The sequence below is a fragment of the Ochotona curzoniae genome, unplaced genomic scaffold (assembly GCF_017591425.1).
Source record: "Ochotona curzoniae isolate NIBS_2020 unplaced genomic scaffold, NIBS_Ocur_1.0 contig_3498, whole genome shotgun sequence".
Classification (NCBI taxonomy): domain Eukaryota; kingdom Metazoa; phylum Chordata; class Mammalia; order Lagomorpha; family Ochotonidae; genus Ochotona; species Ochotona curzoniae.
This window is the reverse complement of record NW_024465885.1, coordinates 39746930-39888547: the sequence shown is the minus strand read 5'-3', so window position 1 is coordinate 39888547 and position 141618 is coordinate 39746930. Positions and strand designations below refer to the sequence as shown.

General features: G+C 43.4%; 3 protein-coding genes across 8 annotated transcripts; 2 read left to right on the top strand and 1 right to left on the bottom strand.

Annotated features, from left to right (window-relative positions):
• Window positions 1-74100: 74100 nt before the first annotated feature.
• CCT8 (chaperonin containing TCP1 subunit 8) lies at window positions 74101-88122 on the top strand. The gene is made up of 15 exons (XM_040980700.1): window positions 74101-74227; window positions 76754-76844; window positions 77536-77615; window positions 78414-78563; window positions 79222-79402; window positions 79511-79572; window positions 81333-81470; window positions 82472-82650; window positions 84416-84482; window positions 84557-84644; window positions 84726-84841; window positions 85180-85251; window positions 85330-85494; window positions 86137-86256; window positions 87913-88122. The coding sequence occupies exons 1-15, from the start codon at window positions 74168-74170 to the stop codon at window positions 87988-87990; spliced, it is 1647 nt and encodes a 548-aa protein (XP_040836634.1). The 5' UTR covers window positions 74101-74167; the 3' UTR covers window positions 87991-88122.
• Window positions 88123-93896: 5774 nt separating this feature from the next.
• On the bottom strand, window positions 93897-123730 carry USP16 (ubiquitin specific peptidase 16). Of its 4 annotated transcripts, none has more exons than XM_040980692.1 (18): window positions 123581-123730; window positions 120831-120931; window positions 116796-116974; window positions 111640-111743; window positions 109129-109232; window positions 107800-107987; window positions 107247-107342; window positions 106217-106347; window positions 105890-105977; window positions 104524-104602; window positions 102950-103041; window positions 101907-101963; window positions 100003-100209; window positions 98899-99562; window positions 96693-96787; window positions 95738-95824; window positions 94170-94326; window positions 93897-94075 (listed from the first exon to the last, which is right to left on the bottom strand). In XM_040980692.1, the coding sequence occupies exons 2-18, from the start codon at window positions 120889-120891 to the stop codon at window positions 93951-93953; spliced, it is 2514 nt and encodes an 837-aa protein (XP_040836626.1). In that variant the 5' UTR covers window positions 120892-120931; window positions 123581-123730; the 3' UTR covers window positions 93897-93950. The 4 variants fall into 4 exon arrangements, with proteins under 4 accessions (XP_040836626.1, XP_040836627.1, XP_040836628.1 ...); XM_040980693.1 differs by having other exon boundaries at window positions 100003-100179; XM_040980694.1 differs by having other exon boundaries at window positions 100003-100179; window positions 107800-107984.
• On the top strand, window positions 119243-139490 carry RWDD2B (RWD domain containing 2B). Of its 3 annotated transcripts, XM_040980698.1 has the most exons (7): window positions 123822-124051; window positions 124132-124191; window positions 129436-129598; window positions 137121-137347; window positions 137432-137499; window positions 137621-137983; window positions 138578-139490. In XM_040980698.1, the coding sequence occupies exons 4-7, from the start codon at window positions 137150-137152 to the stop codon at window positions 138810-138812; spliced, it is 864 nt and encodes a 287-aa protein (XP_040836632.1). In that variant the 5' UTR covers window positions 123822-124051; window positions 124132-124191; window positions 129436-129598; window positions 137121-137149; the 3' UTR covers window positions 138813-139490. The 3 variants fall into 3 exon arrangements, with proteins under 3 accessions (XP_040836631.1, XP_040836632.1, XP_040836633.1); XM_040980697.1 differs by lacking the exons at window positions 123822-124051; window positions 124132-124191; window positions 129436-129598 and adding an exon at window positions 119243-119274; XM_040980699.1 differs by lacking the exons at window positions 123822-124051; window positions 124132-124191 and having other exon boundaries at window positions 127841-129598.
• Window positions 139491-141618: the final 2128 nt, after the last annotated feature.

Genomic DNA, 141618 nt, shown 5'->3' with positions numbered 1-141618 from the left:
CTTCATATAACCTAAGGACTTTAATGTCTCAATACCAGTTCATCCGTTGTAACAAATCACCACTTGATTCAAGATGCTAATGATAGGGAAACCTAAAGGGTGTGAGGTGACAGCATACATGGAAAGTCTACTCTTTTCACTCATTTTTTTCTATAAACCCAAACTTTCTCAAAAATATTAAAGAAGTAACATTAGCTAGCAGATATCTATGATCAAATAATGAAAAACTAATTTATTTTTAAAGATACACAAATAAAATTGCAGTTTCAGATGATTACAACATTCATATATAAACCTACTCTTTCCAGGAATCCAAATTACTGCTGTGATGTTACTTTGCTATTAATAATATTACCTTCTATTATCAAATGCATTTCTTGTCCATTATCTAATTTTCATCTTTCTAATGATGCTATAGTAGTCGCTGTCAGCATTCTTATGCCCATTTGCGAGATGGGAAAACAGAAGTTCACATAATTTAAGTGACAAGTTCAAAGATAAATGACCATTCCAGAATCAAAGTTCCAGATATGATCCAAGTTTTCCAACTTTCAGCTCATGCTATTTACACTGCACCAGCATGCACTCTATATTAAATATTTAACTGACATTTTAAAGATAAGAGTGAACCTGAGTTTCAGATTATGGCTGGAAGAGACAAAAGTGTCACTTATTTCAGTGGTCCAGGTTCTAGGTACATCAAATCTCAATCATCTTTACCAAGACAATTAAGTTCAACCCTAAGGAAATCAAATTTGTGCACCTACTATGAGCCAAGGGGAAGTGGATATTGTATCTGCTATGATCCGAAATGGGCCTCCTGGGTCTGCTTTCAGAAAAGCTGAAAGAGACATTGAGATCCCTGTGAAATCAGCTGTGCAGAATGGAAAAGTCCACATGAGGGCACTTTCTCACTTATCATGAGGGGTTCTTAAAGAACTGTTGAAACAGTAAGGGAGATTTACCTAGGAAACACATGGAAGTATCACCTTCTCTTTTTTTGAAAGAATTTGTATATTTTCATTTGAAAGGCGGATTTTACAGAGGGAGAGACAGAGAACTTCCATCCACTGGTTTACTCCTCAAATGACCACAACAGCTGGAGGTGGGCCCATCAAAAACCAAGAGTCCCAGGTTTCATCTGGCTCTCCCACATGACTACAGGGACCCAAGCACTCGAGGCATGCTCTGCTGCTGTCCCAAGCACACTAGTAATAGAGCTGGTCCAGAAGTGAAGCAACCTGAAACAGGAATGAGCACCCATATAGGTTGCTGGCACTTTAGGCAAATGGTTAGCCTGCCTGCCATGGAGCCAACCCCAAAATACCACCTTTCATGCTATTGTCAACAGTACCTGCAAATGTGGAGATCATTATAAAGATAACTGTCTGTAAGTTACTTGACTTCTTACTGCACGGGTTGTAATCTTGATGATTATTTCCTTATGACATCTAAGATGGCAGGTGCAGAGGATACTACAAAGAAAAGGATTTCATTTAGCATACATTTAAGCAACAATGAAAAGGCAACAAAAAGGGCACCCTGGCTTTTTTAAATATAAATTTTAAGATCTTCACAATAATAATATTTACCAGCTCTTCAGTTCCCTTAGGGACAATGATGTGTTTCTTGGCTCTCTATCCAAACAGTTTCAAGAAAGCAACAAATCCAAAACCCAAGTGAAATCTCTTCCCATAACTGAAACCCAAAATAACTACATGGTATTTTAAGAATTCACGAGAATTACACCAAGTCAACCCAGAAAGGACATGTGTGTGTGCATCAAAATAGTAACAGATTCATAGAGTGTTTATAACGTTTCTTTATTCTTTTGAGCAATCAATGTTTTTACTGTCATATGGAATTATTTTTAGGAGCATTCAACTCTCTCTAATGAGCTTGTTCCTGGGTTATGACATAAACTCATAATACAAACTACTGTCACAATTAAATACCAATTGTTCATTGTTCACTACCGTTCAGTAAGGTTTGTTTTTTTTTTTTTTTTTTTGAAGACTCGGTATGTTTCAGACCAGTGTTCCCCAAGTTTATCTTTTCCCAAGTTTATTACTGGATTCATGCTGCTATAAAATAGCCTTTTCTAGTCTCTAAGAGAGTGACTCAGGAGATCTGGGTAAATTTTTGGGTTCTATCAATTTCAATAAGAAATTCTAATGGCTCCACATGGCATTTATAAAATAGATTAAAGACATTTTCACCATCGCTGTAAATAGATGCTTTAGCTATGCAACACACACCACCTAAGTCTCCAACAAAGATATGCTTTGTAAAGGTGAACAACCTTCTCTTATAGTGGAGGGTCTGCCTGTTTCCTCTGTAGAGGACCACATAAAAAATAGTTGAAACATGGGGTCAGCATGGTAGCACAGTGGAATAAGCGATCTCCCATAATGCTGGTACCCTATCTGATCACACCTGGCTGCTTGGCACCAATTCCATCAGCTCTCTGATCATGGGCCTGGGAAGACAGCAGATGATCCCAGTACTTGGGTACCTGCCACCATATGGAAGGCTGGAAGGCCCCAATGGAGTGCAGATTCCTGGCTTTTGTCTGGCCGAGGTTTGATATTTGGGGAGTGAATCAATGAATGAGAGCTCGTTCTCTCTTTCTCTCTCTCTAACTTCGCCTTTCAAATAAATAATTTTTTTTTTAATTTTTACACTTTGGGAAATATCTAAATCTCTGCTGCCATTATTGATTTCTGCAATTCTTTCTTTTTTTTTTTTTCATAAAAGCCCTTAGAGCAATGTATATACGAGTGGATTGCCCCAACTTTATCAACAAACACGAACCAAATGCACATTGCTGTATTCCAAGAAAACTACTTATAAAAACAGCAACCTGAATTTGGCCTGCAGGCCATAGTTCACCCTTCATACCCTGTGCCTTACATTAGCCCAATCTGGATACCCAACACACAGTCAAGAAACAGCGCCTCCCACAGTGCCATACGGTATGAGTGGAGTCCTCTCAGAGAAAAATAACTTCTTTTTCTTCCACTTTCACACCCCTCTTTTTCACTCATTCTTTCCAACTCCCTTTTCATACATCCACACACAACTTGTAACATATCAGATTTCCCAGTCAGTGAAACAAGTTTCCATGTTGTTTATTAGCTCCACTTTGTTATAAATCATGGATACATCTGTTTAAAACAAATGCAAGTGTCTGGACATTTCTTCCAAATGGTTGCTGATTCTATATGTGCCAGTGAAAGAATGGCATGAGGATCTGCGCAGAGGTGGAATTGCTCTTATGTGTTGCTCATTGAATTGGTCTCCTGCTCTGCTCCTGACCCTGGTCAATCCTCAGGCAAAATTTCCATGATTCCCATAGAAATTTCTTCAGAGCTCTTAAGTATCATGAGGTTGTTATTCATTTCTCAAACCTGCTAATGATTGCATATCAGGCTCATTTTTATGGGCTTGTTCCCTACAATCTTAGAAGAATAGTTAATGGCTTAATGATAATGGTTGCTAGATTTAGAGTAAGGTCTTGAGGTTTCTGACAGTAGGATCTTTGGGACATGATTAAGTTGAATCAGGTTGCTAAAGCAGAAAGAGCTCCATACCAAAGCAGGATGACTTCATAAAGAGAGACATGTGGACATGCAGGGGTTAGTGTGCTCCCTATGTCTCTGCTGCATTTGGGGAATAATAGCTGGGGATAAGTTATGGGGATGGGGAAGGAAAACGGAGGGGAAAACCCCTACACATACAAAACTATAGTATGACAAATAATGACAAAAGAAAGAATATGAAGACAAGTATACAGCCTTTAAAAACTGCACATTTTATAGTTAAAGAATTTCTGAGCATTTTGAAAGTGACTGAAGGATAGTTTTCCTAAACTAAGTAGACTTGAGCCTGAGGATAACAGAATATTCAACTTTTTATCGTTTTCCCCTCCCAAATCTTGAAAGAGGTGGGAATGAGATTGGAATATTGAATCAATCAATGGCTTCTAAATCATAAGCTTATGTTCACCTTACTGAAAGAGACAGTAACACGTGCTGGATTAGGATAAAGTAACGCAAAGACTGACAAACCATGGGCTTTCACTGGGTCATCGTCCCATGCATTTCTTTCCTTTATTGTCCATAAAATCAGAACCATTACCCAGTGTTTAGTAGTCAGGCAGCCTTGGTCTCCAATTTGGTTCTTTCTTTTATCAGTGCAGAACTTTAGTTAGCCTGGAAAATGCAAGTTCTGGGACTGGGAATGGGTCTAGTAGGGAAACTGTGGGCACAGCGCTAATGGCCTTCAGTCCCGGCCAGTAAGCATGAAAAACTAGGGGCAGGCCTGGCTGGATAGGTGGTAGCACCCACCAACATATGTGTGGGCTGGATAATGGGGTCAGACTAAGTTAGACTGCAATACCCATTGGTGTGTACAGGAGCCAAATGGGATGCAGGACCAACTGAACCAGTATGCTGCACATGCCAGCATGCACAGGAACCAGGGCTGGGGCTGGACCTGGTGGGAGTTATTGGGGGCCATTCTGGCTAGGCTGCACTTCTTCCTGAAGTGTGTGAATGCCGCGTGTGTGGTTCTAATACCAGCAGTCCCGCTTCCCATCCAGCTCCCTGCTTGTGGCCTGGGAAAACAGTAGAGGACAGCCCAAAGCCTTGGGACCATCCACCCACGTGGGAAACCTGGAAGCAGCTCCTTGCTCCTGGCTTCAGATTGGTTCAGCTCCAGCCATTGCAACAGCTTGGGGTATGAAATCAGCAGACAGAAGATCTTCCTCTCTGTCTCTCCTCCTCTCTGTATATCTGCTTTTCCAATAGAAATAAATAAATCTTTTAAAAAAAATGTTTCGGATTTGGCAAGCCACAGTCTCTGAAAAAATTACTCATTTTGATTTTCTAGATTGAAAGCACCCACTGAAGAAATGCAAATGGATGAAAGGACTCTGTGAAAGTTCATTTATGAAAACAGTAAATAGGTGTGAGTGTTTGGTACAGCAGTTAAAACACAACCTAGGAAACCTGCATCCAGAGTTTGAGTTCTGCCAACTCTCCCAATTACAGCTCCCACTGATGGTGCAACCCCGAAAATACAGATAAAAGCTTAGGTGGCATGCACGTGGGAGACATGCATTGACATCCAGGCTCCTGGATTCTTCATGATCCAGATCCAGGTCTTGATGGACATTGGAGGAGTAAACCAACAAGTGAGAGTCTCTTTCTTTCTCTCTTCTTAAAACAAAATAAAAATAAACAAAATTTTTAAGATAGTAAAATATATATACTTTGTTGTATCAAAATAAATCGCAAACAGTAAACAGCATTTCTTCAAATCTCCAAACGTCACCAAATAGTATTTTGTTGTTGATATTGTTCAGTTACTAAGAGCCACACTAATACAGACAGTGAGACAGAGTTTACTTGAGGTCCACAGTTTTTGGACACTTCATGTAGTCAGCAAACAAGCACAAAGCTTGGCTTCTTCAAAGCTGAAATAATGTGCTATGTAGCCATTGTTCTCAACTTGGTTATCTAGAAGTTTAAACGGTTTTATACTATTTGATTTATCACTTACAGTTGATTAAATTAGATTTGGCAAGGGTGTCTCTGTCTCTATAAAACTTAGACATTAGGCTCTTGGAGAGAAAACAAAAATTTCTTTAATGTACATGACTGTATGAGAAAATTATATTATCTTGTATTTAAACATCTACAACTTTCTTAAAAACATAATCTTCAAGAAGGAGTAAAAACAAGTCCTACAATTTGTTATTGGAATAAAGATAGATTTACTTTATCTTCTTAATGTTATCCTAGGAAAAACATGGATTTCTTATCATCTGTAAATATCCCAATGCATACTCCCAAAATCCAAGGGCACTCCCTCTTTTAATGCAATCAAACAGCACTATCACACCAAAGTACATTAATTCCACAATGTCATTCATCTATTAGATAGCATTCAAATTGCCAGTTTGGTCGCAAACATTGTATTTTATCATTTTACTCTGTATTTTTAAACCAAGGTCCAAATTTATAGTAAGACACTGTGTGTTTTATATTTTAAAAAGTCTGTAATTATCTTTGCACTTACTTTTTTCTATTTTCTTTCCCATAATATCTTCTAATATGTTTCTTTTTACTGTTTCCTGACACTTAGCAGTTAAGAAACTTGACCAAATGTAATTCCTTCACCCCCAACAAGACTACCTTTTGAGCAGTGAATATTCATTTAAAAGGGAAAAAATACATAGAAATATCTTAGACAAGTCTGATAATCCTGCTAGTTAAATAAGTGAAACCACAAAACTACATACAGTCTTCTTATAAACTTTTAAAAAAAATTTATTTTTATTTTTATTGCAAAGTCAGATATATAGAGATGAGGAGAGACAGAGAGGAAGATCTTCCCTCCACTGATTCACTCCCCAAATGACTGCAATGACCGGTGCTGCGCCGATCCAAAACCAGGAGCCAGGAACTTCTTCCAGGTTTCCCACACGAGTGCATGGTCCCAAAGCTTTGGACCATCCTCGACTGCTTCCCCAGGCCAAAATCAGGGAGCTGGATGGAAAGCAGGGCTGCTGGGACAAAACTGGCACCCATATGAGATCCTGGTGGTGGCAAGGTGAGGACTTTAACCAATAGACTACCACATTGGGCCCCAGACAATGTTTTCTGAGTGAGGTTTCCCCTTGTCTCCCCCTCTTTCTGTTACTGGCATCCTCTTTTGCAGCAACAATAGCCTTTTTGGTTAGTCGTGCCCAGCTCACTGGGAGCTGAGTAGCAATTCCACTCACCTGAACCAAGGGCCTGGAAGCCGGTTGTATGTGGGACTTAAACAATGTCCTACACAGACATCAGAGTGGACCAGAAAGCATGAAAGTAGACAATATGATCCTGCTTACTAGTTAAGCCTAGAATGAGGCCTGGATTTCAGAACTGCCTTCTTCATCCATCAACCATATGATCTTCAGCAATTCATCTACAACTCAGCTCCTAAGAAATGGATAAATACAACAGAGTTGGTCTGGTAATAGTTAATCAAAACAATTCATGGTGGACAGAATCAGGCTGGACTGCAACTCCCATTGGTGTCTATGAAAGACAGGGCTGAAAACAGAACTGACCCAGCAATCACAATCACCAGCATGTGCATAAGCTGATTGGGATGACAGACTGTGCCAGACCCTGTACAGGTATGTACACACAAGAATTAGGTCTGGGGTCACTTCAGACAAAGTTTCTTTGGGGATCACTCCAACTGAACTGCTGTTCTCAGAACCCCAACCATGAAAAGAAGTGCAGGTTGCATGGTCAAAGTGCATGTGTCAAAGCTGAGCCTCCTCAGAGGCTCAGGTGGATTTGTAGACAGCATATCCAGGTGCACATGAAGGATACGACAGTCCATCGGAACCTGCAGAGGACACCTAGCACCACAACAGAGGACGGAGAACAGAACAAATCGATCACCTACCCCAGCCATGTGTTGGCAGTGAAAATTTGGGCAAACAGAGACTCTAAGGTGGATTATATCAGCCAGTAGATTCTGGAGAGATTTTATGGTGCATGGAATGGCAAACTTGGTGGCAATTCAGAACTGTTGAACCACTTGAGCATGCTCCACATTGGGGACATGGGATGGGTGGGACGCTGGGTGGGGCTTCTCCCTTTATCTCCCTCCTTATCCCAGATAGAGAAAAAAGAGAGAGAATGTGGAGACAATAGTCTTGCCCCTTTCTTGTAGCCCTTGAACCTTTGTGCCCTAATCAACTATGTTAAGATTATCAAAATAGAATAATACTTTAAAAAAATAGAAAAATACCAACCACAAAAATAACACATTAAAAAAAGATCTTAAAAGAAGCAATCATCTGAAATGCCTTTGGAGAGACCAGCACTTTGATACAGCAGGTTAAGCCACTGCCTAGCACACTAGCATCCTATATGGATGCCAGACTTGAGTCCTAAATGCTCCATATCTGATCTAGCTCCTTGCTAATGTGCCAGGGGAAGAAACAGAAGATGGCCCAACCTGGTACAATGGCCTAGTGGATAAATCCTATCCTTGCAAATACTGACATTTCATTTGGGCAACAGTTCACGCCCTGGCTACTCCACTTCCCATCCAACTCCCTGTTTGTGATCTGGGAAAACAGTGGAGAATGATCCAAAGCCTTGAGACTTTGCACCTATTTGGGACTCCCAGAAGAAGCTTCTGGCTCCTGACTTTGGATCAGCTCATCTCTGGTCATTGCAGCCATTTGGAGAGTGAACCAGTGAGTGGAAGGTTTTTGTCTCTGTCTCTCCGTCTGTAAATATGCCTTTCAATAAAAATGATAAATAAAATCTTAGAAAGGAAAGGAAGGAACAGGAAGAGGAGAAGGAGACAGCCCAAGTTCTTAGGCCCCTGTACTCATCTTGCAGACTCAGAAAAACTCCTGGATTTGTCTTAGCCCATTCCTGGCCATTGCAACTATTTGACAAGTGAACCAGCTGTTGAAACACCTCTCTCCATGTCTCCCACTGTGTCTCTCTGTAACTCCTCCTCTCAAGGAAATAAAATAAATCTTAAAAGCAAAAAAAAGAGAGAAGTTGCTATGTTTTAAAAAAAGAAAAGAAATGTTTTGGAGTTCTCCAATAACAACTTTGGAAAACAGAAAGAAATTGATCTAATCTTAGAATACTCTTAAAATACTAAGAGAAAAATTATTTCCAATCCAGAGTTCTAAACCTGATAAAACTGTCAATCAAATCTTAGTCTTGAGGTCTCTTTAAAATGTTTATGCCCTGTAATTTTTTTACTGTGGAAAGTTACTTAGATAAACGAGTAAAAGCCTGTATGGAATATGTGAAACAAGTAGATCTCACACAAGCAAGAGTAAAAGTGACTTTTTACAATCATGGGGAAAAAGTTGAAAGAAAATCAGAGATTATCCTGTATGCTAGAGGAAAAGACAGTCTATTCCCATGTCCCATGGGAGCCACTCTGAAGTCCACAGAAATGGCTCTAGTAGCAAGAGAAAGTGGTTAGGGTATTGAACTGGTTTAAGGCCTTTTGCTGTTGAATTAGTGATGAGTACAGAGAGTGAAAAAAGACACAAATATGAACTGCAGGGACAGGGCTAAACATATACTAAAATAAAACTGAACAGCATACACATGAACTAACTAATGTACATATCATTATCATTAGGAATACTGATCAAATCAAAACTACACTATTCAAAGTGGGTGACATAGGAAGGATGCCTGTGCATCACAGCATGAGGGTGCAGATAAAGAGAGCCAAATCCTCACTCTCCATGGAAGGAAGTCAATGGATGTGGGAGATCACCCCTGGATTTCCGCCTGCCTATTCCATGTGGGAGGCCATAGGCATAAGGCACATTGTGCCCTTGGGCAACAGTACCCAACATGGCCTGTTCACTGGGCAAGCAACAAGAGCTATGGGCTGCACACCAGTTTCTCTTTCCTTCTCTGCTAGGGCTTCCTTTGTAAACAACTCTGGGAAGTCGAATGTTACACTCATCCTGCCTTTCAATAGGTAACAAGTCTGCACTAAAATACAATTTCCTGTGCTTGGTAATCTTTAATTTCATTGGAGGGTCCAGATAGATAGACATATCTGTTAGCCAGTCACAACATTGTCGTCAGGTGCAAGTATTGTCAGGACCACTCTTCTGCCTGCCCCCTTCTCCTATATAAGCCTGAGACTTCTCTCAAATAAACAGACATTCTTCATCACAAGTTTATTTCCAATGTTTCTGCTGCAGATGAGCACAGTCACCACACTTCTTTAATTTTCAGAGGTAGAGTGATTTTTTAACTTCTTGGCCTGTTGGATAGAAGACCCCCCAAATTGGCACCTTAGCAGCATGGAGACTGCTGAGTTAGGAGCTGGGGTTACAGAGACCATGGTGGGAGTCTAACATCAGAACCCAGACTTGGAACTCGCTACAGGGAGTGGCACAAGTAACTGCAAACAAACAGCTGTGTACCAAGCACAATAATTAAATTGAATTGTAGACCTATGAGTGACACAGCTTAGAAACTTGGCCCAAATAGAAGAATCTGATAACCAGAAGTACAATGACCAAGAGAAAAAGAAGAGACAAAGGCACAACGAATATTACTGAAGACTACCCTGCAAAGGAGCAAAACCCTTTGCCAACCTCAGAGTTAACTGAGGAATACATCAATAAAATGGGGAGTACAGAACTGAAAACACTTGTTATAAAGCTTCTTATGAACAACGAGAAGCATGTAAAGCAGGTGTTCAAGGAATTTAAAAAATATGTCACACTGGAAATGAATCAAATGAAAGCTGATACATTAGAAATGAAGAATACGGGCCCGGCGCGGTGGCGCAAGTGGTTAAAGGTCCTCGCCTAGCAAGCCCGGGATCCCATATGGGCGCCGGTTCTAATCCCGGCAGCCCCGCTTCCCTTCCAGCTCCCTGCCTGTGGCCTGGGAAAGCAGACGAGGACGGCCCAAAGCTTTGGGACCCTGCACCCGCGTGGGAGACCCTGAAGAGGCTCCTGGCTTCGGATTGGCATAGTATCGGCCCGTTGCGCTCACTTGGGGAGTGAATCATCGGACGGAAGATCTTCCTCTCTGTCTCTCCTCTCTGTATATCTGCCTTTCCAATGAAAAAAATAATAAAAATAAATCTTTAAAAAAAAAGAAATGAAGAATACAAATTAAAAAGTATAGTGGAGAGTCTCCAAAATTGAATGAATGAAGCAAAAGAAAGAATCTCAGAATTGGAAGATACGTCCTGTTACCAGGGAGAAACAAACAGAGTTGGGTTGAGTTAAAAAAAAGTATTCAAGAATTGAGGAGAATCAAGATGGCAGAATAGGGTAAGAACACATTTAAACAGATTGAAAAACATTTAATCAGGATGAAGCAGAGAGGAAATATTTCAGGAAATAGGAAAGTACAGAACAACAGCAGAGGGAGTACCTGGAGACTAACAGACACAGGAAAGCAGCGGGCACAGTGGTGTGGTGTTGCAGTGACTGATACTCCAGCAGCATTCAGCTAATGACAGTCTGAACTCCAGCAGCAGCCAGAACTCCACCAGCAACCAGGTGGGAAGGGACTTTCACTGGGAGTTTGGGAGGTAAACCCAGACAAAGAACTGTCCGTCCTGCTGGTCCCTTTGATTTGACCAGGAGCATAGACAGAGCATAAGATCTCAGACAGGCAGTGTGAGAACAGGATGGATTTCACAACCCAGTCAGCCCCCTAGAGCAGAATTGAGCGCCATTTTGCATAAGGAGGAAAGGGCAAGGGAAAGGATGGAGCATGCTCTGAGCTGGGAGTAAACTCATTTCTGACTCAGTGAACTGCAGCAATGTGGCATTCTACGGGTTCCACCTGGGGCAGGTCCAGGTAGTCCTCAGATCTGACGGCCGGTAGATCAAGAACTGTAGTGGTGGTGCGTCGGGTGCCATTTTGTACACTGTGGCAAAAGCTTTAGGAATGCAGGGGACAACAGTGAACTGCACATGTGCTGATCTCGGGAGAACTTGCTGAGTTCAGCGAATTGCACTGGTCCCACAGGGAAATAATACCAACTGTGGCATTGTACGGGTCAAAATAGGTCCGTGTGACACCCAGACCTAACATCCCACAGATTCTCACAAGATCAGCGCCACCAACAACCTAATTATATAGGACACCTGGTGTCTCTCTAACCGTGGGACCTGCTCCAACCGGAAGTGGGAGAAAGGTTGCAGAGACAATGGTGCAATCTTGGCACGGTATCACAGGAGGTAGAGATTGGTGAGCCAGGAGCTGGAGTTGTGGAGAGCACAGTGGAAATCTGACATAAGAACCCAGACCTGGAAATCGCTGGAGGTTTTGGCACAAGTGGCTGCAAGCAAAAAGTTGTGTACCAACTGCAATCAGTAAAGTCGCATTGTAGACCTGAAGGTGACACAGCTTAGAAACCTGCCCCAAGGAGAAGACTCTGCTAACCAGAAGTACAATGACCAAGAGCAAAAGAAGAGACAAAGGCATAATGAATATTACTGAAAACTCCCCTGCAAAGGAGTAAAACCTTTTGCCAACCTCAGAGTTAACTAAAGAAAACATCGAGAAAATGGGAGACACAGAATCCATAAGACTCATTTTAAAGATTCTGATAAAAAATGAGAAGCACATGCAAGAACTCAAAGAATTTAAGGAAGCAATAAAGCAAATCAAAGCTGGTATATCAGAAATTAAGAACACAGTGGAGCAAATTAAAAGTACAGTGGCGAGCCTCCAAAGCAGAATGAAGCAAGCAGAAGAAAGAATCTCAGAACTGGAAGATATTTCCTGTCATCAGGGGGGAGCAAATAAAAAGCTGGAAGCAGAGCTGGATCAGGCCAAAAGAAGTATTCAAGAATTGAAAGACACTATTAAGAGGCCAAATATAAGAGTTATGGGAGTCCCAGAAGGTGCAGAAAGAGAAGCTGAGTTTGCAAATGTATTTAATGAAATAATCAAGGAAAATTTCCCTAATCTGGAGAAAGAATTAGGAAACAAGATCCAGAAGGGGCACAGAACTCTCATTAGCCAAAAACGATCTTCACCAAGACACATTATCATCAAGCTCTCTTCAACTGAACATAAGGAAAAAATCCTTAAATGTGCACGTGAAAAAAATCAAATGACATATAATGGAATGCCAATTAAACTCACAGGAGCTCTCTCACAGGAAACTCTACAGGCAAGAAGAGAATGGAGTGACATATTCCAGATTCTAAAAGAAAAAAAATGTCGGCCTAGGATAATGTATCCAGCAAAGCTTTCTTTCATCTTTGAATTTGAAATAAAATTCTTCCACAGTAAAAGAAAAGTTAAAAAATTTTGCCTCTTCCAAACCTGCCCTACAAATGATACTTCAAGATGTTTTCTTGACAAAGAGGAATAGCACCTGCCAAAACCAAAGGCAAACAGGCAGAACATCCCTCTAAAATGACAATAGAAGACTAAACCAATGAACAACCCATTCCTAAAATGGCAGAACCAAATTACCACCCATACATATTAAACTCAGAATGTAAATGGTTTAAGTTCAACCAAACATCATAGATTACTAGACTGGATTAAAAAACAAAACCCATCTGTTTATTGTCTGGAGGAGACACATTTCAACAAAGATCAGAGGAAACTATATCTCACAGATTTTGATTTTTTTTTTTTAGGTTCATCTCTTCAAAACACTTTCTTCACACTAAATTCCTCAGTGATTCATAGATCGTGCAGTAGAATCATTTTCTTCAAGAAGGTTCTTGATTTTCATTTCTTCAGTAATGCATTAGTCATCCAGTAGCATGTTATTTAACTTCATGATGTTATTAATTTCCTTTTTCTTCCTGTTGTTGATGTTGTTTCGTGGCTTTTCATTTAAGGGGATGTATAGTAGCTATGTAATGGAGACTGTCATATCTAGTAACAGGTCATTTAACTTCATGACATTGTAAATTTCTGCTTATCTTCCTGTTTTTGATTTTGAATTACAGCTTTTCATTTCAGAGGATGTATAGTAACTGTGTAATGGAGACTGTCATATCCAGATGTGAGGATACAATGCAGTATGCATCTCTAATGCTAGACTAAAGATGGACTCCCAATGAAACTGTTAACTCTATCTTGACAATAGGATGCTAGACTCTCTGCCATTGTCCATGCCCACAATAATGGACATATGACTGTATATGAAGAACTATATTTTAGTAATGATATAGAGGAACTCGGTGGTGGGGGTTGAGAATTGGGGAGGAGATAAGGGAAATGCCAAGGCCAATGGAACTGTATCATAAAATTATAATAATAAAAAGAAGTAAAATGAAAAAGAAAAGTTGGATTGTAGGGTAACAAGATGCTCTGTTTTTTTAGTCACAAATCCAAGCAGCTGATAAAGGACCATTTTGTGGTTGATGGCAGTGATATTTTCTTTTGAAGTCACCAACATTTTCCATTTGATTATCGCTTTGAATACATTCAGTGTTTTTAGAGATAAGATCAGAAGTCAGTGACACACAGGAGGAGCATTACGCAGAAACATTTCAGTAGTTTGTCTTTCACTGGAAAACAGTTAACACACAGATGTTAGAGAGAGGACTCTAGGCCCAGCCTGGTAGCCTAGTGGCTAAGCTATTCACCTCGCGTGCACTGGGATCCCATCGGGGCACCGGTTCTAGTCCCGGCATCACTGCTTCCCATCCAGCTCTCTGTGAGCCCAAAGCCTTAGGACCCTGCACCTGCATGGGAGACCTAGAAGAGGCTCTGGGCTCCCAGCTTCAGATTGGCTCAGCTCCACCACTGCAGCTGCTTGGGAGTGAATCAATGGATGATGGATGAAAGATCTTCCTCTCTGTCTTTCCTCCTCTCTGTATATCTGACTTTCCAATAAAAATAAATCTTAAAAAAAAAAAAGAAAAAGATTCTAAGTTTCACAAATGGTATCCAACTCTTAACTGATCTTTCTCTTGGTTTTGTGCTTCTGATGTGGCCAGTTTAAGATGTAACAATATCTGAGGGACTCAGTTTCCACATTTGAAAGGGAAACATGCCAAATTCATACTCTCTAAAATTTCTTACCAATTGGAATTGTTTAATTTTAGAAGGTAGAGTCAACCCCAAAATAGGAAAAAATAAATTATCCATTGAACTTCTCTGGTCTTGATGCAGTAAAGAAACAACTGTTTTATAATCAACCAAAAATAAATTTTACAACAATCATCAGGAAAAGAACAGAATGAAGATAATCCTCTTTTTTCCTGTTGAAGCCGGTAACCTTCCACTTCACTGCCAAACCCACTTAGTCATCAGATATTTGGTACAGGAGCAAAATCCATTCAGTGTCTGATCACACTGTGAAAGCTGAGAACATCAAAAAAAGTGACAAGGAAGGGATCTTGTTTTGTTCATCAAAACATTTTTCAAATTAAGCCATCACATCCTAAAATAGTGGATGAGAATCACGCATCAGGATTTCTTCCTGAAAGCACGCAAATGCGCGATCTTTTTTAGAAGTGGAGTGTCAATTACTTGTGCAGATACAAAAATGACTAATAGCTAAGGCCTAATAAGACACCTGTCAATTTCCCTTTTTTTAGCTTGGCTACTCTCAATTCATAGGAGTTGGCTGACGCAAACAGCATTTTGCTGACAGTCGTACGTGTGCTTGAGCTGTGATAGCATTCGAACCAAAATGGTGTTTTAGATATTTTCAACCTCGTCTTAAAAATACATTTTAAGAACTACAGTATTAGCCACCAATGAATAGCAGCCTCAACTCTCAAATAAGATCCAGAAATAGCAGTATGAAGTCCTTCAGAGAAGGAAAAGCTTCCCCCCTCACTGCTTCAGCTAAATGGGAAGGAAGATTTCCTAGAAGAGTCTACAAATAGAAACTGACATTTTTCTGCAATGGAAAAATCCCACTGAAGGACAGAAGATGAGCTGTTTGAGCAATTTCATCATTTCAAATCTTATCGCTTATATTTCTCTTTACTTGACTGTATGGGACAGAAGAAACATCAATAGTCAGGCTGTGCAGATACATTTGTGTTTGAGATCAGAACATGGATTATTAAGCGATAAAAAAAAAATCTACACAGGGCAAGCACAGCCAAAGTAACATTAATACTGATATTTAACAATTTGTTAAATTAACCCAAGCAATTCAAATTAGATGCGTCAGTACTGGGAAGCCTTTGTGGGCTGAGTTCTATGAAAATGGAAGGTACTTCTATATCAGGAAATCACTCCCCAGCCTGCAAAACAGTATCTTACTTTTAGAATCCATCTGGACTAACAATAGCTAATTCACCCTGCAAATGGTGAAGTTATTTATATATGCAAATATTTCAAAGAACTCTCAGCAGAGAGTCTAATTAGCATGCTTTTACAATTCTCTTTCCAGATTTAGATGCTGAAATTCACAATGAGCAAAAATCACATTCTCTTTTTACTAAGAAAAAGTCAGTGGAGAGTAATCAAAATGTGAATCAGAGTGAAGGCAGTGTAGTAGTTTGTACTTGCACTGGCTTTTCTTTTTTTTTAAGATTTATTTCTTTTTATTGGAAAGTCAGATTTACAGAGAGCAGGGCAGAGAGGAAGATCTTCTGTCCACTGGTTCACTCCCCAGGTGGCTGCAACGGCCAGACCTGAGCCGATCTGAAGCCAGGATCTGGAATCTCTGCAAGGTCTCCCACGCAGGTGCACGGTCCCAAGATTTTGGGTCATTTTCCAATGCTTTCCCTGGCCACAAGCAGGAATATAAATGGAAAATGAAGCAGCCTGGATAAGAACATGCACCCATATGGGATGCAAGGCGAGGGCTTTAGCGACTAGGCTACCACAGCAGGCCCCACACTGGATTTTTTAAAGGAATATTTGAAGAAAAATATGTCTGCCATTAACCAAACAGCTTTGTATGAGTTTCCTTAAAGACACATCAAGAACAAGAAAAACAGTCGTTTAAATGAGATCTTCCCAGATGTATCTACAGGAGCAGTAAGAATTGATTTGTTTTAGGCCACCCAATCATTCATAACTCTTTTATATTCATCTATTTAAATACTTACAAATTTTCCTCATATTTTGATGCTAAGGTCCTGAAGTCATTTAATTGAATATTGAACATTTAGGTGAGAAGGTGTGCAGCCCCAACCATTGCTGGCACATGGACAGTGAACCAGAGGATGGGAACCCAGCTCTGCCTACGCATGTCTATATGCTTCTCAAATAAATAGATACTAATTCTAAAGTGTTTTGAAGTAAAAATAAAAACCTGAAACTGGAACTGATATGTTGGCATAGCCGGCCAAGTCACCCACCACCTTCAATGCCAGCATCTCATATGGGAACGGGTTTGTACCCAACTGTTCTGTTGCCTATCTGGCTTCCTGTTTATGACCTGGGAAAGCAGTAGAAGGTGGCAAGTGCTTGGGCCCCTGCCACCCATGTAACAGATCCAGATAAACCCAGCCTTGCTTATTCTGGTCATTTGCAGAGTGGCTCAGCAGACGAAAGATAGGTCTCTTTCTGTCTCTCCCTCTCTCTTGGCTATTCTGCCTTTCCAACAAATAAACTAACTTGCTTAAGGAAAAAAAACTGAAACTACATACTACTACATATGCTATTACTTATGCAATTTAGAAAATATTTAAAAATATTGGCTAATAGAATCAACTCTGGGAACAAAGCAGAAGAATAGACATAAATGGTTGAACAGAGACCTGTAGGACGGAGTTTAAGGTTTGCTTTGCGACCAACATATTGCGCTAACCTAAACCAGAACTAGTGTCTCTGGTGAGCTGTCATTGTTTTAGATGTACCTAACATCTGCACAGATCTTGTGCATGCCAGATACTACTTTAGGGCTTCAAGTACATTTCCTTAATGTGTACAACAAGCCTGTGAGCAATGCCAACTTCCAGGATCCCTTGTTCAGAAGGGTCCCACAATCGCTTCATGTTCTTCTGCCACCTTTTCGAAGTTTAAAGCAGCATACTAACTATGTAGCCAGTTCTGTCAATAAGGCAAGAAATATTATATAGTACCCATTCTGCAGGAGGGAAGATTAAAGCCAAAAGAAGTCAAGCAACTATCGCAAAGTCCAAAAGGTAGTCAGTGATAGGGCCTGGTTTCACACCAAGCACATGGCAACGACCACGTGTCCCTCCCTACTGCCAAGTTCTAAGAGTTCTGTGTTTCCAGCCAAGACCCCTTGCTAAAAAGAATGTTGATTTCACTCTTTCCTCCTTCCATCAATGCTTTTTATAGATGCAGCATTGCAGTGGATAAAGAAAAGTGAGGTTGGGTTCACAAACAAGCCAAATTTGAAAAAAGAACTGCTTAGCTAAATGAAAGGTGAGAGGGTTTTAAATGGTTGTGGCAGGGGCTTAGCTATTTAAATGACACACTAAGCAGGATATCTTTGGGGTCATTTCAGATACTGATCCCCAAATAAGACCTTTTAGGAGTAGCGTCCAGAACCCTACAAGGGGAAGAATAAGTTAGCCAGGAATAGGGAGGTCACAGCAGAGGCGGAACACATCAAAGAGGGCCCTCTGCACTGCCTTTTATAGATGTGAGAACAGCCCAACTGCTATGTTTTCCAATAGGCAAACCCAAATAAAAAAGCTTGCATCAGCTGAGATCAAATACTCAAGAAAAGAGTTAAGATTTCCTGAGCACTGTGGGTCCAAGGTCAAGTCCCCTAGGGAGGGAAATATCTGGCCTCCAAGGGCTCTCTAAGTTTCCTGCCCAACCCTTTATATACTCTCCTTCCATCGAATGCAATATTGGGTGATTCACTGAGACTAAAATCTACCAGCTCAACTGGGTCAAATGTGTCCATCCCCCCTTAGTCCAGGCCTGTCTGCATCACCTAAGCTCTCAGAGGCCTCTTATCATTATTATCTGATACCATTTAGGTTTTCATGTAGTAACTAGTTCGCATTTTTAAAAATGTTTTCTTAATACACAGTTTCTGTGTACTTTTAAAAATTTTCTTAATATAAAGCGATATTATGCATTCTGTAGATACAGTTCAAGGAAAAACACCGTATTTTCCTAACAATCCTATTCTCCTTCAATTCCACTCTGTCCCTCTTTTCTCTTTATTAGTTTTCGAAAAGACATCATTTTTTAAAAAGATTTAGTTATTTTTTATTGCAAAGTCAGATACACAGAGAGAAGGAGAGACAGAGAGGAAAATCTTCCATCCGATGATTCACTCCCCAAATGACCACTATGGTCGATGCTATGCCAATCCGAAGCCAGGAGCCAGAAACCTCCTTCAGGTCTCCCACACCAGTACAGGGTCCCAAGGCTTTGGTCCGTCCTCAACTGCTTTCCCAGGCCACAGGCAGGGAGCTGGATGGGAAGTGGAGCTGCCAGGATTAGAAACGGTGCCCATATGGGATCCCGGCACGTATTCAAGGCAAGTACTTTAGTCACTAGGCCACCACGCCGGGCCACTCTGTGTGGTTTTTATTTGTACTTCCCTGTTAGCTAGGGAGTCTTTGGCATCACTGCTTTTGTCATAAACACCAAGCCTAAAAGAGCAAATAAGAAAATGTCATTTTGGATGCATAGTTGGCAGCAGGGAAGCATGGAGAGATTTCATCTCACCCTGACTTAGGAAAGCCTCAGCCATCTGCAACCTCAGAGCTTAAGGTCCACATTAGCATTACTTACTACTCCAGGAAATTCTTAAACATGTATTTGTAGTTGTGTGTAATCTGACAATCATTTAAAAAGCTTTTCCCACTCCAAGGTAACTTCTGCCACATTGAATATACACCAAAACCAGACCCCATATGTGTGTGTGTATTATGTGCATATTATAAATGTCACCTTTGTCTTCCTTGAACTGCGCTTCATCAACACTCTGAAACTTGGGAAGTCTTCTTTAGAGTCTACAATCAACACTCCCTTTTTTTCCACTGCCAATGCCAACTCTTATTTCCTCTGATCACACAGATATCCTGCAGTAAGCAACTGAAAGGTCTTAGGCTCTTCAGGAATCACAGAGGAGGAAAATGAATCAAAAACTGTCATACTAGTGAGCTGAGCAAGAACCCAGAGAAAAGCACGGTGGATTTCACCTTGACCTGTAAGTATCTATGGACTCCTGGAGACATGGTCTCCTTTAGATGAACTAAACCATTCATGCCCTTCAGGCTGAGAACAAAGCAAAGCAAAAGCACAGTACTTTCCTTCAAGTGCCCCAGCAAGGAATTGTTACCAACCATTTCTGCCTTCCCCCAAGACTTAGTTGCCACCAGGTGAAGATCAACAAACAATGGCCAATGAAAAATCACACACACCGTATAAAGAGATTCAACAGTCAGAAAACGAAAATAATTAGGTTGTTCAGATTTGGCACATGCTTAGAGAAATTAAAATCTAGAGAATGCCTGAAGGAAAACAGGGAACAAAGTTCAAATTCAGTTTCGAAACAGTCTGCAACTGAAAGTTACAAAGTTTCAAAGTGACATTGTGGGAGACGAATAGGAAGAAAGAGAAGCCGTGTTGAAATACAAATAATGGCATAAAATATTTGATGGAATCAACACCTTAAAGCACAAAACAAAAATATACATAGATATCATAAAGGAAAAGAACTCTGTGGGAAAGTTACTGTAAGAATCTTTCTTCCAATGTAACTCATTACAGAGGTTCCAAGACAGAGAAAGATGAAAGATAAAAGGAGGGGAAAAAAGATAAGCATATGATAGAAGACAGTAAGTGATAGATATGCAACAGATCAGTGATAGAGGAAAGACGTATAAGTAGAAAGTACAAGGAAGCCTCAAAAGCTTGGTGGAAAATGGAATTAAAAGATAACTTTAGGCTGTGGGACAGATTAGATCAGTCTGCTGTACATACAGGCAAGCATAGGAACCAGGGCAGGGGCGGGTCTGATTGGAGTTATTGCGGGTTGCTCCACTGGCGTTATTGGAGTTATAGGCGGCTGCTCCCACTGGCGTTCGTGAAGGCTGAGTGTGGGGTGGACAGGATCAGGCTGGGCTGCAGCATTCATTGATTCACGTAGGAGACAGGGATGGAGACAGAACTGACCCAACAATTGCAACCACCAGCGTGTGCAGAAGCTGATTGGGGCAGCAGACTGTGCCAGGATCCTATATAGGCGCCAGTTTGTATCCTGGCTGCTCCACTTCCCTATCAGCTCCCTGCTGGTGACCTGGGAAAGCAGTAAAGGACAGCCCAAAGTCTTGGGACTCTGCACCAGCGTGGGAGACCCAGAGAAGGTTCTGGGCTCCTGGCTTCAGATTGACTCAGCTCTGGCCATTGTGGCCACTTGGGGAGTGAACCAGAGAACAGAAAATCATTCTCTCTGTTTCTCCTTGTCTCTATAAACCTGCCTTTCCAATAAAAGTAAATAAATCATTAAAAAAAAATCCTAGAGGTTGCAGGATGAGGAAATTTGAGGCTAAAAGTTCCAAAAGTTTCTCATTTGCAGAAAAGAAGACAAAGGTATTCCACGGAGAGCTGACTTGGGAAGGGAGGCATGATGAATTGTAGAAAACATCTTGGTAAAGGAATTAACTGGTATCTTATTTTCAGAATTGGTAGGGAAATGTATATGTAATTATGAGAAGCAAAAAATATATATACTAGAAAAGCATAGTACTTATCCAAGGAAAAACAATGAATGCAACTCAATCAAATTTCACAAAAGAAGCAAAAAGAGAAAACAACAATATTCAAAAATAACAAATAGAAAATCTAACAAATGTAACATAATGCATCAGTCATTATACTGCAAACCAAATAGTGTCTCTTTAAGTTAGGAAATATCTTACTTCAGACAAAGTGATAAAGAAATATTTGCCCTTATAAAGGTAGAGAAGTGCATCTAAATTTAATTTTTCCAAAAGCTACATCAAATAACTTTGCAATCAAATGTACACAGAGCCTTAAAAACATGGAGAGCTGCACTTGAGGCAAAACAAAGTTTGGGTTTGGAAAAAAGAATAACAGATGACTTAGATACTTGAGGGCTCACTTCTTCTGTGAGGAAGCCCAGAAGACCAGGAACAAACATGATGTGCAAATGTGGATTCCTTCCCAGGTTCAGGACTCGGGTCAGGATACCTGTGGAAGTGATAGAAAAGTGAGAAACCAAAATAAAGATGTCTTTATAATCTATTTAACACACATGAAGACCTGATACCCCACTCTACCCCAACCTTCTTTCCTTGCCAGGGAAATGGGAGGTACTTTCTTCCTAGGACATAGGGAAAAACAGACTGTCTTCAAAGACCAGCCCAGAATCAAGAGGGATTAAGCAAAGCTAAATGGTCCTCTGTTGCCAGTATCGAAAATGTTGATGGGGGCCCGGCAGCGTGGCCTAGTGGCTAAGGTCCTCACCTTGAATACACAGGGATCCCATATGGGCACTGGTTCTAATCCCAGCAGCTCCACTTCCCATTCAGCTCCCTGCTTGTGGCCTGGGAAAGCAGTCGAGGACAACCCGAAGCCTTGGGACTCTGTACCCGCAGGGAGACCTGGAAGAAGTTCCTGGATCCTGGCTTTGGATCAGCACCAGCCGTTGCGCTCACTTGGGGAGTGAATCATCGGATGGGAGATCTTTCTCACTGTCTCTGTTCCTCTCTGTATATCTGACTTTGCAATAAAAAATAAATAAATCTTTAAAAAAAAAAAAAGAAAAGAAAATGTTGATGGTCAGGCCTTTACCCTCCAGCCGAGAAGCTGAACACGCTTCTTAGGGCACATCTGTCAGGAACTTAGAGTTGAAGATGCTGATTGCTGAAGGATCAGAGTCCACTGACAAATCTGCAGAGTGAGATCACACTATGTCCAGAAGCCTATCAGCACACTCAGAACTGCTGGCCAGCGTTCTGTCTTCTTACCTTTAATAAGCAGCTCACTCCTGAGGATCACCAGACACCTAAAGGCACAGAGGAAAGAGAAAGAAAACAAAACAAGAGGTACTTGAGAAACAAAGTGTTTTGCCTAGAAGTGAAGACACCTGCATCCCACATTGGACCGTTCAGGTTTTATTTTCAGTTCTGACTCCTGACTGCAAAATCCCTATAATACAGTTTATTGAACCATGTGCCACTTTGCCTAGGGCCAGTTTGAGATGAAACAATTTGTATAATAGATAATAATAATAATAGATAAATAAGGAAACTTCAGAAAGCACATGGAAAATGGAATTGAAAGATACAAAAGCAAAATTTATTTTTCAACATAATTTCTATCAAGTTCAAAACAGTTTTGAAAGCAATGATATAAAATATTTCATCCCTAAATAACTGAAAATACAGAGATGTGGCTATATCCATAGAAATTTTTTATACTACTAACTCAAGTAAAATAGTGTCATTGAAAGATTTGATAAGCTTATGAAACAAAAAAAAAATCAATGCTCTGGTGTTTATTTATATTGATTCCCTGTTGAAAGTCGCCAAATTTCCCATGCTTGATGAGAAGAAAGGGCAGGGACATTGATGTGATGGAAAAGGACTGGTCGGTGAAGCCTTCTTAGTCTAAACTCTATGGTAACAAGCAAATGTTGGTCTTTGCCTAAAGGGAAATCACCAAGCATGGTGACCTAAGCGACCAAATTTCAGAAGTTGTCATCTTTGCTCTTGACTGTTTTGGCTGCTCTTGCTTTGACTAGACCACTTTCACTTCTTGGTAGCCATCGCTTTGTCTTCCGTCATCAGGAGTGTACTGGTAAAGCCATTGTCTCCATTTCTCTGACAGTTCTTCAAAAAAAAAAATGCTTCAGGGTCCAGATTCTACCTGTTTAAAAATATCCATTAGAAGTTCTGCTCTCATCTACAGCTGCTCTGAGAACCAGAGTTTTACAACCCATCAAGTGGAAAGTATGTTCAAATTTAATTGTTCAGGTAAAGTTGTGTCTGCTGAAGCAGCTGATGTATCCGTGGTGTTGATAACTACTTCTGTTGATCATTGGTTCTCTTCAATTAGGCCACTATTTATTTTTCTCCTTATGAATTGGTGTGGATGGTCTGTGATTACAGCCTTCATCTTTACGAGGAAGGGCTATGTTGTTCCTTCTGATAATTAGCTTTAGTTTGTAAAGGGTTATTTTTTTTGATGGGGGGATTTGTGCCCATAAACTTTTCATATAGCGTCAGTGAATTTACCGTTCTTCTCCCTCAATCTGTCCATTAATTTGGTGCTTGTTGTTCAATTTTAGAAAAATTTAGGCTGAACAGGTAAGGGGAAGTTTCAAGCTGGTGTCTTATTCTTCTTAGTGCTTCAAACTATATCATATTAAGATATGTTATAACAAATTAGTATTACCCTGGGAGTAAAAATAATTTTAAAAAATCATGCAGAAATTTTTCATAATATACTTTGCACAAACTTTTTGAGATCTCTCATTCATTACCACTACTTCAACTTTGAGGAGCAAAAGAGTGTCATTTAAATTAAATATGTTGGGCCCGGCGCGGTGGCACAGTGGTTAAGGTCCTCGCCTTGTACACCCGGGATCCCATATGGGCGCCGGTTCTAATCCCGGCAGCCCCGCTTCCCTTCCAGCTCCCTGCCTGTGGCCCGGGAAAGCAGTCAAGGACAGCCCAAAGCTTTGGGACCCTGCACCCGCGTGGGAGACCCGGAAGAGGCTCCTGGCTTCGGATCGGCATAGTATCGGCCCGTTGCGCTCACTTGGGGAGTGAATCATCGGACAGAAGATCTTCCTCTCTGTCTCTCCTCTCTGTATATCTGCCTTTCCAATAAAAAAATAATAAAAATAAATCTTATAAATTAAATATGTTTTGCAAATCCATAAAATGGATTTCAGTGAAGTAAAAGACCTGTGGAAATACCAGTCAGAACAGGTTCCTATATCTATGCTGACAATTATTGACAAAGAAAACAACTAAATGGTGGTGCAAGATTTTGCCAAAAGTTTCACACTTCTAAAAACCTTAACACCTTCTGGCCAAGTAATTTTTTAAGCCCTCTCTGATTACAAGGGAAAATAGATTTAATCAATTTTCTTATTACTAATTAAACTTAGAATAATGACTAAAGACAATGGTAATGATTTATTAATGAAACACGCACTGTCTGTACATAATGAAAGCTCTTTTTCCTTGGAATCATAGCATTTTATGCACATCAAGGTACCTCCCTGTGTCCACACCCCACAAGAGTTGACCAAAGAAACGGAAGTGTGGAAATGACTAGGGTAAAGAGTTAGGGGGGGACTAGAGAAACGAGAGTTTTCGAGAAGGAAAGAAAAGAAGCAGCCTTTTCCAGGTCAGGACAATTCCCATCATTTGTAAATGTGATGATGAAGGCTCTGTGTGAGTGGATGGAGGGAAGGTTAGAAACATCTGCCTTGTGACATGTCCATTCCCGAGTGCTGACACAGCACAGCACAGTCATAACAGCAAGAGGCAGTGCGCTGAATCATTGATCTCACCCACCTCCCTCTTCACCCCCAACCCTCTCCATCCTAATCAGAAACCCACGTGGGTCTGTAACCCTCTCACCTTGATAATCGATATTAAAATAAAATTTTAAAAAGGAAAAAGAAAAAAATCGACCTTGCAGGATGCTACAAAGGAGCAGCACAGAAATGTGATTCTTCAATGAAGAAAGAATAATTCATGGGCTCGTCGGAACTACGTTTCTTAGAGTCAGAAACTGCCTCCCACACCTCTATACTGAATTAAGATTCAAGCTGAACTTTGGGATTCTAACAAAAACATTCACGTAATTTTTTTTTTACTGCTTTCTTACCATCTGAGTTGACTAAACATAGTGACTTCGGTTTCATTGGACCCCCTAAATATGATGTAGTTTGTCCTACTGAGATAATAAAATGAATAATACTAACACTGTGCTTTATTTTGTATTTTACAAAATATCTCTCTTTGGCACTCTCAACAGCCAAAAGGAAAGCCAGAGACATTGCAAAGAGTACGATAATGATGCTAATTCAACAAGTAAGGCAACTGAGACTCAAGAGAGTGTTTTGTCCAAATATCCCAGGTGCTAAAAGGTACACTGCAATTCAAACTCAGTTTTTAGATTTACTTTCAGAATTACTGTAAGGACAGGCAAATGGGAGTAGGGGCATAATATGCTACTGATGGGGGAGCTGACTGGTACTATTCCTGAAGGATAAGATTAAAGTATGTGATTCAGTAATTTCAGGCTGCCATAACCGAATGACTTAACCAAGGGAGTTAAAAAAAAAAAAACAGAAGTTTATTTCTCCTAATTATGAACTGGGAAGTACATATCAGGATGCTAATTGATCTGGTGTCTGTTAAGGACCCGGTTCCTGCCCACTTTCTTGTTGCTTCCTCATAGAACCTCTTTGGGCACAGAGGAAGTAAACTGCCTGGTGTTTGTTCCTATAAGGAAGCTTATCATGTTGGCTGTGGTCTATCTCCCAAACACAATCACAATTAGAAATTGCATTTCTAATTCATTTCTAATTGTGATGGGGGGGTGTATAAACCAACATTCAGATCATAAAATTATCCAACCCTTTCGAATCAGCAATCACTAACTCAAGAAAATAGTTAAATTTATTCACCAAAATGTATTCACAAGAATGAAGCTTGAGCAAAAGAACTTACATTTCTAAACTTTGTTTTACCCCAATCTAGAAAAAATAGCAATAACACAAAATATGCCATATAGAGTTATTAAAAATATTGCAAAGATCTAGCACAGTGCCTAATAAACGTTTTCATACTAGTTAAAATATCATTATCTATGAAGATAATGCACATAAAAACAATTTAGAAAATATACATCATCCGTTTATGTAAGACTCATTAATTCAGAAGTTCAATAAAGCCAGTATGTGCTCTCAGCTTCCCTGTTGGTTTCACAGCTTAACTTCCTCATGCTCTCAAGATGGCTGCCTCAGCTGTACACATACCATATGTCTACATGACAACTTCCAAAGGCCACTCAAGCTGCTAGGGCAGCAAATACATCCCAGAAGTCCTCCGCAGTCGTCCCCAGAGCTGGTCCACGTCTACTCTAAATCACAACCAAAAGAAATAGGATTATCATATTTAGCTCTTTCCCAATAGAAATGTTAAACATTTTCCAATGGGACAAAATAGGAAAACAGCAGGGAAATCGCATTTAGGTAGCTGATGGGCAGCACCCTTCCCCTAAGGTGTGGTCTTCCATCTCAGAATTTGAATGCCAGCTACCCTCCTCCTCCAGCAGTCCACCTTAAAACTCTACATGGACCTAACTTCCTTCTGCTGGGTTAGGTAAACCAGACGTGACTCCACCACGCTGCCGAAGTCAAGCAGACACTCCCATCCAGGAATGGTTGGAATGCAGAATCACCCTAACCTTGTCTATGCCACAAGAATGATTGTCCCTCACTACATGTCATACGCAAGCACAAGCCGAGGCTCAGTCGTGCTCTCGCATCCCCCACATGCAAGGTGTGTATCAGCCCAGCGCTGCACACCCTGGGTGGCCATTGCCCTGGCATACTGGCTGTGCCATGGGGAAGCGGCCCCGGGTCATCTCCTACCGGCCAGCAATAAGTCAGACTCTCTCCCTTGACTAATAAAATGCTTCAACTGAACTAGAACTCTTTCTCTTCCTCAGTCACCTCTTAGCTTAACACTTTCTTCCCCCACATAAAGCCACAGCTTAAAGCAGAACTGGATAAAGCAAGCATTACGAGCAAGGCAGGATGTTCTGAGGACAAACAAAATAAAACACTTCTTTTAATGTGGTTCAAGAAGGAAAGATAGGGCCGGTAAGGTAGCCTAATGGCTAAAGTTCCCACCTTGCACGCACCAGAATCCCATATGGGCACCAGTTCTAATTCCGGCGTCCCTGCTTACCATCCAGGTCCCTGACTGTGGCCTGGGGAAAGCAGCCGAGGATGGCCCAAAACTTTGGGACCCTGCACTGGTGCGGGAGACCTGGAAGAAGCTCCTGGATCGTGGCTTTGGATCGGTGTAGCACCAGCCGTTGGGGCTACTTGGGAAGTAAATCAGCAGAGAGAAGATCTTCCTCTCTGTCTCTCCTCCTCTCTGTATATCTGAATTTCCAATAGAAATAAATAAATCTTAAAAAAAAAAAAAGAAAGAAAAGATAGCAAGTTAGAAACCTACTCAGAGTGGCCACCTGGTAGAGTCTAACTCCCACTAACACTGTGATAGACTCAAACAAGGTAGGGACTGAGCTGAGACACAGAGCCAAAGCCTGTCAACCAGAGCTGGGCAGGCAATCATTGGGCACCTATGGCAGTAGTCATGCGAGTCTACATTTCTTAACACCAAACTCAAACCTGATCCTTAAAACTCCATACCCAGAGCTCATGCTCCAAGGTTGCCACACATGCTTGGCAGATGGGAAGCAATGCTGGGGACCTTACACCAAGGAGAATAGCTCAAGCTCTGCTCTCCAGGCTATAACCTCACTTCCGAATGTATCCGCCTTGTTAAAGAGATGTCCTTTTCTTTAGACATGCCACTTTTTTGGTTCACAAGGAAAGCTTTAGCCTTGCCAAATCCATGACTACTCAAAAACAGGTGTGTTTCCCTAATTGTGTGGTGATGCTGTATAGATTACTGGTTGTGAAGGCCAACTTGATCCTAGCCAACTCTTTAGGGTCAGAGAGAAGAACACACACAAGAAGACAGGATGGCTTATGGGACCCCAATTCTGAAGAGAAAAATCTGAGAAATAGGTAAGTCCTTTAGATATTTTTGTTTTTATTTTCATTTCTTCCAAATGGTTTCTCTTCTCTTGTCAAATTCACGGCTGGCTCATGGATTGCACTGTGGCATCACTGTACCCAAGAAGCTTTTGTGTTTCCTTTTCATTTCTTCACCCATGCATTGGTTACTGAGTGGCATGTTTTTGGACTCAATGGTGCTGTAAATTTTTTGTCTTAACTTCATACCTATTGTTGACCTTGTCTCGTGGCTTCTCATTTAGGGGAATGTATAGTGATATCATAATAGGACTATCATATCCAGTTGTGAAGATACAATACAGCATACACCTCTACTTCCAAATCAAAGATGGATTCCCAGTGAAACTGTTGGACTTGTCTAGACAATAGGATGCTGGACTGTCTGACATTGTCTGTACCAGCAATGTCAGCACACACTTAAATAAACAACTGATGGACTTATGACTGCTTATGAAGGACTATACTAGTGTTATAAAACAGGGAAAATCAGTTGGGGGGGAGGGAATTTGGGGACAAGGTAGGGAAATCCCAGACCCTATGAACTATGTCATACAACTGAAAACATTTTTTAAATTTTTAAAAAGAAATATTTCAAATAATTTCTTTTGATCCTACATGAAAATAAAATCTATCTCCTTTTTGTCCTCACCTAATGGATGGCAGGATCATCCACATCCTATGTAACCCAGGTGTAGCCCTGGACAGGGTTCAACCTCAGTTATAAGCAACATGGCTAGGCAATGCAAGGTGCACTCAGCCCTCACCACCCATCCTCCACACTGGCTGCTCCGCACAGCACTTCCACCACAAGGTCTGTGAAAAGGTAAGGAACATTTTCCCAGAACCATGTGGATACCTACATCATTCATGGGCCACTCAAAGTTCTCAACTTAGAAATTAACTTACTATAGACCTATTGGATTTCAACTTCCACCTGTGATCGCCCTGACAGGGCTAAGACCAAATGATTTTATGGACCTTGTTTGGGCCATGGAACAGATGTTCCCCATCTGGTGAAGTGGGCCTCTTTAAGCTCTTTCCCACATGATTTCCATGCCCCTTAGACCTCTAAATGTGATATTTGGTTCTACTGCCTGAACTCTCCTGCCTCTATCCTCCAGGCAAAGAATTAAAGGCTCCTTTCTTGAGCTCCTACAGCACTTAGATGTCCTTTAGACCAATAAGCCTGCCTCCCTGAGATGATCAGTTTATAATAATGCTCCAATAACTAAGGAACCCCCTCTGCTCCTTCCATAGAGACCAAAGACCTTGTGTAATCATCTTGGTTTGCAGATCAAAAGCTGGAGAATAAGACACAGAATCTGATGTGTTGAAGGTGAATCATTAGCATAGTGTGGGAGAAGGATGGAAAAGAAGGGACTAAAACCTAGAGGAGTTGAGAGAGGTCATTAGAGAAAGACTGCCTATAAACAAAACTTTGGAGCAAGCTTGATGATGAAACCTTAGAGTCAGAGACTGAATCGTAATTAGATCCAACATTAATCCAGAGCTAGATAAGTCAGTTAAAATCAAATGGCTCCTAGTGGCATAGGCTGCTTCCAAGGATAGCTTTGCCTCTGCTCAGGGAACTCATGCTTTCCAATAGAAGAATCCCTTCTGTAGCTCTCCAACTCCTCATGCCAGACCAGCGATGGGATGCCGACTCTCACTGGAGAGAGCAAGTTGTGGATGAATAACTATTACATAGGTCTCAGAGAGAAGGAAATCCAGACCGGTGAGGCATCAAGGCATGAAAAGACTGCAAGAACAGACCCAGCACGGTGGCCTACTGGCTAAAGTCCTCATCTTGCCTGCGCCAAAATCCCATATCTAATCCCAGGAGCCTGGCTTCCCATCCAGCTCCCTGCTTGTGGACTGAGAAAGCAGTTGAGGATGGGCCAAAGCCTTGGGAAACTGCACCTTAATGGGAGACCCGGAAGAGGCTCGGGCTCCTAGCTTCTGGCTTTGAATCAACTGAGCTCCGGCCATTGGGGCAACTTGGGGAGAGAATCAGTGGACAGAAGATCTTCCTCTTTGTCTCTCTCCCCCTCTATATATCTGACTTTCCAATGAAAATAAAATAATTTTTAAAAATAAGACAAGACTGCAGGAAGAACACCATTTAGAAAGGGTGGTACACACAGGAGGAGACGCTGCTCTTCAGCTGATGAGGATTAGCTGGAGGACGTGCCGTGGTTCATAGCAGTCGTACCTTACGGGTGATGCTTCCTGGAGTGGTGTAATTAGAGCTGGCTGCACACACTTTCTACCAGTTAGGCAGCTCAACAAACACGCAACCCTTTCCTGTGTGTCATTCCAAATACTCCTGGCTCAGGGCAGTGTCAAGTTTCTGTGCAGGACTTTTCTCATCTAGACAAGCATTCCCTGCTTGAGCAAAGGAAGTCTCAAATGTGTGGTCTGTGGGTCAGGTGGGGCTGTGCAGAGTTCAGAGCACCGAACTTGCCTTCCTGTGGAGGATTAGCTTACTCTTCTGTGTCTCGTGCAGCTGGATATGACATAACCACAGCAAACCCAACTCAAAATCTGCATACCATATGATCCAGCAATAGATCCCCTAGGAATATATCCAAAACACCTGTTTCATGAGAAACCAACATGCACCTGTATGTTCATAGCAGCACAATCAGTAATTGCAAAAACATGGAAGCAACCAAAATGCCCATCAGCGGAAGATTGGATAAGAAAGCTTTGGTTCATCTACTCCATGGAATACTACTCAGCTATTAAAAAAAATGCAGTTCTTTGTGGCCAAATGAGCCCAACTGGAAACCATTATGCTAAGGGAAATGAGCCAATCCCAAAAGGTTAGATAGCACATGTTTGCCTTAATTTAAGATGATATGATGTCAAAATGAAAAACAGCATATGTAAAATGAGATATTATCTCAACCTCAAGCAGCCTATCTCACATGCAATAAGATATTGTGAAGTAACCAATGAACCAACAAGCAATGTAAGTCAGACTGCTTATGATCTACATCAAAGAACTTAAAAGCTAATATACTTTTAATACCCTATGTTATCCCATAGTGGGGAGGGAGAGCAGAGAAATCTTCCATCTCCCTAGAATATGTAAGGAAGACGCATAATATAACCTACCAGGATCATAACTGGTAACTCATAGACAACAGACTCGAATCAGCACTGGACAATAATGAAGCTACAAAAACATATAAAGGGAATTAAGAGCGGTCCTGACAACCTCTTAACAGGAGGTTATATGCACAGAGCAGGGGGGACCCCAGAGTGGAGCAGGGGGACAGGAGGAGGCTTGTATCCCAACCCTGAAGACTCACAGATCCTCACCAGGGACCATCAGTATGAGCACCAAGGACTACATCCCAACCGCCAAGGAGACCACGGGGAGTTGGAGTGCCTTTGGAGGCCAAGAACTCTGAGGTCATCCACTCCCACTTGGATCCACCACATGGGATGAAAGAAGCCCAAATCCTTCCTCAGGGGATCCAAGAGCATCAGAACAATAGCCAGGAGCCCTGAGCATTCCGCAGAAACAGAACAGTAAACTTCCTTCAGGACTAGGGAGGAGAGCTTTCTCTGGTTCTCGCTTGGTTCCAACTTTGGGTCCCTACCCTCTCTCGCAATGACCATCAGGATCGCTCCAGAAACCCTTCAAAACAAACAAACTAACTAACTAACTAACAAAACTCTATAATAGATAGAGAACAACAAGGAAAGCTTGGAATCAGACAGGAAAACAGTCAGCATGGATTCACTTATACCTTACTAGGTAGGACACAAAGATTGGTTACTCCTCACTAGGGTATTGAGGATTTCTCTGCACACCCCTCCTAAAAACTGTTCTGCACCTCAATTGTTGGCATATGTCTTGTTAGAGTTCTAAGCCAGTCTAGATTTCCCGGGAAAAAAAAAGAAAAGAAAAAGAGCCAAGTTCAGCAAAATAGTGCTTTAACACTATATAATGCTAAATACTATAATGAAAATAGACACGAGACAGCAGAATAGTACCCTATAGCCATTTTAAGGTGTATAGAATCCGGTCGTGTATGAACTAAAATTGAGATGTCAACAAAGGAGTCACAGGATGTGGTAAAGAACTTGCATTTTTTTTTTCTTAACATGTTGGTTACTCAATACTATGTCAATTAATTCCATAACATTAGAAATTGTTGCTGATGTTAATCAGGGCTTTTAATTGGTAGGGATGATACTCTGCTGGCTCTACCTTCAGACCAGAGATGGTCTCCCCAACAAGCCGTTGAATTTGTCTGGACAATGAGATGCTGGACTCTATGCTTGCTATATGCTCGCAATGGAAGAATCTCAGCTGATCTTGAACTGTGGTGACGCAGCAAGGTGGAGGAATCCACCATGGGGGAGGGTTTAGGGAGGGGTGGGGGGAAGTCCCAGTGCCTATAAAACTGTGTAAAACTGTGTCACATGGGCTCAGCGCGATGGCGCAAGTGGTTTAAGTCCACGCCTTGCATGCCCGGGATCCCATATGGGCACCGGTTCTAATCCCGGCAGCCCCGCTTCCCATCCAGCTCCCTGCTTGTGGCCTGGGAAAGCAGTCAAGGATGGCCCAAAGCTTAGGGACCCTGCATCCACATAGAAGCCCCGGAAGAGACTCCTGGCTTCGGTTTGGCTCAGCTCCAGCCGTTGCGGCCGCCTGGGAGTGAATCATCGGACAGAAGATCTTCCTCTCTGTCTCTCCTCTCTGTATATCTGACTTTCCAATAAAAATAAAATAAAATAAATCTTAAAAAAAAATTGTGTCACATAATGCAGTGTAATTAATAAAAAAAAAAAAGAATAAAGTAGAAATGAACAGCATGATGGGACTTTGGTGTGACAGGGACTCCTAACACGAATTAAAACTGAGTGGGCACAAAAACAGTACAGTTACAGAGTACGGGAAGAGAATGGCTCTTTTATTACATAGTACTAGATCCCCAATCTGGAAAACCTGCCAAAAACTCCCAAGGCGGACATATAGAAGTACTCTTGCTAACTTGACGTGGCCTTAACCATCCAGGACCCATGGATTTCAGGATCTGGCACCAGGCAAGTCAGGAAGTGATGCAGTATGCAAAAGAAAAATCTCAGAACTGTTTGTATCAAAAGCTAACCCAAGCGATGAAGAGACCAAGTGTGCATGGTTGAACTAAAGGCCAGTACCTACAACAGCCCCTTTCCTTTTCCTTGCCCTCTCACGGTTTAGAACAAGGAGCCACAGAAGCTATGGGCAGGCCACAAACACACACAGTGCAATGTGTGTGGATCCGTCCCTCTTCCAGGTCACCAGTATAAGCGGAGACACTAGGAAATCTAGTGTCCAGTACACGTGCTTTGACCCTTCTTCAGCTTGTGCAATGTACCAGTTCCACTGACACGTTCCCCAGTCGCCTTGACAAACTCACACATTTTTCACAGGAGTCTAGCTTCTTTTGCTTGTAGGGCTACTTTGTTCAAGTAGACAAGCGTATAATTAAGATGATGTTAGCTATAAATGATCAAAACATGAACTCCAAGAAGCAAGGCAACAGGGAAACTGGATGTCTGGAGTGCTCCAAACCGCAGATATAAGCAAGCTGCAAGGTTTACTAAGTCAGTTCAGGTGTCACAACTAGCTGTGAAAAAAAATCAACATGAAGAACAAAGCAGCTGTTCTTGCATGTTTCTCGTGGAAACCTTTGGCACATTAGTAGATATCTATTTCAATGTAAATATACTTCCCAAAAGTTAGCATCCTAAAGAGAATTCACAAACTTTCTGTAAGACAGAGCCCAATAGTAAATATCTTAAGCTTTGTGAGTCATGTAATCTACCACAATAATCCAACTCTGCTCTTAGGGTGGGAAAGCAATCGAAACAATATGGGAAGCAACAGACAAGGCTGTGTTGCAGAAACGCTTTATTTACAAAGATAGGAAGCAGGTTGGAAATGAGTCTTTTCAACCACGAAGAACTGGAAAAATTCCTGCTAGAAGATTCCACCATGCTTGCTGTGTAAATTCTGGAATTAGATATAGGTTTAAATCGTAGTGCTGCTGTATTTTAAGTGATAGTTAAGTTACAGTTAAATAGACTTTTCCCCTTACTCTTGTTTGCTCATTCAACCAATAATAAGCAAAAAAAGTAGAGTTATGAGGAGGATTAGAAGAAAAAGTGCATAAAGCAATTAGTACCATACCTGGGACATCATAAATGACATTTACTGTTATAATCAAGTATTTCAGTTCAATATTTCAGGGCTAGAATTATGGCTTCATCATTGCTTAACAAATAGGTTAGAAAGCTGTTATGTATTATCTGGTGTCAAATAATTTCCACACTCCCTATCTGAAATAAAATTTAGCCTTTGAATAAGTTTTTTTAAAAAAGAGTCTTTTCCATTGCACACTCAAGAGAAGCAGACTTTGCCCCGCTGCTGGATAGGGAAAACACGGAAAAAAGAAGTTGACAGAATCAAGTAAGTCTTGATGCCCTGGCTAATGTGCACTTCATAATTTAACCTTATTCTATTTTTTAAAAGATGTATTTATCTTTATTGGAAAGTCACATTTACAGAGAGGAGGGGAGACCGAGAAAAAGATCTTCTGCCTGCTGGTTCATTCCTCAAGTGACCACGATGGTCAGAGATGAGTTGTTTCAAAGCCAAGAGCTTCTTCCAGGTCTCCCACATTGGTGCAGGGTCCCAAGGCTTTGAACTGTCTTCTACAACTTTTCCAGGCCACAGGCAGGGAGCTGAAAGGGAAAATGCAGCAGCTGGGATAAGAACTAACGTCCAGATGGCATCCCAGCACATGCAAGACAAGGACTTGAGCCACTTGGCTACCGTGCCAAAACCTGTCCCTATCATGGACTTGTTTTTGCTGTTCCTTAGCTCTCATGTAAGTCAATGAACCAGAAACTCCAAATATTCTCATTGCTACTAGGCAGTTACAGATCTGGCATGCATGATTGCATACTTTGTACATTATCCAAGGGATACAGGAGAGAAACACAACTCACTCTTAGCTCATCAAGTTCTGTTCCAGAAGGAGATAATGTTTGTCTTTTTCCTTCCCAGATGCGGCATCTATGCAAGGATCTGCACAAGGTGACTTTTGTGTCAGTGGTAACTCTGGGATGTTGATTTTTTTCCACCAATCGTGGGATATGGTTTAGGTCCTCACACTGACACCACCAAATTCTACACATCTCACTCACTTTCTCTCTCAGGGGAGTGTGTACCCCAAAGAGTATATAAGACAATCTTTTGAGACTCACAAGACAAGATAATGACACTAGTACTTGTGACTTCTCGGAATTTAAAGCAAGAAAGATATTAAGCCTTATTATTGGTTAAGAGATTAGTACTGTCAGCTGCCTGTAATTTATAAATAAATACACATTCAGAAACTTTCCCAGATTCATGAGCAAAAAAACAGGAGCCAGCCTCATGGCCTTGTAGGTTAAGCTCCAGTCTGTGAAGCTACCAACCCATATGGGTGTCTGTTTCTGTCCGCACTGCTCCGCATTCAATCCAGCTCCCTGTTAATGGCCTGGGAAAAACATTGAAAGATGGCCTGAGTGGTTGAGTCTCTGACATCCACTGGGCAGATTCAGAAGACGTTCCTGGTTCTTGCTTTGGTCTGGCGCCACCCTGACTAAAGTGGCCATCTGGAGAGTGAACCATCAGATGGAAAACCTCTCTGTGTATGTGTGTGTGTGTGCCTCTCTCCTTATCTTCCTCTTTCTGTGACCCCTTCCCTCTGTGTTTCTCTGTCAAATAAATAATAGGAAAAAAGAAACTACTGTTTTATGTCTTCATCTTAATTTCTGATAAAAAAAAAAAAACTTCAGAAGAGGAGCAGGCATTTGGCATGTTTTGGGAAATCCCACATCCCACATCAAAGTGAGTCGCAGATCTGTTTCCAATTGCAGGTTGCTATTCAAGTACATCCATGGAGGTAGTGGGTAATGATCCCTGCCGCTCACTGTGGGCAGCTGAGATTGAGTTCTGACCTATTGAGTCAACCCCAGTTCAGGTCCAGTTCTTCAGTGCATTGGGATAGTAAACAGGTAGATGGGAGATCTCTGTCTGCCTCTCTCTACCTTCATCTATTAGGTACTGTTTCTTTTTTCTTTAATTTCTAAATGATTCCAGGCTGAGAAAAGAGGCTTTACGTGAGTGTTGATCCAATTTTCTTTCTGGATACCATAACAGTTTGACCCAGGAATTCTTCCCAAATCACTCACTACGAACCAGGTTCTCTAAGCTAGACACCTGGAAAGATGGTCTCCACTGATTCTGCCTTTCCCTTTTCACAGTCACATAAATGACATTTTGCATGATGTGTCTCGGAGCTTGGTGATAGTTCTGAGTCAGAGGTATGTAGCTAAACCATTTTCAGTTCCATGCCCACAGAAGCTATCAGATTCAAAACACTAGCTGTTTTTACCAAGTTTGGGTTAATTTATTTTAAAGCAATAGATAGCTATGCACTCTTCCATGTCATGGGTAATATATACTTCAAAATTTGAAACAACCAGCAACTCTGAAACGCAGCTATTTTCAATCTCATTTCACAGATGAACAAACAAAGACTTGGAGTATTTAATGGATTTGCCAAGTTCGAAGCAGCTAATGTATGACAGGATTAGAACTTTAAATCCAATTTGACTTCAATTCCATATTCTCTTCCACTCACAACAGAGTATTCCTGTGTCTATCTATTATATGGTATTACAACATTAAGCACATTGTTCCAACCTCTTAGCAGTCAAGTTCCCTCAGTAAAATTAGAAACCAAAATTGTTTATTCATCTATTTTTAAAGATGTATTTATTCTTATTGCAAAGTCAGATATATATACAGATGAGGAAGAGATACAGAGAGGAAAATCTTCTGTCTACTGATTCACTCCCCAAGTGACAGCAATGGCTGGAGCTGCACCAATCTGAAGCCAACAGCCAGGAGCTCTTCCAAGTCTCCCATGCAGGTGCAGGGTCCCAAGGCTTTGGGCCATCCTCAACTGCTTTCCCAGGCCACAAGCAGGGAGCTTGATGGGAAGTGGAGCTGCTGGGATTAGAACCAGTGCCCATATAGGATCCCAGTGTGTTCAAGGTGAGGACTTTAGCCATTAGGCCACCACACTGAGCCCTACTCATCTTTAATATTCTAATTTTTCATACACTCCCCCTACTTCATCTAAATCCCAGGAAACAAATGATTTTGAAAGGTAGAACAACAGAGAGGAGCAAACAGATAGAGAGCTCTTACACCTGCTGGTTTAGTCTCTAATTACCTAAACAAGCCAAGGCTAGCCGAGGCTGAAGCAAGGAACCAGGAACTCAATTCATTCTCCCAGCTGGCTGGCACTGAATTGAGCACAACGGCCATTGTCCCACTGCCTTCCCAGGCCCATTAGCCAGAAAGTGGACTGGAAGTGGGATAGACAAAATTAAACCAGAACTCTGATATCAAATGTGGGCATTTTAAGGGAAAGCTTAATCTTGTCCTTTAAATAGTTTTTGCACTGAGGAATTTTGCTAGCATTTGAAGAAAATTTGGTTTACCTGGAGTAATTCAGCCAAATTGGAACCCACTGAGACTTGTGTGAAATCACCATTATTTCAGGGAACATCAAAAAGTTCATGGGCAGCATAAGGGTAGATTTTGGGCCTTGTAATAAAGCCAGATACTGGGACAGTGTTCACAATAGCTAAGATATAGAGTCAGTCATGACGCCCATCAGATGGGGGGGATAAAAAAAAAATCTCTGCACATAATGGAAAAACAAGCCAATCATTTTAATCAATGAAATCTTATCATTTGTATAAAATGGGTTGAACTGAAGAACATCGTGTTGAGTGAAATAAGCCACACAGAAAAACAAATACCATATATTGCACCTTATGTGTGGCAGTTAAAATAGAATTTTAAAAATCTGCCTGAACACAGCTGCTCATTACTAGAAGCTAGGAGACACAAGAAGGCTACCAGGAGTCTGGAAGAAACAAAATAGGGAAACTGGGTGTGATTTGTTCATTGTGACAAATATATTACAATATGAGATGTTCCTAGGGGAAATGGAGTGAAAGTATGCAGAAATTATTTGTGTTCCTGAGTTAACAATTTTAAAATGCTAAATCTATTTTGAGACGCCAGGACTGTGGAATAATACGTTAAGCTTTCAACTGCAGCACCAGAATACCATGGGGGTGCTAGTCTGGGTACCAGCTGCTCCACTTCCAATCCAGCTTCCTGCTGCTGGCCAAGGGAGGTGGGAGGATGGCCCAAGTGCTTGGGCCTCTTCAACCACATGGAGACTAGAAGAAAACTCTTCATTCCTAGTTTTGGACCAGCCCAGATTCAGCCATTGCGGACACTCAGAGTGTGAGCCAGCAGATGGAAGATCTCTCTCTCTCCACATCTGTCCTTCTCTAATTCTAATTTTCAAATACAATAAATAAATATCACTTAAAATGACTACAAAAATGCTTTTGGACACACTTGCATAGTTTTTTCATAATATACATTTTTCATGAGTGTTTTGAAAACCATTTGCTTATGAATGGATTTCAAAAATTCTGCACCAAATTCAATTTGTCTTTTAATCCCATTTTCTATGAACTATTTGAAGTTCCTGTGTATATACAATTAATGCCCACAACTTCCTATGCATTCAGTGCTGCCACTCACATGATAAATGGGGGAAAATATCTGTTTATTTTTTTAGTTATTATTTTAAAAATATATAAGAGGGAGGAGTACGCTGCCACTTGAAACACCTGTGTCCCATATTAGCATATCTGGGACTGAGTCCAACTACTGCTCCTGAACCAGCCTCCTGCTCGTGTAAATCCTAGGAGGCAACTATTGTGGGTCTTTGCCACACATGTGGAAGATCAGGGTAAAAGCTCTTGACTTCAACAGCGCTCAGCCCTAGCTACTCTCTGGCATTTTGTGTGTGAGTCGTCTTGACTCTTTCAACTTCTTTCATTTAAACCTTCAAAATTTGTACTTTTGAAATGGTGCCTCAAACCCCTTTCTCTTGGACAACACACCCACTTTAACACGAGTGAGAACCCTTGCCCTCTAGGCTGTGTCAAAATTCTGTCACTCTGTTATCACTGGGAGTTAAAGGAGCAGAGAGATCTTCAATCTTACCTAATAGAGAGATCATGATACTAGAGCTGAGGGTGTAAAGTCCAACCAAATCGCCAGATAAGGCTCATAAAAGTACAAAGACATCCCAGCCTCCTCAGAAGAAAGAAGCCCGAGGCAGGCATCATGGTGCACTGGGCTCAGTGCCTCTTGAGCGGCCCACAGTCCATACTGGAGTGCGGGTTCCAGTCCCTGCTAATATACTGAGAGTCAGTGATGAGGGCATGAATGCTTAGGCTCCCGCTACCCAAGTGGGAGGCCCAGATGGACCAGCTGCTGGTTTTGGCTTGGCCAGCTGTAGCTGGTCATTTGGGGAGCACACCAGCTACTGGAAATGTTCTCTCCTCTCCTCTCTGCTCCTCTCTCTCTCCCTCTCCTCTCTCTCTCCTCTCTCTCCCTCCTTCCTCTTTCTATCTCCCTTTCTCTGTCACTTTGCCTTTCAAATAACATCAAGTTAGAACAATCCAAATAATGCACCTCCACTAGAGCTTTTAATATTTAGCAAGGCAACCAAGGTGAAAAATTAAGAAGTTGGATATCTGACCATTCCTTATTTTCTTCAGCAGCTCTTCCATTTACTAGCTAGATGGGAACAAATCAATCACCTTCTCTGCTTTACAAAGAAGGAATTACAATTCCTCCCTCATACATTATTGTGAAGATTAAAAGTTATCTTATTTGAAAGAACAGTGCTAAGTAGTACAAATAATGGTCATTTAAGAAGTACTGTTTTTATCTTCTGTGTTTCTAATTTTTTTTGCTCAGCTAGTACCAAAGAGGCAAATATCATGTTTTCCCTAATTTGCAGTGATCAGTATCACAAGCAAACATAATACAACTGAGCAAAATTGAAATTTGAAATTTGAATATTGTTTAGGGCCCTTGTCTATACTCTTGAGAAACAAAAGGTTTTCTACCTACTACTTGTCGAATTCTTTATTTGGCAGAGGATTAGGCTTTTGATTATAAAATAACCTGAAAGCCTGGCACAGCAGCCTAATGGCTAATTATCGCCTTGCATACACCGGGCAGGATCCCATATGGATGCTGGTTCTAATCCCGGCAGCCCTGCTGCCCATCCAGCTCCCCGCTTGTGACCTGGGAAAGCAGTCAAGGATGGCCCAAAGCCTTGAGATCCTGCACCCACATGGAAGACCAGGAAGAGGCTCCTGGCTCCTGGCTTCAGACCGGCACAGCTCCTGCCATTGTGACTGCTTGGGGAGTGAATCAATGGACAGAAGATCTTCCTCGCTGTATATCCAACTTTCCACTAAAAATAAAATAAATCTTTTTTAAAAATAATTTTAAAAAACTGAAAGCATGTCATTGTAAAAATTAATAGAAGAAATAAGAAAGGAAGGGGAGGGGAGGACGGGAGCATGGGCAGAGAGGGCAGCATGGTAAGTATATTATGCTCTTAATTCTGAATATATGGACTACATGAAATTTGTCTACATTATACAAAGGGAACATTAATTAAAAAAATAAATGTGATGTATGCCTTTTAAAAAAATCCCTTCAACTGGAGCTGTTACCACTTGCAGGGTTAGTGTGTCACAAGAGATCCAACTGCTACCAGCCGACATCCACGGCCCACAAACAGACGAACTTGAGATTTAAACAGGCTCCAACTGAAACTGAACAATAGCGCTGTAGGGGAAGGAAGGCAGGAAGGGGCGAAGACGTGCCGGCACTGGGAGTTCAAGTGGCAGCACTGACATGAAGAAGGAGAGCTAGGAGAAGAGCCTCCCGCAGAACTATTTCTGGCAGAACAATGGATGGATCCCGTTAGCGTCCATCTCCGACATTCAGTCAACAGCCATAAAAACTACCACCTACTTGGATAGAATGGAGTGGCCTGTTTTACAGCGTGGCATTTTTAATGTCTTCATGGAATTTGAAGAGTTAGAAGTTATAGCCTTATGCAAAACAGTATTCAATAATTTCAGCATATTACAAAATAGGTCTGTCTCCTCAGTGGAAAAGCTGAAGTGGAAACAGCACAGAAATGGTACCTTGCCAGGGGAAGAAAACGAGGAAAGAACCGACCATCGGCCTTGGACTGCAGGTGAAGGAGAGAATGCCTTCGGTGTCTGCCACGTCTTCGTGCCCTTCCATGACTCCTTTGTCCACGTCACTGATTTTTCAGGTGAAGACTCTCTGTCAAGAGATGGGTAGCTTGAAGGTGGAAAGCTGATGGAAAAGAATCCTCACCATGCCATGCGCTGCCAGGTTGGCTGCTCCAGATGTGACCCTGAGGTGCGATGAGCCAAACATCACTATCCTACACATCTGGGCCACGGAAGGAAATGGAACCAAGACACCTGGACCTGGAGCCCAATGATCTCTCAGAGCCCTTGTCCACCTGGGCATGCAACTCCTGTGCCCTGAGGATGCCCCTTCAGCCCCTCCGGCAGCACTCACGGGGGAGGGGTGTGAGCAGTCCTCCCCAGGCCACTTTCTGTTAATAAATGGCCACTATGTAAAAAATAATAATCATAAAGTACTTCTCGTAACCTTTTGGACAGTGGCCAATCCGGTTGCCTTGTACAAACTTAGCTCTTTTCCCAGAGATTTCTTTTTTTAAAACCTCATTTTCTAAACAACTAAGTTCAGCAAAATCATGCTTCAACACTATAAACAGCTAAATACTTAAATAAAAATAGACGAGACAGCTGAATAGTAATCTATAGCCATTTTGAGGTGTATGGAATCTGGTTGAATATAAACCAAAAATTAAAATGTCTATGAAGAAGTCACAGGATCTAGTTAAGAACCCGCATTTTCCTATTAACATATTGTTAATCAATGCCATAAGGTTGTAAATTGTTGATATTATGTCGGCGCTTTTAATTGATTGGGATGATACTTTGCTGGCTTTACCTTCAGACCAGAGATGGTCTCACCAAGAAATCGTTGAACTCACTAGGATAATAAGACGCTGGACTTTATGCTTGGTAAATACTTCCAATGAAAGAACTTCAACTGTGGTAATGCAGCAAGGTGGAGAAATCCACCATGGGGAGAGGGCTCGGGGTGGGGTGGAGGGAATCCCAGTGCCCATAACACTGTGTCACATAATGCAATGTAATTAATAAAAAAAAGAAGAAAAAACTCATTTCCTAAGAAAATTAATGAATATGTACTGTCTGTTTTCCTATGGCTTTTAACCCCCCAAAAAACTACAAATCAGTATCGACTTTTTTCTTACAGCTAGTAACAGCTAGTAGGAAAACTAAAATAAGCTAGTTCTCAGAAGTAAAGATTAAATTTTCTTCCCTCTTTTATACTTATTTTTATGATCAAAGCCCCCTCAGGTACCTATTGAAGAGTAGAAAATATTTATTTGCAACCTGTAGGAAGGAGCTTCTAGCCTTAAAGTAGCACATTTTCAGCTAACGGTCAGAACAATGAATACTAGTACATTGGTTTGGCTGTTTTTAGATCCTTACCAACGTCAGATGGTAGAATTTAAGAGCTTGTGGGTGTAGCAAGAGTCATTTTAAAAGAAAGATTTTTTTTTTGAGTGTGTTTCCCCACATATTCAAAGAAATCACTCCAACTTCTCAATAGAGAAGCAACAGAAATGCGAACAGTGAAAACAGAGTGATGAGTCAAGAGGCTATTGAAGTTATCCAGATGGGAGCTTATTAGCTCACTACCTGTTGCTGTGAAGATGCCACTCCACGGCAAGGCCAGACACTTTGTAAAGAAAAGAGGTTTCTTTTTTTTTTTTTCTGCGAAGCTAACATGTTTTTGAGTTTAACCTAAATCAGAGTGGCACAGGAACAGTGGAAGCATCAACATAATGTTACATTTGTACTTAGCTGTTACATAGATGATGGATGAAAAGAGGTTTCTTTAGCTCACATTTGCAGAGACTCGCGAGCCTGGTGCTAACATCTGCTCAACTCTGATAAGGCCCATGGTGAGACAGGAACCAGAGGGATTCAGAAGCCCACCCTAGTCATTTTATGACAAGCTACCCCTACAGGAAATAACTAGAGTCTTGCGAGGACTACATTGATCCATCCCAAGGGTGGCACCTCCCACTAGACCCTGTCTCTTAAAGAGTACACTGCCTTCTGAGATCACCAGACTGGGACCAAACCTCCATCACAGGACCCCGTGGAGGACACACTCAGACAGTAGCCAAGCAATAGGAGGAATGAAAATGGCTCCCGTGTGTAGAATAACAATGGAAAAGAAAGAGATGACACGGGCAGGCATTCTAAAGGCAGAGTTGACCATTATTACTGTGATACACAAGGAAAGGAAAATTTCTGTTGAAACTTTGACTCAGGTTATTTTACTAGCAAGAGTATTGATAGAGCAACGCTGTCTATAGCACCATTGCCCGATGAAAGGCCGGGGTAACAGAAACGTTCACCACAGGAGCTGTCCCATATAAAAGACACTGGTCAAGTATGCCTACTGAGCACTTGGCATATACCTACCATGACTATAACTGAGGGATTGGATTTTTAATTTTAGTTAATTTTAGTTAACCGAAACTTTCATAGTTACCATATCAGATAGCACAGTTTACACAATGCGTAACCTAAATGCTTACCCCTATAATGCCTTCAACTGTAGACACTATAAATCACAGAACCCATGATGTGTTTCTGTGAAAGTTCTTATAATTTTCTCCAAGCTTAACTGCTCAATTTATGTTAATTGAGCTGAAATGTTAAAACAAAACAGAAAAAACCCAAGACTCTTCCCACTTCTATTAATCCCAATATTATGACATTTGTGGATAACTCAATTTGGCCAATTGCAAACGTTATATGAATTATATCCTTACATGTTTTAATTAAGTCAGAATACTGCTCCTCTGCCTAATTCATATGAAATGAATTATTGTGGTAACCACATATCATGTTACTTGACCATAATGACTCAAGGAGAAAGGATTAATCACAAAAATACTCAGAAGAAAGCCTGTAACTGAAACAAACTAATCGTAAGTCTATCTGCTAGCCTAGGAATTGAAGTCATCATCATATTTCAGAGACTTACAGCTGTCTCAAGGCTGACTCAGGGGCAATGCAGTGCAATAAAAACATCGAAAACACATTTTAATTTTGTTCTTCCTCCCTACGATTTAGACACAAGAGTGGCATTTTCAGTTGTAAAAGTACTTTCCCCTATCTGTTTCTCTTACCATTTCCTTTAAGCAAATTCTGAATGTCTATCTTCTACATGACCCATACTCAACAATGTATTTAGAAGTTTATCACCTAAACTACAAGGAAGAAAGAAGTCCATCATCTTACTGTGACACATATAATGTCCTAAAAATGTATCTTTTTGGTTCTGCTTGCCTAGCAACACTTCCCCCTCTTTTTTGGGGGGTGGGCCTGGTAGCTGTAACTTTAGCCCCCTTTTGCTCCTGATTTTAAGGGGCCAGCCTACTGCAATACTCAGTCTTGAAGAATCATGCCTGCTGTCCATCATCTGAAGTCAAACTCAAGTTCTGTGCCAGAATCTTTACATTCACTTTGTAGGAAAGGTGTCCATACTTTCCTTTGCAATAGATAAACTAGGATACTGTAAGCCCTACGCCTTCTGCAATCACACCCTGTCATTTCCCAACCAAGTGGAGGAAGCTCTCCTATAGCAGGAATGAATAAGAACTACAGATACAGGGAAGTAGAGGAGAGGAAGAGAGCAAAGAGACCCATCCGCTGATTTCATTTCACTATGCCTGAGGCCAGCTCCACCCATGAACTTCCCAGTTCAGTCAGCCAACAGTTTCCCTTTTATATGTAAACTCCTACGAGCTGGCTTCTGCCACCAATAACAGTGTGTTCCTTTATGTATATTCCCAATTCACAGGGGAACCATGCTTCCCTTCGTTTCAACACTCAGCCATATTTTAACTCTTTGTGGTTATCGTGCTTTTTCAACACTTTGAATCTACCATGCCCTTCCCTGAGCATCACTTCCTTGTTGAGGTCCACCTCACTTTCTGACAACGATCACTCACTTGCTATTAGCTCCCATAGAATTCTGTATCTCTTTATAATAAAGCTCATTCTGAATATTATTGTATTTCTGATATCTGTCTTCACCTCCAGACTCCGAGCTCCAGGAGACCAGGGAGCTGCTGCTGTCTTACTCATTGACGCGTCCCCAAAACACAGAAAAGGGTGTGGCCCGGAGCAGGTATCTAATGAATATTTGCAATAAGCACAACAAGTAAATGAGGTGTTCTCTTGTCCTGTCCCATTCGGAATTGAAAATTCAAGTTCTTTAACATCACTTTAAACCTTTTTGTTCAGAAAATGTGAGAGTGGAATTCAGCAGTTTGTACTGCAACTTCATTCTGCAAGGAGTTGTTCTGTGCATTTTAGGATGTTTAGAAAAGTTCCTGACCTCCACCTACTGGATTCTAGTACCATCTCACTAGTTGTTACCAGAAATGACCAGTGGGTTCTTTCCTCAGCTTAGTGTAGAAATAAAAAGCTGGGAATCTGTTGCAAACAGAAAAGCTTATTTGTGAAGGGACCAGGTGAGGAGAGAAGGGAGAGGGAAGGGGAGAAAGCCGGGAGGCGGGGTGCCTCTCGAAAGGGGAGGGAGAGAGAGATACTGAGGCTTTGAGGAAGGATCTTGGGATTTTAAGCATTCCCTGACCCCTCCTTGTTGGGCAGGGAACCTACAGGTAAGATGTTCCCCATTGGAGGTCTCTTAATCAAGAAATGGGTGGGCAATGCTGGTGCCGCCCACCTGAAGGTGTGGCCAAGACCTCAGCAGGCCTGGGTGGTCTCAGCTGTGACTCTCCAAACTCTCTCCAACCTTTGTCAGCTGTTCCCTGAGCATAGCAAAATTTTACAGATGAGAACAGTCACTGAATAACAGCAGCCCTCACTGGTCCAAGCCCGGCTCTCAATACACGCAAAAAGGGCTAGCGTATAGGAACCTAAATGTTCACAGCTATGTGACCATGTGACAGCAGCCAACAGTTGAGTGTTTAACAGTTCCCGGAGTGCTTTTGCAGAGACTTTTCTTTCCCTACAGTAATCCTATGAGGAGGCAACTATTGTCATAAGTGTTTTGTTGTTGTTGTTGTTTGTTGGTATTAAGCATGTGTTGTGTATCCCTGATTCAGGTAGCCTCATAGATGTTGGTGTAGGCTGTAATATGAGCTATTGCTTTTAATTGTCATTGTGAGCCTTAGATCTGTACTCAAAGCAGAGATGTAGAAAAATATATATAGACGAACAAACTCAGAATCATCTTTCTCCTTCAAACCTCATCCCCTTGGCGACACGGAAATCAACATGCAAGGCCTTGTTTGAATGAGAGCTATGGACTACATCCTGGACATTGAGAGGCACTCTCTGCACTGACCCAGGGCCCTGAAGAAGGAAGGCTTGACCAACCAGTGTGGGCTCCACTGGAGCAGTGGGTAAAAATCTCCAAAGTCCCCAACTTGCAGAGGTGAGCCGGGGATTTCCACAGGCCCAGTAATAGACATTGGCTTCTGAGTGAGTCTCCGATCTCCAGGAGCCAACTTTCTGACCTTTGGATGGTCCTCCAACATGGCCAAACTTGTTACAGAACACAAAACCGAAATGCTAAATATAAAGACTAAGGCCAATTCAAGGTCATGATGAGACAAATGACCCCACAGCAACCTTTTGATGTCAGTTCTCCTTTTTTTTCCTGGGAAGAATTTGAAACCTCCTGCCTCCTGCTTAGAGGGGGCTGTTGATGATCCTATAAACTAGAGTTTAAATCTAGAAACATTTCTGTTCAGGGGGAAAAGCTCTGGGCTTAGAGTCAGGAACCTGGTTTCTCAATGGAAAACCACTCAGCCTCCCTTTGCCTCAGCTTTGAGTTCTGCTTTTCCTTTAAAATAAAGATGTTAGGATTTCCACCACTTCCAAAATTTCACCCTTCAGTAGCATCTTAAATTTACAGTTAATATACATACTGCTTGGGAGATGCCATGGGTAATGATTAAAAAAAAAAAAAAAAGCCAAGATTCAGAGAGATTTAAGTTCAGCTTGAATGCCTAGCTCCACAGTGCCGTTTCTTCCTTTTGAAAAAGAGGTGAGCAGGTATGCATTGCGGAGCAGTCAGTGAGCATGTGCTTGGAACACCCGCATCCACCATCATATGCCTTGTTGGAGTCCTGGCTGCTCCACTTCCCACCCCGCCTTCTGCCAATGCACACCTTCGGAGGCTATCTTTTAAACACTCTATCTTTTAAACAGAAATGGAATAGAAAACTTACTAGTACTGGTCAGCGTGGTGGCACCACACACTCATGCTCCATCCTGTGATGCTGGCGTTCCATATGAGTGCTGATTGCCATCCCAGCTGCTCCACTTCCAATCCAGCTCTCTGCCTGTGGCCTGGGAAAGCAACGGAGCATGGTGTAAGTCCTTGAGACCCTGCACCTGCATGGGAGACCCAGAAGAACTTTTTGGCTTCAGATCAGCTACATTGCAGCCATTTGGGGAGTGAACCAGCCCACAGAAGATCTTTCGCCCTCTTTCTCCTCTACGTAAATCTGCCTCTCCAATAAAATTAAATAAATGTTTAAAAAGATATGAGAGAATAGGTAATAATGGTACCCAACTCCAAGGACTGTTGTGAATATTAAGTGGAATTACATGTATATTCTCTTCATATAGGAAATACTGAAAGGGAAGTAGTTCTTATCACATATTTGTGGACAGCACAGACACTCAGAAGAATGAAGCTAGAGGCTTTTTAAAAATGAAATCCATACCTCATAGAGCGATAAGGGGATTCAGAGCCACTAAAAACTGAATGGCTGCGACACAATTTTTGTCTGAGACTGATGAATCCATGAAGGAACACAGGCCATCTCTCATGTTCCCTACCTGATCCAAATTGGTGGATAATTAGACACAGCACCATTAGTCTGCTACTGATTGTGTTAGAAAGTGGAAATCATGAATGGAAGTAAGGAGATACAGCACCACTAGTCCCATGCAGCTAATGAGCACTTGAAGTGTGGCCAGCCCACATCTTGTAAGTATACATCACACCTGGCATTTCAAACACTTGGTCCTTGAAAACCAATGTGTCAGGCCCGGCAGCGTGGCCTAGCGGCTGGAGTCCTCTCCTTGAACGCACCGAGATCCCATATGGGTGCCGGTTCTAATTCCAGCAGCTCCACTTCCCATCCAGCTCCCTGCCTGTGGCCTAGAAAAGCAGTCGAGGACGGCCCAAAGCCTTGGGACCCTGTATGGGAGACCTGGAGGAAGTTCCTGGATCCTGGCTTCGGATTGGCACAGCACCAGCTGTTGTGGTCACTTGGGGAGTGAATCATCAAACAGAAGATCTTCCTCTCTGTCTCTAGTCCTCTCTGTATATCTGACTCTGTAATAAAAATAAATATATCTTGGGAAAAAAAAAAAAAAGAAAACCAATGTGCCTCATTTGTAGGCAACTGCCCAGCTTGTCTGGCATAGACACTGCTGAAGAAATGCCGCCCATAGCTGGAGGGGGTTTAGGTCTGGTTAATCCCAAATCTGTGTTAACTGTACCAGTGTGCCAGCATAGTTGCCTATTGTATTTTTAAGGACATGCTGGGTACTCTGTGCACCATGGCATAGGCTGGTCAAGGTAACAGCACACATTGGCATGCATGTTTGCCAGGTTTGGCGGCAGCTCAGACTGAACTAAGTTGCAGCACCCATAGGTGTTCATGAGAGCAAGATGGGATGTGGGATGAACTGGACTAGGCCAGAGCACACGCCAGAAGACACTAAGCCACAGCCATGGGGTGGGTCAGGTTGGGGTTGTTGGAAGTCACTCCGACTAGGCTGTTGCACTTGTTCGTGTGCATGAAGATCAGCCTGTGGTAGACTGGGCTGCGATAGGAAGCAGCACCTGTCAGGTCACATGAGAGATGGGGCTTGGGTAGACCTTACAAGGCAGCTGCAGCTATTCATCTAGGCACTGACTGGTGCACGTGGCAGACTGAACCTGACCCAACAAGCTGGCACACACAAGAGTCACCCAGGAAAGGTTGAGCGGGGGACTCCTCAACTAGATCATTTCACTCAAATCCCAGCCCAGACACAGGGAAAGTCACAAGATACGTGGTCCAACCTTGCAGTGCACGCACTGGGGCCGTGCCTCCTCAGCAGCTGATGCCTGTGTGGTGGGCAACCTGCCAAGAGGCACCTGTGGCACATGACAGCCAGATCGCCTAGGCCAGCAGAGGATGCTGACTGCCTTGTCAAAGGATGGAAAGCAGAACAGGTTGGCCCACTCTCCTGACCAGACTTTGCAGCTTGTTCCTGGACCAGGGGAGGCCCTAAGAGCCACGACCCTGCTGCAACAAAGCTGACAGTGTCTGAGAATTATCCAAACCACTCAAGGAACAGCCTTGGAACATTCTTGCCCACATTGGGGTCCCTAAGGCATCACAGGTGACCCTCCCCCAACCCCAGGAGCTGATGTGATTTGACTTCAAGGAGTGGCTGCCTCTCCTTCTCTCTTCTGTGGACACAAGAAGAAAAAAAAGAACTGAAACATTTGTCCCCCTTGCACGTTCCTCCATACCTCAGTCTTCCCCACCTCAATTGAAGGCCCACATGGGCATGCATCTCTGTCAACTATGTAAACAGTATTAAAGATGAAATAAAATGTGCAACACTTTTTTTTTTACCCTGAATATACATTGAAATGGCAAAATGTAAAATTAATTTCATCTGCCTTTTTACTGAGACTATTAAAAATTGTAAGTTATACTCACGGCTTATATTTATACTGTGCGGTGCTGGTGTAGAAAGGAAGAAGAATATGAGCACACGTGCAGGTCCACACAGGTGTGTGACCACCTACACGCACATGCGCACACACAGGTCCACACAGGTGTGTGACCACCTACACGCACATGCGCACACACACCCCCACAGAAGGCAGAAAGGAACCCCCAGGAATGCAACATTGAAGCATCATCAGTTCACAACGAATGCAACAGACTTCGCTGATATCCTTCTATGAGCTCTGCATAAAGAGGAAATCACCAAAATGCATTTCCATTTGCAAAAAAGATAAAAATATATTGCATTCCTTATGCCCTTGACACGTTCTGCCTAGTAATACTTGATAAAGAAAATAAGGTGTACACGTTTGATCTCTTTCCATTGAATTAATACTTTTTAATCTTAGAGAACATATTGTCCCTGTCTTCAGTCACGGTCTGAGTACATAAAAAAATAAGGAAGGGGCGCCCTCTGCTGGCTACATAGTAATATTGTTCAAAAGAAAGAAAAGCACAGCAGTTTTGTAAAAATAATAATAGTAATAGTAATAATAATGCAGAATGTATAAATACATAAAAATAGTATTACCATATGTTTCATTTACAACTTTCAGCACTGACTCAATATTGATAAAATGAAGCCAAAAAGCCGTGTTTGGTCGTGTAGCACCTGTTATTGGACCATATCAGACCTCCCACTTCCCTCCTGTGCTCTCCCTGCTGCTCCTTCCTTCTGCTGCGATCGCCTGCCTTCCTTTTCAGCACCTCCTTCCTCCATCTCACCCTTCCTTCAGTTCTTCCATCTATATGCTTCACTTCTTCATTTTTTTCAACACCTTAAACACACCTTTTTGCTAAATTGATGAAGACAAACAGAATAAACATTTAGGTGGCTTATTTTTGTACAATGCCTTTATGAAGCTAATATTGCATTCAAGTATCTAAATCCAACTAATAAACTAAGGATAGAAAATAACCCTGCCACAAACATTTGCCAGCTACAAACTTAACGGTGTCAAATTTCTAATACATATATCCTTCAATTTAAGATTAAGTTATCTCCTCAAAAATAGTCAGCATGCTCATGTTTATACTTGGAAATCTTTTCTATTTCTTGTTTCTTAAAATTTCTATTTTAATATTGTTTACATAATGGGTAGGACCTCTAATTATAGTAAGATAAGGGTAAGATAGGGAGGCAGCCACTCCTTGATGGGTGGTCACCTGTGATGCCTTAGGGACCCCAATGTGGGCAAGAATGTTCCAAGGCTGTTCCTTGAGTGGTTTGGATAATTCTCAGACACTGACAGCTTTGTTGCAGCAGGGTCGTGGCTCTTAGGGCCTCCCCTGGTCCAGGAACAAGCTGCAAAGTCTGGTCAGGAGAGTGGGCCAACCTGTTCTGCTTTCCATCCTTTGACAAGGCAGTCAGCATCCTCTGCTGGCCTAGGCGATCTGGCTGTCATGTGCCACAGGTGCCTCTTGGCAGGTTGCCCACCACACAGGCATCAGCTGCTGAGGAGGCACGGCCCCAGTGCGTGCACTGCAAGGTTGGACCACGTATCTTGTGACTTTCCCTGTGTCTGGGCTGGGATTTGAGTGAAATGATCTAGTTGAGGAGTCCCCCGCTCAACCTTTCCTGGGTGACTCTTGTGTGTCAGCTTGTAGGGTCAGGTTCAGTCTGTCACGTGCACCAGTCAGTGCCTAGATGAATAGCTGCAGCTGCCTTGTAAGGTCTGCCCGAGCCCCATCTCTCACGTGACCTGACAGGTGCTGCTTCCTATCGCAGCCCAGTCTACCACAGGCTGGTCTTCATGCACACGAACAAGTGCAACAGCCTAGTCAGAGTGACTTCCAACAACCCCAACCTGATCCACCCCTAACCCAGATTTATGCCAAAATGTGCTGCCACCTTGTCTTGCCTGGCCCGCCCCTAACCCTAACTTTCGTCAGGTTCCAGATGGACCTGAAGCCTAGTGGTGGACTGCTCACGGTTCCCCCAGTAGGCCTGCTCTCAACCCCGAATCTTGTTCTTGTCAAGGAGTACTGCAGTCCTATCTGATCTGACTCATACCCAGTTCTAGCTCTTGCCAGCAGGTGTGGCAGTCTAGCCCATCCCGGCTCACCCTCAGACCAAACCCACTTGCTGGCAGATGGCTGCTTCATTTCTGCCCTGACCGTCCCATTCCCAGTCCCAGCTCTCATGCTCACCAGGAAAAACAGCCCAGCTGCTGAGTCCCTGAAGTTCCCTTATCAGACCCACTCCCAACCATGGGCCTCATGTGCCAGCAGATGCAGCAGCCTAATCTGTCATGGCCACACTAGTGTTGGCATTCACCAGCACGTGCTGTACTCTGCTTCAGCCTGGCCCACGCCTACTTCCAGTTCTCACTGGTGGTTGCAGCTGCTTAGCCCAGCATAGCCCACACCAGGCACAGCACTTGTGTGAACCTGCAGGTGTTGCAGCCCAATCCCAGCCTGCACCTGGACCCCAGCCAGGCTCTCACTCATGCCAGTATGTGCTGTGGACTGGTTAATCTGGTCTGCCCCAGACCTGGCCTGCCCTAGACCCAGCATGGATAACAACAGGTGTTGCAGTCCATCCTGACCTAGCCTCACCTGCTTCCAACCCCAGCTCACCAACAAGAGCTGCATCCTAGCAGCGGAGTTCCCCATGCTTCCCTACCAGGCCTGCTCCTAAACTAGGATCTCACGTGTAGCAGTGGATGTTGCATCTAAACCTGACATGGTCTTCCCCCAGTCCTGGCATTCATATCTACTGCTGCCTAACTCAACCAGCCTGCACCATTTCTGGCTTTCGCTGGAGGTGCTACAACCTAGCCTGGCTTAATCTACCCCAAGACATGGTTCTCATGTGAACTGGTGGCTGCTGTGACTTAGCCTGGCCCATCCTACACCAATTGTGGCTCTCATGAACTCCAGCAGGTACTGGGGCCTAGCCCAGTCTGGCTTGCCCCACATCCTGCCCATATGCATGCCAGTGGGTATTGCAGTTTTGCCCAACCTGATCCACTTCCAGCCTTTGCTCTGATGCTCACCAGTGGGAACTGCAGCCTAGCAGAGTCCCCAAAATTTCCCTACCAGACCAATTCCCAGGTGTCCCAACCTGCAGGGCATGACACTCAAATCCTGAGGGTGGACTGGGAACCCTGGGCTGCTAGCCCCCGGGCTGTTGGCCCAAGGAATACACGGTCACACATACTTGGTGAAAGAGAGTGCCAATGCCCTTTATTTTACTACTCATATACATACCTTCTTCTCTAGGGGAAGAGGAGAAGGGGAGGGTTTCCTTGAACTAATTATCTTCATTGAATCAGGGTAGGGACTAATCATCTCTATTGAAACAGAAGAGGAACTAATTCTTTGAACAGGAACAAGGGTGGAGGTTCTGTTCCACTTTCTTTACACGGGATGTTCTGGCCATAATATCCTACTTGCTGTGGTCCTGTCTGCCCAAGGCAGGCTGTGCAATGCAGCTGGCTGTCAGGTAGGCCAACAAGTCTAAGGTCTGTGGCTCCTAACACGCAGGCCCAGATCTTATGCATGCTGGTGGGTACTTCAACCCAACCTGGCTTAGCCTGCCCTTAGTGTCAGTTCTTCCCAGCAGATATACACAGCCGTCATGGTAAACACTGCAACCTGGCTTTAACATGTGACAGAGAATGCTGTGGCCTGGCTCAGCCCAGCTTGGCCTGGCCTGACCCATCCCACACACATGCTGAGGAGTGCTGCAACCTTCCCTGGCCTGGCCCAGCCCAGCCCCAACCCCAGCTCTCATACTCACCAAAGGAGTCACCCATGCTCCCCTACCAGAACCACGCCCACCCCCAGATCTCACAGCTGCTAGTGGGTGCTGCAGTCTGACCCAGCCTAGCCTCCTCACAGCCTCAGTTCCTGTGAATGCCAATGGATCCCTTGGTCCAGCCTGGCTTGTTCTGTCACCAACCCCAGCTCTTGCATAAACCCCTGAAGTGCTGTAATACCTCAGAGTTAAGCCTGCAAATTCCCTACAGAATACTTCAGATTGATTTCTCTCCCATTCCAATGCGTGCTATGGCCCAGCCTGACATGGCCCACCTCTTGCAATAACACTCACCGAAGGTTACTGAGGCCTAGCCCAGTCAGTCATGCTCCCCAGCCCCAGCTTCTGTGTATACCAGCAAGTGGCAGGTGATGCTCCCTAGCCTACCCCAGGTCTCCCATGTGGGTGGGTGCCTTGGTGTGACCCAGACATGCCCTCAGGTGTTCCTCCTGTACACCACTCCATCTCAGCTCCCTCACTTACAAGCGCAGTGGCCCAGTCCACTGTCATTTCACCCCTGTTAAAGACGCCCTAGGTGGCCCTCATTCCAACACATCCCCAGACCACCTTCCTATGACAATCTGCAGCTTCCTCAACATCCCTGGGGGTCAGACCAATGTATCCTGGCCCCGCACGCCCCACTTTCCTAAATATCTTTTTAAAAAGTAGAATAGGCAACTAAGACTGGTAGAGTTAACACAGATTTGACTTTAACTTGTCCCAGAATGCCCACCAGCTATTGGCCATCTTTGTCCCAGCAGTGTAACTCCTGGCTAAGTACAAGGCAACCTAGAAAATTGCCGACAGCTGGGGTAAACAAACAACTACACAACTGCATACTAACATGGACCCATGCCACATCTGGGGGAGATTACTAATAACATTATTATTTCTACTCTGTGCGCTCGTGATACTCCTATGAAACAATGTTATCATGGGAAAAGACAAACATATGACCCACTTTGGGCTCCCAGGAGATGATTCTTCCTTCTTCATGCAGTGTGAGATACTGTTGGAAGACCATGCCAGATGTACCTAGGAGCGGTATCATGTGAGCTGTCTAGGTTGCAAAAAAGAATGCTACTCCCCTGGGACAGTTATGCTCAAGATTTCTGAACTGGCGAAAAAGTGCATGCCAGAAAAGAATCAGAGAAGCTAGCTGGATTTTGCCAGTGTTCTTCACACACACTTTTCTGTGTCACCAAAACTCATTACAGGAGCTTAGTCTAGGCTGTCTATAGCAATAATAATAACAGTTCTTTAAATAGCCTCCAAAAGTAAGGCACTGTATTATGAAATATACTTTCTATTAGCACTTCAATTATTTGCAACATAATTTATTTTTAAACCAATTTAATTCATCTTAACCTATTAAATAAAAGTAGTATGGCTAAATTAAGCTGTGTAATATGTGAAGAGTACTTAAGGAGAGCTTATGGGAAAGATTTTAGAAGAATCTGAAGATTGTGCTTATTTTTTTCTACGTAACTCAAGTCATGACAAATATATAACAAGCTTGTAAACTTGTGTGCTGTGTGTCAAATATGGATTGCATATTCCAAAGTAAATCCTTAAAAGGAAAACACAGGATAAAATGATAGCATTTATTATTTACTTTTTCTTTCGTTTACAGTTAAACTCCTTAATCAAGAGAATTTACAGCAACATAAATTGTGTGTCTAGTTAAGCATCATTTGCTAAACTCAAGCTGCTGGAATAATAGTATGTAGGTTGATCAGAACTGTTAGAACATAAATGAAATGATTTTGCAGCTCTGCTGTCTTCTATGTACACAGATACAAAATGCAAAACCTCTGAGAAATATGGTCACTTTCTGACGCCCAAGGTGTCAAAGAAGAAACTCTCACTCATTTACCTGACTTTATAGATTAAAACATAACCAGAATTCCATTCTTGGAAGTTGAGTTTAATTTTCAGGTATAACATTTACATGATCTGGGTTGTAATATACAGAAATCTCTTAATGTTGCAGAATGTAATGACTGAGCTTGAGTTCAACCTGGGCAGGTCTTGAATAAGCCACTTAAAAGATGTATGCTCTAGGTCAGATATCTTAACCTATGAGGGTCCATTCCACTTTTGAAAACTTACCTTGTGCCACACACTGTTCTCAAAATCGGGAAAATAATAATAAAGGATTTATCTGTTGCAAACTGTCAGAAAGATTACATTTTAGTTGGTGGAAATGAGTCTTAATCAACATGAAACATTTCAGAGTAAAGTATTTAAGACAAAAGAAAATGTGTCAAACAAGGTGATAAAGGGGAAGATGTCGTAGTGTACCAGGTTAACTGACATGAGCAGCTCACACTAGAATCTTAAAGTCGCAGCTACCAGACTTGCAGTTTGGACTCCTGCTAATGCGCCTGGGACGGCACATTATGTTCTTGGAAGATGGTCCAAGTGCACAGGCCCCTTCTATCCAGGTAGACTAAGATGGAGTTCTGGCTCCTGGATTCAGCCAAGCCAAGAACCAGCTGCTGCAATCACTTGGGGAGTGAACCAGCAGTTGGAAAATCACTCCTCCCACCACCCTCTTACGCAACCTTTCAAATAAATAAATATTTTAAAATAAATAATGAAATAGGTTGACATCAAAAAGTTGTTGAGGAGGTTCTTGAGGTAGACATCTCAAGGATCCTCTCTCTGGGGAGAGGACATTTATCCTGGGATCTGCATGACAAGGAGGAGTCACAGATGCTGAGGTCCGGGAGAAGAGCTAGCAGAAGGAAGCAGCAGCTGGGGGCTGCTTAGGAGTGCAAGAACATATCATGTCCCAAGAATTGCAGTCAAGAAGCAAGCAGGCGTGGGCTTAGAGATGAGGCTGGGCCTCAGAGATCCCAACACTAGTTTTCATTTTTTTTTTTAAAGCCAACTTTACTAGGGCATAGCTTACATATAGTGAATAATGGACATCTCTTAAGAAAACAGAATTTTCTTAAAACATTCTAACAAATGTTTGCAATTTCACACCAACCGCACAAACAAGATAGAAAGCATTGCTATAGCTCAAAAAATTATCTTGAAAAGTATGTGTCTCAAAAATAAATTTGTCGGGCTAGTGCAGTATTCTAGTGGCTAAAGTCCTCGCCTTGCATCCTCCAGGATCCCATATGGGCGCCGGTTCTAATCCTGGCTGCTCCACTTCCCATCCAGCTCCCTCTTTATGGCCTGGAAAAGCAGTTGAGGGCAGCCCAAAGCTTTGGGACCCTCTGCCTATGAGGAAGATCTGGAGGAAGTTCCTGGCTCCTGGCTTCGGATTGGCTCAGCTCTGGTGATTAGGAAGTAAATCAGCAGACCAAAGATCTTCCCCTCTGTCTCTCATTTTCTCTGCAAAATCTGACTTTCCAGTAAAAATGAATAAATCTTTATGGAAAATTAAATAAACTTGGAAATGCACACATTCAGGCAAAATGAGAAAAATTTTACCATTGTCGAAAGCAGAAAATGTATCAAACTTTATTTTGCCATTCAATTTTGATAGTTTAAGATGCTGAAGTTTTAAAGAATTAAAACCTACATAAAAGAGTTCTACTTTACTGCTTTTCTGTTACAAGAATCCCATATCTCTTGATGCTTGAATATTTTAATATACTAGTATAAATGCCCTGTGAACCTAATTTTTAATTTACATTGATACTGTACTGGATATGATAGTCTTCTGTTGTATATTTACTGGGATGTTCTTCACATTTGACTTTGGTTTTGGTAGGTGCTATTCCTCTTCTCTGTCAAGAGAACATCTTGAAGTATCCTTTGAAGGGCAGGTTTGGAAGAGGCATATTCTTTGAACTTTTCTTTACTGTGGAAGAATTTTATTTCATTGTCAAAGACAAAGGAAAGTTTTGCTGGATATGTTATCCTAGAGCAATAATTTTTTGCTTTTAGAATCTGGAATATGTCACTCCATTCTCTTCTTGCATGTAGAGTTTCCTATGAGAAGTCTCCTGTGAGTCTGATTGGCATTCCTCTATATGTCATTTGATTTTTTTCACTTGCACATTTCAGGATCTTTTCCTTATGTGTGATTGAAAAGAGCTTGATGATCATGTGTCATGGTGAAGATTGCTTCTGGTCAATCCTGTTGGGAGTTTTGCAACCCTCCTGGATGTTGTTTCCCAATTCTTTCTCCAGATTAGGGAAATTTTCCCTCTTTATTTCATTGAATACATCTTTAATCCCAGTATCTCTCTCTCTCTCTCTGCACCTTCTGGGACTCCCACAACTCTTATATTAGGCCTCTCAATAGTGCCAGTTCTTGAATACTTTTTTAACTTGACCCAGCTGTTTCCAGCTTTTGTTTGTTTCCCCTGGTAACAGAAAGTATCTTCCAATTCTGAGATTCTTTCTTTTGCTTCATTCATTCTATTTTGGAGACTCTCCACTATAGTTTTTAATTTGTATTCTTCATTTCTAATGTATCAGCTTTCATTTGATTCATTTCCAGTGTGACATATATTTAAACTCCTTGAACACCTGCTTTACATGCTTCTCGTTGTTGATAAGAAGCTTTATAACAAGTGTTTTCAGTTCTGTACCCCCATTTTATTGATGTATTCCTCAGTTAACTCTGAAGTTGGCGACGGGTTTTGCTCCTTTGCAGGGGAGTCTTCAGTAATATTCACTGTGCCTTTGTCTCCTCTTTTGCTCTTGGTCATTGTACTTCTGGTTATCAGATTCTTCTCCTTGGGGCAAGTTTCTAAGCTGTGTCACTCGTAAGTCTACAGTTCGATTTTACTTATTGTGCTTGGTATACTACTTTTTGTTTGCAGCCTCTTGTGCCACTCTCTCCAGCGAGTTTCAAGTCTGGGTTCTTATGTTAGATTTCCACCATGGTCTCCATAGCCCCAGCTCCTAGATCACCAGTCTCCACCTCCTGTGATACCATGCTGCAGCTGCACCCTTGTCTGTGCAGACTTTCTCCCACTTCCCGGTTCAAGCAATTCCCAGGATTAGGGAAACACCAGGTGAGCTACATAGCTAGTAGTTGGTGGTGATGATCTTGCCAGAACACGTTGCCTGTTAGGTCTGAGGACCGTACAGACCTATTTTGACATATATAATGCCAAAGTAGGTATTATTTTCCCTATGGGACCAGTGCAAAGTACTGAACTCAGTGTATTTGCTTCCAACTCAGCGCATGCCCAGCTCACTGTTTGTCCCTGCAGTCTTTTTTTTTGTAAGATTTTTTATTTTTATTATTTTTTTATTGGAAAGGCAGATATACAGAGAGGAGAGACAGAGAGGAAGATCTTCCGTCCGATGATTCACTCCCTAAGTGAGCGCAACAGCCGATGCTATGCCGATCCAAAGCCAGGAGCCTCTTCCAGGTCTCCCACGCGGGTGCAGGGTCCCAAAGCTTTGGGCCGTCCTCGACTGCTTTCCCAGGCCACAGGCAGGGAGCTGGAAGGGAAGCGGGGCTGCCGGGATAGAACTGGCGCCCCTTTGGGATCAGGGCGTGCAAGGCGAGGACCTTAACCACTTGCACCACTGCTCCGGGCCCTGTCCCTGCAGTCTTAAAGCCTTTACCTCACTGTACAAAATGGCACCCTATGTGCCACTGCTAGAGTTCTTGATCTACTGGCCTTCAGGTCTGAGGGCTACCTGTATCTGTCTTAGGTAGAATCCTTTTGCTGGTGGATTTCCTGCTGCTGGTGCAGCCCAGATCATTGCTCACTGAATTCTGCTGGGGCATCGGTCACTGCAACTCCAGTGTGTCCACTGCCAGCACCAGTTGTGTCCACTGACTTCCCTCATCTGTTAGTCTTCAAGTTCCCTTCTGCTTTTGTTCTGTCCTCTCCGATTTCCTGGAATGTGCCCTCTCTGCTTCACACTAGCAAACGTTTCTCTGTCTGTTTGAGCCAAAACTAAATTTTAGATTAATACATGATTCTTGCACATTTTTTAGGGCACAATGCAAACTTTTAACACATTTACTTAGGTTAAATTGGCTACAATAAGAAACTAAGCTTACCATTTCCTCATCTTTTCTTTGTGATTGGAGCCCACAATTTCCTTTGATCCTGGTTTTTTTTTTTAATACACAGAAACCAAAAGATGCTGTAAGGAGACAATTACAGGGCCCAGGGTGATGGCCTAGTAGCTAAATCCTCATCTTTCACGCACCAGGATACCATGTCAGCACTGGTTCGTGTCCCAGCAGCTCCACTTCCCATCCAGCTCCCTGCCTGTGGCCTGGGAAAGCAGTCGAGGACGGCCCAAAGCTGTGGGACCCTGCAGACACGTGTGAGAGACCCGGAAGAAGCTGTTGGTTCCTGGCTCCTGGCTCCTGGCTCCTGGCTCCTGGCTCCTGACTTCAGATCGGCTCCACTCTGGATGTTGCAGCATCTGGGGAGTGAATCAGTGCATGGAAGACCTTTCTCCCTGTCTCTTCTTCTCTGTAAATCTATCTTTCCAATAAAAATAAATAAAACATTTTTTTAAAAAACTAGAATAATAAAAGAGACTTAGAACTGAATTCAGGGAGAGAATGGGGAAGGGACTATCATATTCTAGACTTGTATCTATGAGCTAAATTGAGTCTAAAATTTGATTAAAATCTTAGAACATAAAAACCTTAAAATAAAAAATAAATCTGCCATTGCATAATACAAAATGAGTACTCAAAAATTACTGACATTTTTATACATCAACAACAAACTCACTGAGAAAGAAATTTAACAGCAAGATCATTCACAATAGCTACAAAAATAAATTAGATGCTTTGGAAAAATTTAACAAAGAGCATGAAACATCCTTCAAGTGGAAATTACAAACTAGGGCCCGGTGAGGTGGCCTAATGGCTAAAGTCCTCACCTTGAATGTACCAGGATCCCATATACGTGCTGGTTCTAATCCCAGCAGCTCTGCTTCCCATCCAGCTCCCTGCTTGTGGCCTGGGAAAGCAGTCAAGGACAGCCCAAAGCCATGGGACCCTGCACTTGCATGGGAGATGTGGAGGAAGTTTCTGGCTCCTGGCTCCGGATCAGCACAGTGCCAGCCATTGTGGTCACTTGGGGAGTGAATCATCAGACGGAAGATTTTCCTCTCTGTCTCTGCTCCTCTGTATATATCTGACTTTGCAATAAAAAAATAAATAAATCTTAACAAAAATAAAATCACAAACTGGGAGGTATGGGGCAACAGCATCGTGACATAACAAGCTAATCCACTGTCTGTTGGTACAGGCATCACATATCATATGAGCAGTGATTCAAGTCCCAGCTTCTCCGCCTCCAGTCTAGCTCCCTGCTTATGGTCTGGGAGAGCTGCAGAGCATGGCCCAAGTCCCTGTACCCATCTGGGAGACCCTGAAGAAGGTCCTGGCTTCCAGCTTTGAACCATCCCAGCTCTGAATGACTTGGTCATTTGAGGAATGAACCAGAAAAGGGAAAATTACTCTTTGTCCCTTCTTTTTTCTCTATAACTCAGTATTTCAAATAAAAACAAATCAATCTTCTTAAAAATTAAAAAAAACAAATGTTTATGAAAGAAATTAAGCAAGACACCTTAAAATGGAAAAATCTCCCATTTTCATGGATTTATATTATTAAAATACTCATATTAGAAATGGCTGCTTTGATATGTAACTGTCAGATTTAGCTCATGTTTACATTCCAATGGAAATGTGGTCTTGTAGTCATCTAATGGTATTTTCTTCTTTAATATTATGATTAGTGGCAAATTAAGCCTGTAAATATAGTGGGCCCAAATTATGTCATCAAGTTCTATTAAAAACAGAGAAGAGAGGGAGGAGTACTGGAACTTTATCTATCTTATACATAAAATCGGAGTCAGCCTCGTGGCTAAATCCTCACCTTGCATGCACCGGATGCCATAGAGTGCTGGTTCATGCCTTGGTTACTCCCCTTCCATCTAGCGCTCTCCTTGTGGCCTGGGAAAGCAGCAGAGAACGGCCCAAAGCCTTGAGACCTTGCAGCCTCATGGGAGACTTGGAAGAGGCTCCGGGCTCCTGGCTTTGGATCAGCTTAGCTTCGGTTCAGCTCTGGCCGTTGAGGACACTTAGAAGCAAACCAGCAGATGGAAGATTTTTCTCTTCATATCTACTTCTCTCTGTAAATCTGCCGTTCCAATAAAAATAAATAAATCATTTTTTAAAATCTGTTCTCCTTATATTAATAAAAATATTCACACTATCCAAAGCAATTTATAGATTCAGAGCCATTTTCATGAAGATAACCAAAAACACTCACAGAACCAGAAAAAAAACTGAAATTCATATGGAAACAAAAAAAAAAAATCCCCATAATCAAAACACTCATTAAAAAAACCCTCAGAGGCATCAGCATGCCAGGTTTCAAGACACACCACAGACGTTTTATAATGCAGTCTGATTTTTATTTTATATATAATGCAAAGGTATTATTTAGTTTTCATTGGGTGGCTGTAAAAGTTAAATGGGATAATGTTCATGAAGTGCTCACCATAATTTGCAAAAAATGAACACTCAGCAAGGGGTTTTAACAGCATCAACATTTTAAACAAAAATATGTGAAAACCCAAAAATATTTATTATTAAAAAATTTAGATCAGACCCGATACGGTAGTCTAGTGGCTAAATCCTCATTTTGCGTGAACCAAGATCCCATATGAGTACCGTTTCATGTCTTGGCTGTCCCACTTCCCACCCAGCTCCCTGTTTATGGCCTGGGAAAGCAATAGAGAATGACTCAAAGCCTTGGGACCCTCACCAACCTGGGAGACCCAGAAGAAGCTCCTGGCTTCGGGTCAGCTCAGCCAGCACCAGCCACTTGGCTATGAATCAGCAGACAGAAGAACACTCTCTCTCCTTCTATCATTTCATGGTTTTTTGGGGTAAGATCAACATAGTATCTCTCTATCCTTCTCTCTGTAGATCTGACTTTCCAATAAAAATGTCTTTAAAAAACATTAGGTCAGGTCATTGCATGGTTGATTGAATGAGGATAAGGACTAGGCAGAGAATGGGAATCCATTGCCTAGGCAACTGGTCAAGTTGTCATTATTGTGGAACGTGCTTTACCATATTGTGTTTCTTGTCATTATTATTTTTACCAAAAGTAATATCATCAATGAACTCTAAGTCAAATCCTAGGCCTGCTTCATCAAGAGAAGTGGTGACCTGCCAATTGCAAAATTAATCCGAAGGAACAATAATAAACACTACGATCATTACAAAATGACATCAACATCCACTAATTTCCCAGAGTGTCATCGGGTAAGCAGGCTTTCATTTGCCAAGTTGACTGAGAACTCTCCCACCCTGTTCCCAGAGCAGGTGGGCTCTGAACATCAGGAAGTACATTCCAGGTGGGAGCTCCCGTGATGTGCCAAGGGCTTTTCCTGGCCACACATTATGATCTGTACCCCTCCCTCTGTAAGAACACTATTTAAAGCAATTCTCACCCCATGGATCATCCAGTTTACTAAATCATAGTTTATTTTTTTCCTGAAGATATCACACACTATTTTGGAGTTGCTTTTCAAAGGTCTTAAATGGCTTGGCTCAAAACTGGTTTTGTATTAAGGGAATGAAGCAATGTCCCGGAGTTTCAATCAGCACCTTAATAAATAGACTACTGACCTCCCACGGACCACTGGGAGAGTGCCCGCAGCACCAGCTAGCCGAGAGAATTCCAAAGCCCATTTCTCTCAGCTGCTTTTCCACATTTTTACTACTCTGATTTCACTGAAAATGGGCTGAAGGAGTACACACATTGTCAGTTCCTCCATCTCATCCCACGTGACTTGCACAGGTGCAGAGAGCTGCAACATGTGAGCCTTTGTCAGGGCAGTAATTTAACTATCCTGAGTTAGCCACAGGATGGCTTAGAGTTAGGATTCTTATCAAAGTCCTTGACGCATTGCTTAAACACTATCCATGCACTCAATGAAAGCTAAAAGCAGTAAGATGTCATTCCTATACAAGGATACCTCCATAAACTCGTGGAAAGGCACATTACCCTTTAATTCCATTTTCCACAAACCTTTTGAAATTTCTTTGCACAATATCTGAGGGAACGGGACCTTCTACAAAAAAGGAATTTTCCAGATAATCAAAGCTTACTCCATCCAGAACCAAAAACTTTTAATCATTGATAGAATTTAAATGTGCTTTACATGTTTGATAGCTGCTGAAATGAGGTGAATGGGTCTTTATTTTCTCATTTATTGAGCTTATTCATAACTAATAATCTCTTTGAGTGTCATGCATTGGTGTTGATCAGAGCTTCCAACATAAATCACCCCCATTCTGTCTTCAGTCTCTGAGCGCTTGTGTTGGGCTCACGTCTTCCTCTTGTGCAGAGGTCTGAGGGCTCCTACTTGGTGCATCCCACACCTACATTATTTGCTTGGTGTGAGAAGCCAGACAATGACATGTGTAAGAGGGAGTGGCACTATTTTACAGTTTCCAGTTCAAAAAGCCCCAGTAACTGCAGCCAAAGAGTGATTCCCTATCTTACATGAAAAGAACATATATTGTTTTTTCTTTTGGTATTTTTTTTTCCTTTTTCACCTACAATTTTTGACAAAACGTGAACGTCATCTTGAGATATATGACTATGCATTATCACACATTATCAATGTACTCATGCTCATCACTCATTTTCAAATCTGAAATAAAGTTTCTGTTCATCTCAGAAAATTAATTTCTGCTGTTACTGTATTTTCCTAAGTTGTTTAAAAAAAATCACTCAAAGAGGAAAGGATCTAAGACAGGGATAGGGTGCATCTGGCCCAGGGGCATGTATAAACCCCACAAAATCACTCTGTCTTGGCCCTGCCAAGGCAACAACATGTAGGATTCAAAATCCAATAAACCTATGGAAAGCAGGCAATGCCAGCATCCTACTAATATGCACCCTTGGAGAAAAGCAGTCAAAACTGGCAGGCTTTCTGGGCCTGATGAATGCCAACTTTGTATTAACTATACCAGGATGTCAGCATAGTTGCTGGTCCCCTACTGGCATGTGTGAGATCCAGGGCTATGTTGGGCTGTGACACCCACCAGTAAGAGCTGAGACTGCATATGGGCTATGTTAGGCATGCCATCAGCATGTGTGTGAGCTGTCTGGAGGCAGGCCAAAGGCAGGGCTCCAGCACCTGCTGGTACTTGCAAGAGCCAAAATGGATGTAGGACAAGCCAGGCTAAGCCATGGCACCCACTGGATCATAGAAGAGCCAGGTCTTGGGGTGGACCAGGCTGGGGTAGGCTACAGCACTCACTGCTGCGACCTAGACCTTGAGGGCAAGCCAGGATGTAGCAATTGATGGCAAATGCCGAAACTTGGGCAGGCCATCTCAGACAGGGCCAAAGCATGTGCTGGCATACATAGGGTTAGGAGCAGCCTGGTAGGGAACTTCAGGGACTCGGTTGTTGGGCTTCTGCTCCCACCAGTGAGCATGAGAGCTGGGACCAGGTGGTGGGCCAATCTGTGGGTGGGCCATGCTGGGTTAGGCTTCTGCACCCACTGGCATGCACGAGAGCCATAACAGATGTGGGCCAGTTGAGCCAAGCCACAGTACCATCTGGCAATTGCCAGGACTGGGTGTGAGTCATGTAAGGCTGGATTCAGTATACCCTGGCAGGCACAAGATCTGAGGTTGGAAGCTCGCTTGGCAGAGGAACTTTGGGCACTGCCCTGCCAGACTGTACCTATCACCTGTGAGCAAAAGAAACAGGGCTGGGGGTGGGCCAGGCTGGACAAGGTGGTGGCACCTGATGGCATACTTGATAACTGGGTCTAGTGCCAGCTAAGATAAACTAAGCAGCAGCACCTGTGGATGCACATAAGAGCCAGATGGGGTGTGGGCTGGGCCAGGCTAGGATGCAGCAGAAGCAGGCACAAAAAACAACCAGGTCTGGGGACGGGCTTTGTGGGGGTTATGGGGTTTGTCGCAGCTAGGCCATGGCACCCACTGGAATGCGTGAGGACCAACTCCGTGGCAGGCTGGCTGATCTGGGCTGCAGCATCTGCCAATTGATACAAGATACAGGACTGAGGCAGAGCTGATCAAGCTGTATCTGCCAGGATATTTGTTGGGTAGTGCAAGTTACAAATCATACCTGACCCTGCACTGGCTGGCACACATAAGAGTCAAGTGTGAGGTCACCACAGGCAAGGTTTCTTGGGGGACTCACTGACTAGACTCAGACCCTGGCCACAGGAAAAATCACAGAATATGTAGTCTAACTTTGGAGTGCACATATTGGGACTTAGTCTCCTCAGTTGCTGATGCCTGTGTGGTGAACAGCATGTCAAGATGCACATGGGGGACATGACAGCCAGCTCATCTGGGCCAAGAGAGGACATCAACTGCCTCATCAGAGGATGGAAAACAATAGGTTGGACAATTCTCCTGGCCAATCTTTGCAGCATGTTCCCAGGTCTGTGGATTCATAAGGGTGGATTTGTCAAGAAAGAGACCATGGAAATATTTTCTTAACCCTGGAAGAACAAAACCATCAACAACTCAGAGCTATTGAAATCATTCAAATGGGCCCTGCGTGATAGCGTAGTGGTTAAAATCCTCACCTTGATGCTCCAGGATCCCATATGACGCTAGTTCTAATCCCACAGCTCCACTTCCATCCAGCTCCCTGCTTGTGGCTTGGGAAAGCAGTCAAGAATGGTCCAAAGCTTTGGGATCCTGCACCTGCATAGGAGACCCGGAAGAGGCTCCTGGCTTCGGATTGGCTCAGCTCCAGCCGTTGTGGCTGCTTGGGGAGTGAACCATCTGACGGAAGATCTTCGCCTCTGTATACTTCCCTTTCCAACAAAAGGAAAACATAAAGCAGAATGGATAAGGGTTGGTTGGGCTTTGCCACAGCATCAGCTGGCAGATGCTGGCACCGGTGACTAATCTGTCAAGTTAAATTACAGAACCATCCGAAAAGTGCATGATCCGAGAGTGAGAGTGGCCTGGGAGGGAAATAGTGGGCACCGGAGAACGTGAAAACCAGGACGGGGACAGGGGTGGCTGGACAGATGGCACCCACCAGCATATGTATGGGCTGGGTAGTGGAGCTAGTTGGGTTGAACTAGGCTTCAATGCCCATTGACATGTATGAGAGCTGAATGGGATGTAGGACAGACTGGACCAGTCTGCTGTACAAACTGGCAAGCACAGGAACCAGGGCAGGGGGAGGGCTTAATGGGAGTTATTGTGGGTCGCTCCAACTAAGCTGCAGCTCCCACTTGTTTATGTGAGGCCCGAGTGTGTGCTGGCCAGAATCAGGCTGGACTGCAACACCCATTGGTTCCAGTGAAAGACAGGGCTAGAAAGAGAACCAAACCAGCAATTGCAACCACCAGCTGATTGGGGCGATGGACTGTGCCGGGCCCTGTACCTGTAAGCACACACAAGAATATGTTGTGGGATCACCTCAGACAAAGTTTCTTTGGAGATCACCCCAATCGCACTGTCAGACTCAGAACACCAACCATGAAGCGAAGTGCAGGTTACATGGTCTGCCAGGAGTTCAAATGCCAGAGCCAACCCTCCTCAGAGGCTTAGATGGAGCAGTGGACAGCACCATCAGGTGCACATGGAGGACATGGCGGTCTATAGGAACCTGCAAAGTATACCTGGCACCACAACAGAGGACAGAGCAAATCAATCAACTACCCCAGCCATATGTTGGCAATGAAAAACCGGGCAAATGGAGACTTTAAGGTGGACTATGTCAATCAGTGGATTCTGCAGTGACTTCATTGTACTTGGAATGGCGAGATTGGCAGCAATTCATAACTGTTGAAGTATCAAAACCACTTGAGTAAGACCCTTGGAGAATGCCCCACATTGGGGATCTGGGGTGGGTGGGAGGCTGGGGGGGAGCATCTCCCTCTATCTCCCCATTTACCCCAGACACAGAAAAAAAAGAGAATGTGGAAATAACAGTCTTACCCACTTTCTTGTAGCCCTTGAACCTTTGTGCCCTAATTAACTATGTAAAGATTGTCAAAAATAAAGAAATTTAAAAAAAAAAGATCTCCGCTCAGAGGGCAACGTCTGCCTTATAAACAAAATGTTAAAAAAAAAAAAAAAGAAAGAAAAATACTACCTGATCTGCCAGTGTGCCCAGTCCAGCATCCACCTAACAGTGGATCTATACGCAATCATCACGGGTCACAGCAGAGCTTGTTCAGATCAGACAAATTACTCAGTCTTAAGAACATGAGAAATACGAAGCTTTTCTTGTTCAAGCCATACAGTTTGGCATGGTTTCTTACACAGCAATGGCAAATAAATGCCTGAATTCAAGTCATTCAATTTTATAATTTTTTTTAATTTATTTTATATTTATTGGAAGGTCAGATACACAGAGAGGAGGAGAGACAGAGAGGAAGATTTTCCATCCAATGATTCACTCCCCAAGTGACCACAACGGCCAATGCGATGCCAATCCGAAGCCAGGAACCAGGAACTACCTCCAGGTCTCCCACACGGGTGCAGGGTCCCAAAGCTTTGGGCCATCCTTGACTGCTTTCCCAGGCCACAGGCAGGGAGCTGGATGGGAAGTGGAGCTGCCAAGATTAGAACCGGCACCCATACGGGATCCCAGTGTGTTCAAGGTGAGGACTTTAGCCACTAGGCCACACTGCTGGACCCCCATTTTATAATATTTTTAAGGCCAAGAACTTTTAAAGTCATTTCTAAAGCTTGTTAATATTATTCTGTTTATTCTCAATGGGAGTAGGACAAGACTCAATGGGCTCAACAAAAATTAATATTGAATATCACAGGTGAAAAAAAACAAGGAGATGAAAACATCTCCTTTCTTACTCATTCTGTAATTTTCATTTAATGACTTCTGCAAAACCCATATCTTTGCACTGATATAAGATGTAAAATCTACATAAGAATGAGAGAGTAGATGTTTACGTTAGTGGTTAAGACTTACCTGCCTTCCGCATCAGACTGCCTGGGCTTCATTTCCATTTCTGGCTCCTGACTCCACATTCCTGCCAACGCAGATCCTGGAAGGCAGCAATGCCTCAGTGCATCAGGGCCCTGCTACCCAACAAATGAGACTCAGATGGGGTTCCCAATTATTAGCTTTAACTGGGTCTCGCCCAGCCACTGCAGGAATCTGAGGCGTCAACCAGGGGATGGGAACTCGTGTGTGTGTGTGTGTTCCAAAAAACGAATCAGAAAGTGGAGTTAATATTGCACATATATGCACATTGTGCATATGACTGTGGTGAATAAAGTAAATATCAGTAAAGGCTATAATCATTTGTTGTTTTGTAAGATTTCTGCATGAAATATATAGGAAGGAAAGTGATGTATTGTGGCATAGACTTGCCAAAAGCCTATTCTTTGCTCAAAAATATTGGTCTGGAAAACCCAGACAAGTCATTTATCACGGAAAACTGTCTAAAATATTTTTTAAAAGAATAATAAATGGATACATCCTCAATTTTAAAACTAGAGCTTTTTTTTTTAACAACAGAAAGGATAGGGAATATATTATATTTGGTCTATCAGACCAAGGTTGGAAAAGCCAGTTACCAGCAAACCATAAACAATTTTAATGGCAGAAAATATTCACCAGTGTAATTTATTTAATTTGGCCTTTTTAACCAGCAAGAATACAATCCTTTCTACTTTTACTAAAGAGAGACTTTTTTTTTCTCAAAATATAAGCTTGAGAAAAAGCATTGTTCTATAAATCGATATTGGGACATCTTCAATTTTCTTCAGGTTCATCTTAAAATCTTTTCTGATTCTGTTTCAACTTCCAAGTCTGAGCCAACCAAAGGAATTGATTCTAAAAACAAGCAAACACTTGTTTGTTGGCATTGCGGCATACCAGGGTTAGCAATGTGGCATAACAAGAAAAGCCATTGCCAGTGATGCTGGCCTCCAACATGGGTGCTGGCTTGAGTTCTGGCTGCTGCATTTCTGAAAAGCAGAAGATGGCCCATATCCAGAACCATACATGCAAGGGGATCTGCTGTCAGCCACCCAGTCTCCCAGGAGGACTGTGCACATATGCTAATTTAGCACCGCCATCGGGGAAACTATCAGAGTAACTTTAACAATACTACTACAGGAACTGATTAGGGGGGGTTGAGGTTGTGGGAGAGCTGGTAAAGCCACTGCATGCTACTACTGACATCCCATATGGACACGAGTTCTTATCCTGGTTGCAGGACTCAAGAAATAATCAGTTACCTGAAAAGTGAGATATCTTCCAGGAAGAAACCATGGAAATCTTCCTTCAAAAGAGAGGTCAGGAAGAATCAGCACCCAAATGGTGGGATGGCAAGATGTCTCAGGAAGGACATAGAATTAGCACAGGGCCAAGCTCTCTGAAGACAGCAGAGGATATCCAGTGCCAAGATGCAGAAGAGGCATGGCTCTGTCACACGATGAGCTTACATGCACCACGAAGGCTGCTCAGGCCAAGGCTTGTCTTTGAGTCTTGGCAGGACATCTCTGTGAGTGTCCTGGCACTGTGAACAGCCTCTGGAAAGGTCCTCTGAGGCCATCTCTTGTTCACCTCCTGCTCTCCCCTGCAAAACTCTCATGATGCGATTGTTCATCACTTTCAGGCTTCTGATGAGATATGAAACTTCCTGCCCCATCTCGTCATAAAACAAGAATATAAAACCACTTAGCCATAGCCTGGAGATAGCTCCTCAGCAGTGGATGACACGTGACTTGTGTTGCAATCTCCTAGTTCACTTGATTTCCAGTCTCATTCCTTTTTCATATGTGGGACATGCCCTTGAGGAGCTGGCGCTGCTGGCTAATCTTCCTTTCATCATTTATGTAAGTAATAAATCGTCTGGTACTAAAAGAGGCTCATTGTAACTTTACCAGCCAAATCAGTCAGGATTTGATCTTGACCTTGCCTTGTCTCACATGTGCTTGATGGCAACTAAGTGAAGTTGTGAGATCAACACGGCGTCTGATGGCCACCCTCCCTCCAACCCGCCTCACTTCAAATATGATAGGCAGGGATTGGAAAGATTATTGGAAGATTGAGAAACAAATGTAACAATTATATGGGGAGGAGAGTGCTTACTTACCCCTCTGGTTTCCAGCAACTCTCTTGGCTTTCTGATCCACTCTTTCTCCTTGGAAAGGGTTATCTAATTGGTCAATTACTGACATGAGGACACGTTTCCCGACTGCATGCAGCTAAATCATTAGTAATCAATCATGGAGCAGATGTTTGGGACAGCTGCTAAGATTCCACTTGGGACAGCTGCATCCCACATTAGAGTGCTTGGCTGAGTCAGTTCTAGAAGCTGGGAGGTCCAAAATCAAGGCATCAGCAAACGCAGTGTCTGGTGAGAGCCTAGTACCTGGCTAATGGTTAGCAACTTCCAACTGCCTTGTTGAATGGTGGAAGAGTGAAGAAGTTCCCTTGGACCCCTTCTCCTTAGGGGCTAAGATTTCATAATATGAATTTGGTGGGGATTGGTAGGGGACTCACACACCAACAGCATTTTAATTCTTTAATCTCCTCTCCCGGACACCTCATTGGTTGCTCATTAGTTTATTTGACTATTACTCATTGAGACCTTACTCTAGGCAATATCCATTCATAACGGCCAGTGTCACATTATCTACATACTGGTGGAAAAAGACTAGAAATAATTTTGCTCTAGTAATAGTGTAGCATAAAAGCATGATCATAGGAAGAAAGGACTTTTGGGGAGTCATTATAGATGGCCTAATGAAAGCGCCTGCTTAGGGAAGTAGAACTTAGTCAAGAGGGATTGAAAGGGCATCCTAAGCACAGAGTAAATCAGAACAGGTGTTTCTGGCTACTGCGACAAGAAGAAGACAGTAAGAGGGAGAAGCAGGGATGAGAGGACAAGTCTCGAAGCAACAGAATTTGTGCATTTCTTTCTGACTGAAGGATGTTTGATCGATTGTTGGAACTCAGTGGAAATATTGTCTGGTATTTTGACTCTGTAATTATTAATATAGTATAACACAAATTACACAAATGAATCTTCAATAACACTAACAATTAAATCAATTAAATTTTTAAAATAAATTACCAAGCAGAAGATTTAAGTTTCATTCTTTCTTTGAGCTCATGTTGTGGCATAGCTGGTTTAGCAGTTGCCAGCGATGGCAGCATTCACATACGGCAGCCAATTTGAGACCTGGCTGTTCCACCTCTGCTGTAGTTTCCTGCTAATGCATCTAGAGAAGCAAGGAAAGATGGCCCAAGCACCTGGGCTCCTGCCACCCACGTGGGAAATTCAGAAGAAGCTCCAAGCTTCCGGTTTTGGCTTAGCACAGCTCCAGCCATTGTGGCCATTTGGAGATTGAATCAATAGATGAAGATCAGTATCTCTGTCTCTCCCTTTTTCTGTAACTTTTTCAAATAAAAAATTTTTGCGCCTTACCTGACAGTCCCATTCTCCAATCTCTGGCCCCTCCTCCTAGTCTCCATCCACCTGCCTGTGGCTCAGATAATCTCAGCCCCCAGGTCCTGGGGCCAGCACACAGCCCACACAGCCCCTCCCTTCTCCTTTCCCTGCTCTCTTCCCTTCCCTTCACCTGACTCTCCCCGGGCCCTCCATCTTGCCCCTTCCTCTGGCTCTGCCCCCATCCTGCCACCATGGCAGGAGACAAGTCCCTTCCCTTTCTCCCCCTCCACCCCTCCTTCCATTCCTACCCTGCTGGAATAAAGGACCTACTAAGCGCCTTGCTGCATTTGGGGTTTTGGCTTACGGTAAACATCATGAATAGAGGACTTGGCTGTGGGAATTAGCTGCGCTTAACAACACAAGAACTTTAGCAACTTCAAGTGCGCTTAAAACCTACCACATCCAACCCAGCTATGAGGGGATTTGCTGGTGGGAGTGTTCTCTCGTCTTCTCAAGTAATTTTTATTTTAATGAGAAGCATCCCATTATGTTACATTTTTTGCTGATCTTTTATATGTTGCTTAGCGAATAACTGTCTTCATATTCCTTTCACATTCACACTGCTGCAACTTAACACATCATGTGGGCCAGTCTCAAAGAACCAGAGATGTCTTGTACCAATGGACAACTGTTTAGCTCTTGCAATTTTTCCAATGGATGGATCATATTCCATTTGGTTTGACGTGGCAAAAAAAAAATCATAATTATTTTTAAAAGCTTATTAGAAAAAATTTAATGCTACCCTTGATGTACATCGTTAAGGACGCTAAATCTATCCCAAGTTAAGATAAACGTAACTATATGCGTCCAAGCCAAAGGTTCCACCAGAATATTGCCTTAAATTTCCTGTATTGTTTACAAGGTTGGTCCACAGCACGGAAAACATTTGTTTTTGTAATCCGCCACGTGTTACGGTGGAAAGCCACGCAGGTCAGGTTTTAAAAGACAGAGAGAAGACAAAAGGACTCCTAATCCCACGGACCACATAAAGTGGTGAAGAAGGTGCATTTCGCGACACAGCGGATCTGTGCAGTAATCCTCGCTGGAACGGCCTTTGTGATCTACAGCAAATTACCACTTGGGGAGTTCCACTTCCCTTCTCACAGACAGGTAACTGCAACGTGTAATGTCGGCAGTAAAGTACATGTGAGCACCCGACCCGTTGCTATCCCTACGAACCATTTTGTAATCACCACCATCACGCGCGCAGCACGTCCCCGTAGTTACTCTAAAGGACGGCTTAGGGGATGAAAGCAAAAAACCTATGTTGGAGACGAAGACGACGACGCCCGTCTAGATACCGGTGTGTGCATCTGGAACCTTCGGTGGAAAACAAGTTCTAGAAGTGTGGCCAGTCTCACACGCCGCCGCCGCCGCCGCCCAAAAGCACCGACAGCCGAGAGTCAGCTCGGCCCGGGGAGCCTGCGCGAGTGCGCATGCGCCTGCCGACGCCCGAGGGCGTGTTTCCTGCGCCCGGCCCGATTGATCCGATTGGGGATGTCAGCTCCGCTCCAGGCGACGGGGGCGGGGAAGGGGCGTGGCCTCCGTGAGAGGGGCGGAGCGCACGCAGCGGTCTCGAGGCTGGCTCCCAAGCGGCCGGGGGCGGGGAGGGGCGGGGCCTCCGTGAGAGGGGCGGAGCGCGCGGGAGCGTGCACAGCGGCCGCACGCTGCGTTCCCAGCAGCCCTTGCGCTCCTCTCGCGGCCTTCTTGAGCCCACGGTTTCCGGGAGCTCCCGACCGAGCGCGTGAACCGTTCGCTGCACCCTGGTCATGGCGCATCACGTCCCCAAAGCCCCGGGCTTTGCCCAGATGCTCAAAGAAGGAGCCAAAGTAAGGCAGGAAGGAAGGCGGTGAGGTGGGCGGGCCGGCGTGCGGGCTGGGGCCGCAGCGACGGAGATGGGCCCAGGAGACGGGCCGGGCGTGTGCGGCCAGGGCGAGGAGAAGCTTCCAGAAGGGGAGGCAGTGCCGCAGGCGCGCCCCGGGCCGCCATCCACGCCCCGGGGTCTGGGCGGCCGCGCAGCCGCTCGTGCGTGTGCCTCGGTGGGCGGCCGGCGCGCGCCTCGCGTGTCCCCGCGTGTCCCGGGCCGTTGGCCGCGTGGGGCGCGGGGCGGGCGGAGAGCCTGCCTTGGGGAGAGCAGGGCAGGGAGCTGCTCTGGGCTGGATTGCCACGGAACGTGAGTGTCCTCAAGAAACGTTGGCCAGGTTCAGTGTTGGTGAAAAAATGGCTCTGCTCATCGTGCCGTTATTTATTCTCCCTAAAGTCGTGGCTTCCCGTGTGAAATTCACATATCTATCTATCTCTCTCTCTGTCTCTCTCTCTCTCTCGTCTTGGCTGTCCTGGAGAGAGTTTGAAATAGTAATATAAAGGAGATAAACAGTCCTGACCGTGATAACTTAAAGATTTAACAAAGGCGAATGAAAAAACAAATAGGGGAAAGACCAGAAACAGAGCAAGTTGAGAATGGTGTTCAAGGGACGCTGAGCTGATTGCAGGGGCGGAGGGGGGAAAGGTCGGGTAGAGACCCCGAGTGCGCCTCGGGCGCGGCTTGGGTCTGCCCTTTGCAGGGAGGTGATGAGGGACTTTGCAGAGAGGTGGGAAGCCTTCGGAGGAGCCTTCCTCCCTGCATGCCGAGTGCTGATGGTTTTGGAAGGTCAGTCCCCAGACCCCAGTGGCAGTGGCTTGGGGCATTCCTGGGCAGCTGGACTGCAGGTGAGGGCCGTGGAGCAGCCGGGACGCCCACTGGTACTTGGAGGGTGCTGATGCTGTCCTCGAGGGAAGCTCTGAAGAGCGCTAGGGTCTGTTCTTGGGGGTTGAGCACAGGGGGCTTCCATAAACTAGTGGAAGTCCCAGCCAGGCCTGTATTCGGGTGTGGTCCACAGGGCTGTCCGTTATAATGTCTGCTGTATGTTTGAACTGTGGCTAGTGCAATTGAGCAACTGAATTTTTATTTAAATAGCCACATGTGTTTGGTGGCCATGGTGTCGGCAGTCCGTGAAGGCTGAAAGGCAGGTGTTGGATTTGAGGATTTCCGTGTTGCTGGCAGTTAGGACTTCAAAGTGTACCTTGGGAATTGTGCTGCAAGTCGAGGGAGCATCCCACAGCCTGTTCTCCAGTCTGAACTCATCACAAGCATTGCCAGCTTTTACTTAGAAAAGACTGATACATTTGGAAAAGTATTTTACCTGAAATGTATCAAGCTGCCTTAGTGATTACCACTGAAGAAGTGCCTTAGCACCAAGCTTTGCAGTGCAGCAGTAACATTTACCTCATGACTTGCCTTTTCCCCTCAATCTTAGTATTCTTTATTCCTTTACTTTTTGCTGCTTTTCTTTTTTGAAGATTTTTTTTTTAATTGGAAAATCAGATATACAGAGAGATGAGACAGGAACATCTTCCATCTGCTGACTCACTCCCCAAGGGGCCAGAGCTGAGCTGATCCAAGGCCAGGAGCCTTTTCCGGGTCTCCCACGCGGGTGCAGGGTCCCAAGGCTTTGGGCCATCATCATCTGCTTTCCAGGGCCACAAGCAGGCAGCTGGATGGAAAGCGGAGCTTCCTGGATTAGAGCTGGTGCCCATATAGGATTCGGGCACATGCAAGGCGAGAACTTGAGTTGCTAGTCTACCATGCCCAGCCCTCACTATTTTAGTAATGTCAGGTAGTGCACAGCAGTTAACTCACAGCTTCTATCACCTGTGTCCGTGTCAGGGTGCCTGATTTGAGTACCTACTGCTCCACTTGGGTTTCCTGTGTGTGTGTACATGGACCCTGCGGGGCTGCAGATGTGGGCTCAAGTCTTTGGGTCCCTGATGCCACCTGTGTGAAGGGCCGGAATCCAATTCCTGGCTCCTGCTTTGCTCAGGCCAGTGCAGCCCTGGCTCTTGTAGACAGTTGAGAAGTGGACGGGCCAGTGGCTGGAAGAGTTCTCCTCTGACTCCTCTGCCTTTCAAGTAAAATGAAATGGATTTTTTTTCCGTGTTGAGAGATGTAGGAATCAAGGTGAAGATAGTAGGTACACTGTGATCTGTAAAAATACCTTACGTTATTTTCCAGCTGGTGGGGAAGCTTGTAATTTATCAAGCAACATGTTTATGCTACTTGTTTGTCTCAGTAATCCTGTGAGGTATAGGTGCTGCCAGGCCATTTTAGGTGAAGAAATCTGAATTATCCAAGGGCATACAGTTAATTAGCCACAGAAGGCAAAGATGTGTAACTCACAGGTGAAATTATAAACGCCATGTCCCAAATGTCAAAGCTAAACTGCCTTTTTTGGAAGTATCATAAGCTAGATCTTCGTGTTTGAAAATTCTTGTTTGGCTGTCCTGTCTTACCAGGTTTTTTTTTTTTTTTTTTGCAGCATTTTTCGGGATTAGAAGAGGCTGTATACAGAAACATACAAGCTTGCAAAGAACTTTCCCAGACTACACGTACTACTTATGGACCAAATGGTAACTTGTGAATTCGTGATTTAGAAGACATAGTAAGAGTGCTTTGTGTGCTGTTTTCTTGTACATAGTTTGGAAGGTATTACTTTTCTAGTTGAGCTTTGAAAAATTTTGTAAGTCAATGAGATAAGTATGGCATTTCCACGTTTTAATCTGTAATTCATATCTCAAAAAATAGATGTCATAATGTTATTTGTTAATGTTATGGAAATGGTAAAATACAGCATTTCCACCATTGAGACAAAACCTGGTATTTTTTATACGTATGATTTCATTGAGAAAAATTGCTATTCATATGTTATCACTAGTTGAATTTAATAGAGGTTTATAAAATCAGTATAAAGCTATTTTTTTATGAATATTTTTCAGTCTTTGCATACCTCAACATAATTTCTTTTAGCATTTGCTGCGTGCTAACCATGTTACAAAAAAAATAAAGGTCACCAGCAATATGATGAAATTTGCTGTCCTCCTTAGTAGAGACAGATGTTGAAAAAAGGAAAGACTAGAGGTGTGAGTTGGGGAAAGCCATGGGGCTCTGAGATGGACTTACAGAGTAGGTACTGAATATGAAATTTTTACAGTTATTTTAAGAAGTAAATGCTGACATTTTCCTTAACTAGGTTTTCTGGATATTTTGGAAAGCTTCTGAATAACAATGTATTTTTCCCCCTTTTTAACTGCTCTTGTTAAGGAATGAACAAAATGGTTATCAACCATCTAGAGAAGTTGTTTGTGACAAATGATGCGGCAACTATTTTAAAAGAACTAGAAGTAAGTCATTCCTTTAAAAACAGTCCAGATTCGTTCTGGTGACATCAAAGTTAAATGTATTTTAACATATATAGAAAAAAACCTCCAGCGTACTTCAGATTGGGTAATAAGGTACTGCTTTTCTAACTTTGTTTTCCTAACTTAAACATGCTTTTAAGAATATATTGAATAGAGTTGAAAAAATATATATATTAATTAGAATTGAACGAGTTTAATTCCACAAAATATTTATAGAGGGGCTTCTCATTGTGAGTGTTGATATACACTGTGGTGTTCTTAGGACTTAACTGTATAATCCCCTCAGATAATATCAAAACAGTAAATACAGATGGACTGGGAAGGCTTTTCTGCTACAGTTTGCTTATTTCTGTAAAAGCATCCAAAACTGACTCCTAAATACAAAATCCATGTTCATTTTATACCCCATTTTCAAAATCACAAGTGATAGCACTTAAACAAGAACTTAAAGGTAAAAAGGATTTTGAGACACATTATCAGGTTAGTTGAGGTATATTGTAGTTTTAAAATATGTGGATTTTGGTTGAGATTCTTTTATCTTAAATTTAGTGAGCAGTGGTCAGCTGGTTCTTACATATGGCACTGTGGGTAATAGATGGCTGACACTCGGAGGAGGGGTGCATTTGAAGCTGTTTTCATTCACAGGGATGTATCAGTGTTGCTAGGCTGAGAGATCCTTAACTGGTGTTACTGGTCTTGTGACCACAGAGTCTTTACCATGTAACTGTGCTCAAAACCTGGGCCATGGAGAAATACATTTTATGTTGTCTTTAATGTCAGGTGCAGCATCCTGCTGCAAAAATGATTGTGATGGCCGCTCATATGCAAGAGCAAGAGGTGGGAGATGGCACCAACTTTGTTCTTATATTTGCTGGCGCTCTTCTGGAGCTAGCTGAAGAACTTCTGAGGAATGGACTATCGGTTTCCGAGGCAAGTGTGCATTCTACCATCTGCTGCTGTTTGTTCTCTGTGTGTATGTGTCTCCTACTGTTTGAAATATAGGTCATATATGGCACCTAATAGGACTGCTCTTAAGGAGACGGTTACTCCGTGGGTGTTTTATTTTTTGTGAGCAAAGTGAGATAGTAGCAGACTTTTTTTTTTTTTTTCTTAAGATTTACTTGTTTTTATTGGGAAGGCAGATTTCCAGAGAGAAGGAGAAACAGAAGGATCTTCCATCTGCTGGTTCACTCTCCAAATGGTCCCAGTGGTCAGAGCTGATCCAACCCAAAGGCAGGAACCTCCTTCAGGTCCCCTGTGCAGGTGCAGGAGTCCATGGTCTTGGGCCATCCCCTTCTGCTTTTCCAGGCTATAAACAGGGAGCTGGATATGAAGTGGAACAGCCGAGACATGAACCAGCACCCCCTATGTGTTCCCAGTCCTTGCAAGGGGAGGATTAGCCAGTTGAGCCATCATGCCAGGCCCACATTAGACTCTTACCCAAGGTCTTGCAGGTGGTGAGGGGTGAAGTTAGAATTCCATTTGGGCTGTCATTAGAACCTGTATTCATAGAGTTGGCTCTTTCATACATGGATGTAAGTCTCAAATTTTTGATTTTTCAAAAAATTTTGTGTGCTTTACATTCTAGGTCATAGAAGGTTACGAGACAGCTTGTAAAAAAGCGCATGAGATCCTTCCTGATTTGGTGTGTTGTTCTGCTAAAAACCTTCGCAGTGTTGATGAAGTGTCATCTTTACTTCGTACCTCCATCATGAGTAAACAGTACGGCAATGAAGCGTTTCTGGCCAAGCTCATTGCTCAGGCATGTGGTAAGTAAAAACCAGTAAATGAAGGGATGCAGAATAGAAATGTCTTTACTGTAACTGAGACAGTTCTGTTGACAAGCTGTGTACTGATGGCTCTGATTTTCTTAACAGTGTCAATTTTTCCTGATTCTGGCCATTTCAATGTTGATAACATCAGAGTTTGTAAAATCCTGGTAAGTTTAGAAATTATCTGAATTTATCAGTTGGTTTTTGTCAAAAAGGATTTTATTAGTTTAAGGTTGAAATTTCACCTTATTTATGCATGAACTTTGTTTTATGACATCACTTCATACTTTGATATGGCTAAATTGAAGTCTTACTGTCAAAGTGCATCATCATATTATCTCAATAAAATTATTTTTCCATAAGTCTTGTAGGTTGAGAATAGTGTGTGAAGGAAATACTGATCTGTTTTCAAATTAAATAAAAATAAACATAGAAGGTGATTTTAAGTGGTAGAGGACTTGCCCTTCTGCTCCACAGTGTGAAATGGGCTTCAGGACAACATTCTAATTAGGGTTAACAAGATAATTACTGTACAGAATCTATGTTTGAATAAGAATAAAATCAAGGGTCACTGTTGCTGTGGGCGCAAGGGGCAGCTTTCTTTTGGCCAGAAGTACTCTTTCTAGAATTTATTTTTATTGGGAAAGCAGATCTTCAATCCACTACTTCACTCCTCAGATGGCCGCCATGGCCAGAACTGAGCCTGTGTATAAAGCTGGGAGTCAGGAGCTCCTAGGTCACCCTCGTAGGTGCAGGGACCTAGAGACTGGAGCTGACCTCTGCTGGCCGGAAGCAGGAAGTGAATTGGAATGGAGTGGGATGCTAGTGCAGTGGCGGGGTGTTAGCTTGCTACGCTTCCAAGCCAGCCCCTTGCCAGATTTCCCAGTTGCCCCACGGCCAGGTTGTCCTTCCCACAATCTGCATTTTGCTCAAGTTTCTGTTGCTCCGTTTTGTTTGTTTGTTTTTCCTTTCTCATCTCTGGTTTTATTCTTTGGTTCTTTCAGGGATTTCCTAATCCAAAATGGCATCTCTGAAGTGTATTCTTAATAAAAATTTTGTGTGCCTGAGTAAAACCTGTAGGCTGGTTTTGCACATAGGCATACTGACTGTGAATGTAGTTCAATTTAGCTTTCATGCTACTTGTGTGCACTTTGTGCAAGAGATTTTCAAAAAGTTCATGAAAAACTGCACGGATTTCACAGTGATTCTTGCTTTTGCTTAATTCTTAATTATTGGAGTGGAGCTCCCATGTGTCTTCACTCCCCAGATACCTGGAGGAGCCCGGGCATCAAAGCCAGCGATCAGAAACTCAGTTCAGGTCTCCCTAGTGGGTGCCAGGACCCAGTTCCTTGAGCCATCCCTGCTATTTTGCCTGTCCACATCAACAATCTGGAGTCACATTTGGAACCAGGCATCAGACTGAGACACCTAGTGTGGGACATTGATCTCCTGAGCAGTGTCTTAACCATGAGGCAAAAGGCCTGCGCCTCACATTTTTGGAACAGTAGTAAACTTGCCTTTTAGTTCAGTGTGTACCCTCGTGAACATACACATGTGCTGTGTGCTTTGTCGCCTTCCATGTATTGTCTGTTTTCTCCACTAAATTGTAAGTTTGTGACAGCCATCTTTGCTTACCTGCACCTGGCTGCTGTTCTGTCTTGGGTTATAATAATTATGACTGGGGTGATAACGAGTACTTGAATGAGTGAGTGGCTAGTTGTGTTATATTGAAGAGCCTCCTCTTGGTAACAGTGGCTCATTCCCACAGTGATGGCTCCCTTGGCCTGATGTGCTTGCTCTTTGCCCATCACCCAATCCCATGTTATCCAGGAGCCATTGCATTAGCCTGGTACTTTGTTTTAGAAAATAATATTTTTGGTACATGTAGAGTCAGCAGGTAACAATGGTTTTGGTGTTCACTCCTCAGGGCTCTGGGATCTATTCCTCCTCCGTTTTACATGGCATGGTTTTTAAGAAAGAAACTGAAGGTGATGTAACATCTGTCAAAGATGCAAAAATAGCAGTGTACTCTTGTCCTTTTGATGGCATGATAACAGAAACTAAGGTATGTGGGTTGCAAACCTCTGTTAGGTTGGGTTGCTGTTTTAACTTAATATCTTGTTTTGGCATTGAAATTGCTATTAAGTTAGTATTTCTTAAGTATTTTGAAGTGTGCCATCAAATGCATTTCTAAGTCAAATTTGTGTATATTCTTTGAATAATTCAACTATTAAAAAGCAAACTTGAGACTTTAGGGTAGTGGCAGTTTTGTTTATATTCTAACCTACGACCATGGACATTTCAGTAACTGAAAGAGTGCTTTGCCTGAGACTTAAAGTGCTGACACTCTACAGAGTCCTGAAACAAAATACACCAATCTGAAAATTGTTTTTAAAATACATGTTACAAAGTTTGTGTCATCAGCAGGAACTGTTACCAATAGAATTTTTGAAATCTGAAAAGTTCTGCAGGTTTGATGTGGGGAGCACATTTGGTTAACATAGGAAAAGTGTGAGGACTGTGATTTGGCAGTCCTCTACTTGACCTTTAGCAGAAGACAGGTCCTAGCACATCCGCCCACATGTCTGAATAACAGTGTTCCTCTAACTTCTACAAGACATCTGTGCGGTGGGGTAGGTTCTCGGAGCAAACTGAGTGTGTAGTAATTTTTAAAAAACAAGGACTTTGAAAACCAGATTTAGAGATATCTTCCATATATCTTCTGGTTCACTCCCCAGATGGCCACAACAGCTGGTGCTAGGCCAGAGCTAAGTCCAAAGCTTCACCTGGGTCTCTCTTACGTAGCAGGGAGCGAAAGACTTGGGCTGCATACACCTGCTTTTCTTCAGGCTGTTAGAAGGGGACTGGGTTGGAAATAGAACAGCCAAGACAGTAATTGGCACCCTGACGGGATGCAGGCAGTACAAATGGCAGTTAACTTGGCTGTGCTACAACACTGGACCCTGTTAATTTCATATGGACTCTTTGTATTTTCTTCATTCTGTGTAAAGTGTTATTCTATGGCTTTGAGAACTAAACTAGTGAAAATGGCTTTTGTTTTATCAGGGAACTGTATTGATAAAGACTGCTGAGGAATTGATGAATTTTAGTAAGGGAGAAGAAAATCTCATGGATACACAAGTCAAAGCTATTGCTGCTACCGGTGCAAATGTAATAGTGACTGGTGGCAAAGTGGCAGACATGGCCCTTCATTATGCAAATAAATACAATATTATGTTGGTAAGGTAAGAAGATTGCATTCTACAAGTTGTTTTTTTGGTGGGGGTGGATAATGAAACCCTAAACAAATTGTAACTATGAGGCTATTAAAGAAAGTTTGTAAGGTATAGATCAAAAAGCATGGGGAGTTAGAAGCCTGCAGAGTCATTTGTTCTGACACTGCCAAGGGAATCACAAACAGGACTTAAAATTCAGTAACTGTATAGCTGACAGATTTTTAAGCTGCTAATTTTGTGTGGCCCTTGAATGATACATGTATCCCAATAACCCTTGGCAGGAAAAGGTTCTCACCTCCCCCCAATCTAAAGAAGAGAAAATACTTGTGAGAAAACTTCGATTTAAGCTAAAGGTCTAGTCAGCAGATGTTATTTGAAAGAGAAGGGAAGGATATTTCTAGCCAGTATTTCTCCTTGTTTGGAGACCAGACACAAGTGTGATGCGTCTTCTCTCACCTGGGACGCCCTGCTTAATTTTTTGCAGAAACAGACGCAGAGATATCTTCCATTTGCTGATGTAGTCACTGAAGCCTGGGCTGTGCTAGGCTGAAGCCAGGAGCCTAGAGTTCACTCGGTCTCCACGTGGGAGCAGAGGCCCAATTACTTGAACCTTCACCTCTGTCTCCCAGTGTGTGCATTGGGAATTGGCTGGGCTGGAACTGGAAGTAGAGCCCAGACTCAAACCTGTGCACTCCAGTGCAGGATGTGGGCTCCAAACAGCTGCCTAAACATTGCGCTACATACCTGCTCAGAAAATACCCTAGCATTCATGAGCAAGGTTATGAGGGCATTTCAGAAATTTACAGAAAATGAAATTGAGTTATAAGCTTCTTTTGCTACAGAAATTTTGAAATGCATGAATTCAAAGACTCTGCAAGGAATAAGTAGGAAAATGTTGTGGTGATGGGCCTGACATGATGGCCTAGTGGTTAAATCTTCGCCTTTGATCTGCTGGGATCCCATATGGGTGCCGGTTCATGTCCTGGCTGCTTCCCATCCAGCTTCCTGCTTGTGGCCTGGGAAAGCAGTCAGGGACAACCCAAAGCCTTGGGACCCTGTATCTACATGTGGGAAACCCAGAGGAAGCTCCTGGCTCCTGGCTCCTAGCTTTGGATTGGTTTAGTTCTGGCCACTGCAGCCACTTGGAGAATGAACCAGCAGATGGAGGATTTTTCTCTCTGTCTCTCGTTCTCTCTGTAAATCTGCCTTTACAATTAAAATAAATAAATCTTAAAATATTTTAATGGAAAAATCAGTATGAATTCCAGAAAGTTTTTGGCACCACAATAGTTCTACCCTCCTCTAACATGTATTATGGGCACACAAGGCATCTTTCCCATCCAATTCTGCCTGCCACCATTTTTAGCAACTGATCAGATGTACAGAGCAATTCACTTTACTGTTTTAACAGAGCACAGGATTGTATAAAGTAAAGCAAAAGTTTTTCTGTATGTGTATATGTGTGTGTGTATATATATATATAAAAGAGTCCTATGGTGTTGCATACTGTAAACCCCACAGATCCTAAAGTGGTTTCAAGTTTCCCAGTTGTAGAATAATGCTGTGTAACACAGGGTTGTAATGTGGCATTGCTGGCAAATTCAGGAATCTGCTTCTGGACTGCAGCATTCAGCTTGAAAAAATGTTCTGAGCTTGAATCCAGAATTTACAGACTGACTTGGGAGTTGGTGCTGGCTTCCTGTTTCCTCTCTGCAGTGTAAGTGCTGTGTGTCTCATGGAATTACACCCTCATGAAGATCTTTTTTTTTTAAAGGCTGAACTCTAAATGGGATCTCAGAAGACTCTGTAAAACAGTTGGTGCTACGGCTCTTCCCAGATTGGTATGTATATTTGAAAAAACACAGAGATACTTCAGATGAATTGCAGTTCGAGCCTAACAGTCGGTGTCTTACAGACTCCTCCTGTCCTTGAAGAAATGGGGCACTGTGATAGTGTTTACCTCTCAGAAGTTGGAGACACACAAGTGGTGGTTTTTAAGCATGGTATGTAGTCAGATCAAAATAGATTTATGTAAGTGTGTGTTCATTTTCTTTTACTCAATCACCAAATATATTTATTAACAGAAAAGGAAGATGTTGCCATTTCCACCATAGTGCTTCGAGGCTCCACGGACAACTTGATGGACGATATAGAAAGGGCAGTAGATGATGGTGTTAATACTTTCAAAGTTCTTACAAGGGTCAGTATTAACAGTAATCTTCTTGAGTAATTTGTAAGTTGGTAAAAACATAGTTGGCAGAATCCTGAACATTTGAGAAGCACAGTGTTTGCAGGCTGAGTAGACGGCTGTTTCTGTCGATGACCGTCAGTCCTTTGGGGTGCTCCCATTCTTCAGTCCCCCCTTTTCACTGTACAGTAGGAAAATTGGTTCTGACCAGTCATTTTTACCAAAAATCTATTGTGAATAGATTTTTGAGTAATGGCATCTGGTCAAGAGTGCTGGTATATGAAAAGAATAGAAAACAACAGACTGTTCTTTTTTAATGATATTTTTGGTTGGTTTGGACTACTTAATAGGATAAACGTCTTGTACCTGGAGGTGGAGCAACAGAAATTGAATTGGCCAAACAGATCACATCATATGGAGAGGTATGGCATTTTCTGTATATTTCTGACTAACTCTCTGTTGCCTGAATACAATGTAATAATAAACACATTTTATTTTAGACATGTCCTGGCCTGGAACAGTATGCTATTAAGAAGTTTGCTGAGGCATTTGAAGCCATTCCCCGGGCACTGGCAGAAAACTCCGGGGTTAAGGCCAATGAAGTAATCTCTAAACTTTATGCAGTACATCAAGAAGGAAATAAGAATGTTGGAGTGGACATTGAGGTATTTGGGGAGAAGGGGGGACATGAACTTAAATTGCTTTATATTTTGTATAAATTAAAAGTGGAAGCAGTAAGCTTAAAAGGAAAGTCAATAAGAAATGGTGTTATGATACGTGAGCAAATTTTGTTCTGTGTAGTGGAGATTTTAGTTTTCTTCTATTTTATTGATACTTTTTTATCTGAAAAAGCAGAGACATTTTATCCACCGGTTAATTTCCCCCAATGCCCACAATAACCAAATTGGCCTGGCAGAAGTTAGGAGTCCAGAATTTAACCCATATGGCTGGTAGGGCCCCAAGTACTTTACTGCCTCTGAGGTGAGCTGGGTCAGAAGTGGAGTATCTGGGACTCAGACCAGGCTATCCAGTGTGTAATGTACAATGTATTATATACTTACGTGTTTATTTTTTTTACTCACTTTCCCTTAATTAGGAAAACACTCATATCCAAATGCTCCTACATAAGGAGGCAGGGGTCTCAGGCTACAGGCTAGAAGCCCACCCTGGTGATACTTGATTTGGCTTGGTGGTGGCTTTTTGGTATGATTGACAGAGCTGTGAGGTGGTTTCATGTAAATAGTTGTTTCATGTAAACAGTTCCACTTAATTTGTGAAGAAGTATGGAAATTGTTTTATGTTGACAGGCTGAAGTTCCTGCTGTAAAGGACATGTTGGAAGCTGGTGTTCTAGATACTTACCTAGGAAAATACTGGGCTATCAAACTGGCCACAAATGCTGCGGTCACTGTGCTTAGGGTGGATCAGGTGAGCAGAACTTGAATCTTAGATACTTAAACTAACTTTCGTAAGATTTGAGAACACTTGCACATAACTTGAAAAGCACAGCTCAGTTGTTCAGTGGAGTGTTTCCTTATTATCAGATCTTACACATGTTAAAGTACTGTGAGAAATGTGATTTCTTTCCTCTTAAAGTGTAATGAACATGTTACAACTTAGTGAAAATTAGTGAAAATGACAGTAACCCTTTGCACAAGTAATTTAGAGAAAAAGGTTATATGGACACTCATTTTTCAGAAAGGTGTTTTCTAATCTATTTGTAAGTACTTAAGAGAATTTATCATTGAGGGCATAGTGTATGTCAAGTGAAGAACTATGTTAATCAGTTTGTCTTGGTGTCTCTTTGAAGGTGATTGTATCTGATTTTGTGCGGGATATATTTTGGAAAGGGATTTGAAAAGCAAGTTTTAAGCATTGGGAGGTATAGTAGGGTCTGAGTTGATCTTTGTTGAGTCTATTTCACCAATTCTTTATTTGGTTCCAGTTGATGACTTCAATATCACCTGTAAAATATGGTTAGAAATACAAAATCTCAGACTTCTCAAGATCCATTGAGTCATATACTGGAGAAAGCATGAGTTTTATGTGTGTGTGAGTTATAGAGAGGGACAGACAGAGCTCTTTTATTCACTGGCTTACTCACCAAATGGCTGCAGCTGAGCCCTCCAGCCTTCCCCATGCGGGTGCAGGAGCCCAGGGGACTTGAGCCAGCTTCTGCTGTTTTTCCCAGGCCATAAGCAGAGAGCTGAATGGGAAGTGAAGCAGCTGAGATTGGAACCCATGCCTGTACAGGATGCTTGTGCTGCAGGTGGAGGATTAGCCTGTTGAGTAACTGCAATAAGCCCTCCAGTTTATTATGAGGGAGCCACTGAAAATAGGCACAGTGTATTACTAGTGGAATGGCCCAACTGTTGTACAATAAAGAAAGCTCATTATTTACTTTTGCTTCTCGCAAACTAATGTGAGCCCAAAACCAATAGCATTTTTAACACAGATCCTTTGAAAATATTGAAATTCTTACATTGTAATTGGGAAATGCACATTTCACAAGATTAGCACATTTTAGATAAACCAGGAGAGGCTTGTAACAGATTAAGTTACTGTGGGAGCCGAGTTGCTTGGGTTTTGTGCATGAATAAACATTTCCTGTTACTTAAATGGTTCTTACTTACAGGAATTAGAAAATGTCAGTGTTGAGGTTGATATATATATTAATGTATTGATTACCTTAGATTATAATGGCAAAACTGGCAGGTGAACCTCAAGCGCCTAGACCACAAGGAAATTGGCATGCAGATGCTTGGCGAGATGAACCTCACATATAAGTGGCACATCAGGTGCCAAACTGATGCCATGATGCATGCAGCTGCTACTGCACTGTTGAAGGGCATGTCTTAGAAGGTCTTGCACTAATGCGTGTAGCTGTTGCTGCTGTTATAAAGGCCAGAAGTTTACTCACAATGCTGTAACGTAACGGTTTAATTTCTAATAAGGAAGTTATTATGTGCTATAGTGTTTCATTACAGTATATAGTTGATTGCTTAAGTCAAGATGATTGCCTACTTTTAAATTGGGTTGTTTATATAAACATAACTTTGGGGGTGGGTTTTTCTTTTAATACAGATCATCATGGCAAAACCAGCTGGTGGACCCAAGCCTCCTGGTGGGAAGAAAGACTGGGATGATGACCAAAATGATTGAATGGCCTCATTTTTACTGTAGGTCAAGGTTGTATTTCTGGTAGTGCTCTAGGAATTGCCTGATGTTTTCCTAGTTCCTTAAATTAAGTGTTTTGTGTTTCTATCATCTGGATAATGTAATAAAAGTGTTACTAGCAAAGCCTTGCTGCCTGTGACCAGTAAATGGATTCAAGTGACTTCTGTTCTCACCTTGGTAATTGCATTACTTGTGGGGTTCCCAGCAAGAAATGTGATGTGAGCATTCCCCATGTGTATGTAATCTTCTGTTGCTGTGTATATCCTGCACAGTTACGACATTATGGCTGCTTTATATGTGATACCATGGAATAGTTTCGACAGAGACCATAAAGCTTAAAAATATTTATTCTCTGGCTCCTTGAACCACATTTTCATAGCTTTGGAAATCCAAAGGCTTAATGACATGAACCAATAAGGAGTAATGAAACGCTGAATGCAAAACATTCTAGTGAGACAGTATAAAAGGATAGAGTTTTTTAAAAAAACAACTAGAAATGTACAAATGAGTTCCTGTGCTGGCGACCTGCCTGTTGGGGGTGATGATGAGGCCTTGGGGACCTATGGATGCGGGCTTGGGTTGGAGAGTCACTAAGGGCATGTGGTGGGCATGTAGGGACATGGGAGCTCACCTTTAGGCAGGTGGAGCCAATCGGGATTTCCTCAGGAGCTTGGTCCTGGGCAGGGAAAATCCAGGTCAGCACGCAGCACTGGTGTGCCACTAGGCCTGTCCACTAAATGGAGCTGGATCTTGGGTAAGGCACCAGCCCAGCCCATGTGCCAGGAACTTAGGACTCCGGTGGGTAGGGTGAGCTTTGCATCAGCACACCACCTGCTGGGCTTCTGAAGACTGGGCTGAAGAACCATGACTCCTGTGCACAAGGGTTGTGGATTGATTGGGGGAAGGAGCAAGGGGATGTGGGGTAGGGAGGACTTCCATGTAAGTGTCTTGCAGGTGAGGAATGACTCCTGAGGGACTCCCAACGAGACCACTGTACTTGGCAGGTAAGTGAGGGGACTGAGACCTGTGTTTTGGAGGGGACAGATCAGAAGACCTTTGTGGGTCAGCCCACATTGGAGACCTGACCTGGATCATTGACCACCACACACCAGCCCACACAAAAGCTAGGGCTGAGTTCCTGTCTGGCCCAGTATGTGACAGTATTACAGTGGGACAGATCACATTAGCCTGGGCCATGATACTAACCACCATGCAAAACAACCAGCTCTGGGGGTAAATTCTGTGGGAGATATGTGGGCCTAACTCTGTGGAACTGCCATTCCCACTGGTTAGCTTGAGTTAGGGTGGTGATGGGCTGAGCTAGGCATGGCCGTAGAACCCACAACCACTCAGATACTGGTGTTGGAAATAGGCTGGTCAGGTCCAGGCTGCAGCACCTGTATGTGCACCCTAAAACAGTGGGGTAGGCCAGGCTACAACAACAACCAGCTTGTGCAAAGGCCAGGATGGACAGGGCAGGCTATGCCAGGTAAGAGCCTAGCACCCACTGGCATGCGTGAGATCTGGGAGTGGGCCAAATGGGAGAACTTGGGAAACTCCCTTGGTGGGTGGGCCATAGCACCCACTGGTGAGCACATGGTCCAGGCCCGGGTGTTGGGCAGGCTGGGCAAGGTAGCTCCATCTGCTGGCAAGTGTGTAGGTTGGTTTTGGAAGGGGTGGATTAGAAGGGCTGAGCAAACCTTAGCCCACTGGCGAGTGCAGAAACAAGGCTGGAGTACAGGTTATGCCGGAATAGGCTTTGACACCTACTGGTTTGCATGAGCCAGGGATGGGAACAAACTGAGCAGAGCCAGGTTGCAGCACCTGCCAGCTAGAGTTGATACTGGAGGTGGGCTGGTCTGGTCTAAGCTGTAGCCCCCACCAGAATGAGCTGGAATTGAGGCTGGGCTGTGCTACAGCACCCACTGGCAAATGCCAAGGTGAGGTGAGCCATGCCAAACGGCTGCAGCACCCAACCAACACGTGAGACCCAGCGGGGGGCCACACTTCTGTACCACTATCACTGGTGAGCCCGAGAGCTGGGATCAGGGGCAGATCAGGCCAGGCCAGGTGACAACACCTGTTGGCCTGCATGTGAGCTGGATCAGGGCAAAGCCAGGCTGAGCTAACTGTACCTTCTGGTACATGTATATACCAGAGTGTGTGTGGGTGGGTTGGGCTTTGCCACAGCATCAGCTGGCAGATGCTGGCATGGAGGTCAAATTCTGTTAAGCTGAATTGCAGAAAAACCTGGTGGCAAGATCTGGGAGTGGGAGTGAACACATAAGGGAAACTGAGCACCTCTTGGGTTGCCACTCCCACTGGTAAGCATGAGAACCAGGACTAGGAGCAGGCATGGCTAGAGGATGGAACCCATCAGCACTAGTGTGGACTGGATAGTGGGGCTGGCTGGGTTGAACTAGGTTTCAGTGCCCATTGACATGTATGGGAGCTAGATAGGATTTGGGACATATTGGCAAGTACAGGAACCAGGGCAAGGGGATGGCCTGGCAGGAATTATTGGGGGGTCATTCTTACTAGGATGCAACAACTCCCACTGGTTTGCATGAGGGCCAAGTGTGTGGTGGGCAGGATCGGGCTGGACTGCAATACCGATTGGTTCCTGTAAAAGACAGGACTAGAAACAGAACTGAACCAGCAGTTGCAACCACTAGCATATATATAAGGTAACGGGCGATGGACTGTGCCAGACCTTGTATTGGCTAGCACACACAAGAATCAGGTCTGGGATCAGTTCAGATGAGGTTTCTTTGGGAATTCCTGCCCGCCACCCTCCGAATGAACCCCATCCATGGAAAGAACGGCAGGTTCCATGGTCTGCCTGTGGAATGCATGTGTCAGAGCTGGGCAGCACAGCCAGTTGCACACAGTATATGGCAGCACATTAAAACCTGTACAGGACACCTGGAACCACAGCAGAGGACAAAACACAATGATCAACTACCCCAGCCAAGTGTTGGCTATACAAATGCAGAATCCAAGGTGGCCTATCAGCCACTAGAGTCTAGAGAGATTTCACTGTGATTGGAGTGGAGGGATCGACAGCAATTCAGAACTGTTGAATTATCAAAATCACTTGAGCAGGACGCTTGGAACATGGCCCACTTCAGAGACCCTGGGATAACAACAGGTGGCTGTCCCCCATCCCAGGATATGGAGGTGGTTGGGAAGCTGGGTGTGGCTTCTCCCCTTATCTCCTCCCTTCTAGCCCTTGACCCTTGGCAACCTAATCATCTATGTAAAAATCATCAAAAAAAATGGAAAAACACAAATATATCCAGAAATGCACAAATGAGTTACACAGATCCTCTCAGTCTGTTGAAAACTAAAGGACAATGATTCAGTAGACATGCGGACTGTATTTGTTACTAACACAAGGTCCCTGAATTATGTAAGATTTATTTATTTTCATTACAAAGTCAGACATACAGAGAGGAGGAGAGACAGAGGAAGATCTTCCATCCGATGATTTACTCCCCAAGTGAGCGCAATGGCCGATGCTATGCCGATCCCAAGCCAGGATCCAGGAACTTCTTCCGGGTATCCCATGCAGGTGCAGGGTCCCAAGGCTTTGGGCTGTCCTTGACTGCTTTCCCAGGCCACAAGCAGGGAGCTGGATGGGAAGTGGCGCTGCTGGGATTAGAACAGGCACCCATATGGGATCCTGGAGTGTTCAAGGCGAGGACTTTAGCCGCTAGGCCATGCTACCGGGCCCTAACCAATTCATTTTTAGAACGGTCCGATATAATTCCCAATTTTAAAAATGTAGTCTTTCCAGCAAAAAGTATGTAATTGAACATTAACCTGTGAAAAGGAAAGTGAAATTCAGCCAAACTGTAACTGAGACTAGACAAAGTGTTCTTGGCCATTCAAAGTCCAGGCCCGAACCAGGATGTCTGGTTTTGAATTCCAGCCCTGCTTCTAATTTCAGCTTCCTGGTAATGTGCATTTTGGAAGGAAGACAGCAAATGATGGGCTAAGTGCTTGAGTCCCTTCCATTCAGGTGGGAGCTCTGGCTTGGGGATCCCGGTGCGGCCACACCGCCGAGCCCTACTTCAGAGGAATTTTAAAAAGATTTTTGGGCCCAGCACCATGGCCTAGCAGCTAAAGTCCTCGCCTTGAACTTGCTGGGATCCTATATGGGCGCCGGTTCTAATCCTCGCAGCTCCATTTCCCATCCAGCTCCCTGCCTGTGGCCTGGGAAAGCAATTGAGGATGGCCCAATCCCCAATTGCTTTGGGATCCTGCACCAGTGTGGGAGACCTGGAGGAAGTTCCTGGCTTTGGATCAGCACAGCACTGACCGTTGGCATCACTTCGGGAGTGAATCATCAGATGGAAGATCATCTTTTCTCTGCTCTCTGTATATCTGACTTTGTAATAAAATCTTAAAAAAAAAATCTTTATCAAAAAGTTAGATTTACAGAGAGGAGATACAGAAAGATCTTCCATCTGCTGATTGACTCCCCAAGTGGCTACAAGGGCCAGAGCTGAGCCGATCTGAAGCCAGGAGCCTGGAGATTCTTCTGGGTCTCCTGCTGTGGGCTAAGGAGTTCACTAGCACTCGTTAAGCCGAGCACTAGAGGGAGCGGGCTTGGGGCTAGAAGCACCTGGTTTAATTGGACTCAGCTGTATCCAACATGCGCTAATGGGGGTGCGGGGGAAAGAGTAAACAAGTAGAGGTGAAAGGGCAAATGAGAGACTTCAGAGAGGCTTCCACCATCACTGGTCTCCTATCGGTGCCTCATCCCCTAGACCAACCCAGTGTCCACATTACTGGCTCTGCTGGCCGGAACGGTCTCCCATGAGCGTGCAGGGTCCCCAGGCTTTGGGTTGTCCCTGACTGCTTTCCCAGGCCACAAGCAGGAAGCTGGATGGAAAATGGAGCAGCTGGGACACAAACCGGTGCCTGGATGGGATGCTGCTGCTGGCAAGGCAAGGACTTAGCCATTTGCCTACCACATCAGGCCGTAAAAGGAAATTTATAATATGGGTGATGGAGTCTTTCTTTCTGACTACTGCTACACCAAAGGTGCATTAAGAAAAGTTTGATTCATTTTTTCAGAAAGCCAGGTTTACAGAGAGAAGACAGAAAGATCTTCTGTCCACTGTTTCACTCTCTAGTGGCCACAATAGGTGGAACTGAGCTGATCCAAAGTCTGGAGCCAGGAGCTTCTAGGTCTCACACTTGGGTGCAGGGTCACCCTATGCTTTCCCAGGCTACATACAGTGGATAGGAAGTGGAGCAGACAGGCATGAAGTGACATGTGCAGGGCAAGGTTTTAGCCACTGAGCCATCACACTGGGTCCTCATCAAGAAATCTTAGGAAGACTCAAGATTGAGACAAATACTATGTGATGAGTGAGTAGACAGGCCTTAGGCTCTGGGATGCTGGCAGTAAGGAATCCTTGGAACAATCATAGACCCAGAAGCCTGGCTCTGTGTGTGTTTTCTGCTTTGAGTCAGCTGACAGTTTGCACAGGAGCAAGTACGCAGTGGGTGCTACGTCCCAGGTCAGGCACGCTGTAAGTAGAAGGATGCAGTTACATTCTGCTGCCAGCCCCTGTGTTATAAAACAGATAGTATGTTTCACTGGCAAGTCTGAAACAAAAGTCAGTGCAACTTCAAATCTTACAAATAATAAAACAAATTGTGGAGTAAGTCCGTTTATTGATGCATTGCAACCTACTGCCCAGACATGCTAAGCGTAGATTTCAAGTAACTGAGAATTTCCTTTCAGGAAATAGAAGCAGGAATAAAAACCACTGTGACAATACAAAACCACTGTAGATCTTTGTAGTTATTTTTCCCTTCAATATTCAAACATGATTTCTTCTGTCATGTAGTTAATATTAAGTAAACATGATTTATTATAGTCGTTACTTCTTTATTGTTATACAGCCACTGTAAAAACCAGTTTTGTTTTATAATATTCTTTCATAAAATAGGAGGTATGCTTGTGAGTTTAGGACTTTAGTGGTAGGCACAGCTTGCACATGTGTATCACTGATGTGAAACCACTGCCCTTTGGTTGATTCCATTTCTAAACCTGTCAAAGAGGAAATTGAAAATGAAATGTAAATAGATATTTCTTTTTAGTCCTGCTATCAGTTTAAAATCCCAAATGTTCCAGGACCTCTTACCTTGCAGAATATCACCGTGAAGAACGAGATTAGAGAGGCGAGTACTGGCAGTTCTTGCCTTGGCATAGGCGGTGTAATGTCCTGACCGCATTGTACCACTGTGTTCAACAATCCCATACAAGGAATACAGTACTCTTGTATTTTCTTCAGCAACATTCTTTAAAAATAAAATCTAGAAGTTAGTTCTCTTCCTGTTTCACAGAGGTCACTGGCAAAAAAAAGCCTGTACTTCTTAACCTTTACTTTCTGAAGATCAAAATTATTCATGAATCCAATCCCGACTAGTTCTCCCTCCCTCTTCTCTGCCTACTGAGATGTTTCTTGTCATTCCAGCTTCTCCTGTGGAAGAACCATAAACCCCAGGCCACTTATAACTGATTACACGGTCTGGATAACTGGAGGGTTTCTCTGGGAGCTGTGAGATCATTTCAAACCCTGGACATCATTCTATTACATGCCCAAAGTGTAATCCTTAAGTGGAAACAGACAATATTAGGTTGTCAGAAATAACCCCGACTCAGCATTGTGGTGCAGTGAGGAAATTGCGACCTGCCATGCCAGTGCCACTTGAGAGGCATCGATTTGTGTGCTTGTCAATTATGATCCAGCTACCCTACTAACAGCCTGGGCGTGGGCCCCACCACCTGAGTGGAACACCCAGAAACTACTGTTTTGGTACCACCTGGGGAGAGAAGCAGCAGATGGTAGATTTCAGTGGTGTAGCTATGATATTGAAAAAAAAATCATATCGGGAAAAAGAAAACATGGCTGGTGCTATGACTGGTGGATCTCAAAGGTACCTGACGCTCAGTGAATCCCAAAGGGGAACTCACCATCTTTTCTACCTCCCAACCCTGCTCCTTTAACTTTTTTTGTTTTTTAAGATTTATTTCCTTGCAAGGCAGATCTACAGAGAGGAGATACATAGAGAAAGATCTTCTGTCCGCTGATTCACTCCCCACATGGCCGCCAAGGCTGAAGCTGAGCCAATCCGAAGTCAGGAGCTTCTTACAGGTCTCCCATGTGGGTTCAGAGTCCCAAGGCTGTGGGGCGTCCTTGATGGCCTTCCCAGGCCACAAGCAGGGAGCTGGATGGGAAGTCGAGCACAAACCAGCACCCGTATAGCATCCAGGTGCTTGCAAAGCAAGGATTCAGCCACTAGGTTTACCACACTGGGGCCCTACCCTGTAGTTTTTAACTGTTTAATATGACTGTTGAGACTGGTATACACAAACCAGGGTGATATAAAGTAAGCCAGCATACTGGTGGTTCAGGGAACACTAAAACACACCATGTCCCATGTAATTCTCATAGAGCAAAAGTGACAAATCAAGATGAAACAAGTTTTTCAGGCAAAAACGCTGGACGAAAGGCATGGCTGTGCAAAATAGGGCTATGCTGGGAGCTGGCAATGTAAACAGATTAGATATTATCATCAAAGACCCACGCTACTCAGTAATTCTTACCTACTTATGTGAGTTAGTGACCCAAATCTTTGGCAAGCTATGATTTGCCCTTCATGGGATTTTCCTAACAAACAAAAAAGATAGAGTACTTCTTTCACATACCTTACATTTAAGGGCACAAAAAGGAGCCAAATCTAAGATTTCTGGAAACTTTATGTGTTTGTTAACTTTGCGCAGAGTAAAACCAGCCTAAAAGAAGGAAAACAAATTGAGTTATTTTCCTAGAAAAGCTGTAGATACTATGAAACCTCTAGGCTCCCGCCAATACCCAAAGCACTACCACCAACATCCAGTCCTAGTTCAATCTTAGGGAAAGGTATTGTTCTGGGCTGCTGAGTGAGTCCAAGTTAGTTTTTGCTCAGTAAACACATACCACAAGCATAGATGGTACTTCCACAATAAAGTTTATAATATTTCTGTTTTAGCCAACCAGATTTGATTATTCCAGAGTGCAAGGCTCTGAAAAATTTCTAAATAGCAGAATTCTTTCTGTGAAACACATATTGCCGGTATTACCTTCCAGTCGAGTACAACACATTAAGTAACGAACCACTCAACTGCTTCACCTGTGTAACAAGCATAAGAAGCAGAATTTTCCCAAGATCCTGGAAATATAGTCTAAAATGGCCCAGAATCTGAACGTCCTGAGGCTTACTGCAAAGTCTTCCAGATAAGATGGAGTCACCAAAGAGATAAAAATAAAAGGCACAAATGTGCTCTTATCAAGGGTCAGTACCATTAAGCTACCACACACAAAAACGAAAAACACTCATGCTCCTATATGAAACACAGGCAGGAAAGCTGGGTAGTTCAACACGCAATTTTGGTTGAAGTTAACACACTAAGAACGGTATCATTTCTAACAAACGGGAGGAAGGAATGTGCCTGTATCGCTCCCTATACCTTGATATCTGAGCTTTCTTGCCCACTGATTTATTGCTCCATTTCCTTAAAGTTTGAATTAAAATATAACAGAAAACTGAAACAACTACAGTAATACACCTGAACAATAATACAGTAGGTTAAATATTTAAACATTTGGAGTGACAAGGAGTACCTGCTGAAATCTCTTTAAATGAAGAGTGAGAACAGGAGGAGCAAGAGAAATCAGCATTTGCTTTTTAGCATTGGTGTAAACGTGTTTCCTTTCACCTGCAAAAAGGAGGGAATATTTAGCAATGTGAAAATCAGATCCCCCAAAGGCATAAATATTTGCTGGGAAATAATTTCAAATAGGTAAAGCAAGGTTCACCAAACTTTTTTCTATAAAGAAGCAGGTATTGAATAGTTTCAACTTTGGAGCATAAGGGAAAATCACGGATTGTTTTTCAAGCATTTATATGCCTGCAGGTATCGAAGTTGAAGAAGGCATATCGAGGGGCCCGGAAGCAGTGGCGCAAGTGGTTAAAGGTCCTCGCCTCGCACGCCCGGGATCCCATATGGGCGCTGGTTCTAATCCCTGCAGCCCCGCTTCCCTTCCAGCTCCCTGCCTGTGGCCTGGGAAGGCAGTCGAGGACGGCCCAAAGCTTTGGAAACCTGCACCCGAGTGGGAGACCCGGAAGAGGCTCCTGGCTTCGGATCAGCATAGTATCGACCCGTTGCGCTCACTTGGGGAGTGAATCATCAGACGGAAGATCTTCCTCTCTGTCTCTCCTCTCTGTATATCCGCCTTTCCAAATGAAAAAATAATAAAAATAAATCTTAAAAAAAAAAAAAAAAAGGCATATCAAACTGGAAGGAGACTGTAACGAGGCTCTCGTCCTGCCAGCACCTGGAGCTACGCATGTCATGTGAGTATCCTGATCTCGTAAAACGTGGCTTCTTGAGTGACAGGAAAATGAGAGCCACCACAAATGCTGGCAGGGAACTGAGAATGCAAAGAAACAGCACTATCTGTAAAAGGCCGTTGGGAAAGTATTCTTTCTTTAAATAAGTTATTAATTATTTATTTGAAAGGCAGAATTATAGAGGGAGAGACAGAGATCTTCTAGCCACTGTTTCACCCCCAAAATAGCCACAATGGTTGGAAATGGACTGGCTGGAAGCCAGGAGCCAGCAGCTTCTTCAGGCCTCCCACATGGGTGCGGGGGTCCAAAGATTTGAGTCATCCTTCGCTGATTCTCCAGGCACATCAGCAGGGAGCCAGGTCAAAAGTGGAGCAGCCAGGACTCAAAACCAGCACCAATGTTATGCTGGTATAGTGGGCAGCAGTTTTACCCACCACGTCGCAGTGCCAGCCCCTGGTGGGGGAGCATTCTAATGGGACGACCCACACATTGACAGGTGCTGGAAATCAAACCATTCACCTTTAACTGCTGCTGGAGCATCAGCCACTCCAGTGAGGTTCTGTTTCCATCCTGATGACCAGATATTTGCATGGGAACTTAATGTGAAGTAAGCTTCTGCTCAGGACGTAAGCATCCCACTTTGAGCACTGGCTCGTCCTAGCTCCTGGGCTTCCAACCCAGCTTCCTGCTAATGGATTTAGGAGGGCCGCAGGTGACTTCCCAAGTGCTTTGTCACTCATGGTGGAGACCTGGAAGATGGCATTCCTGGCTCCTGGCTCAGCCTGGCCTAACCTCAGATGGTATAGCCATTAGGGGAATAAGTCAGCAGATGAACAATCTCCCCTTCTCTTTGTCTCTTTGCCTTCCAAAAAAATAAGATCTTTAAAATAATAGCCTCAGATGGTATAGCCATTAGGGGAATAAGTCAGCAGATGAACAATCTCCCCTTCTCTTTGTCTCTTTGCCTTCCAAAAAAATAAGATCTTTAAAATAATTTTTACAATCTTTAGGGCCCGGCGGCATGGCCTACTGGCTAAAATCCTCGCCTTGAACGCGCCCAGGATCCCATATGGGCGCCGGTTCTAATCCTGGCTGCTCCACTTCCCATCCAGCTCCCTGCCTGTGGCCTGGGAAAGCAGTTGAAGATGGCCCAATGCTTTGGGACCCTGCACCCATGCGGGAAATCTGGAAGAGGTTCCTGGTTCCCGGCTTCGGATCGGCGCAGTACCGGCCGTTGCGCTCACTTGGGGAGTGAATCATCGGATGGAAGATCTTCCTCTCTCTTTCTCCTCCTCTCTGTATATCTGACTTTGTAATAAAAACAAATAAATCTTAAAAAAAAAAAAAGTCTTTATAAAAGTGATGACCTTCACTAATGCCCCCTAAATCCTGATACAGTTATGAAAGGAGTACTCCATATATTGCAAAATGTGCCCCTGAATATCAACTTTATTTACAGTGACAGAATCTAAATACCTTTTATATTTGCCTTTGGTCCATTATACTGTCTCCGTGTGCACACTTCACAAAGCAGTTTATTTGCATCTTGCAACTTCTCATTGCGTGTAAACTGATACAAACAATGCTGGATGGAACACTCGTCGGCACTGAAAGCTTCCCTGTTTGCGAGAGTGCAGAAAGCAGTTTCTGGATCTTCATTTACAACCTCATATACCTTTGTCTCAGATGTATGGCTGTCATTCACAATCTCTATATTTATTTCATCAGGTTCAACGGTCACATTCAAGTTAAGGTTTTTGAACTCATTGGAAATGTCTACTTCTCCATTGCTTTCGTCTTGCGGCTGCGCACCATTGACATTTCCACTACATTCAGTGGGGGAACATGCCAAAACTTCCAGATCATTATTCATGTTCACATTTTGCTTATCTACTTCCTCAGCGGCGTCTTGACTATCAGTGACACACTCTATTATTTCTTCTCGGTCATTCACATCCTTCTGATGACCACCAGACTCCTCCGGTGTAACTTCCTCTTGTGAACTATGGTCGGACTTCACATCCACGTCTCCCTGGGGTGACATGTCAGCCTCACACTCATTATCTTCAGAATGGTCAATAGCATAGATATCATTTAAATGAAGAACCTTTCCTTGAATTTTCTGTTGTCTTCGTTGGTTCTATGCAAAATAAAGACATAAAAATACAGCTATAAAATATTAGAAACTATGACAAAGAAAAAAAAAGGTACAATCTTTTCTCACATACATCCAAAGCAACTTCTGTGCAAACAGTCATCATGAATTCTGTAATTCCCAAGTGAAAACATCAGGCATGATTACCAATATCACACTACAAGCTCAATAGTTCAGAATGTGGTTTTACAGAACTCAGTTGTTCCTGTGACACTGGCATTGCCTATGGGTGCCCGGTGGGGCCCGATCCAGCTTCATGCAAATGGCCTGGGAAGAGGTGCTGGCACATCTGCTATCTCATGAAGACCTGGATTAAGCTCCTGGTGTCAGCTGGCCAGCTACTTTCAAGTAAATAAATATACTCTCTTAAAAAAAAACCAACAAATTAAATTTAGAAAAAGATGATTTTAGTCGTAATTGCCCACCTTGGCTTGCTTTTTGGCTTGCTTCTTGGCCTTTTTCTGCAAGTGTTTACTTGTTCCTGAAGGAATATCATTTCTCTCTTTTATGTAACTGTCATTATCTTTTTCTTCCTCACTGTCTTTATCTTCATCTTCCATTGTTTTCTTCAGATTTTTATCATTTACACTTTTCTTACCACTCTTAAATATGGAGACAATATGAGTCAGAAACTTTGAAAAAAGAAGAATTTGCAAAATATTATAACTACCAGTTGTTTGAAAGAAAAGTCATGGTTAATAGGTGAAGTTAGGATGAAAGAGCAGGAATGAGGTGCCTCCTAGATGCTGACTCGGAAGCAGCCGACTCTCCCTCAGAGACTCCAGAAGGATCACAGCTTGCTGACACACTCACACTAGCCTACAAGAACCACTCTGGATTTCCAACACCTCTAGCATTTCTCACTTCTAAAGCATCTGTAAACACATTCTGACATGTTTTTGGTCAAAGTTGTGGCATAGCAAGTTAAGCTACTACCTGATGTAGCTTAACTTGACTTAGTACTGGCATTGCATAATACAGCACTAGGCTGAGTCCTGGCTGCTCAGTTGCAAATTTAATTCTCACCTAATGTGCCTGAGAAGGGCGTAGAAGATACTCCATGTGTCTGGGTTCCTGCCAGTCACTTGGGAGATCTGGACAGAGCTCTGGGCTACTGGTTTTACTGTGTCCTAGACCCAGCCCTTGTAGGCATTTGGGAAATGAACTAGTAGAATGGAAGAATTTTTTTTCCTGCTCTGCCTGTCCCTCTTTCTCATTCTAGCTTTCAATTAAATAAAAGTTTTAAAATTTTTTAAGAAATTTAAAAGTTGGGACCAGCATCATTGTGTAATAGGTTACAGTGGTACTGGTTTGAGTCCTGGCTGTTTCACTTATGATTCAGCTTGTGGTAACACACCTGGGAAAGTAAGAAGCGACAGCCTGAGGACCTGGGCCTTTGCACCCACGTGAAAGACCCAGAACAAGCTCCTGGGTCCTCACTTCGGCCCAGCCCAGCTACAACTGTTGTGGCCATTTGGGAAGGGAATCAGTAGAAGGAAGATCGCTCTCTGACTCCATTCTGTTTGCAAATTAAAATGAATTAAAATTTTTTTTTAAATTAGGAAAATTCATGTACCTAAAAATTTTTTCTACTCCTATTTTGTTATTATTTTCCATTAATTTTAAAATATATCAAGAACAAAATTCATTCATCTCATATATTAGAAAGATTTCACATATGAAAAGAAAAAAGATAACTTCAAATGCAAGGGTAATAGAAGGAATGTAATGAATTCTATTAGATAAATGCTGTAAATAGTCCATTTCTGAATGCATCTTGTGTTTACAAGCGACTTCTGATATCATACCATAGGTATCACCTCTTATTCTTTTCTTCCTTTGCATATAAATGGTAGTTTCAAAGAAAGAGAAAATAAAATAAGTTTGGCAAGACTCCCAATACTATGTAACAAGCTAAGGGATTCTAATTTGTGTGAAGTTGAATAATGATTTATCTAGTATTCATAAATTTGTTCAATTTTTTCCTAATATTTACAAAGAATTACATTAATATGGCTTACAAAGATACTATTCTCCATTTAAAGTGAGAAAGCAAAGATTTGTCATCAATCTTAAATAATGGCAATAGTAATCAACATGAAAATATTTTCATACAATCAATTACCTATAAAGCTCTATACATATCATCATGTTTATTTTTTTTTTTGAAAGAAGTCCCTCATTCCTCATTTAAATCATAAAAATTATTTTATCTCAACCAACACAAGAATAACTTCTCCATGGGCTAGTAGTGTACAACTGAAAAAGTTTCCCTTGCATCTAAGAAGGAACAAATAAGGGTCTAATACAATCAATTCAATAATCTTACCTGGTCATCTAAAACTGGGAGAGACAAATCAAGGAAAGATTCATGAACCAAGGAGACCTTAATCAAACAGAGCAAAAAAAGAAAATGTAAAAAGAAAGCAGTCACTATAAATTCTAATTACAAAATAGTAATCCCCTTCCCTGAGGTGCGGGATGAGGAAGGGGTGGGTTAAAATAAACAAAGGCTTAAGAAAATTTGAAATGAAAAATACACAATGTGGAGAACTCTGTTTTAGAAAAAAGCACATCAAAATGTTTGACTTCTTGAAGCTGTAAGGAGTGATGGGTGTTCAGCCTACTCCACACCGGAGTACACAGGTTCAACACCTAGGTGGATCCAAAGTAGACCCTGGGAGCGGGTAATGATGGCTCAATGAGGTCTTGCCACCCACGAGGAGATTTGGATTCAAATTCCAGCTCCCAGCTTCAGCCTAGGTTCAACTCTAAGTGATACTATGCTCTGGAGTAAAGCTCTCCTTCCCTCCTCTCTCTCTCATGGAAGCGCATCCTCTCTCTCTCAAACATATAAATATATTGGGGGGGGGGGATTTAAGAGGAATACTGATATTTCCAGCAGCAAAGAATATGACACATTTGGATAATTCAACGAACAATATCCATGAATGTAAGATCTTACTGGGGTTTTATATGTATTTATTTGAAAGGCAGAGTTATATGAACAGAGGAACAGAGAGAGGGGGGAGATTCTGCTGTCCTGATACACTCTGCACATGGCTGCCATACACAATGGCCGAGACAGGATGCGGTCAAAGCCAGGAGCCTGGAACTTCTTCCGGATCTCCCAGGTGGGTGGTGTGTCCTAAGCACTTGAGCCATCTTCTGCCATCCCAAGCACATGAGCTGGGAGCAGGATGGGGTGGACAGCAGCTGGGATTCAAACCAGAGCTCATGAGGGATGCTGGGATTGCAGGTAGTGGCTTGATCCACAGTGCCAGCCCCTGCCATTCACTCCCCGGCCTGTTTTTAAAGAAACCGATAAGCCATACTCCATGAATATTAAATGCAGCCCACGCATGTACTTACAGTTCTGCATTCATCACACATGATTGTACTAGTTAGTTCACCACCAAAGATGCGATCCACAAAACTTGGTGCTGATTTTTTCTTTTCATAATCTATAAAGAACAAAATGTTTATCAACTGACTTTATAGGATTAACTGAGTTAAAAGCCCTTACTTACCTATCTAATCCTAAAATTATTTTTAATTTCCTGCCCCACAGACTTTTATAACTGTAATTACCTAATTTTATTTTTATGGTACAGCAGCTGAGAGCACAGATCCAACCTCTGAGCATTACAAATTTAACATGATTACCTTTCATGAATAAGAAAACTAGGTCTCATCCAAGATCTAGTTACTGTGAAACTGTACAGGTCAGAGGTATTTCCGAAAGACCAAAAGCTCCATTAGTAAACTGAGCACACTGAACTAGGATGAATGGTTTAGCTCTAACATTCTAACATTCAGTATTGATAAAACACCATAGTGTCAAGCTTGAAGAAAAGTATCTTCCGACTTTGATTTTTATCGGAAGCTGACCTCCTGTTGTAGTTTTAATTAATTAACTAATTACAGCATTTTTCAGGGGCAAGCATTTGGAATGCAATGCACTAAGGTACCACTCAGGACACTGGCGTCCCATATTGAATGGCCTGTGTGCTCTGCTTTGAATGCAGCCCCTTGATAATACCCCTAAAAAGGCGGCAGCAGGAAATGCTCCCAGCGCTTGGACCCCGCCAGCTGAGAGTGACCAGGACAGAATCCTGCATTCCTGCTTTCAGCCAGAACACCATGCCATTCATGTAGTAAACCACTTCAGACAAATCCCGCTTTTATTTTCCAATGTTTGCAGAAATAATCTTGCTATGTTTAACATAAGGTGACAAAATTTTATTTCCTGCTCCCCTAATTTTTCAAACGCATACAATGTGTATAAGTATTATTCTAATGATAGGTATGCACCGACGTGGACACCTTAGGACAGTGCCAGAAGGCAGGATGCTGCTCCCCGTGAGGTTCTCCAAGGCCCAAGGGGACAGAGCGACTAAGAGTTTGGTCCACCTGTGCCTTGTAATACAGTAACTTTCAGCCACTTCAGCCAAAATTTTATAAAAAGAAAAATGTGCTTTTTTGGTCTTGCCAGCCTAGCAGCCCATACAGATAGCAGCCTCCAGCACACTGTAAATGAGGTAGAGTCCCACCATCACAGGTGGAGTCCTGCTGCACAGATCCGCCCTCAGTCCTCACGGGCCACAGAAAATAACCCTGCGTTGGCTCCATCATCAGTGAACCAGAAACTGACACCCCACGGTGAACAGCGTGATTCAGAGATCACTGCTAATGACAACTTCAAAGCTTTCAGAAAACTATGGTGTAATCTTAGCTCTTTAAAATTTCCATTGTAAAAGGAGTAAGAACAAACAAGTTAAAATTTTTCTAACATATTTTTAGGAGTCCTGAATTTATTTTTCCAAGATCAATGAGTATATAGAAATGTTAATAATTGTGGATGTGAAATATACAAGCCAGCAATTTTGTCCTAAGGTATAGAGGGATTCTACTATAATGGTTTAGTTCAAAAAGTCAGACATTACCTTTAACTTTATTTTTTAGTTCTTCATCCAATTTTTCAGTAGAATTACCAAATGCTTTAAGAATTCCTTTACTCACTCTCTAAAAGTAATAAAATGGATATATATATACTATTAAACTTAAATTTTACGTTATTTTCCCTAGAAAATAGGTAATCAAGTCAGGAAGCGATCAGGATGTAGCTCTCCAGACTGACTGAGGTAAAAATTAATATTTCTAAAATCACATTTTCAAAATTAATTCAAAGAGCTAAAAAGAATTACATCTATCTATAAAGCAATCACTAATTCCTAAATAAATGTACTTTCTCATCATTCCAAAATCTTAAGCCTAGCTTTTCAGAATATAACTCTTTCAGAATCCACTGAAATGTCTTGCCCTAGAAGTAGAGGGGTTAACAATGTTACAACAACAGATTCCAAAACTCAAAGCAGGGTGAATCTGAACCTGAACTTCTCTATCTAGAACTTCAGTCTTTGCTATGAAAAAAACAATAATAGCATCTACCTTTAGAACATGAAAACTAAATAAAGATAATTCATAACACAGAGCAAAATATAGAAAAATAAATATTAATTGTTATCACTGCCACTATAATTAATTATTTTGACATACCCAAATACATTATTTTATATCCTAAAAATCAACACAAATTTTATGTCATGATGTTTCCTGATTCTAGCAAAATGAATAACTGCCACATCATATTCAAACTAACGGCACCCTACAACCAAGAATTGTTTGGGCACAAATATTTTCCAATATTTTGCAGTTTTCCTGGCAGAGTCTAATACAATCAAATCTATTGAGGAACAATCTGCTGGGGCTGCCACGGTGCAGCAAGTTCAGCTACCACCAGGAACACAAAATTACATACTGGACTGCAGGTTCAGGTCCTGGCTGCTCTACTTCCACCCCAGCTTCCTGTTACTGTACATGGGAAAGCAGCAGCAGAAGGCCCATGCACTTGGGCCCTGCCTCCCCCATGGGAGATGCAGATGGAATTCTTGGCTCCTAGTTTTTGCCTGGTCCAGCCAAAGCCAGTGTGCTCATGTGGGCTGTGAACTAGGCGATGAAAGAGTTCTTCCTCTTTCTGTATTGCCCTCTCTCTGCATCCATCTGCCTTCAATATAAAAAAGATAAATCTAAAATAATAATAATACTGCTCTAACCACCAAGTAACCAAAAGCACGAGGTATAAACAGAATCACTTCAAATTCTCTTACATACTGAAGATGGTGTAGAAAAAAAACCTGTAAAGCACAATGCCCTCAATAACTAGCCTTCAGTTGTTAACAGCCTTTAGAGAATACATGACAACCACGCTCACGAAGATGAGTTTACAAAATATGGTCAGAATGTGCTAACTTGGTATTCTTCTGCTCTCATCCCATCCAATAAATAGCGAAGCAGCTCCTGGCTGTCTTGCTGCTGATAGCCTTTAAACCGCACTGCTCTACAGAAAAACAAAGGAAGAAAAGCAACAATGAGTCTGTTTCAATGAAAGGGCTCTAGTGTCAAAATTGGTTTAGTCAGGTAAAATGCTATTATCTTATCCACTATTATATTAAATACCATTATATACATAAACAGTACATACACACAAACTACGGTAGTTTTAATACAATTGGCTTTTATATATTATTCCTCAGCATTTTATGATGCACAAGAAACACAACCAAAATGGATACTTACTTTTTACAGACCTGGGAAAAGAGTTCTTTAGGTGTCACAATTCCCTTTTTGGTCTCTTGCATCTCATTAAGAAACTGGCTCAGGGCTAGAGTAAGAGGGCCTGGCGGTTCAAGGTTTATTTCTAAGGGTTCCTGAATATAAGGATAAAAATTACTTTCTTCAGTCAGATTTCGGAATATAAGGATAAAAATTACTTTCTTCAGTCAGATTTCGGAATCATTTACTTTACCAAACTGTGACTATTTAACATGTGTTGCCAATTTTCCTGGTAAGTTTCCCTTTGAGAAGGCCAGAATGAAGACACAGAGATCTCTGTTCACAGACTGCCTACTGAATAACTTACTTCCTCATCTGGCAGTTTTACGTATCAGAAACCAATAAAGTTCATAAACAAGAACAAATAAACCAGTGCAAATAAGAAAAATGGCCAAAGTAAAATTTACTTGTCTATGTAGTGACATCACTTTATGAAATATCAGAAACAGGACACAGTGGATTTAGCCAGCATCCCATAGGAACACCAGTGAATCCTGAGTGCTCCACTTCCAATCCAGCTCCTTGCTGCCCTGCCCGGGGCAGCAATGGGACAGCACAAGTGCATGGGCCCCTGCCACCCGTTCGGGAGACCCACATGGTGTTCCAGGTTCCGGGCTTCTCCCGCAGACCTGACTACTTTAATCATGTGGGCCATTTTAGGAGGGAACCACTGCAGGGAAGCTCTTTGCCAGTTGCTCTGCCCTTCAAATAAACAAATAAGCCCTTTGTTAAGGACAGACAGTAAAATTAATAAAGCAAACCTAAGACCAGGTCACAAACATCAACAATTTCCCCAAGAAGAAAATCAAATGCTATCTTACAGAAAAACAGGGCAACCTAAGTGGCCATGAATGGTTCCTTCTAATTTCTGTTAGCCTAAGACCTAACTTGGTAGCTAAAATAAAAACAAGCAAAACAAAAACATAAAAAAGACAGAAATGAATGTCAACACCCTATAGCTCCCTATTATAAAAGAAAAAATGTAGCTACATACTGTTAGTGCGAAATCAGGTGGTTCAATTTTTACAACTGTTCCAGACATCTTCACTTCTTTCAGTAGTTCTCGAAGCACTGGTGTTTGTGATAAATTCTGGAATATAGTATGGAAAGGAAAAGTAAAGCTCTTTAATGGCCTATTAATTCATTCTAATTTCTTTAGATTCTATTCTATCAAAGCACAGAATCACATGGTCTTTATAAACCTAAGTCCTGAGCTTATTCCTCGCTTCACCCAGCACCCAGAGAAGTCCCCGTCCGAGCCCTCAGCTCTGTCACCAGCACTCACTCCCTCGTAACTAACGTGTCTATGTTGACCTTGTCCTGTGCTTTGCTCCACCCTGGGCAAGGCCCACGGGACTGCTGGAAGACCCACTGCACCCAGGCTGGCTGCACTGTCTTCCTGACATGCAATAAGCATTTCCTTGATTCTTCTTTGAATACACGCAAATACATCGGCTGGGCGTGGGGCAGGGGAGAAGGAAGGGAGCAGAGAACAGCTGCTTAAGAAGCAGGTCTTCAGCACAAAGTGAGAAAACTGACATTGGCACCTGCATAACTGCATTGAAGAAACAGGTGTTTCCCAAATTACTGAGTCCTTTCACAGAGATTTGTGAAGCTGAATTCATGGAAGCCTTTTCTTTCGGGAGGTTTTCTGTTCTTTCTCTTTCTTGTTCATTTTTACTCTCTTTTTCTAATTTCTTATTTTCAACTTCAATGTTACCATTATCTTGCTCTGCTTCAAGAAAAAAAGATGAAGTAAAATTTACAAACACAGCAAAACGAGTAAAGTTATATTCTAGGCATAATACTCGTATATGTGATTTTTCATCTAACATCATTTAACACGAGTTTGAGTGTAAATGCTATCAACAAATAAATGCAAATTATAACAAGAACCAATAAATCAACAATTTTCAGAACTGATTAGTATTATTTTCTCAAACTAATCAAAGAATAAACCTTTGATACAATTCTGTTTGAGTCCAGTGCAGTAGCATAGAGGTCAAAGTCCTCACCTTGCATGTGCCGGGATCCCATATGGGTGCCAGTTCTAATCCTGGCAGCCCCGCTTCCCATCCAGCTCCCTGCTTGTGGCCTGGAAAAGCAGTGGAGAACGACCCAAAGCCTTGGCACCCTGCACCCACGTGGGAGACCCAGAAGAGGCTCCTGGCTTTGGATCCGTGCAGCTCCAGCTATCATGGGCACTTGGGGAGTGAATCAATGGACAGAAGACCTTCCTCTCTCTTCTTCTCTGCATATCTGACTTACCAATAACAATAAGTCTTTAAAAAAAAAATTCTTCCCTTTTTTACTGCACAGAAATTCTGCACAAGTGAGCTTATCATTATGAAACAAAAGTATGAAACAAAAACATAAAAACATGAATGTGAAATAAATTTTTCAATGGATTCTGTTCATCAAAAAACCATTTGTAAATAAACAGCAAATAACTCCGGCTCTGGCAAACACACTTGTGAAGGTAAAAATCTAAAGATTACCTGAAAGCAAATACTGTAGGTTAACCCAAGTAGCTTAATTACGCTTGCAAAGAGCTGAGACGTATCTAACCACCCGCAGGAATGACAGCATCCCAGCAGCCAGCCTCCAATCCTTCCAAGGCAAAATGCATCACAGTGACAATACCCCGACTCCCCCTGGCCTCAGCACAGACCCTCCACCACCTGTTAGACGGCTTCCTTACAACCGAACACATCTTACTGCTTCATATTCTGAGTCAAATGTAGCTTCACAATTTGGGAGCAATCATAAATAATGTCATTTAGCTGCACGTAATTCCAAGTAGTACAACAGATATTAGTATCGGCAGATACACAATCAACACTATAGTACAGATCGAGAAAGAAAGTCTGTTTTACCTGGTTTTGGAGCTGGATTACCAGCCTGTTTCCTAACATAATCAACTGCTTGGCCCAATCGGTTGGAGCTACAGTACTGGACTTCTTCATCACAAATGTAACACCTATGAGCCAGAAGGGTAACAGAGAAAGGTGATAAACATACAACCTTTTTTTAAAGTAAGCAAATTATAATACCTGGAGCCTAAAGTATGTGAATAACAATATTCCAACAGAAAAACTACAAATGAAATTCTAGTTTCTTAATGACTATTATTAATATTCACTCTGAAATAAACTTAGCCAGAATTATGACTACATATACATATATATATTTCTTTTTTTAATTTATTAATTTCATTGCATTATGTGAGACAGTTTCACAGGCTCTGGGATTCCCCCAACCCTTCCCTGCTCCCTCTCCCCATGGTGGATTCCCCCACCTTGTTGCAGTTATTATAGTTCAAATTAAGTCAAGATTCTTTCTTTGAATGCATATACCAAGACTAGAGCCCAGCATCTTATTGTCCAGATAAATTCAACAGTTTCTTGGGGAGACCATCTCTGGTCTGAAGGTAGAGCTGGCAGAATATCATCCCGATCAATTGAGGGCCCCAACACCAACAACAATTTACAACATTATGGAATTTTTTGACATGGTATTGAGTAAACCAATATGTTAAAAAATGCAAGTTCTTAACCACATCCTGTGACTACTTCATTGACATTTCAATTTTAGTTATATACAACTGGTTTCTATACACCTTAAAGTGGCTATAGGGTACTATTCAGCTGTCTCGTGTCTATTTTCATTTTAGTATTTAGCAGTTTATAGTGTTGAAGCATAATTTTGCTGAACTTGGCAGATTTCAGCATAGTCTAAACTGGCTTATAACTCTAACAAGGTATATGTCAACAGCTGAGGTGCAGAACAGTTTTAGGAAGGGTGTGCAGAGAAATCTTCAATACCCTAGTGAGGAGTAACTAATTTTTGTGTATGACTACGTATAAATACTGCAAAAACTCCAAACATTTTACTTGATTGGTTCCGATATGAAAGTCAAAAGCCTTTGTCACACATATTTCAAAATACAAAGATACCAACAAAATTTAAAATTTTACAATTGACAGGTGTTGCTCACTGAACACTGAAAAAGATTATATTGTCATGAGAATTAGATGACATTAAAATATAGTAAAACAACCTATCAGACTGACTTCTTATTTTCTCACAAATTCACTGCCAAAATTTTATAATATTTATTTATCTGAAATTTATTCCTAGTGCCTCAATTCTTTTTAAGATTTATTTACTTATTTGACAGGGTTACAAACAGAAAAAGCTCTTCTATCCACGGGTCTATATCCCAGAGGGCCCCAGTGGCCAGGGCTGAGTCAGGCCGAAGGACAGAGCCAGAAGCCTCAGCTGGGCTCCCGTGTGAGCGGCAGGAGCTTTGCTCTGCAGCTTTCCAGTGGCCATGGGCAGGGCTGTGGGTGAGAAGTGGAGCAGCCGGGACTCCAAAGGGCACCCATGAGGACACCAGCGTTATAGGGGGTGGCATTACACTCTGTACAACGCACGCCCCGTATTCCACTTCTTTCTTTCTTTCTTTTTTTTTTTAGAATTTATTTTTATTGGAAAGGCAAATTTACAAAGAGAAGAATAGAGAGGGATCTTCCATCCACTGTTTTACTCCGCAAATGGCCGTTAGGTAGGACGCAGCAGCCTCTTCCAGGTCTCCCATATGGATGCAGGGCTCAAGGACTTGGGCCTTCCTCCACTGCTTTCCCAGACATAAGCAGAGAGCTGGACAGGAAGTGGAGCAGGTGTGACATGACCGACCCATACGAAATGCTGACACTTCCAGGTGGAGGGTTAGCCAGTGAGCCATCACAACAGCCCACCTTCATCCCAATCTTTAAACTAAAATAACACACCACTTTTTTTTTATAACATCATAGCAAGAAAAACAAAAAGATAGATTCCTAAGTTGTCTACAGCAAGCAATTTTTCTATAATTAGTGAGAAAATTTTTTAAAATGGCAATGTCTGGGTTTTTGAAAATGATGGTGTTTCATTAAGTATTTTAAAATTTTTAAACTTTGTTTCTTCTTAAATATTTTTGAAAACTCTCAGCTTTTAACATTTCTTATTTTTTTTAAAGATATATTTTTACTGGAAAGTCATATATAGAGAGGAAGAGAGACAGAGAGGAAGATCTTCCATCCGATGATTCACTCCCCAAGTGCCCATGACACAGCTGCGCCAATACAAAGCCAGAAGCCTGGAGCTTCTTCTCAATCTCCCACGGGGGTGCAGGGTGCCAAGGCTTTGGGCCGTCCTCGACTGCTTTCCCAGGCCACAGGCAGGGAGCTGGATGGGAAGCGGGGCTGCCAGGATTAGAACTGGCACCAATATGGAATCCCGGCATGTGCAAGGCAAGGACTTTAGCCGCTAGGCCACGCCGCCGGGCCCATCTTCTGACCTTTCAAGCACTTTTCCGCATAATGGGCACAGGAAGTAAAACTCACCATACACTCCAGTTAACCAAACTGAGAACCAGACAGTGTGGTTCAGATCGTGGTGTCAGGTAGTGCTTCAAGGCATGCTGCTCCTCGGAGTCTCTGCCACAGCCCTGGAGAATCAGAGTCATCAACCTCAAAGCACAGAAATCCATCCTCATCTATCGTAAGCAAGTGAGCCAATCACAATTGGAATATAAAGTGTTAGACTCTGGAATCTTGGCCTTATTAATACTAGATACCCACAGGCAACCAGACACTCAAGGAGGCCGATGCTTAAAAAGCCAGGCACACCAGTGCCCGTCCTCCCCCGTCCTCCCCAGTGAAGTCACAGCCATGCAGCTCTCATTGCCCCTGACTTGGCACCCTCACCACCCTCCTGAATACACTCTGAGCTTCAGTCTCCTAAATGTACATCTGCTTTTCAGTTTAATGGTCCTAAAAGAAAGCTCTACTCACATAATGTAAAAATTCTACTCACCCTCCGTTTATAAACTCTTCTGATGAACAAATCTAACACCCTCGTCTCAACCTATCAGTATATTCTCCACCTCACATGCCAACTATTAGCTAAAAAGCATGTAACACTTCCACAAGCAAATAGTTTGTTTCTTGTAATTCTATTGAATTAAATCCTATATAAACACTGCCACTTGAACAAATCCCACCCACTCTTCATGATCTTGTTCAAAAGCTTACACGTCCCAGATGCAAATGCTTATCCTTCCAGGAGAAAATTTACTACAACCTTCCCATTAAAAAATCCTATAAAACAGTGCCAGTGTTGGCATCCCATAAAGGCACTGGTTCAAGTCTCATAATTTCATTTTCAAGCCGGCTCCCAGCTAACATGCTGGGCAAAACAGTAGTAGATGGCCCAAGTCCATGGGGCCCCTGTCATCATGTGGGAAACCAGAAATAAGCTCCTGGTTTGGAGCAGCCCAGCTCTAGCTGTTGTGGCCGTTTAGGGGAATGAACCAGCAGATGGAAGATCTCTATTTCTCCCTCTCAGTTTCTCTGTAAATTTGCCTTTAGAATAAATACACAGATCTTTTTTAAAAAGAATCATTTCCTGAGCCTATGCAACGGTATCATGAAAAATAAAATAATTTGAAAATCCCTGCTCATTATATACATGAGAAACCCTTCATGGTGTGGGGATGGATAAGCTGCTGCTTGAAATGCTCATTTTCCAGAAGCCAAGTGCCTGTTTCAAATTTCAAATTTCATCTACACATTTGGGCAAAGCTAATGATGTTTCAGAACTATCAAAATCACTAAAATAACACTCTCAGAACACTGGGCTTCATCAAATGACTATCCCCTGTCCCCGGGTGCTAACACAGCTTGAAAGCAAAGAGAGTAGCCTCTTCTCTTTCTGTCCCTGCAGACCCAGGAGGAAAAAAAGAATGAAAACATTTGTCCCACACCTTGACCCTCCCCACCAAACCTGGAGGTCGCCATGATGAGCATGCAGCTCTTAATATTAAAAGTAAAATTAAACATTTTTAAATTTTTTCCTTTTTTTACAAGATTTATTTATTTCTCTTGGTTTACTCCCCAAGTAATGGCTGGAGCTGAGCTGATCCAAAGTCAGGAGGCAGGAGCCAGGAGCTTCCTCCAGGTCTCCCACGTGGGTGCAGGATCCCAAGGACTTGCATCATCCTCTGCTGCCACTAGGGGGAGCTAGACGGCAAGTGCAACAGCCAGGACACAAGCCAGTACCCATTTGGGGTGCTTGCTTTTATTTGCAGGCAGAGGATTAGCCTGTCGAGTCAAGCACAACACCCCCGCCCAAAAATTTTCTTCTACTCTGTTTCTGATTCAGCTTCCTGCTAACATGCACTCTGGAAGGCAGTGAATGATGGCCAAAGTGCTTGGGTCCCTGCCCGTCCCATGGGAGACTTGGATACAGTCCTGGGCTCCTGCTTGAACCTGCCTCAGCTCTGCCTGTTGCAGCAGGCATTTGGGGGTAGTTGTGCTAGAGTGGTGTGAATCAGCACAATGGAAGATCTCTCTTAAATCTTTTTCTCAGTCTATCAAAAAAAAGAAAAGAAAACATACAAACGTGGTAGGTTAAGCCTCCACCTGTGGTGCCAACTTCCCATAAGAGACCCAGGACCCATGTGGCAGACTCCTCAGACGCCCTGGCTCCTGACCACAGGCTCCAGAATGGCCCAGCCTTGGCTGTTGTGGCCCTCTGGGGTGTCTTTCCTTCTCTCTATATAACTGTCTTTCAAAAAAACAGGTTTTTTAAAAAATGCTACCTACTTAAAAGAGAAAAATTCCTGGTCGCATTCCTTATTTTTTACATTGTATTTAAAGTTATCAATAGGCATATCCCTCTGCTTGCATTCTACATTCCAACGGCTCAAGTTGACAGCAAAATTTTTCAAATATCAAAACACCTAACACATGAGAAATAGCTAGTAAGCAGTGATTGAAGCAATGATAAGTCTTTAACTTAAAAGACAGGCAGGCTTATTTATAAAAGGTTCTGCCTCCAGCTAGTCAGATCACTGTTAGGAAACACAGCTCCACTATGTACCTTTCTGAACTGCCTACAACTTCTAGAATGCACCTTAATAGTTGGTCCCATTGCTACTATATAACTAAATGCATGTTTCAGAGAACAATGTGTATCAGCAGCTTCTAATTCTTTATGATATCAAACAGCAATGATTTAATTTATTCCACTAAACATCTACCTCCAAAACAAATGAATTAAAATTTGATACTAGAGCCCAGCACAGTAACCTAGAAGCTAAAGTCCTCGCCTTGAACATGCCAGGATCCCATATGAACACTGGTTCTAACCTCGGCAGCCCCACCTCCCATCCAGCTCCCTGCTTGTGGCCTGGGAAAGCAGTAGAAGACGGCCCAAAATCTTGAGATCCTGAATCCGCACGGGAAACCCAGAAGAGGTTCCTGGCTCCTGGCTTCGGATCAGCTCAGCTCCAGCCATTGTGGCCACTTGGGGAGTGAAACATCGGACGAAAGCTTTTCCTGTCTCTGCTCTTCTCTATATATCTGACTTTCCAATAAAAATAAATATTTTTTTAAATTTGATACAAATTTTGAGAAATATAGTACCACTTGAGATCAGTAAAAATACAAGCAGTCATTTTGAGAAAACAGTTAATCACTGGCAATGGAGAAGCCAACTAGTGAATGCGCATTAGCAGTTCAAACAGAAGCTGTCTTTCCTGCAGAAGTTGAAATGAGGCAGAATAAAATTTACAACAGAAAATACAGTCTGCAAATTTGAAATGGCAAAATATAGTCATATTTATCACATGTATGCAAGAGGCTAATTTGCAACAAATAAACAGCAAATAGTTTTTTTCTAACACCAATTTACTTCTCCCTTTTTTTCCCTAATTCTTCCTTGTATTTGGAAGGCAGAAACAGCCTGATCTTCCGTCCACAGTACTGGGTCTTTGCCCAGACCAAAAATCAAGAGCTAAGAATTCTCACACATGTAGCTGGGATACTGCTATTCAAAGCCATTACGTGCTGCCGCCCAGGGTCTGTGACAGAGAGAGCTGCAGAGTCCAGAACAGCATGCATGCATTCCAGCAAGCAACACAGACATCTTAGCCAGCATCAGACCAAACACCTGCTCTTGACAATTAGCTCTAACTATATACCCATTACAATGGCTAAAATAGCAATTGTGACAATACTACAAAGGCTGGCTAGTTCATTCCTGGAATGGCGGTAACAGCCAGGGCTTGGCCAGGTCAGGAGGCAGAAAACAGAAATGCAACCCAGGTCTGTCCTGCAGGTAACAGGAACTCAAGAACTGCCTCCCAGGAGATGCACCAGCAAGAAGTTTCAATCAAGAACTAGCCCTTGGCATCAAGCTCCTTCACCTTGATGTAGCAAGCAGGTGTCTCTATGTTAATCTAGATGTCTGCTCCCTATTCAGGATTTTGACTGTAGTGATGGGCACACAAATTCATGGTGATAAAAGTTTACAGAACACAATACATAAATAATGACAGAAAATACTACAGGAATCTGAATGAGATCAGACTACCCCACGTCTGTTCTTGGAGTTTTTTTCTGTCACTGATGGGGTGAGGTGACACTGTCCTGCAGCCCAAGACCCAACGGAGACATCCTGGGCAACCATGTCCTTTTACTGTAATGCACGCACAAGCTTATATTGACTAAAAAAGGGGAAGGGCAGGAGACATTCCCCGACAGTCCTCCCACCCAACAACAGCAGAAGGCACGTCTATCCCTTTAGACCCTCCAATCATGTACACAGGTCATGTACAATACTCATGGCTGGCAGGTAAGCTCTAAGTCATGCCCACCAGAGCTCCAGGGGTAATCTCCCTCAGTCTGTAACATTTTATCAAGTTATATACACAGTGTTAACAGTAAGAAAAAAAAAAAAAACCTCCGTATTATTTTTCAGAACCACATGTGAATCTAAGATTTTTTCAATGAAATTTTTGACCAAAATTTATTTTTTAAAGTGTTTCTGCCCTATCTTGAAAATTCATTATAGGATTGTCTAGTATCCCAGTGTCCTAACACTTAGAGTCGTCACTGTCATCACTAAGGGTGACTGAAGGTTATGACACTTAATAACTTGGCAGTTGCTGTGAGCTGGTTTAGTGGACACTGTGATGCACCAGCCAAATACCTTCTCCCCATGCCAGACCTTGATATTCCTTACCCCAACTGCCATGAAGGTGGCCGGCTGAGAGATCAAAGCTCAATCTATCCATCCCCAAGAATTACTCTCACAGAAGGGTGCTGCCTTGCCCAAGGTCCCTACAGCATTTGAGGGACAGGCCACATCCAATGACTGGTCTACACGCAGGTACAAGACTTGGTCTCTTGACTCAATTTAGGACTTATCTAACGGATCTGGGTTACATGTTGGCTGAGGCCCTACTACAAGTTCCTCTTCAACCAGATTCTTCCTCTGCCTCAAACTGCCTCCCTCTCTTACTTGTGTGGTACCTGAGCACACTCACTGACTCAGCACCTATATTAAAAAAGTCCAGTCTCAGAACCAACTCCCTAGAAAACATGATCAATACCGCCCAGTAACGTGGTTATACACACCAGACCTACAGGGAATACCTTCTCAAGCAAGATCAAAAAGTTTTTAAAATCCCTTATTGATGAAAATACAGGCATACCTGATGGCCACATTTAAGACACAGCCAAACTGAAGGGTTTTCTTCTGCTTCTTCCTCAGATTTATCTTTTATCTTATTGTCCGCCTTACAGTCTTGGCAAATATTCCAGTCCACATTCACTAGAGCCCTTTTCAAATTATTTTGTTCCAGTCCTTTTCTAAGGTGTTTGCACACAGACTCTATTAAAATAAACAGTAAAGAAACATACAAAGTTAAAGAAATATATATAGCCTTTTCAATTAACCACAAAATTTAATCTTTACCAAACTTCAAAAGTAAGTTTACTACATAAATAGACAACATGAAAGCTTAAAATTTTGGGGGGGGGGGGGGGTCTCAGTGTTGTCACGTAGCATGTTAAGCCTCTGATTATGACATCCAATAGGGCAATCAGTTCATGTCCCAGTTGCTCGACTATTGATCCAGCTCCCCGTTAATGTGCCTGGGAAAGCAGTGGAGCATGGCCCAAAGCTTTGGGCCCCTACACCCACACTGGAGACCTAGAAGAAGCTCCTGGATCCTGGCTTCACACTGGCTCAGCCTCAGCCATTGCGGTCATTTGGGAAATGAACCAACTAATGTAAGATTCTTTCTCTGTCTCTCTTCTGCCTTTCAAATAAAGAATAAATCTTGAACATTTTTTCTTTGATATTTGAGCATTAGGAGATTGACAGAAAGGAATCTTACACAAATTTAAAAGTTTATTTTTTTGGAAATCACTATACTCCACACATATTTATATATGCTTATGTATAAATATGACTATTTTCTTAATGTTATGGTCCTTTATCATATATCTCACTCTCCTTATCATAAAAGGTTCCAAATAATATTTCTGTTTAAAAGGCCAACATTCCTCTGCTTCACCAGTGACCTGAACTGGAGCTGCAGTGAAATCTTTGCAGTTCAATCTTGCAGTTCCTTACAACCATGGCTGTTGTGATTCTGGAACAGAAGAGTGAATGAATTTTGCTTTCTAGTCACTGTTAGTTAAAAAGAACAACCAAATAATTCCTGCCAACTGCTGCTGCAGCTGCTGTGAATGCCTGGCTCTGTGAGCTCGAACATAGGGATGAGAAGGGCAGGGAAGAAAAGTCCAGAATCTCTAGTACCTGTTCACAACAATGTGCACAAAGCAACACTCTTTTATAAGAAATGATCTGTCATTCCAAAAATAAGTTCAGTGGGTCAGTAAAAAAATTTATAGAGCTGTTCCTTCATTCTCTCAGAAATATGCCTGCTGCAGCCACCCCGCTGCCAAATGCCAGTGAACGCACAAGCAACCATTGCAGTGACTCCCGTTTGCTAAAAAATACCCATTTATTTATTCGAAGAAAAAGCAACCATCAACTGGCTTATTTCCTCAACAGCTTCAACACCTGGGGCTTGGACGAGCCAAACTTAGCAGCCAAAAACTTCATCTATAGTCTCAAACACGAGTGACAGGGTCCAAGCTCTTGGGAGACTACCTACTGCCTTTCCAGCACATTACCAAGAGGCTAGAATGAAGGCAGCTGGCAGCTGAACCAGCACTCTGATACAAGATGCAGCAATGCAAACAGCAGCTTAACACACTATGCTATGTCAGCCCCACACAAATTTTCTTTTTAAGTAGCTAACGCTCTGGGAAAAAATAAGACAGTTAAATCATGTGTAAGACATAAGTTTTTACAGTGTAAGAGAAGGATAAGGTTCCTAAAAGTTTCACAGGGAAGTTAACATGTATAGAGTCCTGGAACATATATTTCTGATACTGCTTGCACACTTCATATTAGCTGTGCTAAACACTCTGCATTAAACTACATCATTTCAACCTCAAATTCACCTGAAGAGAAAGACACTGTTGTTCCCAAAGACAAACAAGGTAGCTAAGATACAGCGAACAACATTATACAACTACCGAGCGGCTACACCACAGGGGGAGTTCTGATCTTTCTGACATTACACTTCCAGTGTAAACAATGACCCCTGTAGAGAAGAGCTACCCCAAAGGGCCTGACCCATGGAGAGAGGCACCGAGTAGTACACACTACTGAATGCTGTGCACCGAGTAGTGCCCTCCTGAATGGCAGACCCACCCACGTGTAGAAACTCTGCACCTGCATCTGAGCCGGAAATCCCTATGCAGTCGGAAATGCAGAGGGCTCACAAGCCGTTCCAAAGGGCCTGGATAGGGATCCCGGGGGCTTGGGAGCTGGCCAAGTGGCACAATTAACCTACTGGGTGAAACTACACCACGAAAAGAAACAGGAATGAAAACGAGTCCAAAACTACGAAATCCCAGTAGTCAAAGAAATGGGAAACTAAAAAAGAAGACATGTTTTTTTTTTTTAAAGATTTATTTTTATTATTTTTTCATTGGAAAGGTGGATATACAGAGAGGAGAGACAGAGAGGAAGATCTTCCATCCGATGTTTCACTCCCTAAGTGAGTGCAACGGTCGATGCTATGCCGATCCGAAGCCAGGAGCCTCTTCCGGGTCTCCCACGTGGGTGCAGGGTCCCAAAGCTTTGGGCAGTCCTCAACTGCTTTCCCAGGCCACAAGCAGGGAGCTGGAAGGGAAGTGGAGCTGTGGGGATTAGAACCGGCGCCCATATGGGATCCCGGGCGTGCTAGGCGAGGACCTTAACCACTTGCGCCACCGCGCTGGGCCCAAGAAGACATGTTTTAACTAATAAAACAAGCAGAAGTATTTACAAACAATACTAAGAACTGCTGGCGAAGGTTCAGGGAAATGGGCACTTTATCATGTCACCAAGAGATCTGTAAATTTATAAAACATATTAGGATGGCGATCTGAGACCGGAATCAAAAGAACCTGGCAGAAATTTACACCCTCGTAGGAGACAACTGTACTTACAGGCTCTGCAACAAAAGAGAGAGACTGAATGTGCAGAGATAAAACGTTTGTTGAGTTTGTCCAAGCCCACTAAGGACTGAGTCAGGTCCAGGAGCAAAGCTGCTGAGGCCTACAACCCGCTCTCCAACACGGCAGAGTAAGAAAGCCACCAGCTTACTGCCCCATGTTCACACAGACTGGCAAACAGGAGAGCATTTAAACTCTCAGAAGTCTGACACATTAAGGGGAGAAAAACTCACCAGCAAACCACACTTTCAGGTGGGTGGCACAGGGATTGCCCAGCCATGTCCCAATCGGTATAGAGGCTGTCGGTGGGGAATGCCTTCCTCACAGGTTCCCACCCAGGCAGTCAGCGAGTGACTCTAAAAAGTGACGTCTCGGGCCCGGCGCGGTGGCACAAGTGGTTAAGGTCCTCGCCTAGCACGCCCGGGATCCCATATGGGCGCCGGTTCTAATCCCGGCAGCCCCGCTTCCCTTCCCGCTCCCTGCCTGTGGCCCGGGAAAGCAGTTGAGGACGGCCCAAGGCTTTGGGACCCTGCACCCACGTGGGAGACCCGGAAGAGGCTCCTGGCTTCGGACTGGCATAGTATCGGCCCGTTGCACTCACTTGGGGAGTGAATCATCGGATGGAAGATCTTCCTCTCTGTCTCTCCTCTCTGTATATCCCGCCTTTCCAAATGAAAAAATAATAAAAATAAATCTTTAAAAAAAAAAAAAAGTGGCGTCTCGCTCGCCTTTTAAGAGACATGCCATGCCCCTGCGCTTCCTGCTCTCTCCTGGGAAGTACTTTCCCCTTCCCTGCTCTTTTCACATTCACCTGTTCACCAAACTGTCTACAACCGATTCCGGCATTTTCAGTTCTACAGTAAGCTGAAGAAAGGACCCACTAAGCTTTGCCAGTAACATTTCTCACTGCTCAATTCATAACAAAGTCCGTAACATTAGAAAATTAGCTAAATAGATCACAAAACATATGCTCCCAGACTTTACAGAATGGTATAACATGTTATTAAAAATGCTGTTGAAGACCACTGAGTGAAATGTAGATATAAACAGGAATTGAAAATGTAATTGACTTAACAATGATATACACTTTGAGCCCACTTGAAAATATTAAAATACACCACTTTCAGGGATTTAAACAAAACTTTTAATACTCAATAAATGATATTTACCTGCGGATTCAGAGGAGTCATCAACTGCAACAGTTTTTCCCTTTGGGCGTTTCTTCCCCATGTTGGCACTTCACGGGTTACTTACTGACACAAGACACAGCCTAGAAAACAAGATGAAAATGAGCTTGACCAGAAAGAAAATGCACTGCATACTTTTCCTTCCTTAAGACAGAAATATAATGAAGTACATATTTTTTGCATAATTTGTCATGGATAACTTCCCAAGCCCATTTACACATATAATCTGGCTTTCATTGGCAACCCTCAGGTAGGTAGGACAGTATTACCCTATTTCTCATGTGTTGCAACACTGACCCGCAGCGCGATTAAGAAAGGTTTTCAATAAATGTAAAAGGTCAGGGCGGAACCACAGTGTTGTTCCACAGATCTCATGGGACATCTCAGCACTTACCACAGTCAAGGATTCAACACTCACTACCACAGTGGGAACCATGCGGCACTTTTTTTTTAAGATCTATTTACTTTTATTGCGAAGTCAGATATAGAGAGGAGGAGAGACAGAGAGGAAGATCCTCCATCCAATGATTCACTCCCCAAGTGACCACAACGGCCGGTGCTGAGCCGATCTGGAGCAGGGAGCCAGGAGCTCCCCCAGGTCTCCCACATGGGTGCAGGGGCCCAAGGCTTCGGGCTGTCCTTGACTGCCTTCCCAGGCCACAAGTAGGGAGCTGGATAGGAAGTGGAGCTGCCAGGATTAGAACCAGTGCCCATATGGGATCCAGGCATTCTCCGGGCGAGGACCTCAGCTATCTACCCACAGCACCTGGCCCAGGACGGAGCACTTTTAAACAACAGACTGACTTCCTTTCCTTCTAAATGAACTTTTTTAGTTATGCAGCCTATACAAATTGAATTGACGATATCTTTAAGAAAAAATTAGTAGGGGCTAGTGCGAAGGCTCAACTTGCTAATCCTCTGCTTGCAACTGCCTGCATCTCATATGGGTGCCAGCTGGTGTCCCAGCTGCTTCAGTTCCCATCCAGCTCCCTACTTGAGGCTTGGAACACAGCGGAGATGGCCCAAAGCCTTGGGACTCTGCACCCACATGGGAGACCTGGAGGAAGCTCCTGGCTCCTTGATTGACTAAGCTCCAGCTATTGTGGCCACTTGGAGAACTAGCGCACAAGATCTTTCTCTCTGTCTCTTCTCTCTGTAAATCTGCCTTTCCAATATTAACGATAATAATAATACTAAAATCCTAAAAAAAAAAAAAGAAAGAAAGAAAGAAAGAAAGCAAGCTCTATTTGGTAGGGATCACCAACATTCACTGTAGCAGCCAGTTTGGAAAGCTATGCCAAACCTTGGTATACATCACATCTTTTCCTCTTTAGCAAACAATTCAAAATTAAAAAACAAAAACTGCTAAAAAGACATACACATTTATTCTTAACAGTAACAATTTCACTAACTTGTGCTTTTATATGTAGAAGAACTTGTTAGTGTCAAAATCTCCTGAATGACCATAACAGCTATTTTTCCTGAGGTTATCATTAAAATCCTGATTTTATAACAGTAAAGAAGGGCCTGGAAAATGTATTTTGAAAATAGGTTTTGAGTTCTGATCTACAGTTGCCATCCCTGACTTAATCTAAAACCTTGGACATACTTATTTTTCTATTGATGAGTCAGTGTAATTAAAGGTACTGCACACAGGTTCATGGGAAAAAACGAACCAGTGCCACATCAAGTAACCAGTAAGACTGCCTTTTCCAAGAACTTAAACTATTCACAAAGGAACACAAAGTAATTGGCTGTACACGAATCAAGGTACATTTTACAAGCTTCTCTCCACCCTCAAGTATCATTTCATATAATGTATCTATCTAAAAGCACAGACTCTAGAAACAAATGAACACAAAACAGTACCCAGTTTCTTGGAATTGAAGCAAAGAAGCTCTGGTGGAAAAGGAAAGGATGGAGAAGGAAGAATTCGGAAGGCTGCGGGAGGAGAGCCAGCTATAAGGATGCCAGCAGCTCAGACTCCGAAGGAATACTTGACAGATGAACTGTAATCGCTGCAGGTGGCGACAGACAGTCACTTGATGGCTGCGGGAAGAGCTCCAAGAAAAAACAACTCTGGACAACTCTAAAGGCCCCTAACGAGACGCCAGGGAGTCCTGTGGGTGCCATCGCCCACAGACACATCATTAAACCATTAGACAATTGGGGGGGTGGGGGAAGGTGCGTCTGAGACGACAATCTAAACTTTAGTCGCATCACCACGCAACACGTAAAGCAGCGCCAGTCCCAGTCCGGCCGGCTCCCCCTTCCCTCGCTGCCCGCCCGGTCTCCCCCTGCCCATCCACGCCATTGGAACTTTAGTGGGGCAGCCTGTCAGCAGGTGTGACACGTGTCTTGGAAGTGCTGCGGGGACCGGCTTTCTCCCGGGAGCACTCCATGGGACGGGTGACAGCACCCTGCTCCTCCTCCCAGGCTCACGGAGCCGCCAGCCCGAGCCCCAACCCGCGGGGCGCCCCCCGCCGCCCGGACGACCGCTCCGCACTCACGGGGCGCCCCCGGCCCGGGGGATCCAGGAGGACGCCATCGCCGCCCTCTCATTGGCCAGCTCCCGGGATTGACAGAAACGGCAGCCAATGAAAACGGCGTGCCGGGAAGTGGGTAACGTGCCCCCCGAGGACAAGGGGCCTGCGAGCTGCGAACCAGATCAGGGCTGACGAGGCGAGGGTCGTCGGCAAGTCCCAACCAGGGTCGGCGGCTACAGAACTCACCCGCGGAAGCAGCACCCATAACTGCATCCCCTAGTGGGTGTCTGGGCCGGACTGGCAGCGCCGTCTTCCTCCCGGTGACGAATAGAGAGCGACAGGGTCGAAGCCACAGTGAACCCGGGCAGGCAGCAGCTTCCGGTACGCGGCATTGTGGGAAGCGGCCTGGCCCCGGGGCCCGTGGGTCTGTGGCGGTTTGCAGGGCGCCTGCGCGCCGCCGCCGGAAGTTCGAGGACAGAACGCCGCTGCCCGCGGCTGAGGTGGACGGGGCCACGTTGGTCCCTCCCCCAGTTGCCCACCTTCTCTTTCGAAACCTGAGTGCCCAGGTTACCTTGAGTAACCTCACTCGCACCTCGTCAGAATAAAAAGGTAAAGAAGCGACAGTGACAAACGAACACCTGTCGTACGGCCACAATAAAAAACCAGAGGATGCAGTGAAGAATCGGACTTTTTTTTCTAGGTTTTTATTTTTTTCCTGTAAGTGCCATCACATAGTTTTTTTTTTTTTCAGTTTTGTTTTTTCTTTTCTAAACAGAACCTCACACCTGTTCCCTCAGCAGGAAAAGTTCTCCTGATCGTCCTTGGTTGGTATCTGTGAGAAAGGAACTGAGAATCGGGTAAGACTGAGGCTCCGTTATCCGGAGACCTTGGAGCCCCGTGACTGGAAGCTTGGGTATCGGGGCGCTGAGACTGCTGGGTCCTGAGGGGATCATTGTCGTCACCGGCTGAGGTCATTGAAATGCTTGTCCCTGTTTGCTGCCGTTTCCCTGTGGGTTATCCCTGTGGTTATCCGTGTGGGTTATCCCTGTGGTTATCCGTGTGGGTTATCCCCGTGGGTTATCCCTGTGGTTATCCCTGTGGGTTATCCCTGTGGTTATCCCCGTGGGTTATCCCTGTGGTTATCCCTGTGGGTTATCCCCGTGGGTTATCCCCGTGGTTATCCCCGTGGGTTATCCCTGTGGTTATCCCTGTGGGTTATCCCCGTGGGTTATCCCTGTGGTTATCCCCGTGGGTTATCCCTGTGGTTATCCCTGGGGGTTATCCCTGTGGTTATCCCTGTGGGTTATCCCCGTGGGTTATCCCTGTGGTTATCCCTGTGGGTTATCCCTGTGGTTATCCCTGTGGGTTATCCCCGTGGGTTATCCCTGTGGTTATCCCTGTGGGTTATCCCTGTGGTTATCCCTGTGGGTTATCCCTGTGGTTATCCCCGTGGGTTATCCCTGTGGGTTATCCCTGGGGGTTATCCCTGTGGTTATCCTTGTGGGTTATCCCTGGGGGTTACAGGAGCTGCTGGACAGCCTGTACTGCCCGTGTGACCCGGCGTCATTGCAGCATCTGCTGTAGCCCTCACTTTGTCCCTTCTTTCCGTCTCTAAGCCACCCTCAGGACCACTTACCCCACTGGCTCCAGGAGGCTCTGTCGTCGTCACTGTGCCTCAGTTTGCTTTTTTTTAGGCTGGCCGTTGCCTCGCAAACTAGGGAGTATGATCACTGGTCAACTCACATCGCACTGGTTTGCTCCCGCAAACATCGCTCTGTTATTTTTCTTTCCTTTTTACCTCCGTGTTTATCGGTGTCCATCATCCACGGTAATGTGGAAACGTTAGCTCTTGGAGAAGTAGGTGCCTTTGTCTTGCTCGTGGCTGTAGCTTTACTAATCCGGAAGTGCGTGGAGCGTCGTGTTTAATAACGTGTTGAGATGTCCTCAGGAGTGAAACACCATGCGACAATCCTCACAGCAGCTTTATTCATAATAGCCAAAAACTGTGGCTGTCTTTTCTCCAGTAGAGCCCCTCCTGCGTGCGTGTGCACACACACAACTGGAAGCAGCTCAGTTTTCCATTAAAACAGGGAATACAACAACATTCCTGCCCAACAAAATAGAAAAAAAAAAAAGAGTAATATTCACAAGTTCACAAGAATAGGGGTCAATGTTTAGAATATACTAAATGAAAACCCTACACAGAAGTACCTACTGTTGTGTTTCCGGCTATAGCAGATTCTAGAACAGGCAAAACTATGGTGGGGAAGAATGGAACATTTGTTGCCTCCTGAGGGAGCTGGATGGGAACTCAGCCGTACAAAGGTACTTGCAGGTTAAGTGGTACTCTTGGTCTCAGGAGGATGTTAGTTACACAGGTGGAGACACCTTTCAAACTCAGTAAGCACACAGTTAACATGGATTTCAAGAGCAGATGAGATCGAGCGCATTCAAGGTGGTGTGACCGTAGACAACATGAATTTTATTCTTACCTCAAAAGAAAATTTAATTGGCACTCTCATGATTGGCATCATATACTGGCAAGAAAAGTATACGAAGGTCAGCGGGGCTGGTATTGTGGTTAAGCTGCTGCCTGCAAAGCGGGCAGCCCATATGAGTATTACCTTGAGTCCCAGCTGCTCTACTTGCAGGCCAGCGCCCTGCTAATGTGCCAGGGAAGACAGCACAAGACAGGTGAGGTGCGTGTGCCTCTGCCACCCGTGTGGGAGATGACAACAAAGTTCTGGCTCCTGGCTTCAGCCTCACTCAGCCCTAGCCATTGCAGTCATTTGGAGAGCCACCCAGCACATTAAAAGATCTCTTTCTGTAACTACCTTTTAAAGAAACAAACACGAATCTTTAGAATAAATAAAAAAGGGTCAAAAAATTGACTTGTAAGGGGCAAAGCAGGTAATGTAAAAATGTTCTGATAGGGTCTATGTCAGTTGTGAACCTCAGAGCTGGCGCTTGGCACAGCACATCAGGCCCTGTTTGGGACACTCAGATGCCATTCTGAGTGTGTGTGTGTGTGTGTGAACTGCTGCTGCCTACCGATAACACACCGTGAGAGGTCACAGGACATGGCTCAGGGACTTGGGTTCCTGTTACCCACATGGGAGAACTATATTGAGTTCCAGGTACCTGGCTTTGGCTGCTGGTCTCACTGCACCTATTTGGGGCATTTGGGAAGTGAGCCAGGAGTTGGAAGATCTCTCTGTATGCCCACCCCATAAATAATGAAAATAAACAGATTTTAATATTCTAACACAGGTTCCTTAAAAAAAATATCAACATTTTGGACCAGCAAGTTCTAATTGTAGAGGCACATTCTTTGTGTTGTGAACAATTGAGTAGCATCCCTGGGCTCCACCCACTTGATGCCAGCAGCATCCTTCCAATTATGACATCTGAAATTTCTCCTAACAATATTAATGTCCTTCCTTCTTAGAATGCTCTACTGCCTCAGTGTGACATTCTCTCTGCTTTGGGTTTAATATAAACACAGCTTGAGGAAAAAGAACTCTTTAGGTCACTGAAAACTATGGACAAATGAGCCGGCACTTGGCTTAGCAGTCTGAGCTGCAGCCTGCAGTATCAGTCCCATGTAAAGGCACCAGGTACTGCAGTTCCAACCAGCTGTATGCTGTTGCACCTGAGAAAACAGCAGACAGCCCAGCTTTGGGAGCCTTTTAGGGTGTAAATCAAGCAAATGAAAGACCTCTCTTAACTCTACCTTTCGGGGAAAAAAAAGAGAGAAAAAAACCACAAACAGCTAGGAAGACCAATGTACTATCATCTTTTTTATTTTTAAGAAGAAATTGTGAAGTTAGCATTGTGAGGTCTGTTGGTAAGTAACAGTGCCTAGAAACATTGCACATTCCTAAAGTAAACATGTAACACTCAAAGTGTGTTGCAGATAACATGGGCAGGAGCACATGTGTGATTATTCCGTGTTGGAATCTCATTCTACATTTTTTCCTAACAGGGATAAATCCATGCATTCTCATGGTCCATCTTGGCTAAAGGACACTGGCCACCTCCCTAATATCTTGCACCTCTATGGTTCACAGTCAAGAATGAGCCCCACAGTGAGGAAAGAGAGGAGAAACACAAACAGGGACCCCAGCCCTACATATCCAATACCCAGCTATACTGCTGCAGGATCCCCCAGACGATTTCTAGCCATGTTCAAGTGGGAGAAGCCTATCTTTAGTGAACTAATCCTTGTGAGAACTAACAGCAATTGCTATATTCTTTTTTTTTTTAAGATTTATTTGTTTTTTGGAAAGTCAGATATACAGAGAGGAAGATCTTCCATCCGATGATTCACTCCCCAAGTGAGTGCAACGGCCGATGCTATGCCGACCCAAAGCCAGGAGCCAGGAATTTCTTCCAGGTATCCCACACGGGTGCAGGGTGCCAAGGCTTTGGGCCGTCCTCAACTGCTTTCCCAGCCACAAGCAGGGAGCTGGATGGGAAGCAGGGCTGCGGGGATTAGAACCAGCACCCATATGGGATCCCAGTGTGTTCAAGGCAAGGACTTCAGCCACTAGGCCATGCCACCGGGCCCAGCAATTACTGTATTTTAACAGCTAGCAGCTGGGCTGGAGTGTCAAGGGGAAGACACAGCATTTGAAAAACAATTAGTTGGGCCAAGTAATACCTTCTTTTGGTCCAAGTTCTGAGGAATACCCAAGCTGCTGCTGAGTCAAAGCTTCAGGTCTGGGCAACCTAGCAGGCACACATGTGCAAGTCAGCTAGACAAGCACTTGCTTCCCCAAGGCCACCTGGCTGGAGTGATAAGGAAGGCCAGGGTGGCCATATCCCAGGATTTCTGAGGCTGCCCCCAGGAAGAACTGAGCCCTCCATGCACCAGGGGAGCCTGGGGTTAAAAGTGTGGAATCTGCTGCTGAGAATGAATCATGTGCCATGAGTGGGGCCCAGCAAGTCGGTCCTTGGGCCTCCCCAGGTGTGATGACAGTGCCTGGAACTGTCTGCCTTGGTGGCGCCGCGGCCGCCCCCATGCTGTGCATCCTTTCTTTGGCCAGGACCGACCAGCAACAGATGAGCTTTATGATAAGGAGCCAGAAAGGTCGGCTACAGCCAGGGATGGTGGTCTTTCTGCAGATATGTGGTGGTCTGGGTTCCCAGCCCTCATTTTCTGAATCCCACCAAACTGGGGAAGCAGTAATTAAGAAAGACTGGACTGTTGCTCAAATTTTCTCGTTTTATTCCTGGACCACGAGAGTTGAGTGCTTTGAGCCAGAGGTCAGCTCCCCACAACAGAGCAAAGAAGGGTCAGGAATAGGTTTAGGGTATTGTCAACTATTCATTATTACAGTGAAACATTTATGGAGGGAAAAGAGTTATTTTGGCTCTCGGTTTTGGAGTTGTGCTGTCCAGGACCAGGTGTCCCCTTATTTTGGCATCTGATTGTCATCTTCACCTTAGCTGGATGTTAAGTTGGTGCAGAACATCACACAGCAAGGGGGAAAGTGGGTGGAGGAGGTTCTCAGAATGAGCCAGGAAGCAAAGACTTCGCTTTTGTAAACAATACTCTGGAGAGGACCCCTTTTGATAACATGTGTCCATTAGCCTGAGGCCCTCCCATTAGTGACACCCCCTGAATGCCGTGGTTGGATGAAGTTTGTGCCCTCTTAGTGCCATCAGCTTTGTGAGTTCAGAACACTTTACTCGGACTGTATTGGGGACAAACAGAATAACCAGCTTGAGGGAAAATGGACCAATGGAGGAATCCCAGCTGAGTCAGTCCTTGGTGCTTGGGATTATCAAGAAGGGGCAGATTCAGGTCTGGACTGTTTTTCTTGTGCTTATAGAGGCAGAGCCCACAACTAAGTATAACACTTTCCTACCTCAAACACTTTCTACCAGGCACTGTTCCTGCTCTGCCTCTTCCCCTGCTCGTCTGCTCTTTACACTTGCTTCCAAGCTCAGCTCCAATCCTGCCTCCTCCTGCAAATATTTCCTAGTGGACCATTTTTTTGATTTGGCTGTCATCTTAACAAGAATGTTACATCTTCATACCTTCACCTGGAAGTCAGCACTCTGCTTTTTATTGTTGCTGTTATGTATCTTATTAGATATACATTCCAATCTTCGAACTAAACACAAAGGCATGAAGAAAGAAGCTGTACGTACAGTAGCTCTTCAATCAACCTGTACCAAAGGGAAAAAAACAAGAATATCATGAAGCAGCGCTGACTTTAATAATTGTGTGTGGTTGTGTAAACACTCTGTGAACAGGTAAGCAGTCTTCCATTGTAACTGTGAGATTGAGCTTTGTTTTTTTGCCAAAAGTGTAACCCCTCTTTTTTTTCTACTGAATTTAGAGGTACTACAGACGAGTCCTGAGCTGTCAAATGATATAAAGTGATACAGATTAGAAACTGAAAGCCTTTTCCTTCTTCCCTTATCCCATGTTAGCTAGCTGACTCCCTTTGTGCATGTGTTGTCATGTAGATAATATAGTACAAACGGTTGTTTGATGGTTCGGGCTAAAAAATTTCTACTGTATATGTGCAGAAAGCAGTATGTATTCAGTTGAACACACATTTGAAATTTTGAATTTTGATCTTTGACTTTTTTTTCCCCAAAGCTTGGGGTATCTAGTGTAGTACTACTCTCTTGTGGTGGCGGGCGGTCACAGAGGTAAACCAATATCTTCAGTGTACTATATGGCTAAGCCATGATGTTTGGTAGGTGCAGTAAATACATTTCTGACATGATTTTTTTCAGTTTACCTGTGGGTTATCAGATCAAGGTGGATCTCTATTTATACTGTTTTCAGTACTTCTCTACTTTTTTATACTCATAGTTTTTCAGTAACTTTATATTATGAACATCAATAGCAATGTACCTTTTTTGAAAGAAGATTTATTTATTTTACTTGAAAAAGTTATAGAGAGTTAGAGTCAGAGACAGAGATCTTCAATTCACTGCTTCACTCCCCAAGTGATCACAATGAGCCTATTTACAAATACATTTTATATTCGGTGTGGTTTATTCCTTAGGCAACTGTCACAGGGCTGGAATTTTTATTTTTTTAAAGATTTGTTTATTTTTATTGCAAAGTCAGATATACAAAGAAGAGGAGAGACAGAGAGGAAGATCTTCCATCCGATGATTGACTCTCCAAGTGACCGCAATGGCTGGTGCTGTGCCAATCCGAAGCCAGGATCCAGGAATTTCTTCCAGGTCACCCACGCGGGTGCAGGATCCCAAAGCATTAGGCCGTCCTCTATAGCTTTCCCAGGCCACAAGCAGGGAGCTGGATGGGAAGCAGAGCTGCTGGGATTAGAACCAGCATCCATATGGGCTCCCAGCTCGTTCAAGGCAAGGACTTCAGCCGCTAGGCCCATGCTGCCGGGCCCAAGGCTGGAATTTTTAGAACAACTTTGTTTTTATCAGCTTTCTTCTTTATAGCAATTACTAGACCTAACCATTCTTTTTTTTTTTAAAGATTTATTTTTATTATTTTTTTTTATTGGAAAGGCGGATATACAGAGAGGAGAGACTGAGAGGAAGGTCTTCCATCCAATGATTCACTCCCCAAGTGAGCGCAACGGCCGATGCTATACCGATCTGAAGCCAGGAGCCTCTTCCGGGTCTCCCACGCGGGTGCAGGGTCCCAAAGCCTTGGGCCGTCCTCAACTGCCTTCCCGGGCCACAGGCAGGGAGCTGGAAGGGAGGCGGGGCTGCCGGGATTAGAACCAGTGCCCATATGGGATCCCGGGAGTGCAAGGCCAGGACCTTAACACTGCGCCACCGCGCAGGGCCCAACCATTCTTTTTTGTTCTTTTGCCAGTGTGTTCAATTTTTTTTTAAGATGTATTTATTTTTATTGCAAAGTCAGATATACAGAGAGGAGGAGAGACAGAGAGGAAGATCTTCCGTCCGATGATTCATTCTACAAGTGAGCTGCAACAGCCGGTGCTGTGCCAATCCGGAGCCAGGAGCCAGGAACCTCCTCCAGGTCTCCCACACGGGTGCAGTGTCCCAAAGCGTTGGCCCATCCTCGACTGCTTTTCCAGGCCACAAGCAGAGAGCTGGATGGGAAGTGGAGCTGCCGGGATTAGAACCGGTGCCCATATGGGATCTTGGCATGTTCTAGGCGAGGACTTTAGCCGCTAGGCCCCCGTGCCGGGCCCTGATTTTATTTTTGATGACATTTACAAAGCTGAGAAGGATGCATGCCCATGTAGACAAATGATTAGGGTGGGAATGGTTGGGCATTAGAAGAAAGTGGATGAGACCATTTTTCCAAATTTTTTTCTTCTTCCTGTATCCGGGGGAAGGGGAAAAGAAAAGAGGAGAAGCTGTACCCAGCATTCTAACCAACTCAGTACCCATGGGATGGGGAATGGCTTCCCAGTGTCATCCTAGCTCCCCGATGTGGCACATGCTCCAAGGGTTCTACTCAGATGGTTTTGATAGTTCTGAAATGCTGTCAGTCTCACCAATCCAAGGATGAGGAAATCCTTCCAAAGTCCATTAGCTGAAATAGTCCACCTTAGAGTCTCCATGCACTCAGATACTGGCTGTCAACTCCTGGTTGGGGTAGTTAATCTAATTTGCTCTGCTCTCCTTCTGCTGGTTTAGTACTAGATGTCTTCTGTAGGCCCCAATGGACTGCCATATCCTCCATTTACATTTGAGCATGCCATCCACTGCTCTGAATTAGCATCTGAAGAGGCCTGGTTCTGACACATGCATTGCATGGTCAGACCACTGAACCTACTGTTTTCTCCATGGTTGGAGTTCTGAGTCCAACAGTTCATTTGGGGGAAGGGGATCCTGAAAGAAACTTCACCTGAGGTGACCCTAGACCTGACTCTTGTTTGTGCTACACAATACAAGGTCTGATTCAGTCCAATACCCACATTAGCCTATGCTCACTGGTGGTTGCAGTTGCAGTTGCTGGATCAGTTCTGTCTCTAACCCCGTCACTTATGCAAACCAATGGATGCTGCAGCCCAGCCCAGCCAAGCCCACCACCACACACTCAGCCCTCACATACACCAGTGGGAACTGCAGCTCAGTCAGAGTGATCTTCAATAACCCCCAAGAAGCCTATGCCCTAACCTTGGTTCCTGCGCATGCAGACAAGTGCAGCAGACTTGTCTGTTCCACATCCCTAACGGCTTTTGAACATACCACTGGCTGATGCAGCTTAGCTCCACCCAGCCGATCCCACTGTCCATCTCACACTTATGCTACTGGGTACTACTGCCTGTCCAGCCAGGTGTACCCCCAGCTGTGATCTCATGCTCACTTGTGGGAGCTGCGGCCCAATAGTGAGGTGTCCACCGTTCCCTTTCAAGGCCCACCCCCACTCTGAGATCCTGCCCTTTTCAGGTGGTTCTGCAATCTAGCTTAACAGGACTCCCCCAGTCCCAACACTTGCCAGTTGGTGCTGCGGCAAACTAGCCTGCACTTACTCTGGCTCATGGTTGCACCAGTGGATAGAGTTGGTTAGCCCAGCCTGACTCTCCCCCTAGACCTCTTCATATGCAGGCCAACAAGCATTGTAAGCCTGCCTAAACAGGGTCCTTGTGCTCACCTGCAAGGTCTGCATCCTGACAGAATAGTTCCCCAAGCTCCTCTATCAGGTCTCCTCCCAGTGGCAGATCTCACACACACTAGTGCATCTTTGGCTAAGCCTGACTTGGTCCACCTCCTATCCTGGCAGGCAAAGTGGCCCTGCCCAACCAGCCCATACCCATTCTGATTGTTACTGTTGGGTACCACGCCCAGCCATACCTGCCAACTTGTCAAAATTTTAAATATTGTGTTAGAGACTGCCACTTTGACACAGAATGGAGTGAGAATAAATAAGAATCCTGATGCTGTCTGCAAAGCATATGTAGACAGACTGTGAAAGAGAAAGAAGGCAGATTATCTAGGGATCTTGAGGAACAAGCAAAGAAATGAGAGTGACTTCCCTGGGTATGTGTTTTCTTTACTTCAGATATCTCAAACATGATGTTGAAAAATTTAGACACCCAGAAATATCAGTGGTACACAGCAAAACAAACAAAAAGCACTAACAGAAACCTGGTCTTTGCAATTAAAGAACCAGGAAGGGGGCAGCCTAGCAAAATAGAAAACCTATAGATAATCAGTGTTCTGTCCTGGTAACTCTAACAGAGGACACCATGATCCTGTCTGTATCCATAACAGAAAAGAGATCCCAGGCTTCACCCTCATTGTGCTGTAATAAGCTACTTAAATCCCTACATCTCATGAGAATTATATCAGGAAAGCCTAAGATCCAGGACTTTGCTCTCTGCAAGCTCTAACAGGGAAGAACCCACTAGTGCCGGTCTCAGATGCATGTCAGGTTCATACCAGACCACATGGGAAACCTGCTTCCACCCTGGTGTGGCAGCGACAGTGGACCCTTCCTGCATCCTGCTAGGATAAGGTCAGAGGAGCTGTGGTGGAGAATCAGGGCTGTGGTGGAGAATCAGGGCTCTGGCCACATCCTGGCATTAGCAAGGCCACATACCACATGTGTCATTGGATATTGCATGGGAGAGATCACAGCTTGGAAGGTATCATTAACAGCAAATAGTGGAGCCAGAACACATATCCTTACCTGGGCAGTCATGAAGAGCTTCCTGTCCCAACCTCAGATGTCAAGGAGGCTAAGTAAGGATCCTGGACTTGTACTCCATTTGGCAGTGTATAGCAGCACCCCCTGTTTGCTGTTGCAGTATATAAAAAAAAAAAGCTACAACAGAAGATTCAATAATATCCATAGGGACTGGCTGATGCTAAACCTTCAAGTGCAACACCAGCATTTCATGTGAGCACCAGTTTGAGTCCTGGCTGCTACACTTGCAGTCCAACTCCCTGTTGGTGTACTTGGGAAGGCAGCCAAGGATACCCCAAATGCTTGAGCCCATGCACCTATGTGGGAGACCTGTCTTCAGCCTGGGTCAGGTCTAGCCCATCCTGCCAGTTATAGCGCCAACTAGCAGATGGAAGATTCTCTCTCCTCCTGTCTCTATAACTGTCTCTCAAATAAATAAATAATAAATCTCTTAACAATAATATCTATAATCTCAAAATATAATGGCCAAATTGTCCTAGTGGCTAAAGTCCTCACCTTGAATGCGCCCGTATCCCATATGGACACCGGTTCTAATCAGAGCAGTCACACTTCCCGTCCAGCTCCCTGCTTGTAGCCTGGGAAGCAGTTGAAGATAGGCCAATGCTTTGGGACCCTGCACCTGCATGGGAGACCTGGAGGAAGTTCCTGGCTCCTGGTTTTGGATTGGTGCAGCACCGGCTGTCGCGGCTCACTTGGGGAGTGGGTCTTCAGACAAAAGATCTTCCTCTGTCTCTCCTCCTCTCTGCGTATCTGACTTTCCAATAAAAATAAATAAATCTTCAAAAAAGACAATGGATAAATGCCAACACCATTATTGAGAACGTAAAATTTAAAACAAGTATCACAAATTATTTCAGTAACATTTACAAAAACACTTGCAACAAATGAAGAAATAGAAAGAGGCCAGCGCTGCTCCTGGTTTCAGATCATCTTATCTCCAGTTAGTGCAGACATTTGGGAAGTGAACCAGTGGATGGCTCACTCTTCTTTGTAGATCTGCCTTTCCAATAAAAAAAAAAATAAATGTTTAAAAAAAGAAAAAAAGATGACAGTGAAGAAACAGAAGATATAAACAAGAATGATATGGAAATGTTAGAATCAAGAAGCAAAATAACCCAAATTAAAAATTCAATAGACTCTACAACAAAAGAAAATGGATAGAGAAAAGGATCAGTAAGTTGGGACTGAATGGATCACAAGCTTCATAAGGCCAAAGAACATTCATGTCTATGGCCAATGTGGCATAGTGGGTAAAGCCTCCTCCTGTGATGACAACATACATTATGGGCACCAATTTGAATCCCAGCTGCCCACTTGCAGCAGAGCTCCTTGCTGATGTGCCTGGAAAAGCAGTAGGGGATAGCCCAAGTGCTAGGAGCCCTGCACCCGTGTTGGTTGGAGACACAAGAGAAGTTCCTGGGTCCTGGCTTTAATCTGGCTAAGCCTTAGTTGTTGCACCCATTTAGGCAATGAGCAAGCAGATAGAAGACCTCTCTCTCTCTCTTTCCCTCTCACTGTAACAATGCCTTTCCTAATAATAATTTTTTAAAGATTTATTTTATTTTTTGGCCTGGTGTGGTGGCCTAGCAGCTAAAGTCTTCACCCTGAATGTGTCGGGATTCCATATGGTTGCCAGTTCTAATCCCGAGAGCCCAACTTCCCTTCCAACTCCCTGCTTGTGGTCTGGGAAAGCAGTCAAGGGTGGCCTAAAGACTTGGGACCCTGCACCCGCGTGGGAGACCTGGAGGAAGTTCTGGCTCCTGGTGTTCAGATCAACACAGCACCGGCCATTACAGTCACTTGGGGAGTGAATCATTGGATGAAAGATCTTCCTCTCTGTCTCTTCTCCTCTGTGTATCTGATTTTCCAATAAAAACTAAAACAAATCTTTTTTAAAAAAAGATTGACTTATTTGTATTGCAAAGGCAGATATACAGAGAGGAGGAGAGACCGATAGATCTGTCCACTAGCTCACAACAGCCAAAGCTGAGCCAATCCGAAGCCAGGTGCCAGGAACTTTTTCCAGGTCTCCCATGTGGGTATAGGTTTCAAGGCTTTGGGCCATCCTCCATTGCCTTCCCAGGCCACAAACAGGGACCTGGATGGGAAGTGGAGCAGCTGGTACATGAACCGGTACTCATGTGGGATCTCGGCACATGCAGGGTGAGGATTCAGCCACTGGACTATTGCACCAGGCCCTAAAATAATAAACTCTTTGTTTGTTTGTTTGTTTTTTAAAGATTCCATGTAAGTAAACATTGTAAGCAAACTTCTGAGAGCAGAATAAGGCTTGAGGCCTGTGTTGTGCTGTAATGAGTTAAGCCGTTGCCTGTGATGCTGACATCCCCTGTGAACATCAGTGTTAGTCTTGGCTGCTCTACTTCTGATCCAGCTCCCATGTGCAATAGCACAGCAGTTGAAACTTGGGTTCCTCTTCCCCCTGGATGGAGTCCTCGAGGCTTCTGGCTTCAGCCTTGCCTGACTGCTTGCACCAGGGAGTAGACCAGCAGAACGAAGATATTCTCTCTCTCTGTGATTTGGGCCAGTGTTGGGACTTAGCCAGCAAATTGGCTCCCTGTAACACTGGCATCCTATTTGTGTACTACTACAAGTCCTGGCTGCTCTACTTGTGTTCCAGCTTCCTGCTAATGCTTTCCAGAAAGCAGTAGAAGTTGGAGAAATGTTATAGATCTGTTTGAAAGACAGAGTGACAGATGTCTTGTATTGGATAACCCCTCAAAGGCCCACAACAGGTGGGAATGAGTTAGTCTAAATCTAGGAATCAGGAACTCTGTCCTGATCTCCCACACAAGGCAGGGGTGCAAGGATTGGCCCACCATCCATACCCACACAGATGCATTAGCAGGAGCCAAGGATCAGTCTGGGTCTTCCATGTGCGTGGTAGTAATCCAGCCACTTGAGCCGTCACCTGTCAGCTCCCAGGGTTTGCAGAAGCAGAGCTGGTACTTGAACTTAGATACTCAGACATAGTATGCAGGCCTCTCAGCTGATGTCTTAATGCCAGGCAAAATGCCTGCTCTCAAATTTCATATTTTCTAAAGAAATCAAATGCATATTTTTAAAGTGCTGTGTTGATCTATTGAATTTACCAAAGTTGTAAATGTTAATTGCCTATCTTTACCTGTTTAGAAACTCACGGATATACAAGAGTGGCTGCTATGGAGCAGGCGGAGGCCCAGCTCTCTGAGTTGGATCTGCTGGTCAGTATGTTCCCTGGTGAAAATGAGCTCATGGTGAATGACCAGCTGGCTTTGGCAGAACTGAAAGACTGCATTGAAAAGAGAACAATGGAGGGGCGATCTTCAAAAGTTTACTTTACTATCAATTTGAACCTGGATGTATATGAAGAAGCAATGGTAGTATTTTTTAAAACATTAAAACATGCCAAATCTTTAAAAAGTGCTTAGAGCACTTACTGTGTTTCTTTCTTTTTTAATCAGGCAGTGTTTTCTCTGGCTTGTGTTCTTCCCTTTAAATACCCGGAGGTTCTGCCTGAAATTACAGTCAGGTATGTTACAGAAACTCTGGCCAACTTTGGAGATTAGAATGAATCTGACAATGAAAGTACTTCCCTGGCTATAGAGTGTACCGAGAGAAATGATACATTTTCCCCATATCTTTTCCATCAGATCAGTGCTGTTAAGTAGGTCACAGCAGACTCAATTGAACACGGATCTGACTGCATACCTGCAAAAGAATTGCCTTGGAGATGTGTGTGTGTTGAATGCCACGGAGTGGGTTAGAGAACATGCCTCTGACTACATTACCAGAGATGTTCTACCTCCTTCCACCACTGGATGCACAGTACAGTCTGTCGATCTAATTCTCACAAGACTTTGGATATATAGCCATCACATCTACAACAAATACAAGAGGAAGAATATTCTAGAGTGGGCAAAGGAGCTTTCCCTGTCTGGGTTTAGCATGCCTGGAAAACCTGGCGTTGTTTGTGTAGAAGGCCCGCAAAGTGCCTGTGAAGAATTCTGGTCAAGGTTTGCTATCACGTATCTTATACAATCACATTTAATAATAAGTCAGATGCTGGAGATGTGAAAATATGGCCCTAGGGTTGCATCTTGGAGATTCAGGGTTGAAACCGTAGGTAAGACAGAAATCACACAGAGTCAGCATGATCCCCTTCAACTAGCGCACTGAACACAGCAGACCTCTAAATAAACGCTGGAGGAATTGAGCTCCTGACAAGATGTGGTCTAGGATCCCATTCGTGTCAGTGGATCTCAGTCCTTCTCGTGTTTGTGATGCTGTACCTTGTAATATCTTGTGAAACAAGGGCCTCTGTAGAAACAATCACAACTACTCCCAGTCTTCTTTCCCTGCTGACTTTGTGGGTTTTGGAGAAGTTATTTCAGTGAGATTTAGTCATCACCTTATTTCTGTAGAAGGGAATGATTTTGGCAATTGATGGGTTAAGGGGGAGCGTTATGATGAGAATACTAGGTAAGTTGGTGATGCAGCAGGAAATTATGTCCCGAGAGAGGCATGGATAACTGTCAGAGTTTCTGTTGTCAGTGCTGCCAATGAAAATAAACTTTGTAAAAAGTTCTACTTTGAATATGTCTTTTCAGACTCAGAAAGTTAAACTGGAAAAGAATCTTAATTCGCCATCGAGAAGACACTCCTTTTGACGGTACGAATGACGAAATGCAAAGGCAAAGGAAATTTTCCATTTTTGAAGAGAAAGTGTTCAATGTTAGTGGAGCCAGAGGAAACCATATGGACTTTGGGCAGCTCTATCAGTTCTTAAATGTCAAAGGCTGTGGGGATGTCTTCCAGATGTTCTTTGGTGTAGAAGGACAGTAACAGCAAAACAGTGATTGCAAATAGTTTATCACTACAGGCCTTTTGATTGTTTCCCACTGTTTACTGATAGTCCCACTGTAATTTAATCACAGTTCCGTTGTAGAATGTTGAAAGGAAGAAAACCAAACAAAAAAATCAGTATAGCTGAAATACATTTGTTAAAAATGTCATGATTGAGAATAGGTGATCATCCTAGCAACTGAGATGACCAGATCTCACATGAACTGCCAGGGTTACAGTCCCAGTTTGGGCTCCTGCTCCAGCTTCCCACCTGCGCTGACTCCAGAGGGCAGTGGTTACAGCTCAGGCAGCGGGTTCCTGCCACCTCCTGGTTACACTCCCAGCTTCCCACCCGCGCTGACTCCAGAGGGCTCAGGCAATGGGTTCCTACCACCTCCTAGGAGGCCTGGAATGTGTTCCCATCCCATCCTTCCAGCCCCAGCCATTGCAGATATTTGGGGTGTGAATCAAGATGATAACTCTTTTGAATCAGTTTTTGAAAACTGCATGATTAAATTTCAAGTTATCTTAGAGTTTTTGCTAAACCTTTTTTTTTGTTTTACAAACTACTCATTTTGAAAGAAAAACTGTGTATGGCGATAATATTGATGATCTAACTTTCCAGCAATACCAGTTCTCTCCCCCCTTACCTCCCTCAATAAAGAACCTGAAAAAGTTCATTGCTGTCTCTTCTAGCCGGTATCACAGCTTTGCGTGGCCTTAGGATTTCCAGGACAACTTCTGTATCCCAATGAAAGTAACAGACCCAGTGGAATGTGTTGTGGCACAGCAGGTCAAGCCACCACTTTTTTGGTGTTTGTTTTTTTTTTTTTCCTATTTTGTTTTTCCTTATTTTTGACAGTCTTTACATACTTATCTCGATTGCAGTCCAGCTTCCAGGTACTGTGTCCTGCTTAGGCCCTTGCAGGAAAACCCAAGTGAAGTTGAACTTCCTGCCTTCAGCCTGGGCAGTGCTGGGGCTTGTGATTACTAAGGCTGTGGATCAGTAGAGATGAAAGATCTTTCTGTGTGTCTCTATGTGTTGCTCTGCCTTTTGAGTAGATAAAAAAATTAAACATTGGTAAAGAAAATAGGCTGCAAACTAAGCTGCCTCTTTCACCACAAGCAGTAGTGACAACGGGAGCTAGGAGCATCCTTTCAAACCTGAGAGAAAAACCAAGAGAATCACAAAGATGCCAGTCCCCACGTTGTTGAGCTACCGAACCAATAACCGTGCCCTCCTCTAGATTTATGAAATGGTTTGATTTTCTTCAGATATCTGAGCCTATTAGTAGCAGTTGAAAGCTAGTGTATCACTTAGATGTTTTCAAAGTTTTAGTGTATACCTCAGCCGCCTGACACACAAATAAGTGACATTTTGCATCGATGGTGTTCAGTTCGTCTGTTTCTATGAGCTTGAGTTCCATCTCTGCTTCTGGACTTTGCTTATAGAAGACAGAGGTATGAGTGGAGCTAGAAGTTTCCTTAATGTATTTATGTGGTACAATGCCAGCATCCCATGCTCCACTTCAGATCCAGCTCCCTATTAACACATCTAAGGGGGATGGCTGAAGACTTCAGCATCTGTTCCCACGTGGGAGACCAGATGAAACTCTTGTTTGTTTGTTTTTTAAGATTTATTTTGTTTTTATTGGAAAGGCAGATATACAGAGAGGAAGATCTTCGAACCAATGATTCACTCTCGAAGTGACTGCAATGGCCAATGCTGCTCCAATCTGAAGCCAGGAGCCAGGAACTTCTTCCAGGTCTCCCACACGGGTGCAGGGCCCCACAGCTTTGGGCCGTCCTCAAAGGCTTTCCCAGGCCACAAGCAGGAGGCTGGATGGGAAGTGGAACTGCAGGGATTAGAACCAGTGCCCATATGGGATCCTGGCACGTTCAAGGCGAGGACTTTAGCTGCTAGGCCACGCTTCCAGGCCCAGGATGAAACTCGGCTCATGGTTTTGCCTGGCCCAGCCGAGGCCATGTGGGGAACGATCCCTGTAATTTTGCCTTTCAAGTAGACCCTTAATTTAAAAGAACAAGTTCGGTGACCCCGAGTATGTCATATAATTTAAGACACACAATGAAAGAAACTAGTAACAAGGTGAATCTAGCAATACTGACCATATCCTTTTCTTACACTAACACCAAAGATTATATAGTTGATGTATAAAATTTATCTTTAAAATTTGTGTAGTGGGCTCGGTGCAGTACCCTAGCAGTTAAAGTCCTCACCTTGCACATGCTGGAATCGCGTATGAGTGCCAGTTCTAATTGTGGCAGCCCTGCTTCCCATCCAGCTACCTGTTTGTGGGCCTAGAAAAGCAGTAGAGAGCAGCCCAATACCTTGGCACCCTGCACCTGCATGGGAGACCTGGAAGAAGCTCCAGGCCCTGGCTTCAGACTGGCTCAGCTCCAGCCATTGCGATCACTTGGGTAGTGAACCAGAGGACAGAAAACCTTCCTCTCTGTCTCTTCTCTCTGTATGTCTGCCTCTGCAAAATAAATAAATAGATAATAAAATTATTTTTTAAAAATCTTTGTAGTATGGTTTTATGTGTATTTATTCCACAAAGATAATTTGTCAGTGTGGTAATGGGTTATATGCAAGTCTCCTGAGCTGGAATCATTGAAAAAGAAATAATGTTGGGCCCGGCAGCATGGCCTAGCGGCTAAAGTCCTCACCTTGAACTCGCCCGGGATCCCATATGGGCACTGGTTCTAATCCCCGCAGCTCCACTTCCCATCCAGCTCCCTGCTTGTGGCCTGGGAAAGCAGGCGAGGACAGCCCAAAGCCTTGGGA

Bases quoted from the DNA above. Each gene is read 5' to 3' on its own strand.
- CCT8 (XM_040980700.1), top strand. From the start codon at position 74,168: ATGGCGCATCACGTCCCCAAAGCCCCGGGCTTTGCCCAGATGCTCAAA. The intron at 85,252-85,329 runs GTATGGCATTTT...ATTTTATTTTAG, and splicing joins AGATCACATCATATGGAGAG to ACATGTCCTGGCCTGGAACA. The intron at 85,495-86,136 runs GTATTTGGGGAG...TTATGTTGACAG, and splicing joins ATGTTGGAGTGGACATTGAG to GCTGAAGTTCCTGCTGTAAA.
- RWDD2B (XM_040980697.1), top strand. From the start codon at position 119,244: ATGCCGATCCGAAGCCAGGAGCCTCTTCCGG. The intron at 119,275-137,120 runs GTCTCCCACGTG...TTACCTGTTTAG, and splicing joins AAGCCAGGAGCCTCTTCCGG to AAACTCACGGATATACAAGA. The intron at 137,348-137,431 runs GTAGTATTTTTT...TTTTTTAATCAG, and splicing joins ATGTATATGAAGAAGCAATG to GCAGTGTTTTCTCTGGCTTG.
- USP16 (XM_040980692.1), bottom strand. From the start codon at position 120,891: ATGGGGAAGAAACGCCCAAAGGGAAAAACTGTTGCAGTTGATGACTCC. The intron at 103,042-104,523 runs GTAATGTCTGAC...TGTTCTTTATAG, and splicing joins ACTAAAAAATAAAGTTAAAG to ATTATGAAAAGAAAAAATCA. The intron at 94,076-94,169 runs GTAAGAGGTCCT...CCTCTTTGACAG, and splicing joins TCACGGTGATATTCTGCAAG to GTTTAGAAATGGAATCAACC.